Source organism: Bos grunniens, chromosome 13, assembly GCF_055505025.1.
Source record: "Bos grunniens cultivar Pamir isolate PY7600 chromosome 13, Bosgru_T2T1.0, whole genome shotgun sequence".
NCBI lineage: Eukaryota > Metazoa > Chordata > Mammalia > Artiodactyla > Bovidae > Bos > Bos grunniens.
Genome location: NC_141177.1, coordinates 40,878,025 through 41,019,622, shown reverse-complemented (window position 1 = coordinate 41,019,622; position 141,598 = coordinate 40,878,025). Strand labels below are relative to the sequence as shown.

At 51.9% G+C, this 141,598-nt stretch overlaps 3 protein-coding genes and 2 long non-coding RNA genes across 21 annotated transcripts; 2 read left to right on the top strand and 3 right to left on the bottom strand.

The window, feature by feature from the left end:
* Window positions 1–47,659: 47,659 nt before the first annotated feature.
* CST7 (cystatin F) lies at window positions 47,660–57,537 on the top strand. 2 transcript variants are annotated; one of them, XM_086331187.1, is made up of 4 exons: window positions 47,660–47,855; window positions 55,079–55,251; window positions 56,033–56,149; window positions 57,113–57,537. In XM_086331187.1, the coding sequence occupies exons 1-4, from the start codon at window positions 47,786–47,788 to the stop codon at window positions 57,188–57,190; spliced, it is 438 nt and encodes a 145-aa protein (XP_086187313.1). In that variant the 5' UTR covers window positions 47,660–47,785; the 3' UTR covers window positions 57,191–57,537. The 2 variants fall into 2 exon arrangements, with proteins under 2 accessions (XP_086187313.1, XP_086187312.1); XM_086331186.1 differs by lacking the exon at window positions 57,113–57,537 and having other exon boundaries at window positions 47,718–47,855; window positions 56,033–56,384.
* On the bottom strand, window positions 56,378–58,085 carry LOC147360834 (uncharacterized). The gene is made up of 2 exons (XR_015138750.1): window positions 57,879–58,085; window positions 56,378–56,860 (listed from the first exon to the last, which is right to left on the bottom strand). It is a non-coding gene; the product is annotated as an uncharacterized LOC147360834 (long non-coding RNA).
* Window positions 58,086–58,611: 526 nt separating this feature from the next.
* APMAP (adipocyte plasma membrane associated protein) lies at window positions 58,612–88,989 on the bottom strand. Of its 5 annotated transcripts, XM_086331183.1 has the most exons (10): window positions 88,847–88,989; window positions 80,941–81,057; window positions 76,303–76,418; window positions 66,108–66,200; window positions 65,402–65,560; window positions 64,256–64,372; window positions 62,990–63,164; window positions 62,351–62,485; window positions 61,743–61,935; window positions 58,612–60,573 (listed from the first exon to the last, which is right to left on the bottom strand). In XM_086331183.1, the coding sequence occupies exons 7-10, from the start codon at window positions 63,112–63,114 to the stop codon at window positions 60,373–60,375; spliced, it is 654 nt and encodes a 217-aa protein (XP_086187309.1). In that variant the 5' UTR covers window positions 63,115–63,164; window positions 64,256–64,372; window positions 65,402–65,560; window positions 66,108–66,200; window positions 76,303–76,418; window positions 80,941–81,057; window positions 88,847–88,989; the 3' UTR covers window positions 58,612–60,372. The 5 variants fall into 5 exon arrangements, 4 of the variants coding, with proteins under 4 accessions (XP_086187309.1, XP_086187307.1, XP_086187310.1 ...); XR_015138748.1 differs by lacking the exon at window positions 65,402–65,560 and having other exon boundaries at window positions 62,365–62,485; XM_086331181.1 differs by lacking the exon at window positions 65,402–65,560.
* Window positions 88,990–94,431: 5,442 nt separating this feature from the next.
* Window positions 94,432–139,429, bottom strand: ACSS1 (acyl-CoA synthetase short chain family member 1). Of its 12 annotated transcripts, none has more exons than XR_015138745.1 (14): window positions 139,115–139,429; window positions 130,208–130,304; window positions 115,334–115,533; window positions 109,489–109,664; window positions 108,969–109,121; window positions 105,036–105,183; window positions 103,941–104,078; window positions 101,641–101,733; window positions 100,650–100,762; window positions 100,315–100,441; window positions 99,651–99,807; window positions 99,512–99,575; window positions 97,167–97,285; window positions 94,432–95,904 (listed from the first exon to the last, which is right to left on the bottom strand). XR_015138745.1 is itself a non-coding variant. In XM_086331171.1 (14 exons), the coding sequence occupies exons 1-14, from the start codon at window positions 139,404–139,406 to the stop codon at window positions 95,725–95,727; spliced, it is 2,028 nt and encodes a 675-aa protein (XP_086187297.1). In that variant the 5' UTR covers window positions 139,407–139,429; the 3' UTR covers window positions 94,432–95,724. The 12 variants fall into 12 exon arrangements, 9 of the variants coding, with proteins under 9 accessions (XP_086187297.1, XP_086187298.1, XP_086187299.1 ...); XM_086331171.1 differs by having other exon boundaries at window positions 99,651–99,778; XM_086331172.1 differs by having other exon boundaries at window positions 99,651–99,763.
* A 60-nt stretch (window positions 139,430–139,489) lies between these two features.
* LOC147360831 (uncharacterized) lies at window positions 139,490–140,470 on the top strand. Its single transcript, XR_015138749.1, has 2 exons — window positions 139,490–139,949; window positions 140,326–140,470. It is a non-coding gene; the product is annotated as an uncharacterized LOC147360831 (long non-coding RNA).
* Window positions 140,471–141,598: the final 1,128 nt, after the last annotated feature.

The following is a 141,598-nucleotide window of genomic DNA, read 5'->3' as shown; positions in this document are numbered from 1 at the left end:
TCACCCAGCACAGGGCGTGGACAGTCATCACTGGGCTTGGGTACGTCACTGGTCCTCTGTGAACCTGTTTCTTCTTCCACCGCCCCCGGTGGTACTACTGGGAGGGCCCAGAGGACACACCACGTGGTAGCCTGTGGTGATGTGTACCTACCAGGAGCACCCAGGGACCTCAGGTGCCACAGAAGGAGGAGCTCCTGGAGGCGCCCAAGGCTCGGAGCAGAGCTGCCTGAGCTCCACATGGGTGAGGTGACTGATGTGAAAGTGTGGAGGGCCCTTTACTCACCAGAGCCCTGTGGCCATGGCAACCCTCATCAGGAGCTCCATCTAAGGATGATTAAAGAACATTCACACTAATTAAGAGTCCAAACATCCCCGAGCCATGTCCAGAGAGGGCTGTGGCTCACACAGGCTCCTTTCCAGCCTCTTGGGCTCAGCTCGGGGCTTGGGTGCTAGGTGGAGGCTCACCCTGAGGGTGGAGTTCTGACTGCTCCCAGTCTCCTGAGCGCTGGAGGCGTGGGGTGCACTCAGAAGCCCTCTTGTATTAACATGCCCCCATCTCCCTCCCACCTCCCACCAGCATCCTTGCCCCTACCTCAGCCTCCAAACTGCCGCCTCAAGGTCATGCTGGTACCCCCATCTCTCCATCACGAACAAGAGTCACCTTCTGTTTGAACAAAACCCGCTCCAAGACAGAGTCCCTTTTAGTCACCTGAGGATGCATGACAAGTGGAAAGAGAAGCCAAGCCCCAGAAAACCCCTTCAAACAATGGCAGTGAGCCTGGGCGTGTGGAACCCCAGGAGGAGGAGACCAGAATCAAAGGGTGACACTGAGGATGCGGGTGGGGCTTCCAGGGAGTCACCTGGACCCCAGACTCCAACTAGGAAGCCGAAGCCATGCCCATGGCTCCAGCAGGGCAGCTCTTTGTGGGGACAGTGGATGCGAGGGCAAGAGCCAGGCAGGTTGGCACCCTTGTAAGTAGCAGCAACTGGCCCAGGAACGGGGCTCCCCCAGGAGGAAACAGCCCAGCTATTCCTCCGAACCTGGGCCACAGTTTCTCCCCACCAGGGTCTGCCCTGCTCAGGTTACAAGTTACGTAAGCCTCCTTCCCACGCGCTGGGGTAACAGCCACCAAGCCTGCAGCCCCATTGTCCCTGGGTGGACGTGGATGAGTGTGTTCCTGCCCACAGGACCAGAGCCAGGGGCCGAGGGCTCAGACGGGCTCCCAACACGTGCCGTTACCCCTTCCCTTCCGGTGTGCAGGACACAACACCCTTCACACCCAGCACCCCGCCCCCTGTATGGTAACCACAGTCTTGAACTCTCCACCCAGCAAGGCCTGCGAGGGGGTCTGGGCTCCACTGTGGACCAGACAGCACTTAGTGCCTGGAGGACCTGACCACACGCTCACCTTGAAACAGTGGGCGCTCAGGGCAGAGGCCGGAACCCTGTGTGCAGGAAGTCATGGAGGGCTTCCTGAAGGAAGGGAAAAATGGGAGTGGGGGGCGGAAATCCTGGGATGTTTTTTGTCCCATCTCAGGAAAAAGCCCTGAACCCTAGCTTTGGGAGCCACATCTGAGCGGGGGAGATTGTAGTCTCAGGAGCCCTGCCTCCACCCAAGTTTCATCTGAGAGATGACCATCTCCTTGGACGCCAGACAAGTAGGAGAGCCTCAGCCTTCTCCACCCAACAGGGCTGCTAGAGGCCCCAGTCTGTCGTCCCAGCAGAAAGGCCTCAGGCTCACTGTTGAATGGCTCTTGGTGTGGGGAGGCTCCCTGGGCTAAGAGATGGGGTTGATGGAAACTTTGCCTCTTGCCTGCGTCCAGCTACAGAGCTTGGCTGCAATCTTGGTGGCGTGGTTCCCTCCCTACCCACTCCCTTTCTTCATCCTCTGCCACTGGCTGACTGATGATCCACAAGCAACAGGGGGCCCTTCATCACCAAGATCCACTTCCTCCCCTGCCTGGAGCCTCCAGTCATCCCCCTCCACCTGGGGTATCGCCAGGGCCTGGGTGGGCCGAGGCCTCTCCAAGACACCCTGGGTCCTCCCTTTGCATAGTCCCTGGCCCCAGCCTGTTCCATCCCAGCCCAGCAACGTGGTCCCTGAGTGTCCAGTTTGCACAGCTGCTGGGGTCACCTCTGTGAAACGGAGGCCTGGATGATGAATTTCTAAAGGAGCTGTGAAATGCGTCCGACCTCAGTGCCCCTCACAGGAGATGATGCTGACGTCCGAGGCTAAGCCGCCTCTCTCTCCTGGGGCATGGCCTCCACGTGGGGGCCGGCCCCCTCCACCTCGGAGCTGGAGACCATGTGGAGAGCGCTGTGTTTGTCCACATTCCTGACTCACATGCTCAAGGTCAACAAACACTGTTGTTTAAAACTGCTGAGGCCTGGGCTGGTTTGTTGTGAAGCCATAGCAACTGAAACAACGGGTGTGTCTCCAAGGATGACTTTGCTTGAGCTCAAAGCCTGTGGGGACACACTGGGTGAGGAAGGCATTACAGGCCGGGGGCAGCAGCTCATCCTTCAGCCTCTGCTGGCCCCCCTTATGTCACATCTCTTGGTCCAAACATCACAGGGGCTTTTCTCAGGTGGCTTTAGAGTCCCTGATGGCCGACAACAGCCAAACAGCCAATGTGCCAAATGGAACAAAAGGCAGGCAGAGCGCCCCTTTCAGGGCAGGTAACAGGGTACAGAGCGCTCCTTGCAATGCTATGGACTGCAGCCTGCCAGGCTCCTCTGTCCACGGAATTTCCCAGGCAGGAATACTGCAGTGGAGTGCCATTTCCCTTCTCCAGAAGATCTTCCTGACCCAGGGATTGAACCCACATCTCCCATGTGTCCTCCATCGCAGGCAGATTCTTTTCCACTGAGCCACTGGGAAACCTTATATAATATATGAATATGTTGCATGTTAATATTATAATATATATATGGGAATTTGGGATTTGGAGAAGATGTTAAAAGGTTTGTAGAAAGCAAAACTTTCCTGTTTTGGTCACTTTTCTAACCCTGGGCTCTCAGGATGATCAGGGCTGTTGCTGCCCGGCTCTTGGAGTTCATCCTGCCTGAGGCGGGTCAGGCCGCAGGACGGGGTGCTCAGGCCCGGATGTCTGGCCAGGGCAAGGACACTGGACCCTGCGTCCCACGTCACCACTGGGGAGAGGGGAGGTAGCACAGGGGCACAAGCGGGGACCAGGACTGGGTTCAATTTCTGTCCCTGTAAAGCAGAGCCTGGGACAACAGCCTCACTCTGATACATTCCCCAGAAATGCGCCTGTAGGACACAGCAGTGAGGCAGTGGGACCTGAGGCTGGGCAGGGGGCACAGGCCATCTGGGACTTATTTGGGACCCTCTCCGGCTGATCCAAGCTCACCCAGGACACGCCCAAGTTGGTACCATCTGGATCCCAGATGCACCCGGACTTGGGAACCCCGCCACCAGGTGGCGCTAGAGCTCTGGGAAAAGATGTGCCAGGGATCTTCCCCAGGCCAGGGCCACCGGGGCCCGGGGCTCCATCCCAGACACCCATCCCGGGCCTGGGTGGGAGTTTAGCCTCGGTTGCCTTCATCCCATCTGCCCAGCAGCTGTGGTCAGGAGGGGCAGGGGGTGGGCCAACCCCCCGACACCCCTCAACCCCCACCAACCCCCACCCCTCTGTGAGCATCCAACCAAGGTTCACAGGCTCCGCCAGGCTAGGTTTAGGAAGCTGGTGGTTAAGCTGTTGGCGGTTGGAGTCTGTGCTGGTCAGAGTGTCCACACGGCAGACATCAGGGGACACTGCTCGGCAGCGGGGTTGTGGGTTGTTTCCATCTCGCCTTGCCAGTTCACAGCACACTCCTTCTTACTGCTCAGGTTAAATTAGGAAGGATGGTCCTGGAACTGCCTGTCAAGATTGCAGGCCCAGTCTCGGGTCCACCCCAGCCCCCGGTGCAGGGGCAGGGCCTGGCCTCTGGGTTCTGACCAGCGATGAGACTTCCAGGGGCCACTGGGCCAGCCTTTCCATTGCGTGACCAGCGGCTCAGAGACGTGGAACCCTCGCCATCTACCCGCCTCCCCAAGGCCCCTCACAGGTCATCACCTTCCCGGCCGACACAGTGCCTCTGCACTGGCAGTGAACAAAGCCCCCTCTTACTGATCTTTTCTGAGGATGGCCACATGACCCAGAAACGTGTGCTTCTGGTTGGGAACGTGAAGGCTGATTATTCGGGGGGTGTTTGGGGGGTGGTGTTGTGAGACCTTCAGTGGATGAATCACTCCTTCGCAAAGGTCTCCAGGGAGATGGACATCTTGAAATCCATCTGCATGTAGATGATCATGACCTGCTCACTGCCGAGAGTGTGGCAACCCCGGGGCTCACAACCCCAGAACCCAGGCCTCTGAGACATGAACCTCCTCGTGGCGTGCCTAGACATTACATGGAGAGCTAGGTTTCTGGGGCAGGGCCCCAGGTCTGGGGTTTTCTAAGAAATGAACAAGCTCCCAGAGCACGTTAGCGCTACGGTGTGGGGACCACACTTGAGTCACATGGATCTTGGCTACGCTGTCACCCAGAGAGTCCTTGTGAAGCAGTCAGAGTTCTGACCGCCTTACGATAACAGATGAGCACTCTTGGTGCATTTATTTCCTGCACCTGCTCCCTTTTCTCCAGGTGCCTCTCACCTCGGACCCCCAGCCCTTGCCTAAGCTGCACAAGATGCTTCAAAACTTAGCAGCTTGAGCAACAGTAAAAATTTGAACCTGGGCTCAGCTGGGCAGTCCTTCCCTCCAACTAACACACTTGGGCTGTGGGGCTTCGGCCAGACCAGCTGACCCAGCCGAGAGCTGATGGCACAGAGCTCTTTCCGTGTGACCTACCACAGGGCAGCTTGGGCTTCCTGACAGCAGGTGGCCTCAGGCCACTGGCCTTGGCACATGGCAGGTGACTTCCACAAAACAGTGTCCCAGGAACACAGACCCCAACACAATGGCACTTAGCAAGCTCACGGTTGTTAATACCTCACCCTGAACAACCACATGGGCAGCCTCCAGATCAACAGGGAGTAAGGCCACCATGGGGGCCACAGATAAAGCAGCCTGCCACAGTCCCTGAGTTTTTCACTTGTGTTCATTGTCTCCAGACCAGTTCCCTTGGACAGTGTCTCACCAAACAGCTCCTTTAGGGGAGTCTTGTTGTTTTTCATTGTTCAGTTGCCAAGTCGTGTCCGACTCATTGCAACCCCATGGACTGCAGCACAATAAGCTTCCCTGTCCCTCGCCATTTCCTGGAATTTGCCCAAGTTCAAGACCATTGAATCGGCAATGCCATCCAACTGGGGAGTCTTGGATCTTAGAAATTATTATCAGAGAACCAAATTCAGCTCGAACACTTTAAACAGTTCATTAGAAGTTCAGAAACCCTCATTGTTATGCAAGATCTGCTTGCTTAAGTCATTACATTGAAAATGAATTAATTCTTTTTGTCATACTTTTAATGGAGGATGGATTTTATTCTGTATATAATATGACAAATTTCTGCTAAAGACTGACAGCTGTGGGCATTCATCACCGTTCTCATTTCAGAAACCATTCTGCCAACCCAATTTTATCATTTCACCGTGAAGGGATGGGTTAGAACTGCTACTGGCCAAGAGACCTTGGCCACAAGCCCGGAGTGTTCCCAATGCCAACAGAGTACTTGGCCAGTGAGACACATCGGTCATTACAGGAGACCAACATCTACACTCCAGTCAGGACACTCTGCACCCTCAGCTGATGTCCCAAGCTCCCCTGAGGCTTGTATCTGAGGGTGTTTATCAGAAAAAGGTATGGAGAGATCTCTTTGGCATTGTTCCATGGAACTTCCCCCCACCCCCTTTTTTTTTTTTTTTGCATTAGTAAATGATAAGAAGTGGTAAAAATCAGCCAGCTGGACCAAAAGGATGTGCAGTGGAAATCACTTTCTTCCCACCTGCACACGTGAGTGCCCCAGCTCAATACGCCAGGCTTGCTCCCTGGGTGCCCAGAAAACAATGGTGCCCAAAAAAAAAAAAAAAAAACAATGGTGCCCAGCGTGCCCGTGTACTCAGGTTACAGGCGTGGCCGCGCACACTACACGTGGGCGTTCCCCAGTGTGCCGTGTTACCGCAGCTCACAGGGCACCTTGGAGATGTGTCCTGGCCATGGTCCCCCCTCTCACAGCCCCTCTCTTGAAGGTCATCTGAAGGGCCGCTCAGCTTCAGACGTGGCCACTGACCCTTTAGTTTCCTGGGTCTTTCGGCATCAGTCATCTAATCCACAGAGTGAAGCAAAGTATCCTTTTCCATTTGAATCTGACTGTTTTTTCTGCATCTGTGGTTTCTTACACTTTCTCATCTTGAATTGTCCTTTGAGGGTGAGTTTACTGAGTGTCTGTACGTGTACATATGTGTGTGTGTGGCAGACACAGAGTTTGTGAGTGCCACACACGTGTATCTTCAACTTAAGATTATTTTTCACTTCTTCATTTTCTATTTTCAGATTCACCAGTTCCTGCTTTTATTGTTCTTAATTTCCTGTCTTGCTCGGTGTTTTTCCCCCTCTTTGCCTAAAATGAACGCTCACTCTGTTTATTTTTCTTCAGACTTGTCAACAATTCACCAGGAAAGCCACCTGGTTCTGGGGTTTGTGTGTGTGAAGCTTTTCTATTACCAGTTCAATCTCCAGTTATAAATTGACTGGTTTTCTGTCTCTCCTCGAGTCAGTTGTGGCTGTCTGTGTCTTTCTAGGAATGTGTCCATTTCCTATAAATCACCTAATGTGTTGTCACACAGATATTCACAGTGTCCCCTTACAATCCTTTTTACTCTCCGGGGCACGTAACAACGTCCCTTTTCATCCCTGATCTAGTATATGAATGTCTCTTCCTTCCTTGATCAGTCCAGCTACACAGGTTTGTCAATTTTGTTCTTCTTTACAAAGAACCGATTTGAGGGTTTGTGCGTCATTTTCTCTATTGTTTTCCCATCCTCTATTTCCTGTGTTTCTGTCTGCTTTATTTACTTCCTACTGCGGCTCTGCTTATTCTAGTTTCTTAAGATGAATGGTGAGGTTATTGACTTCAGATATTTCTTTTTTAAAGTAAGCATTTACGGGTATAATTTTTGTTCTGACACTACTTTCAGCGTACCCATAAATTCTGGTATGTTGTGTTTTCATTTTCATTCATCTCAAAATATTTGCCAGTTCCTTGTAGTTCTTTTTGAGCTATTGATTATTTAGAAGTATACTGTTTATTTTCCACATTTTTGTGAAATCCTCAAATTTCCTTCTCGTATCGATTCCTAATTTCATTCTATTGTGATCAGAGAACATACTTTGTATGACTTTAGTCCTTTTAAACACACAAAGACTTGTTCTGTGGCCTGATAAATTGTCTGTTTGGGGAATGTGCTTGGAAAGGATGTGTCTTCTACGATTGTTGGGTGGGGTGTTGTACAGACAATTGTGAGGAGTCATTGTTTCCTGATGTTGGAAGTCTATTTGCTAATGTCTGTATAGCTAATCTATACATTATTGATAATGAGCTATTGAAGTCTCCAGCTATTATTTTGAATTGCCTATTTCTTCTTTACATCTGCCTGTTTGGCTTCATATATCTGGGACTCTGTTGTTATCATCGCTATGTCATTTTGATGGATTTTCTATTTCATTATAAAATTACTTAATTTTCTCTAGCAACAATTGTTGCCTTAAACTCTTTTTTGTCTGCTCTTAGTACAGTTACTCCAGCTCTCTTTGGGTGGCTGTTTCCAGGGAATCTCTTTTCTCATCCTTTCCCATTCAATCGATTTGTGTCTTGAAATCTCCAGTGTGTCTTTTCTTAGTTATCATATCACTGGAACATGGTTTTTGTCCTGTTCTTCTGATCTCAGCCTTTTAATTGGAACGTTTGGCCCATTTACAAATCTGTCTCCAACTGGAGATACGGGAAGAGGGGCCTTACTTTACCTTCTGCCCATGAAGCATCAACGATTGCCTGTTCTACTCCTTTGCCAAGACATCTTCAAGAAAACTGCCACCCACCTAGTTGGTCACCTTGCCCATCACATTACCCTCTGGCTCAGCTCCCTCCTTTGTAAAATAAGAAGTTGGATGGATGTTTGCTATTCTTTTGACAAGCCCACCTGCAAATGAGACCTGCATGCCTGCCCAGGCAGGGACCTGTCCAGCCCTCTCCTCCCACTTCCATCACTGAGAGTAGAGTTCAGAGACCAAAAGGAACATTCACATACATTCAGCAAAATGCTGGTGGCTGTGATGAGACCTCATCCTTCTTTAGGCCCAGGAGAGCTGGAGGTGTCACCTGAGGACTCCGGCTGTGCTACCATCCCCGCACCACTTGTGCCCAGAGATGAGTCACGAGCCTGAGGCTGGACCCGCCCCACCCACACCTCTTCCTTGTGAGTCACAAGCACCTGTCAGTTCTGCCTGCCAAACATGCGTGCTGCCACCTCCCTCCTGCTGCTGCCGCCCCGGCCAGGGTCCTCCCACCTCCCTCAGCCCCTGGGGCCTGATCCGCTGTCCTCCCCACACGCGGTCGGTCACTGCCTGCCATGGCCTCCACCATCGCTAGCCTGCCACCCAGACACTCCGGCGGCTCCTCACTGAGGACTTAGAGACTCCCCCCTCCCCCCCCAGGGCTCCCCATTCCCCTCCTCAGCTGGACACCCCACTGTCTACACCCAGGCCATGCTGCAGCTTCCACAATGGTAGTGCATCTGCCGCTGCACTGGCTCCTCAACTGTCTTAACAAAACTGTGATGCTCCCCTCATATACATTTAAGATTACATGTGCCTTTTCACCGTAGTGTATAAGTATATTTATATTTCATATTTGTAAATATAAAATATAATATATTATAATTGTAAATATTTAAATAAAAATACAAAATATTATAGAAATATTAAATATAAAAAATTTATAATATATTATAAATTATTTCCATGTAAAACTCTCAAATCTCCTTAGAATGTACATCATAGAAAACAAGTTTCACATCAATGTAAGATCCACCATGATTGATAAAAATATAAATGAGGACTTCTCTGGATAAGAATCCACCTGGCAGTGCGGGGGACACAGGTTCGATCCCTGGTCTGGGAGGATTCCGCATGCCAAGGAGCAGCTAAGCCCATGCGCCACAACTACTGAAGCCGGTGCTCCAGAGCGCACAAGTCACGACTCCTAAGCCCTCGAGCCTGGAGCCTGTGCTCTGCAACAAGAGAAACCACTCCAATGAGAAGCTTCACAACACAAGAGTAGCCCCCACTCGCCATAACTAGAGAAAGCCCCCCCACAGCAACAAAGACTCAAAAAATCAGTTCAGTTCAGGCACTCAGTCGTGTCCAACTCTTTTTGACCCCATGGACTGCAGCACCCCAGGCCTCCTTGTCTATCACCAACTCCTGGAGCTTGCTCAAACTCATGTCTATCGAGTCAGTAATGCCAAAAAATAAAACAAAATAAAAGATAAAGCAAAAAAAAAAAAAAAAAGATAAAGCATACATGAGCAGGATTTCCCAGGTGGTCTGGTGGCTACGACTCTGCCCTGTTGATGCAGGGGGCTCCAGTTCAATCCCTGGTCTGCAAACTAAGATCCCACATGGCCAAAATATAAAAGTAAATAAAATAACAGTGAGAATAATTAAATAATTTTTAAAAAGAAGATTATACTTAAGAATAAATACACTAAGTATTAAAACACATACATGAGAAAAATACCACTACACAGGCAATTTCTACTCCAGGAGTTAGAATTTTTACCCCTTCCTCTTGTCTCCTTAAATATAGTTTCATTACATTGCTCTCACAGAATTTTATCCTAATATTATAGAATTTTATGCCTGAACATGCTTTATTATCATTCTCATAAAATCCTGCAATAGAAACACATGTATAAATGGAAATTATTTTGGTTTCTTATGATCAAAAAGGTCTAGGTGTTTTAAATGTTTTCCTTGAGTTTTATTATGATTATTATTGATATTACTGAGCAAGTCAAGACAGTAGAGATTTTGATAAGTGATTACATGGAGAAAGTGAGGCTGTGCTGGGAAAACGTCTCTAAACGAGATGGTAGTTCTGTAGTTGCTGCTCTGTTTCCGGAGGCAGTGCCCACTGTACCCGCTGTGATGAGGCCAGGAGTGGCACATGAGACACAGGAGAAGCCCCTCGAGCATCTTCTCCTGTGTCTCATGTCAATGCAAATCCACTTTCCTGGGGGTCCTGTCGTCGTCTTTCCAGCTGAGGCCTCACTATAGGCGGATATTGCTTCATTCTGGAATCAGCAGGGCAGGCTTGGCATTCCCTTTATCTTCACCTTTTGTTTTCAGGGTTTTATGTTACACCTGTAAGCACCAAGGAACTGTACTCACACCTCCTTCTCCCACCAGCATCACCCAGCTTGGAACCCCTTCTGGGTTACAGCAGTTAAATCTCCTTTTGACTTTGTTGGAAGCCGAGAATCAGAAAGCACCTGCCTTAGAGAGGGATTTGTTGGCCTGACAGTGAAATCATTCTTACACCTTCTCTGGAAAGTCTGCCCCAAAGCCCCATTATAAGACTCCCAGGGGGCCATCAGTTCTGCCCGCTTGGTCCAAGCCACCGAGAAAGAGTTAGACTTTGTTTTATCATAGGCTTAAATCTCTCAGCCAACCCAAATACGGGTATGCCACCCACAGGTGCTTAGAAAGCCAGCCACTGTGGCTTCAAACAGCTCAAGGAACTGCCAGCAGGACTTCTCCCAGTGATGGCGTAAGACATTTCTCAACTCAAACGAGCGTGTGAATGTGTGTTTCAAGAAACAGTATGAAAATCATTGAGAAATAAATTGTGAAATGTATCTTACAAAAAAGATTACTAACAACCGTCAAGATTAAAATGATAATATCTGATAAGGGATTAATATCTGAAATATAGAGAGAACTAAAACTCAACAACAACAAAAACCCTGATTCAAAAATGGGAAAATGGGCAAAGGACTTGAATAGACATTTCTCCAAAGAAGCCATATTAATGTCCAATAAGCATGTAAAAAAATGCTCAACATCACTGATCATTCAGTTCAGTCGCTCAGTCATGTCCGACTCTTTGCGACCCCATGAATCGCAGCATACCAGGCCTCCCTGTCCATCACCAGCTCCTGGAGTTCACTCAGACTCACGTCCATCGAGTCGGCGATGTCATCCTGCCATCTCATCCTCTGTCGTCCCCTTCTCCTCCTGCCCCCAACCCCTCCCAGCATCAGAGTCTTTTCCAATGAGTCAACTCTTCACATAAGGTGGCCAAAGTACTGGAGTTTCAGCTTTAGTGTCATTCCTTCCAAAGAAATCCCAGGGCTGATCTCCTTCAGAATGGACTGGTTGGATCTCCTTGCAGTCCAAGGGACTCTCAAGAGTCTTCTCCAACACCACAGTTCAAAAGCATCAATTCTTCAGCACTCAGCCTTCTTCACAGTCCAACTCTCACATCCATACATGACCACTGGAAAAACCATAGCCTTGACTAGACGGACCTTTGTTGGCAAAGTAATGTCTCTGCTTTTGAATATGCTATCTAGGTTGGTCATAACTTTCCTTCCAAGGAGTAAGCGTCTTTTACTTTCAGGGCTGCAGTCACCATCTGCAGTGATTTTGGAGCCCAAAAAAATAAAGTCTGATACTGTTTCCACTGTTTCCCCATCTATTTCCCGTGAAGTGATGGGACTGGATGCCATGATCTTCGTTTTCTGAATGCTGAGCTTTAAGCCAACTTTTTCACTCTCCACTTACACTTTCATCAAGAGGCTTTTTAGTTCCTCTTCACTTTCTGCCATAAGGGTGGTGTCATCTGCATATCTGAGGTTATTGATATTTCTCCCGGCAATCTTGATTCTAGCTTGTGTTTCTTCCAGTCTAGCGTTTCTCATGATGTACTCTGCATAGAAGTTAAATAAGCAGGGTGACAATATACAGCCTTGACGTACTCCTTTTCCTATTTGGAACCAGTCTGTTGTTCCATGTCCAGTTCTAACTGTTGCTTCCTGACCTGCATACAGATTTCTCAAGAGGCAGGTCAGGTGGTCTGGTATTCCTATCTCTTTCAGAATTTTCCACAGTTTATTGTGATCCACACAGTCAAAGGCTTTGGCATAGTCAATAAAGCAGAAATAGATGTTTTCCTGGAACTCTCTTGCTTTTTCCATGATTCAGTGGATGTTGGGAATTTAATCTCTGGTTCCTCTGCCTTTTCTAAAACCAGCTTGAACATCAGGAAGTTCATGGTTCAAGTATTGCTGAAGCCTGGCTTGGAGAATTTTGAGCATTACTTTACTAGCATGTGTTGTTGCTAAGTCTCTTCAGTCATGTCCAACTCTGTGTGACCCCATAGACGGCAGCCCACCAGGCTACCCCATCCCTGGGATTCTCCAGGAAAGTGTGAGATGAGTGCAATTGTGCGGTAGTTTGAGCATTCTTTGGCATTGCCTTTCTTTGGGATTGGAATGAAAACTGACCTTTTCCAGTCCTGTGGCCACTGCTGAGTGTTCCAAATTTGCTGGCATATTGAGTGCAGCGCTTTCACAGCATCATCTTTCAGGATTTGGAATAGCTCAACTGGAATTCCATCACCTCCACTAGTTTTGTTCGTAGTGATGCTTTCTAAGGCCCACTTGACTTCACATTTCAGGATGTCTGGCTCTAGGCCAGTGATCACACCATCGTGATTATCTGGGTCATGAAGATCTTTCTTTTTTTTTTTTAAATAACAGAAAGTGGAAAAAATAACTTTATTATAATGCTACCACATAGAAATGACTGTTTTAAATCTTTCATCTCAGTTTGGTTGGTTGGTTTAGTCGCTAAGTCGTGTCTGACTCTTGCGACCCCAGACTGTAGCCTGCCAGGCTCCTCTGTCCATAGGATTCTCCAGGCAAGAATACGGGAGTGGGTTGCCATTTCCTTCTCCAGAAGATCTTTTTTGTACAGTTCTTCTGTGTATTCTTGCCACCTCTTCTTAATATCTTCTGCTTCTGTTAGGTCCATACCATTTCTGTCCTTTATCGAGTCCATCTTTGCATGTAATGTTCCCTTGGTATCTCTAATTTCCTTGAAGAGATCTGTAGTCTTTGATCATTAGGGAAATGCAAATCAAAACTGCCATTAGGATGGCTACTATTGGAGGGGTGGAAACAGAAAAAAGCAAGTATTGACAGGGATGTGAAGAAACTGAAATCTGTGTGCACATTGGTTGGACTGTGAAATATACAATTGTTGTGGGAAACAGTATAGAGGTTCCTCAAAAAATTAAAAACAGCACCATCATACAATTTAGCAATTCTGCTTCTGGGTCTATACCCAAAAGAATTGAAATCTCTTAGAACCTCTAGAGATATTAGTACATCCACGTTCATAACAGCATGAGTCATAAGAGCAAAACCATGGAAGCAACCTAAGAGTCCATCGATGGGTAAATAGAGAAGCAAAATGCGGTCCATACATACAGTGACTTATGCAGCCTTATAAAAAAGGAGATTCTGCCATTTGCTCTAACGTGGGTGAATCTTGAGGACGTTACACTAAGTGAGATGAGTCAGCCACAAAAAGACAGGTAGTGTGACGTCACTACACTAAGTGCCCATAGCCGGAATCACTTTCACTTTCTATTTCTAGAGCGTGAAATGGTGGTTGCCATGGCCTGGAGATCAGGGGCCGGGGAGACAGTTTAATGGGTGCAAAGTTTCCGGTTTACAAGATGGAAAAAATTCTGGAAATGGATGCTGGTGATGGTGGCACAACGTGTGTCACTGTGCCCTGAGCTGCGCACTGAACAAGGGTTAAGATGGCAAACTTTATGTTACATTTGTTTCACCATGATACACAAATAATGCATGTTTTAGGTATAATGTATAATATTTTGAAAGTATATTTAAAAACAATGCAAAAACTAATACAATTAATTCATATTATGATAGATTGTGAAAATAAGTCTAAAGGCTGTTTCTCATAACTGGATTTGTCATATGCAATGTCATAATGTCAGATGTAGGAAAAATTACTATTTATGAAATAAAATATATTATAAAATCCTTGAGAATAATTTAGCACAATCTATTAAAATCATAAATAGCCTTATCTACCTTATGTGACATAGTAACCCAAGTTTCTTTTTATATTTAAGAAAAAGAGAAGGTGAAAATGATAAAAATCTAAGGGTCTGTTGGTTGCTTACAATTTTATTTTTTTTTATGAAAATAGGAATTTATAAATTTAGTAAATATTTATTTTGATAAAGATGAGGATTGACTATAATTCAAATAAACATTTCATTCTATGATTTGAAAAAATGGATTTTAGCTTCCTTTAAAATAATGCACACAAAATTTTAATCAGCAAATTTCAGCCTGTGTTTATATTGAAAACCATGGTTATTGCTCCCTAAACTCAAAATACATTTTTTTTTTTAAACCATAATCTTATTAAGCTATAAGCATCCCTGCTCCACTGCTCAAAGATACTTGTCTTTCAGCCAAATGACATATCCAGATGACAAGCACTGACAAAGTCAGGGAGAAAGCTGATATTTTTAAACTCATGAAAGAAGTTGATTTCAGTGTTTCTTACCTGTAATCTCTCTGCCTCACTCCCACGTGACTGTTCCCTGAAAGCAATGCTGACTTTGGCTATACGTGCAGAGCCCCGCTGCTCCACTGCCTGCATCTCTGGGTGCAGACCCTTCCAGCACTTCTCCCGACAGAGCAAGTTTCATGCGGGAAGGGTCCCCACACTCACGTGCCATCTTCCAGCAGCCCTGATTTCCAGAACAGGAGAGATGAGGTATCAGTGGGCACCATGAGTGGGGGATGGGACAGGGGCCCTGCGTGCCCCACAGTCAACTTAAGAGGCCAGCATGTGGAGGCTAAGGATCTTGGAATCTCTCCTCTGTGTCTATGTGCCCCAGGGTGCAAGTGCCCAGGTGAGAATTCACATCTGCTGCTTATCCCCAAATTAACATTGAGTCCGCATTGCCCTCTGGGCCATGACTTTCTCAGTATCTTATTCAAGGCCCAGCCAGCATCCAGGGACTGTGTGCAGAGTCACTGAGTATTAAAAACAAGCCCCACTTGCTAAGAGGCCAGAAAGCCCTGCCCACCCCCAGGGAGATCTGGACCTGGGACCAGGGCACCCCAGATCTAGCTAAGAGAGAGAGACAGACACACCCTGCCTGGCAGGGCAAGCTCTGAGCCCACAAACAGCCTGGGTCTCCAGGCCTCAAATCTCCGTCTCCAGGGAGGCCAGGTGAGCACCCTTCCCTCCCCTGAAGGCCACTCAGAGCCCCAGAAATCCTCTCTCTTGCCGCTAAGCAGCTCATAGCCTGTCAAACTGGAATCATCTTGTTAATCATTAACAAACTTTCATCTCCACTGGTATTTGCTATTCGTTAATTGAATAATTAGGTATAATTAATAACCTCACATATTAGCATCATCACATCATTATGGGTGTCAGGAGGATAGAAGTTAATTAGAGGTTAATGGTGTTGGCTCCAAATCAGATGCTTAAGCTGTGCATTAGGCTCCTGCCAGCTGGGGAAACATGAACTGTGCCCCTTTAATTAATTTTTCAGTGTTTCTAGGGTCTAGAAAAGCCGATTTTAAAAAATCTACTGATGTCTTTGGACTTCGTGCTTTAAGAGAAGTTCCCAGAAAACCACACCAAGATTGTACATCAATACTTTCACCAAAAACCTGCCTTTTAGGGGACTACATGTAACCATGGGGAACACAGAAATCAGTCAGACGCAGACCCCAGTGCAATGCCTGCAGCCAGGAAGGTAAAATCAGCCGGCACACGGGTCCCTTCAGGGGGATGTAGAGAGAGCCGATGACTGTGGCCGAGGGGCGCTAAGCTGCTCTGGCTTTGCAGTGCGCGCACTTAGGGAATAGTGGTTCTTTCAGAAAGGTGACTTTTTAATAAACCACTAATTTCCTGTAATGAAACATTCAGGTCAGGAAAAGAAACTCTGTGTCAAAGCATCAATCATGATTTCAGACTTAGAAAATCCAGCTTTTCAAGGGATATGTGACAGACATAGGCTGTGGGAATCGTAGGGAAGATGAGGTTGTTCCTGCTTGAACATGTTAGAACTCTTGGTTGTAAGTGAAGGGACCCCAAGTCAAGTTGGCTATATCACCTGGGCGCCGCAGGGTGTGGCTAGTGGTAAAGAACCTGCCTGCCAAAGCAGGAGATGAAAGAGGTGAGGGTTCCATCCCTGGGTCGGGAAGATCCCCTGGAGAAGGGAATGGCAACCCACTCCAGGATTCTTGCCTGGAGAATTCCATGGACAGAGGAGCCTGGTGGGCTACAGTCCATGGGGTCACAAAGAGTCAGATATGACTGAGTGACTTAGCACACATGCAGTGGCCCACAGCGCTGAAAACTCCAGGAGTGGATATCCCAGGCATGGCTGCCTCTAGGAACTCAGGAAGCTCCTTTGTCTTTTCATTTTTTGGATGGGTGAGGCTTATGAGGAGGCTTCCCTCGTGGCTCAGACGGTAAAGAATCTACCTGCAACGTGGGAGACCTGTGTTCAATCCCTAGGTCAGGAAGATACCCCGGAGAAGGGAATGGCAACCCACTCTAGTATTCTTGCCTGGAGAATTCCGTGTCCATCTGTGTTGGCATTTTCTCAGCCAGGCTCTCCTCCCCTGTGGCATAATGCCCAGGTTTAACTCTCTGCCCCCTCAGTTACTCCAGAAACAGCGATGGTGACAGTGATACGGAAACAGCTGGCACTTATTTTCCACTGTGCTGTGAAACGCAGCACCCAGGGGGTTTCTGTGGACCGATTCCTTTAACCTTCGACTCTTGGAAGGAAAGGGGTCGCGTAATGGGATGATAAAATCTGGGTTTAGAGCCAGACACTTGGGTTAAACTCCAGGTCTTCCTCTCATATCTGGTTGAACTTGAACCATGACTTCACATCCAAGCCTCAGCTTCATCACCTACACAGTAAACGCCTCATTCAGATGAGGCCACTTCAGCCAGGCCTGTGATCCAGGCTGGCTTGTGTGTACTCAACAAACATTGGCTATTTGCTTTACCAATTATTTGTAGCAATGATGACAGGGGTCATGTGTACATAGCAGCAGTCAGCTCGGACTTTTAAAAATAGGCCCCGTGTCAAATCTTCCATTTTCCCAGAAATTTTAACCAATATTTTGAAGTCCAAACAGCATCCTTCGGACAGACCTTTGAACTCGGGAAACCACACAAACTCCTTTATAAGACGTGTTCCAGGCTGGGGTCAGGACCCCGACAGAAGAGTCACATTCCTTGGGGCCACCGCCACCGTAGCTGACCACCTGCTGTACAGTAGGTACCGGACAAGCCACGTGGCAAGGGCAGCAGCCTCTCTGAGCAGGTGAGGAAGAAGCCTGGCCCGAGGTCCCTGCAGGCAAGGACGCTGAGCCCGCGTCCTGGTGCTGTGAGGTCAGCCTTGGTGGCACCTCTCGAAGGCTCCAGCAACCGTGCTTGTCCCCCAGAAGCAGCCTCCCTGTGCCTCCCCATCTCGCTAGTGATGAGCGAGCGTGATGCCGCCTATTTTCTCTGCTGGTTTTCCTGGGAGAGTGCTTGCTTGCCACAAAATGGCCATCTAATGGCCACATCTAAAGGACAGAAGCACCATCAGAGCCAGATACGGGCGGGTCATGGGCCTTCCTGCAGATTCCACCTGGCTTTGCAAGGTAATCGCCTCGTAATGTGCAGGCTGGGGTCTACAAAGACCGGAATGTTGCTGTCGCAGGAAGAGAGGTGCTGATAAAACGTGTCTGGCTGCATGTGGAAGCAAGCGCCTGTGTCCACATTAGCGCCCTGAAATGTACACCTGCCAGGACAGTGAGAAGGGCTCTGTCTAGACCGCCCTCCCCAGATAGTCCCTGCCTGGGCCGGCAGCTGGCTGCTCCAAAAGCCTGCCGAGCCACAGGCAGACAGTCCTTAGGCCCCGTCTCGAAAGATAATTGGACATTTGCTTAATGGCCTCAATTTCTATTTCTGACTCATGGATGCTTTTTCTGGCTTTTCCTTGGCTAAGAGACAACAAGAGCTCCCCTAAGAGATAGCAGCCCAGGCTCCTGACAGCCACACAGATGCCAGCCACCTGGAGCACTGCTGCAAAGGGACCCCAGGCCACCTGGGCAGCAAGAAAATAGAGTGAAAAATTAGCAGCCTCTGGGCTGGGGCCTGGCAAAGTTGGGGGAGAGGCCCTCTCCGCCAGCCCCGGGCCAGAGGGTGACATCACCCAGCTCTAGTCTAGCATCGGAGGCCGTGCTCAGCCCCAGACTTCTCCCAGGGCAGCCTCTGCAATCAGTTCAGCAGTAAACCTGGACCCTCTAAGGACCACCACTCGGGGGTTCCTGCAGCCTCCTTAGGGGGCTGGTCCACAGAGAGCACCCCACCCTTTCTCCCCTCAGCCCCTAAGTCCCTGGAAAAATGTTGTGGCCTTGGCTGATTAAATAAGGACCCTGACCCGAGCCTTCCATGAGCACAGGTATGGGGGTGAGCCTCCTGTGTGCAGAGCATGTTCCCTGACTGGGACGCGGCCTCAGCCGTGCTTCCCAGAGATGAAGGGAACACAGGGCCTTGCCCACCCCTGGCCCCGCCCCATGGCTCCACGTGCAGGCTCACAGCATCCATGTCAACCCCACTGTGGGCCACGCAGGGAGGTGCTGATTCACAGGAGTTCCTTCCATCCTGAGGGTTGACCTTTTCTTTTTTTTTTTTTTATTACCTCTGTTTTTATTCTATTTTTTTTGAAGTTCATTTCATTTTTTATTTATTTTTTATTATCTTATTTTATTTTTTTTACTTTACAATGGGTTGACCTTTCCTTAACGAGTCCTTCTAAGGTCGCGTATCAGCAGCCTCACGCCCCTGGACTGTGTGCTTCCGGCCAGGTGGACCTGGACCAGCCCCCTAGGCTGCCACAGGACCCCTGTTCCTCCTTGGCCGGAGCTCTGGGGCAGCACTGGCACCCACACCCGCCCCCTCTCCAGCTGCCAGGCGAGGAGGCTCGGGGTTGGAGATGCGGGGTGGCTAGAGTAAGGAGTATTGATTCCCAGGCTCACAAGGCTCCCTGAAGACACAGAACGGTAACTGGACCCATGGGCAGTGGGAAATGGGGTACACACCCCTCCCCGCAGTTTCTAAGGCCTCTCTGAAGGTGTCCACCCACCCAGTTGTCCATTTACTTGCTCCCCACCTTCCCTCCTCACCCCGACTGCCTCACTCCTGTAGGATCACACTCCCCAGCCCGCCACTCCACCCCTCCCTAATCCCCTCCCTGTAAAAGGGGAACACAGGCTCTGTGTGTCTCAGGCTTTGCTTTCTAGGGAGCCAAGGCCAGGATGGGCGCCACCAAGAAGTGACCCCGTACTGGGAGTCACTTCCCGCCAGGAACAGGGCTATGACTGTCCCCCGCCCCCCATCCCCTGCTTCCTCCTGTGTCCCCCTGCTGGACACAAAGTCCAGGCCAGTACAAAGGCAAATCACTCCCGTCAGGATAACCCACAGACAGCCCCCCATCCCAGTTCTCCAGAGCCTGTGGTTCCCCCTCCCCAGAAATTCCGGCCCATATCAATTCAGAGTCCAGCAGAGAAGCCACCCCAAAACCCCTGGAAAGAGGGGACAGGTTTGAAAAGCAGTTGATGAAATGGAATTTAAATCATTCATTTGAATGTTAAATCATGAAATTGGTTATTTTTATCACATACCTTGGGAGCTGAATATTTTGACATATTAATCAGTTCTCCAAAATGGCATTTACATCAAAATTCTGGTTGCTTTTGCTGAGCTTCTGTCCTGGCTGTTATAGTTTCTCTCCACCCCGGCTGGGTGTGAGGTGGATGCCAGTGGTGACTTGAAACCCATCCCTCAGCTTCCTAGGACATCTCCACCCCATGAACAGGGGGAAGTGGTCCATTCCCTGGAGTTCCCTGGAGAAGTTTCCCAAACTTCTGTTCAGAGCTGGGGGAGTGGATGGGGGCGGGGCGCACCTGCATCCCTGCTGCATGGCCTGGACTGCATCCTTCACCCTTGTCCCTCCCCCATCTGCCCTCCCCCCATCATCAGGTCTCATTTCCTTCCTCATTCTCCTTCCTAAAACTCACCAGCTCCCAACAACCTGTGCCATGTTCTTGCCTGTCTTGTCCACAGCCTTCTTCTTTTCTCACTGGGATGAAACTCTGAATGGACAAGGAATTTTGTCCCTTTATCTCACCACTTTCTCCCCAGGCACCCAGAAAATTTCCTAGCCCCTAGGAACTACCCAATATATATTTGCACGAATGGATAAACTAGGTACCAACAAAAGAAGATAGCTGAATTTGCACATTATCAAAGGCCAACCCTTCAGCCCAGAGGAGGAGACTTTAAGGATGCGAGTCCACGCCAGTTTCCACCCAGTGAGGGCTTGTCATGTCCCAGCCTCTGAGCATCTCTCGGCTCACAGTTCAGGACGAACAAGCCCTTGTTCAGAAACACCTGAAACCTCAGTCCCCAGCCCTGTGCTGGGGCCAGCCCCTCACCTCTGTGCTCTGTGTAGATGAGCTGCCACCCTCATCTACAAGGGAGTTGGGCAGAGCCTTCTTTCCCAAACTGCTTCCAGGGTCCCAGGGTCGATGGCACTGCCTCTGCAGGGAGTGTCTGGAAATCACACCCCCATCATCACTGAAGGAGCAGAAAGGGAACCATCAGTGAGGATGGCCACATCCATCACCCACACCGTGCACCGGAGGACTTGTCACTCAGTGGAAGCCCCATAGCAACCCTGCGGCTTGGGGACAATTATTAACCCACTTGTTCATGAGAACCTAGGTCGTAAGAGTCTTTCTCAACAGCCTAAATGCACAGAGAGCTGGCACTGCATTCACTCCTGTGGATGCCTTGGGGTGGCTTCTGAGCCCCAGTCTAGCCTGGCCACTTCCCACCAGGGGCTTCCACTCCGTCCCATGTCCCCTTGGCCTTGGCTCATCCTGGGGTGAATCAAGGGTGCCCTCCACGCTCCCAGCTCCCATCCCTCTGCCCTCGTTCCAGTAGCCAATGCAGCCCAGCAGTCAGCCTGAAATTAATGGTGGGAAGCACCACTCCATCATGCTTCACTCCATTAATTTCAGGATGGCCTCTGTGGTGCCTTAGTACCCGGACTTCAGAAAGGGCGCCGCAGGGCTGGCTGTCTCTGCCCTACATCATCTGGGGTGCCTGGGATCAGGGCGACCGAGAGATGCAGATGCTAGCCATGGAGTCTGGCTGGCATGAGCTGCAGGGGTAAGGACAGGCCCCCAACAGCTTCTGGCACAACATGAGTCCTCAAAAGTAAGTCACAGACGGTGCATACTTTGTTGACGAGATGTGAGGAGGAGGGAAGGGCCTTTAACTCACAGCATGAGTTAAAGAGCAGCTGGTGGAGGGGAAGTATATCAGCTAGAATACTGTGCTCATAAGAACTGCTCCAACCCAGAGAATTCACCAGAACGTATAGGAAGCCCATAGATCCAGGAGCAAGACTGGGGACATGTCCCTCAGAGACCAGGAGAGAAATGAAAACTCACTGCAGTGGGCAGTCTCTCCCAGAAGCCACTGTTGGCACGAGATGCAAACACCATAGTGGGAATACCTGGTGGTTTGGCCTGAACTGTCTGCTATGCCAGCCCTTTGGAGAAAATGTAGTTCCTGAAAAGGAAACCAGGGTGCAGAAAGGATGGAAAGAGGGACACGAGTGCACACAGTGATGTAAGACGGAAAGAATTCTCACTGGATTCCAGCTCTGTTCTTTTCCTCCAGGCATGCACCGGACCCAGAACTGCCTCTCAGTGGAGAGATCTCAGGTTCTCCCTCCCACAAAGCAACTAAACACTTGTGGGCAAACACCTGAATACCAAACAGTGCTGCATGTCTCTCCTCTGAAACAAACAAGCAGTTCCTTGCAATTTTTGTGCCTACAAAGTGCTGCACAGTCTTTGTTTACCGAGGCATTTAAAGATAGCTGATTTCCTCCAAGCTCCTAATAGTGTGAATTCTTTTACCACTTTAAATAGAGTTTATAATGTATTATTTTTGATTTTCAGCAACCATATTTATTTAGCAATTAAGGGTATTAGTGCTGCTAAGTGATTCTGAAAAATGAACGTGGTGGCTAGAATAATGCACTACGAAAGCTTGTTCTGTTAAATGGAAATCCAGATCACACAGCTTTATCCCAGTCCTCTAGTCCCTGAGTCCCCCAGTTAACTAGAAGCACAGGCAATATACTTCTTCCCATCCTAAATAGATTCTCCTCTCTATTAATTCCAAAAAGTTTTACACTGGTTACCATATTCCCAAACTGTCCAATGCAAACCATGGTACCTTGGGCGCCCTGGCCACAGACCCCAGCTCTCAGGGCTCCTGGCATATCCACAGAGTCCCCTGTGTGGCCCAGAGACTCTGCCTAGGGGCTTTCCTGTCATGGCGTCCAGCAGGAAGGGACAGAGGGTGGATTCCCAGAAGCAGACCTTAGCCAACAAGAAACGGGGGATGGGGGAGATAGCCCGATTTCCCTGCCCCTCCGCCCCTCGGCCGGGATGGTGCTGGCAGAAGGGAAGATGTTCTGAATCAGGAAGCCGGTGACTTCCATGGGAATCCACAGATAAATCTTAGCCTGGGTCTTAGGTATTTCCCAGGGAGATCTCAAGGTCAGAGGGTATAGGAAAGAGCTGCCAGTCCCATCAGACATGAGGAGTGAGTACCTGCAGGCCCCTCCCTCACTTTCCACCCTTCCATCCCCCACCCTGCCTCGAGTGGTCCAGGTGGCAGGACCCACCACCCTCCCCTGGCCTTTGTTTTGAGGCTCCATGAAGGGAAAAAAGAAAAAGCAAATTCCGTTCAATCACCATAACCTGTCCTTGCAGAAGCATAAAAGTAACTGATTGCTTATTTTAAACACCTAACCTATCTATTGCAGCAGCAACTCAGAAAATCTGATAAGGTGCTAATGGAAAATGTGTCATGCATGAATATCCATTTTAAAAACACACTTATGTCACATTTCACATATAGGTCAAAATTAACATTATGTTGGAAACATTTTTCAAAGTACAATTATCTGGACTCGTGAAGTGAACCAAATTCCTGTTTGGTTTACCGTCTTGGATTTCAGCCACACACATTTCACCAGAAGGGCCTCGCCATCAGACTGTAGGCTGAGCTGCTGTGCTACTCAGGGTCCCCCAGCCTCTGTCCAGATCTCTGCTTAGCCACCTCACCCTCCATGAGAAGCAAGCACCCTTCCTCTGCCTGGCCAGATGTATCCCCTCCTGCTGGTGTCATCAGCTCTGAAGCCCCTGACCCGGGAGCCACCAGCCTCACATCCTGCAGCAGCAAGGAGCCCCCGTGGCATCCCAGGCACACAGACGAGCGCTCAGCTGCTGACGGGCGTCCAGCTGGGGGACTGTCTTTCAAAGACAGATGAGACTGGCTTCCCCCTGAAACAGTGTTGCCGCGTTACCTACAGTCTGCAAAGGGGGAGCTGGTGAAGAAAGCAAGAGCTGTTTTACCCTCTCTGATTTCTAAAATTCAAGTAAAACAGATAGGCAGTGAGGCCAAAAGCATAAGAAACTATAGATACCCATCCTGAGAGACGAGTTGCCCCTGGGGACCTTCCATAGCAAGGTAAGTGGAATAGAAAAGACGGCAGGGCACCCCGGGGCCTCGAATTTGGTGGTTAAATGTGGGTGGGTATCCACACAGGCAACCAGGTATTCTGATGATCAGACGCCCCCACCACGCCCCTCACTTCGGCATCCAGACCCTTGGGTGCATCCAGACCCTTGGGCTCGGGGGCTCTGTCCTCTGCTGCCCCCTGGTGTCTGGAAGATTGCCCACATGGAACAGACACACCAGAGATAACTTGATGAATTTAGAACCAACAGGAATAGCCAACCCTATAGGAGCAAGCTTTCCGCTGGCCGTGGATCGAGCAGGGGATAAATCTAGGGCACACGCCACCCCCTCCACCCCAGCAGCCCCCACCACTGACAGGTGGAGAAAAGTTAGACAAGTCACCTTGGATTCCACCTCTTTCCGTTGAGGCCCTAACAACCTGCATCGTGGAGCTGTTAACCCCAGCAGGGGTCATCCCTGCAAGAGCCATTCCAAACCTTAAGGTGTTGTGCAAACGAGCTGGTGATGATGATGGAAAAGACACAGCAGGTGTTTCCAGTTCATTTCAAACAAATAAAGGCTAAAGTCCAAAAAGGACAGATTTCTATTTATGGAAAGTTCAGAGGACAGAACAGACCCTGTTGTCAGAAACGGTGGGGCTCCAGGCCAGCCCTGACCCTAACACCCCTTCTGAACAGTATATCTTTTGGGGGTCAATGTCCCATTTCAAGTGAGCATGCCGAGTTTTAATCAGACAATCAATTGGCGGAGTAACAGCCAGACTGGCATGGATGAGGCCGATGTCTGTCGCCGTCTCTCGGGCCGGCCGGTGATATGCTTAGCTGAGCCTCTTCTGCCTCTGGTTCCTTGGTATGAAGGGAGAGGAGGACATGACCTCAGTGCTTTTCTACTGTTACAGCTGCAGAACTATGTTTTCAAGCAGAGCCCTGCACACACTGAAGTCAACGTGTCTTATCCACGGCAGGCACCACGTAAATGTTGTAAATGGACGCCTCTGCTACAGTGAATGCCTTCCCCCACACGCCCCAGCCCGTCCCCTTCGGTGTCACCCTGAACACGTCTGAAACGCCCGAGCGACACGACCCCTGGCACTGCTGTCCTGCTGCAGAAAGTCTGGGCACACAAGACCCCAACCAGCAGGTTTCCATCTGCCAGTCTGTCCTCCCCACCAGACACAGGCCTCAATTTCTTTGGAAATGTGTCTTACTGCCCTTGTTTGAACGCGATGGCCTGAATGTATGTGCCAAATCAAAAGATCATAAAAAAAAAAAAACCTCTCCAGAAACTGCTTGAACAGCCACAAGCCCCAGCTCCCACGACCACAGAGATGCTTGTTGGATTTTCCTTTTGAAATCACACCTGGTGCAGCCACAGGAGTCCAGAGCCAGCCACCTCCCAGCTCAGAAACCATTCCAACCATCTGCTGATGCCACCTGGCCGCGGGGCTTCCAGAACCATGTGTTCTGGGTCGTGACCAACATGCGGTAAAGTCCTGCTCCTGTTGGGAAGATCCCCTGGAGAAGGGAAAGGCTACCCACTCCAGTATTCTGTCCTGGAGAACTCCGTGGACTGTATAGTCCATGGGGTCACAAAGAGTCAGACACAACTGAGAGACCTGCGCTTTCTGCACAAACGCCCACCAGTGGTTGTAGAGCAGGTGAGTGTGTCAGTTTGGGGCGCCTTAGAGGGAGACGAAGGACCCCTGCTCTTTCATGTTATTATTAAGGTGGCTCAGACAGTAAGTAATGGCAACCCACTCCAGTACTCTTGCCTGGAAAATCCCATGGACGGAGGAGCCTAGTAGGCTGCAGTCCATGGGGTCGCGAAGATTCGGACACGACTGAGCGACTTCACTTTCACTTTTCACTTTCATGCATTGGAGAAGGAAATGGCAACCCACTCCAGTGTTCTTGCCTGGAGAATCCCAGGGACAGAGGAGCCTGGGGGGCTGCCATCTATGGGGTCTCACAGAGTTGGACACAACTGAAGCAACTTAGCAGCAGCAGACAGGAAAGAATCTGCTGGCCATGAAGGAGACCCAGGTTTGATCCCTGGGCCAGGAAGATCCCCTGGAGGAGGGCATGGCTACCCACTCCAGTATTCTTGCCTGGAGAATCCCATGGACAGAGGAGCCTGGCATGCTATCGTGCATGATGTCACAGAGAGTCAGATACAACTGAGAGACTAACGCTAAGGTGCCATCCACCTAAGTCTTTGTGCCTGCTCTTGGTTGATCTTCCCCCAAGAATCAAGCATGAGCATCAGTCAACTTAGGGCCATCCTCACAGTTGTCCACTTGCCGTTGTCACTATGGCAGGTGAGGGCAGTGGGCAAGATAAGAGATGACCAGCTTTTCCCTAGAGAAGACCAGGTTGACCTCCTTACTCTACTCCTGTGACCAAAGACAGGGGGGATCCAGGCCAGACAGAGCTCCACCTGGAGTCAGCCCATACCAGCAGCCTTTCCCCTCCCACCCACCTCCCCAACTCCCTGAAGCCCCACCTAGGAGCACTTCCTTAGAAACCATCTGCCCGTGAACCATCTACAGGGTCTGCTTCCAGGGCCTCCTCTCTCCTCAACCATGCAGGGTCAGCCTGGGCTGACGAAGCTTCTGGAGACTTTCAGAGACTGTATCTGCATTCGGGGTGCTGCACCCCTGGACAGATATAGGCATAAATCCTCTCTCCCTACGTTTGGCCCTGCTGCTTGTGGGGACAAGCTTTTCTGTCCAAAGAGCGGCAGGAGCTGTCTTATCGTCTTTAGCAGTCCTGGGAAATCCCAGTGCCTTCCCTCCAGCAAGGGTCCCGTGGGACAGAGGCAGAGTGGGGAACAGAGTCTCCAGGTCAGCCTGGGAGATGTGGCTAGTCAACGGCCATCCCAAGAGTAAGCGTGGAGATCTGGGCGGGTGCCGGGTAGGAACACTCGTTTTACTGGGGAAGCGAGCCTCATCTAGTCTTATCTGGTCCTTAGGGTAGGATGCTACATTGTCCTGCCCACCAGGGTCCTCTAGGTCACCAGAACCGCCGGCATGCATGTGTGCCAAGTTGCTTCAGTTGTGTCCCACTCTTTGAAACCCCATGGACTATAGCCCACCAGGCTCCTCTGTCCATGGGATTCTCCAGGCAGGAATACTGGAGTGGGTTGAGCGACTTTCACTTTTGGGTTCTGGGGGAGAAGCAGGAGTGATGGAGGCAGGCCCTGGCCCTGGAGGAGCCCCACTGTGACACGGCAACTTATCCTAAGGGCAGTCAGCCACTGCAGGGTTTCCCACATGGAGGCAGGATGAAGCACCACCTTCTGGATGCCCTCAGCCTGAAGCCTCCAAAAACAGACTCTGAGTCAAAGACTTGTGGGGCTGTGGTCCCAGGAGCAGGGGGGCGGGACAGGGGTGAGCGAGGCAAGAGGGAAATCCACCTCCCCAGCTCAGGCCCACAGACTCTCAATCAGGGGGCACATGACAACTAAGAACCCTCACAACCCTCTTCATTTACTCCTTGGCTCCCTGGAAGGCTGACCTTCCCAGGGGTCCAGGTGGGAGGCGTGGGTCCAGGTGGGAGGCCTAGGGCCATGTGGAACAAGGATGTCCGGCACTGAGGCATCAGGGGAGGACAGAGCCCAGGCCCAGTCGGACCACACAAGGCCACAGCCTGCCTGGCTCGGGTCATAACAGCCATGGCTGAACCAGGACGGGGCCAGGACTGAATGGGTGCCCAGGAGGGTCCCATCTGGAGATTAGAGGGATGTGGGGAAAGCCCAGGCACTGCCTCTCCAGGAGCAGGCCTCTGAGTGGGCAGACATGTGGTGGACCAACAGAGGTCTCACAGGTATATTGTAAAAGTAAGAGCCACTACAGGTCAAAGAGGATAGAGTAACTCCAGACTCAGAGAGCCTCGAAAAACCAGAAACAGCTAAAGAGAAGGTAGAGAGAGCATTGGACTAGAATTTCTCCAGTTCTGGAGTTAACATATTTCTCCAAATTTTACTTGATATCAATCCCAATTCACAACTGATTTCTGCATTCACCTACCTCCCCCACTGAGGGGCAGGACGAAGAGTTGAATGGAAAGAAAGTGAAAGCGAAGTCGCTCAGTCGTGTCCGACTCTTTGCGACCCCGTGGACTGTAGCCCACCAGGCTCCTCCATCCAAGGGATTCTCCAGGCAAGAATACTGGAGTGGGTTGCCATTTCCTTCTCCAGGGGATCTTCCCAACCCAGGGATCGAACCCAGGTCTCCCGCATTGCAGTCAGACACTTGAGTTGAATGGGGATGTTAACAAAGAGAGAGCAAAAGACTTGAGCAGATAGTTAACAGGAGGTTGTACGAAAAATGACAAGCACAGCTGAGAATCTGGACGAACTCATGACCAGTAAGCACAACTTAAAGCCACGGCAAACTGCATGGAAAGAACACACTTCAGCTTTCAAATCTTTTCTAAGATTAGAGATAACTTGCTATGCATGTCTGCTCACTTGTGTCTTTCTATTTTGTGAACCCATGGACTACATCCCACCAGGCTCCTTCTGTCCATGGAATTTTTCCAGGCAAGAATACTGGAGTAGGTTGCTATTTCCTCCTCCCGGGGATCTTCCCGACCCAGGGATGGAACCCATGTCTCTTGCATCTCCTGCACTGGCAAGCGGGTTCTTCACCACTGCGTCACCTGGGAGTACCTAGAAAGAATTTGGAAGCAAAGTTAGTCTTCATACCAGTAACATATTGAAAAATCAGCACATGCTTGCAAATCCTAGGTTATACCCCAATAATATTTGAGAAATAGGGTTAAACTTATTAATTAACCGAGCCCATTATCAGTATGAACACTGAGGTGCTGTGTCATTCATTCCTTATCTCATGCCTCTCCTTGCGTGTTTCCAGATTACTATAGATGCTTCCTTTCAAAGGAATAATCCACTGGACAAAGAAAGATGAGCACATATCACGTTGGGATACAAGGTGTGGGTTGCAGGGTCAATAAATTTTGACATTTTAGGTTTTCAAGTGGAGAAAGGAAAATAGAGAGTGGGAAGGATTTAAAAAAAAAAAACATTTAAGCTGAACATGAAGAGCTTGGTGACTTGGGGCATTAAATTCTTAGTTTCCAACTGAAGATGGTGTTTCTTTTTCTATGAAATTCTGTTATATAACTTAGGATTTGTGAAGTTTTATTTTCTTTTTAAATTAAAGAATGTTTTATTGCTTTACAAGATTGAAAAATAAAGCCAAGGACGAGATTCCACTATATCCCCAGTGCAGAAAAACAGCCATTGTCAAACACTGGCAAGGTACCAACAGAGAGAGCACGTGACTTTGGAACTTGTGACAACAGAACCACCTGGAAACTGACACTTTCCTGTAAAGTCATACCTCTGTTGTCATTGTAACCTAACAGCCCACACCTGCGTGTGTATTCAAGAGAAGAGAAAACCAGTGTCTAAACACAAAAGTTCCCAGGCTCTGCATCGCCATGGGCGCGACTCAGTAACTGGAAGGAGGGTTCTGATCTCAGCCCCAGCCTGGACAAGGCAGCAAAACATCATTCAGACAACAGCAGCCTGACAAAAAAAAAAAAAAAAAAAAACACCACCGCCTGTGACAGCAGGAACAGGAAACCAGTCTGGGCTGAAAGATCAGACCAGGGATCCCCAGGTGGGGAGCAGGCTGGGTGGGAAGGATCACAGGGAGACTCCTGGGATGATGAAGACCTCCTCTATCTTGTCTGGGTGATGCTCACACAGATATGTGAAATTATCAAAGCCCATCAAACTGCAGGATCTGTGGATTTTACTCTGTGTCAATTATGTTTAAATTTAAAAAAATGATAAATGTGAGCCCCTGACCGACCCAGGCACAGACACGCAGGCCCCTGGACTGTGTCCTGCTGATGAGGCAGGGAGGTTTGCATGGTGTTTGCCCACCTGTCTCAGGTCCCAGGGCAGCAGCTTCAGTAACTGTGTGAACAAATGAAGTCAGGATCACCACATCCCCTGGCTTTAGCCCCACGCTGCCTTGTCACTGCTCCCACTGATTTCAACCTGACCTTTCCAAGTCATTAAGTATTGGACACCAGGTCTGACGGCAGGACCATCCATCCCACTGGACAGGCCACACCCTGTGTTGGGGGAGGTGGTCTGGGTCTGGGTCTAGTGGCCACGCTGCCCACGTCCAGAATCAGCTGAAGTCCCTTCACTGCTCCGTGCCCCGGTGTCCTTACCTGTAAGGTGGGGACAATGTGGGTACCTACCTCACAAGGGCGGCAGTGGAGGTCAAAGTGGATCATTTCTGCTGTGTGCTTATGGGGCTTGCTCAGTAACATTTAACTGTTTTCCTCTCTGCTGGGCATGTCATGTCTTTCCAAGTTTCTATAAATAAGGCTGCAGTGATCACCTGTGATTTTACTTGTTCTGAAATATTTCCTAAAGACACATTCCTGGAAGTGGAAACCCTCTCCCACAAGTTGTAAAGCTGCTTTCTAGAAGGAGTCTTCTAAGTTCTGCTGTGACCAAAAAGATGAGACAGGACCCATTCCCCATACCCGTGCAAGACTGTGCACTGCTGTGGGGGGGGGGGTTGTTTGTTTCGGGGTTTTTTAGCTATGTCATGTGGGATGCAGGCTCTTAGTTCCCCCATCAGGGATCAAACCCGTGCCCCCTACATTACGACCACAGAGTCTTAACCACTGGACCACCAGGGAAGTCCCGACTGTGTTTACACTTGTTTGCAAAGCTTTCCCCTTGTTGGCAAAAACACTTCCTCATGCTGCCTTCTTTTTTATTAACAGTGTTTTCCAACATGAACTGACCATCTGTTTTAATTTGCATACACAGTACCTTTCATGGCTTTACTCCACATTTCCATCAGGGTGTTCACCCATTTAACACCAAAAGACTCTTCATATATGACACGTATTAACCATTGCAGGATAACTGTGGGATTTATCATCCGGATGAGGGCACTGGGTAAGTACAAAGGTGGCAACGGATAATGTCACAGGACCACAGGCATGAACCAGCCTCTCTGGAGCAGATCAGGGCTGCGGCCATCTAGCCATCTGCCTCTCACTGCAAATGTTCCTGCCGTTCTGCAGACTGGGGCTCACAAGGCGCTCTGTCAGCTCAGGGACAGAAACCACAGCCGCCGCCACATGGGTGCCTGGCTCCAGCCAGCTGGGCTTGCAGCTGGGCTGTCGCCGACCACACTGAGCCCCCTGCATAGGATGCTCTGGGTCAACGAAAACACTTAAGGAGAAATAAATGGCCCTCCTCTGAGATGTCATGCAAACCTAGTGGACCTGCAACCCAGACGGCTCTTTGTCCTCATTGTCACCCAAGCTTATTACGGGGTGGGGGGGCGGTTACAGAATGAGCTACTGATGTACTGTCCCTTGTCTCAAGTCAGTGCCTTGAAGATGGCCACTAACGTCTGAGAGCAGGGAGGGCCCACTCCACAGACCGGTGCGGGACGAGCCCTGCCCAGCAGCTCATGGAGACCCTGCCGATCCGTCAATTTCACAGTGGGAGTGTCACATGGAGTGTCTCCTGGTGGAAACTCCAATCTGGTCTCTCTCTACTGGCACCCCCAGCTCCCCAGGGTTGTACCTGGCACCCAGCTCCAGCAGACTCTACTCCTGGCCAAGCTTCCTGCCATGTGGGGACCACAGTCCTCCTCCCCAGGCCAGGGCAAACCTGATTCTTGCTCAGGGAGCCCTAGGGAGAAGTTGAGCACAGATTTCCTCCTCAAAAGCCTCTCTTATTCATCTCTTCTTGTCAATGGTGTCTTTAATGTCTCCAGAGCTGAACATGTTTTTAAATGCCCTTCATCTTTACAATAAAATCAATTTCAAAGATAAGCATGACCGCATATCTACAGAAGTAAAGACAGTGTGGATGGGTATGTAACCTTGCCCAGCACCCCTCTGGCACCAAAACCTAGACAGCTTCCTGTCTCAGGGAAAGCCTGAGATGTCGCAGAGACTGAGAAAGGTGAAAATGCCCTGAGCACGTGGATTTAGCCCTTACTCTTTTGAGCCCGCCTCTCAGGAAGGACATGCCGAGAGTGATGGGGTGAGGTCCACAGAGAACCGACCGGCTGGCAGGAGCGCCATCCACGACCGAGGAGACCCTGGCCCATTGGTCCATGCTGGATGCTTCCCCTCTGACCACAGAAGCACCTCCTGGAACCTTCCTCACCTACCCCGCTCCCCAGCAGCGCCTCTCTCCAAGCCCTCCCGAAGTCCCACCCTCCCTGCATGGGGCCAGAGTGTCCATCAGGGGCCCAGGTCCCTTTAAGAAGATAGCCTGAGGCTGAGCAACCCTCTGAGAGGGGGCCAGACAGGACCACAGCTCCATGGGCAGCATCGACGGCTGCTTTGGGGAAGCGGCCATGATAACCACCCTCACCTGCAGGAGGAAGGGCATAGCCCCCACACCAAGGGTGACGCTGCACCACTGCCTGGGTCCGAGTGGACGGAGCAAGACGATGGGGGTGGCCTCCGGACAAAGGCGATGGGGTAGACACAGGGCGGGGGACGTGCAGGAAGGGCGGGCGGAGGACCCACTCGGGGGCAGCTGCTCCTCACAGCTCATCGATTTTGGCCTTGTCGGCATGTCTCATGATCCACGTGACACACAGACTGAAGAATAAATTGTTTATTCCTGACACGTAGCTTTCTAACCTGCTAACCAACCATAGGAGATCTTCCTTGCCGACAACACTTCTCCTCACCCTTGACTAATGTAAAACAATTTAGCGTTGAGTGAAGAGGCGGTAGGAGCCCCTTGACGCAGGCTCCAGCCCAACGCACAGAAGGTCTGAGCCAGTCACATCCTGCCCCCCACAACCAGGGCAGGACTCACGAGGACAGACCCCCGGACCCCAGCGAGTCTTACTGGGGGTGGGGGTCTTACCCTGGAACGTGTGTGCTCCTGGGAACAGACCTCACAGCTTCACACTGGACACCCACACGCCACCCACACGCACGCACTTCCCTTCCATTTGCCTGCCAGTCTTTGAAAATCTGCTATTTAAGAAAGATGAAATAAAGGATTTAAACCACTTAATACAATTCCTCTAAATTCTTCACCCTCTTTCCACAAATAACAAAGAAATTGTCTTGTGAGTTGGGTTGAGGCAGCCCCTGGCAGAGAAGGAGGGGGATGGTTTTCCATCTCCTGTTTGCCCCTGAACACCGCGGGCCGTCAAAGCCACCTTCCAGTTTAAAATTGCAGGGACAGGAAGCGAGGCCGAAACCACAGTCAGGCGGGTGCTCCAGGATGACTGACGGCACTTGACCTGACCTCTGCTGACACGCTCATGTGGGGGTGCCATGACAGTGAGCACTGCCCCTCGTGCAGGGGCCGCTTTGTGCCCCACATGCAGAACTCGGAGGCACAGAGCACCCAGGACCCTGCTCCGTCAACAGCCCCCTGGTGGGCAGTAGCAGAGACCCACCACGACGGCAGCAGGGGCCATAGGACTCAGGGGCCAGCAGCACGACAGCCAGGCCCCAGAAGCCAGTGTCAGACCAGAAATAACCAGATGGAAGGTCATGCATTTGAACTCAAGAGATCAGTCACTCAGAAATGAGATGGCAGAGACTTGAACTGTCGGCACTTCTGATGGGAAAGTCCTAGGTTTTGAGTTCACCACTAACTTCATAGGAACCAACACTGTGACGTGCTAGAGAGATATTAATTAATAAGCTAAGCCCTTCGCATCTGAAGAATTTCTGTGGCCATCACCCCTGTGTCTGGAGCACCCATCTTCCCATGTCTGTCCTGCCCATCACCCCTGAGTCTGTCACTGCTCAGATATGTTCACAACTGTCTGTGAGGCCTCCTCACCTCAATGCACACAGACCCTCAAACCTGAACTATGTGCACTGACCCCCGTTACCCACCCAGCACACCCACACCCATACTGCCTGCAGCCCATTTCCTGGGTCTCCAGGCACCCCAGCTTCAGTCCCTGAACCTCATCTCACCTCTGTCCATGTCTCTCCCTCACCTCCTGCCAAAGCCTCTTCCCAGGGAGCCCCTGGCAGCTGACCTCCACCGCACCCCACCCCAGGCTCAGCACCAGCACCTCCTGCCTGGACAGTGGCTTCCCAACTGGCTCCTTTGCCTCCTCCACCAAAGATCATCCAGAACGATTTTTCAAAATGCAGTTCTGATTGTTATCACATCCCTTCACAAGATCCCAGCTCCTGTAGAATAAAGTGCAAGTCCTTTAGCCAGGCCCCTGGGGCCCTCATGATTGGCACCTGCCATCTCATCCAGGCTGCAGGCCACACTTTCATCTGAGCCAGACTGTCCTGGGGATGGCACCTCAGGCCCTCCAGCCCCTAGTCCAACACCCGGCGTGAAGGTGAACTCTGGCGCATCCCTGGTCACCCAGCCCCACTCCCGAAGCTCTGTCCTCCTCTCCACCCTGATGCACCTACCCAGTGACATTCACACTGGGCAGTGAATCTGTTTATGGGTCACTCTGGCCCACAAGACTGAGCAACGTGAGGACAAGATGTGTCCTGTGTTTGTAACTCCAGCACCAGGCTTCGAGCCTTCACGTGCCCGCTGAAGAGAAGAAAAGGATCTAATTAAGCCACACTTAGTCCATGAGTGGATGGACAGATGGACAGATGGGTCCCACCACCATCCCTTTGCATATTGCATTGCTCCCTCCTGCCTACACCAGTGAAACCTCCCCCAGGCATCTTCTCGGGTGCCATTTATAGCAGCAGGACTCCCCTTCCAAGGCTCTCCTGTGTGCAAGCGTGTCTGGAGGCGGGTGGGTGTTTCTAGTAAGATTCTTGAAGCAGAGACGCCTCCGGACACAGCAACATTGCCTCCTAAGGTGCCACTTCTAAAGCAGAGGCCCCAGCTGCTGGGGGATAAAGGGGCCTTATCCAGAGGGATAAGTGAGCCCAGGACCAGAGAGGAGTCATTGTGTGTCATCTCTTGTAGGAAAACAAGGCCGTGACAGAGAAGAAAATGAGGGGCCTGCCACCCAGAGAAAATGACGAACAAACCTCCTGGACATCCATAGCTGTGACTGCCAAGCAGCTCTGACTACGCAAGGAGGGGAATCCCAGATCCTAGAACCATCACAACCAAAATGGGAGGGGACTTCACTGATGGCAAGTTAACATCTTATCCCCCTTCAGAGCATCTGGCAGTGGAAGCAAAGGCTTTTATCTCATGCACAGGACTTGAGATAGATGAGCAGTCAGCGTATTTTATCTTTTGAGAAACTTCAGAGGACACTCCAATAGAGCTTAAACACCAACTCTGAGAACACTTTCCCACGGCAGCAGCCTAGGGGCTGTTCCTCTGCCCCGCCCCACCACACACCACCCCCACCCCATCACAACTCAAAGGCGAGAATTACCTGAATTTCAGTGGAAGATTTATTACACCAGCTACCAAGAGACTTTTTATATTGAAGCCTTTTGTTTGGTTGTTCTGCCCTCTTGACAAATCAGAGAGTCAATAAGGCAACAGCAGAAGAGATAAAAAGGTGAAACATTTTTAGGACTTCCCTGGTGATCCTGTGGCTAAGACTGTGTGCTCCCAATGCAGGGGGCCCAGGTTCAATTCCTGGTCAGGGAACTAAGTCCCACGTGAGTTTGCGTGCCACAATTAAAAGATTCCACATGCTGCAATGAGGATCCTGCGTACCACATCTAAGACCCCGTGCAACCAAGTAAATAAAAAAATAAAAATATTTAAGAAAAAGTTGAAATATTTTCAAAGAATCATTATTATATTGTAAGTAGTGCTTCAGCCTAATTTAATACACAGTTCAGGGTTTCTAATAGTCTTGGCTTAATAGTCACTCTAAGTGAGAAAAAAGTGGATGTAAAAGAAGAGAGAAAGGAAAAGGGAAGAAATAATTTAACTGTCCTCCAGGTGCTGACTTGTGACCACATAACAGATGAGGAAACTGAGGTTTAGAAAAGCTTTTTAAAGCTAACCCAGGTCATAGAGTCATTGAGCTTTGACGGCAGAATGCAAGCCTGTGTATTATCAGAGGGGATGAGGGGGACGAGGCCCCAGGTCTGCAGAGGTAGGGCACCTGGCAGGCAGAGGGGTGGTCTGTCCAACACAGAACCCACCAGAGGACAAGGACAGAGGTCTGCCTACCCCAGGGCACGGTGAGCATCCCTGATGCTCGACAGAGACTTGGGAGTAATCATGAATGAGGAAACCAACCACTTCAATCTAGAATCAATGACCACACCAAAAAGCGAGGAGAGAGGATCTCGAAAGAGAAGGGAATTATCAAATTCAAAAATATAAAGGTGCTCAACACGCTGAAATGGATAAAAACCAAAGGAACGAGAGACTCTCAAAATTGACCACAGAGTTCTAGTAAAGTACAAAATGGAATTTCTGAAAATGAAAAATATAATCATTGAAATTTAAAACTCCATGGGTTAAAGAGCAGAATAAATTTAGCTGGAGAGAGAAAAAGTCAACTGAAGAGCAGAGTGACAAAATTACACAGAAGTCACACCTGGGAGAAAAGAAATGCAAAGTAAGAAAAGCACTAATGGTGGAAATCCTTCCGACAAAGATAACAAAATGGTCACATCTGGAATAGGCCTGTGGACCTGTCCGCAGTGAGGCAGCCTCAACTGGTGAAAAATATTTCTCAACAGGGGCGACAGTACCAAGTGCCGACGGCACTGCTGCTGGGGGTGAAGATCATTCGAGCTGCTCCGGAAAGCAGCCTGGCAGTTTCTGGAGAAATTGAAAATACACCTACCCAACGACTCACCAATCCCCCCACCCCCAGGAGAAACGGACATTTATAGCAGCATTTTTCATAACGGCCAAACCTGGACAAAATGTAACACACATCAGCAAGTAATGGACAAACGGACAGAACCCCACTCCTTAGTAAGAGGAAAGGACATTGACACAGGAACCACAGGGATCACCCCAGGGACATCACATGACACAAAAGAAGGGGGCTGGGAAGACTGTTCAGCTGTGCAAGTCCCCCGCGCAGAGCTGTAGGTGGCCAGGCCAGTCTCTGGGGACAGGATCAGAGTACAGGGCCCAGGAGCCAGCAGACTGATGCCAGGACTCGTGGGAACCCATGGCTCTGTACTGAGTGCATGGATCTGCAGAAGCTCATGGAATCATCCACTTACGATCTTACATCCACTGCACGTAAATGTGCCCTCAATCAGATAGAAGTAGCAAGCCTCAAAGATCAACATTTGGATAAATTTGGACTTGGAGTCAAGGGGAAGAAGCGGCCCGGGGAAGTAGGCCTGACCGCCTGGGGTGGCCCCCTTGGGCAGACCGCCCCCTCTTGCACCCCAAGAGTCATGATGCAATTCGGCTTGTCGCCCTTCGGCCCTTCTGGTCCTGTGGGCAGAGGCAGGGGCTGTGGGCGCAGGTGGAATGGGCAGGTAGCTGCTGCAGAGGCCATGCGCTGACAATGTCTGTCCCCCTGGCTCCCACCTCGAGAGGCCAGCAGCAGCCTCAGACCCCAGACCCCAGACCACCAAGCCAATGGAAGTCAGCGTTTCCACCTATACCTGTGTCTGTGAAGATGCCCCCGCACCTGACCCTCTAGGGGCAAGGTTCCCACCTGGGCCTTCAAATGGAGGGAAAGGGAGTGGGAGGTGGGGTGACCGACTCTCCACTCCATAGCTTCCAAGCAAAGGTCAGGACCCAGACTTGGGGCCTTCCCAGACCCCACCCGGCCTTCGAGGTCATGGCCAAACTCATATCTCCAACCTCAGTCCCTTGGTTCCCTTATTTTTTTATTGGACCACAGTTGATTTACAATGTTGTATTAATTTCTGTTGTACAGCAAGGTGAATCAGTTATACATATACATATATCCACTCTTTTGGATTCTTTTCCCATAAAGGCCATTACGGAGTATTGAGTCAAGTTGCCTGTGCTATACAGCAGGTCCTTATTAGTGGTCTATTTTATAGACCTATATAAAGTGGTCTATATAATAGTGTGTATATATCAATCCAACCCCAGTTATCATCTCTGATGGACATGCACTGCCCTTGAGCTGTAACCCATAAAGCAACACAATCCACTCCCTTCGGCCCGGAGCATCGGCCTTCATGAGAGCGGCTGGGAACACCCGAGTAAATTAGTCATGAGGGAGCCTGTGGGCTGCGGAAGGTAATAAAATATATTGACACTGGCAAGAGTTAATTAAAGCTTTACAAGAATTCACTCACGGAGGGCCTTTGAGTTCAAGCCAAACTCCAAAAGCCTGGAGAAATTAATGAAATTCACACACGTCCCCAGCCTGGCCATCCACATAGGTACTAATAAGCCATCAACAATTAACACGAGTTTACTCTTTTGTTAATGACTTAATTTGCAATAGCAGAGCGTGAAAGACAGTGTTGTGCAGTCCGCAGAAGGAGGCAAAGGCATTCTCAAAGACACACACTTGCTTTCTTACAGTTTTACTTTGGGTGATGAGGAAATAAATCAAGCAAAGAAAGGTTATTAGTGCCATGGTGCATGCAGGTCTAAAGATGACACCTCTCTCTCTGGGGCATGGCTGGACCCCCTCCCCTGTGGGTCAGTGGAGCCATGGACACTAAGAGAGCCACAGAGGGGCTGCAGGTGTGGCCTGAGGCAGACCTGTAGAGACACACAGCCTGCAGAGGAAACACACCCAGAACAGGATCAAGTCACCGCCCTGAAGGTGCTGTCCCAGAGCCAGCATCCAGGGGCATTCGGGCCGGGGAGGGGCCGGCCTGGCCTCCCTTGGGGGAAAGACTGTAGCACCCTTGGGCCAGAAGCATGTTTCCATCTCTATTCCAAAAGGACACCCCAGACTCTGGCTAAGCAGTTATTTTAGGGATCACTGGACTTCCAAGGAGCCATGCCAGCTTGAACCAGATGTTCTCAAAGTGGAGCCTCACCTGCCAGCTTGTTAGACCCACATATTCTGGGCCTGCCAGAGCCCTGGTTCAGGGACAGGACAGGCCCAGCTCCGGACTCTAATTCCCCCACAGGTTCTGCCTCTTGCTTCCCTTCAGTGCCTTCTTTTAAAGATCACCCTGGGAGAAAAGGAGCATGTCACTGGGCCCCTGGTGCGAAAAGGGGCCTGGTGACAGCTGGAGTGGTAGAACTGGGCTGCAGCAGGTTTGGGAGGCTTTACTGACTCTGGGAGAATTTAAACCAAGGCCCTGAAGTCACGGGGCAGGATGGGGGTCCCCAGAATTCAACATCAACTGAAGTGCAGCTACTTTGTGAATAATGTGCAAAAATAGCAAGAGGAACTGAGGGATGATGGATGGATGATGGATGGATAAATGGATGGATGGCTAGATGGATGGATGATGGATGGATGGATGGATAGATGAATGAATGGATGGATGAATGGAGCTGAAACTGTTAGGTGTCATTTCAGAGGCTCCAAAGAGCTCCATTACCATAGTCCTCTATGTCTTAGCACAGAGAAAAATTCAGTGAGACAAAGTGATTTATTAAAATAGGACACTTGTGAGCCTTGCAAGCAGATGGGCAAGGAGGTACCACACCCCAAGAGCTTACCAGGCTACAGTTTTATAATCAAAGGAAAAGGAGGGAGGGGGAGAAGACCTTATTTGTCTTTCTTGAGTAGACCTCATGCTTCCATCATCAGCTCCTCCTCCAGGTTGGGCAGGGGAGATTTTTTTGTCCCTACATGGTCCAGCTAGGTCCACAAATTATTGTTTTCATGCGAGCAGAGAGCATGTCCTAGGGATCATTAACTTACCGAGCTCACTGGGCAGGATGTGGGACGCAAGCCACCATTGTTTTATTGTTTGGGGGCATGCCTTGTGCTTCCGTTGTATGGTTTTGTTGAGACGCAACCTGCTTTCTTAAATAATCATTAACTTACAGGGGTCTCCCATAGGCTTTCTACTTACAATTCCCTAGTGGGATTAACTATTTAATCATCCAGTTTGTGCCTTTTCTCTTTCTCTATCAAAGCCAGTATAGAAGAAGTTAACTGTGGTATCTAGGGGATGGCACGTGAGTATCCACAGAACAATTCATTCAGTTTTTCTGAAAAAGCTTGAACATTTTTCTACTAAAATGGTGCAGAAGAAATCAAGTGAGAACTGAGTTTCATGACCATCCCTTTGACCCTGGATTTGTGGTTCTGTGACAGCTGCACCCACCACCCACATGACACATTAAATCCAGCCAGCCCTGGGCTGGGCTAGTCCAACAAAGTTAAGGGAGGTTGCGAAACCAACCCTAGCTCACAATACAACTTGGGGTCAGGAAATTGCTATGTGGAATTTTACACAAGGGCTGTGGAAACTAACGGCAGAAGGAAAGTCAGTGAAGTGTGTTATCCGTAACACTGTGGAGTCAAGCAAATGAGGCCCAAGAGTTACAGACGCACAAGTAAAGGTATACTTGGTGCCTGCACGTGTGTGTGTGTGTTAATCACTTCAGTCATGTCCGACTCTTTAGAAACCCATGGACTGTGGCCCACAAGTCTCCTCTGTCCATGGGATACTCCAGGCAAGAATCCTGGAGTGGGTTGCCATGCCCTCCTCCAAGGGATCTTCCTGACCCAAGAATCGAACTGACGTCTCCAGCAGCTTCTGCATTGCAGGCAGATTCTTTACCACTGAGCCATGGGGGAGGCCCCACCTGGTGCCATATTAATGGTAATAAATAGGTCATCAGACACAAAGTGGGGGCACTGAGGCAGAGAGGCCACCTTCAACCATTCCAATCTGTGATCATCCTGAAATATGAGGAGGAGGGACACAGGGAGGAAGGCAAACCCAGTGGTGGGATGGGCGTTGTGTCTGCCTGAGCGGAGTGTCTGGTACATCTGCCCAGCAAGAACCTATGCTTTAACTTGTCTGCATAGGCCATGTCCCCAGTCCGATCCCCACCCACAACTCCTGGTGAGAAAATAAACAAGGACCACCCAGACAAGAGCAAGCAAAACCACCTCCCTTATTCAGAGTGTGTGACAACCAGGGAACTCGCTCACTCGCATGTGGTAGGGACAGGCATGCAGGCCAGGGTGGGGAACATGGAAGGTTTCAGGTTGGCAGGGGGATGCTGGCGGCAGACGACCAGAAGTGGGGCCCAGCTAGGGACACGTTCCACTTTCTTCCAGCTTTCGACCCGCAAAGCGTAAGGGCGAAAGCAACAGCAGGATCCCGTCCAGTCATAGCAGGTGCTGCTCCAAACCAGGCCCCTGCGCGGCTGGTGTGGTAGGCTGACCAGGCTGACCCACTGTCAGGAAGCATTTAACAGGAGGCTTCCTGTGTGCTGTTTTGGATCTGTCAGGAATTCTCTGCTCCTTATTAATTCCTGAATATTCAGGAATTAAGAGGAGAGGCAAGCCTCTCCCGAGACTGAGGAATCCAGCCATTTTCTTCATTAGTGTTTCTATATGGTGATAAGTACCCTCTTCCTTCTTGTGAACCATACGGTAAAAGTGATTGTTTACAAATCTCTCTCTTTAATATGGATTGCCTATGTTTTGTAAGTCTGGAATTTTAATCTTTATCTTTGCTTAGAATAAGTACTTTGTAAGACAGTATATATGCCCACACCATGTTGATTAAAACACTTTTGCTCCATCAGAGTTCTGGTCCCCGTGTCTTTCTCTCTCTCTCTCTCTCTCTCTCTCTCTCTCTCTTTCAGGCTGATCCCCTGGAGCGCAGAGGCTCTCTGAGTTCACTTTCCTGCCTGGGCTTCTAAGACCCTCTCGAGAAGGCGCTCTGCACCTTCACCCCATCGAGAGGGTGCCTGAGGCCTCCATGAACAAAGCAAGCCCCGTGCAGGGGCTTTATTGGCTTTCTGTGTAAACCAAGGAATATCAGCCTCTTTCTCTCCTTTACTTTTTTATCGTCGACTCCGGACAACCAAGTTCCGGTCCATTAATGGACCTCAACAACCCACCAGGGCCCTGAGTTGAGAGCCCCATATTCCACCCAGAAGAATCGCGTGTAAAGAGCTGGCAAGTCTGTCCTTCTGCCCAGGTCACCAGGCAACCAGGCCAAGTGAATGAAGGGCTGCCAAGGTTAGCACCTAAAAATACACAGAATTTGACTTTTAGACAGTGAATGATTTTATTGTGTAATTATACCTCATGAAATACTTAGAATATATGTGTGTGTGCTCAGTCATGTCCAATTCTTGCAAACCCATGGACTGTATCCCACTAGGCTCCTCTGTCCATGGGATTTCCCAGGCAAGAATACTGGAATGGGTTGCCATTTCCTCCTCCAGGGGATCTTCCCGACCCGGGGATTGAACCTGTGTCTCCTGTGTCTCCTGCATTGGCAGGCAGGTTCTTTACCCACTGAGCCCCCTGGGAAGCCTACTTATGTTATATTATACTGTACTTATACTAAAATATTACTTTAGTTTCTCTAAAATTCAAGTTTATGGGGTGCCCTGTATTTTAACTGGCAACCTTAGGGAATGGGTGTCAGAAGCCAAGCCAGGCCTTTAGGTGACCTCTGGACAGAAGTCACAGCACTGCCACAAGTAAGACAAGTTGTGTGCAGTGTCCAGGAGCCAAGTCCCACTGTGCCTGTGGTCATAACTGGAAAATCTGGCAGCATATGAGCTTCAGGGTGGGTTTGATCCAGCAGTTTGTTATGGCTGAGTCTCTAAAATTCTCCCTTTAGAGCTTCCTCCTCAGCCAGGCTGTCCTCCTATACCAAGTAGGCTACCAGCAGCCCTGGGGGGCTATGTGCTGCTTAACTGATGTACAGGAAGAAAGAGGGGGGAACAGGATCGTGAAGCAAGACACATTTTCCTCCTCCCTACCACAGACATTAGTCCTTTGGTCATTTGTCCACCTGTTAACCCACTGAGCTGACACGGGCCGATCAGAGCCCACTTCAAGAGCTGGTGTGAGCCCCTCCTAAACAGAACCCCTGGGCTGTGGGGCCCAATGGCCCACTGCCCTGTCCTGACCATGCAGACAGCAACAGGTGTGGTAAAGGTTCACCTGCAGGCTTACCTGCAGTGGGTGGTAAAGTCAGGGAGGTAGGGTCCCTTCCAAAGAGGTTTAGCCTTTGATTCTCTCTGGACCCACCCAAGGCAGACATGTCCCCTCCCCCATGCCCTTCTTACGGTGACACTGTCCCTGAGAGATGGGGCCAGCTTTGCTTCCTGTCCTTTGAGTCTAAGTCGGTCTGCTTCCCTGGTAGCTCAGCTGGTAAAGAATCTGCCTGAAAGGCAGGAAATCCCAGTTCAATTTCTGGGTCGGGAAGATCCTCTGGAGAAGGGATAGGCCACCCACTCCAGGATTCTTGGGCTTCCCTGGTGGCTCAGACAGTAAAGAATCTGCCTACAATGTGGGAGACCTGGGTTTGATCCCTGGGTTGGGAAGATCCCCTGGAGGAGGACACGGCAACCCACTCCAGTATTCCAGCCTGGAGAATCCCATGGACTGTATAGTCCATGGGGTGGCAAACAGTCAGACACAACTAAGCGATAAGCACAGCACGGGTCTGTGGTTGTGACAGAAGTATCCCCGTGTGACTTCAAAGGCTAGTTCATAAAAGGCAATGAAGTTTCTGCCTGCCACTCCAGAAGCCACAAAGCCAACAGCCCTGCAGAGATCTGTCCAGATGGGGCTTCAGCATCTTAGGTGAATCCAGACACCCACTGAGGATCTCCCCAGGGACATCCCAGAGCTAGTGGAGCAGCTCTGCCCAGCCATGCAGCCCGCACGTGCAGAAGCGTGGCCTTATGGAGGGTTGTGGGTGGCACTGGGTGTGGGAACCCCACCCCCAAGAGCACCAAAATCCCCCAGGATGAGGCCCGGCCTGGGGAGGGTGAAGAGCCCCCAGGCCAAAGACCTGCAGGGTCCTCCCTGCTGAGAACTGCGTTTCCCCAGAGAGAGCCGAGGTCTACTGAAATCCATCACCAAAACAGTGCAGATGTGAGGACAGGAGCAGGGGGATCCCAGAGCAGAAGAGGAAGTCCCCAGCCCCCAGCCCCGAGCCTGGGAAATGCCAGGCTAGACCTGCTTGTTTCTTGGGTCACAGCACCACCATGTGGACAAAGTCTGCTCGCCCCCCACTCATACCAGCAGCTCCTTTTGGACCAAAAAGCACCCTTCTGCTTCTCCATTCAGACAGCTACTGTGGACTTTAGAAAATAAAGTACAGGCAGACATAAGGGGTCAGAAGCCCATTGGATAATCTTCTCCAGGGGCAACATGTTTTTGTGTTTCTTCTGTACATTGTTTGGGTGCACAAAAGTCACATACACACACACACACACAGACCACTCCCAAGGCTCCCACACTCCCTGTTCTGCAGGGTCTTGTAATGCTTTTGCTAACAGTCGTGCTGGACAGATGTCAGCCCCCTCGGGCCACCATCAGGGACCCCCATGGCCAAGCTGACGTCTGTAGGCTTGCCAGCACTTCAGGCTTGGGCCCCTGGGCAAGGTTGGGTGTGGGGGTGCAGGACAGCGGCTAGGACCACACTGCTTGCCTGGGCCCCAGCTCTTCAGAATGTCCTGTAACTCCTCAACCCTTGTGTCTCAGTTTCCCTGTTAAACAGTGTGGGGATTTGAAAAATGGAGCTTAGAAAATGGCTGGGCACAGAGCCAGTGCTGGAACACACCCTCCAGTCATCACCACCGCCGTCACCAGAACTAATGCAGCAGCACTGCAGGCAGAGCCCCGGCTCCCTGAGCCCAGCCGTGGCCGAGATGGGCAGCACCCGGCAGAAAGCTCAGGACCCGAGAGCCGCAGGACGGCTCCAGTATCCCATTCACTCCATGGCCATGTGGCTGGGCTGCCCAGGAGGACAGTGTGAGAACTGGATGGCTCCAACCAATCAGCAACGAGCACGGTGTGGAAGTCAGAAGGACACCATGCATGCCAGTGACCCTCCAGGCCAGAAAGCTTGACTTGGAGACCAAAGTTCTCGTGGAGGGTTTGTAGAACATTCCTGGGTCCCCCTCACAGAGCCCGATCAGGAGTAGAGCCCGAGAAGCTGCACTTACATCCAGGGCCCAGGGAGTCCTGACCACACCAGGCAGGGGACCACACACCATGCTTCATGCAGGAAGAAGTGGCAGGAGGTGAGTGATGAACGGACCCTTGAATGAATGAGTGGGGCTCAGTGCAGAGTCCAAGACCGCCAGGCCACGGGTGGGGCAGAAAGAGTGCATGTACACAGCTACACACAATCACACATATGCACAGACACACACACACACACGAACAGGCAGACTCGCAAGCTGTATACACTCTCATACAGTACACACACATACATAGACACACACAAGTGAACAGGCAGACTCGCAAGCTGAATACACTCTCACACAGATACACATACCCTGCCCAAGGGTATCAGTCAGGTTCTCCAGAGAGACAGAGGCAGTAAAGAGGGATTTAGCACAAGGAATTAGCTTGTGGGATCAAAGAGGCTGAGAAGTCTGGACCCAGGACAGTCCCAGTCCAAGTCTGAAGGCTGGAGAAGACAGATGACCCAGCTGGAAGACAGGCAGGCAGGGAGGACTCCTATTCCTCAGCCTTTGTTGTATTCAGGCCTCCAACTGATTGGACAAGGCCCACCGCACAGGAGGGCTGGGTGCCTTAGTCAGTTTACTGGCTCCAACGCCGATCCCTTCTAGAAACATTGCTTATGAACGCACAGGGGACCATGCTTGACCAAGTGTCTGGGCCCTCAGTGGCCCAGTTAAGTTGACGCGTAAAACCAACATCACAACATACATACAAAACACTCACACAAATTTACACACATCTGCTCATAAGCACCTACACACCTTTCATTCACACTCAGAAACACATGCTTACACATGGGTTCACATTCAGACACATGTTCACGTTCAGGCACATGTCAAGACTGAAACAAAGACTGCTGAATGTGCATACACAGTATACACACACACACACTTCCCTGGGGTGCACATGCATACACAGGACACATATAACACAGGACACATGTAATGTACACATGCACACACTTCCCCAGGGTGCACATGCATACACAGGACACACACACACACTTCCCCAGGGTGCACATGCATACACAGGACACACACACACACTTCCCCAGGGTGCACATGCATACACAGGACACATGTAACACAGTACACACACACCACACAAACACTTCCCCGGGATGTACATGCATACATGTAACACACACACACACTTCCCTGGGGTGTACATGCATACAGAGGACACATGTAACATAGTATACACACACACTTCCCCAGGGTACACACGCATACATAGTATACACACACGCACTTCCCTGGGGTGTACATGCATACACAGGACACATGTAACACAGGACACACACACACACTTCCCCAGGATGTACATGCATACACAGGACACATGTAACACAGGATACATGTAATAGTACACACATACACACTTCCCCAGGGTGCACATGCATACACAATACACACACACTTCCCTGGGGTGCACACGCATCCACAGGACACATGTAACACAGTACACATACACACACTTCGCCAGGATGTACATGCATACACAGGACACATGTAACACAGGACACATGTAACAGTACACACGCACACACTTCCCCAGGGTGCACATGCATACACAGGACACATGTAACACAGTACACACACACCACACAAACACTTCCCCGGGATGTACATGCATACATGTAACACACACACACACTTCCCTGGGGTGTACATGCATACAGAAGACACATGTAACATAGTACACACACACACTTCCCCAGGGTACACATGCATACATAGTATACACACACACACTTCCCTGGGGTGTACATGCATACACAGGACACATGTAACACAGTACACACACACACTTCCCCAGGGTGCACACACATACACACACACACACACACACTTCCCCAGGGCCCGTAACACACTCCTTCCTCATCTCCGGGCCTCTGCTAACCCTAAGGCCTGGGCGGTGAGGTGGACCATCACCCACATTCACAGACGACAGGGCCAAGGCCAGAGATGGGCCGTAGGCAGGTCCCATAGCCACTCTGAGCCCCCCTACCCCAGAGCTTCTGAAAGTGGGAATGACCCCTGGTCCTGAGGACCGGCAGCAGTGACCACAGGCCCCTGAGTTACCGCAGGGTCAAGGCCATGAGCACAGGACAGCCCAGCTCCCTGCCGCACCTGGTGGAAGCCGCAGGTAGTTGGTGGCTCAGACAGTAAAGAATCTGCCTGCCATGCAGGAGATCCAGGTTCGGGAAGATTCCCCTGGAGAAGGTAATCCACTCCTGTATTCTTGCCTGGAGAATCCCATGGACAGAGGAGCCTGGTGGGCGACAGTCCATGGGGTCGCAGAGTCAGACGCGACTGAGACTCACACTAACTAACTAACAGGCTGTAGCAAGGGCTGTTACATTCACAATGTCTGCAAATCCTCAGCACAAACTAATTGAGGAACTTAGGCTTGGAGACCCTCGCCCCAGGTCACCCAGGTGTTCAGGGGCTAAGCCACAGGCCACATGGTTCCAGAGCCCCCTCTCCTAACCGGGGGTTGGGCTTGTAGAGGGCGCTCGGGCAGGGGACCAGGACCACCGGGCCAGGCCCTGTTCCTTCCTCTCCTTTGCCAGCTCTGAGCCAAAGGTTGGAGGATCAGACACTCATCAGCAAACCTGCTCCTCACCTGGCTCCTCTGAACTGCAATCTGCACCCTGGTTTCTGGCCACTTCCCAGGGAGACTGGCCTGTTCATGCCAGGAGGACGGTCTCCTGCAGGGGGCCACTCGGATCCCAGAATCTGGGCCTTTGAAGGAGAAACCCCGAGCATCTGTTCTGAAAATTCCTGCTCGTTTTTCTCTGGACATCTCTTCCACATGTTTCCAGGGCAGAAAATCACAGAGGTTTTGCTAGCCGCTCTTACTTCTCCCTCCTCCCTCTGCAAATGATCGTTGTTTGGAAATTCTTAGAAAGGAAGTGGTTGAGTTTGTAGCTGAGAGATGTGGAGGTGAAGAGCAAGAAACCACCAGCCCACCCCAGACAGGCGGTTCACTGGGCGGGGCTCCCCCACCACCTCGGGGAGGCACCCCTGCCCAGCACAGTCTGAACACAGCCATGCATCCCGCCGGGGCGCTGCTGGCCGTCTGTGGCCTGGTCCTGGGTGTCTTGGGGAAGTCTTCACCAGGTAAGAGGGGATCTCCTCACTGCCTGGGTGCTGTGAACTTGCTGCTCACATGTTGTCACCAAGGCACGTTCCAGGGGATCTCACAGTGGCTGCCTTTGTGGGGAGCAGGCTTTGGGGATACTGGGGGTTCTGGGGGCCAGGGAAGTGCCTTCTGTTCCCCGCCACTCCTGGTGTCTGTGTGTGCCCAGAGGAGGCCCCCCCCAGGGCCCTTCCATGGGGACAGCTCGCAGGGTCAGGCCATTTCTGAGAGCGCATCCTTCCGGCCTCCACTGCGCCCCTGTGACTTGTCTGGGGGAACCTTTATTCTTCCGGCCAGGCCACCACTAGGGGAAGGCGAGGGGAGCCGCCAGGAAACGAGGCCCAGAGAGGGTAGGTGACTTGCCCAGTCACACAGCCCCTGAGCACCTGTCACCACGTGCACAAGGAAGCTGTTGGCCGGAGCTGAAATGAAACCGGACCAGCGGTAGTGTGAGGGGTGGGGGCAGTGCCCAGGCAGCAACTGGTCTCTGCCTTCCTCTGTCTTCAAAGGGGGCTGAAGCATGGCCACAGGTGACCAGGTGGAGATGCCCGGGCAGGTGACAAGGAGACAGTCTGATCCTCTCAGTCCCTGGAGGGGTCATAGCCTAGGGAGTGGGAGACACTGCCTGGGGCTCTGGCCCATCTCAGGGATAACAGGGACCAGACACCCTGCCTTGGTCCCCTCCCCTGGGCCACAGTCTTAGCTCACACTGTGAACCCCACGGGGCCTCTTCTGGGCCGTCTGTCTGCCTGGGATGCCCAAGTGCCCGTCCGAAGGGAAAGCCTGAGTGAGGGGCCCACGTCTCCACAGCACTGGAGTAGGCGTTCCTGCCCTCCCCTGCCCTAAGCTTCTTCTGCTGCCTCCCTTCCTCCCCTAACAAGGGGATGGCGAGGCGAATCCTGGCCCAGAGGCTCTGGGCACGGGCCTCTTCCCTTGGTGGGACTGCCTGTCCTCTGCCAGGGTTTGGCCCTGGACCCAGCCATCTCCAACCCAGCAGGAGAGGCCTGTCCCTACCGCCCCCCTCCTCCCCTCTGGCTGGCCGGGCCCTCCCCTGTCAGCTTGGCTCACAACCCTGCAGCCCAAGATGAAGGAGGGCCCAGGGTCCAACTCACATGCAGAGGCCTTGGGAGCTTGAGCCTCTCTGAGCCTCAGTCTCACCATCCATGAAATGGGCAAATCACCTCACCGCCTGAGGCCCAGGAGGAGCCTGGCTGCTGTGGCCCAAGGAAGGCAGTCCCCCTGGGTCTGGGGCGCTGGGCAGTCGCCCGCCCAAACCCCAGGTCCTGAACCTCTGCTGGCCGTAACCCCCATGCCACACAGACTCTCTCTGCTGTGACAGAGGCCAGGCCCAGTGAGGGGCTTGGAGGCCCCTGGCTGGTGGTCCAGCAGAGACAGTTCAGCCCCGGCCCCAAGTCTGCTCTCACCACAGCCCTCCTCCAAGAACAGATTCCAGAGCCTTTCACAGCGGGGGGACCGGGGCCCCCAGTGTCACACCCTGGGCACCTGACTTCTTCCCACCCCTGGTGCTGAACTGTGCTAACCTGAGCCCTTTAGAACCTAGGAAACCACTGCTCTGATTTCTTCAGCTGTTCTACCTTCGGTTGAGAATGGAAAGCCCTTCCCTCTCAAGCTGACTCTCATCTCTCCTGGGAAGCCCCCCTAGTCAGGCTCCCAGGGGCCCAGCTTCCCACCACAGGCCACCTGGGCAGGGCCTGGGGTCCAGCCCATCGGCCACCAGTGACAGGACCTGGGCACACCCAGAGACCACCCTCCACAAGGGAGGCCCAGGCTAGGCTGCATCCCGGGGGGCAGGGGAATGCCACATCTCGGCAAGGGGGCCCCTGACCCACCCTCTGCATTCTGAGATCTCTGTTTTCCAGCTGGGACACCCTTTACCCCCACTGCAGCCATTTTGCATATTTGATATCTGACAGTCGCGACACAATTACACGCCCGTTAGCGACAAGACCTTCCCAGGGACGGTCTCCTGTACTTTCACCACAACCCTCAGAAGTAGGTGCCATCAAGAGAGGCTCAGAGAGGTCAAGCAATTTCCCCCGGACTACACAGCCTTTAAGAGACAGAGCTGGGATTCACTCTGGGCGGGTCCCGATGGGTTAAGGCTGGGACTAATTAGCATCCTGTCTGTGCCGGGGGACACATACGCCCCCTGAACGAAGGGCGACTCATCCTTCAGAGCCCCCAGAGCACGGCCGGTGGGTGTGGCCCCACAGAATTAAGGGCAACCACTGGCTCACTGAGATGTGATATCACGTGAGGGGGCATGGCTCAGGGTGAATCTCCAGGCAGACCATGGACACCAGCACCCCAGTTCCTGGGCACGACCCCTCCCAGCACCCCCCGTGTGAGCCCCAGGCCCTGCCCACGACAAGGGCCCCATGAAGCTGGCAGGGAAGCAACCGCTGGGAGGAAACCCCCAAGGACACGGGGTGGGGGGTGGGCCTTCAGCAGAGACGTCAGAGCGTTCCACTCGTGGGCACCCTGGTTCTCTTCTCGGGTTCCCCCCGCCTCCCAGGCACACCTAGAAGAACATTCCTGAAACAGGAAGGGGTGGGGAGCCTCGGGCCGCCCAGGAGCCCCCTTGCCCTTCTACACCAGGAAACTCCCCTCCCCGCAGGGACGCTCATCCACCCACGGGGAGGGACTGCAAGGCCGGGCCCGGCCCCCTCCCCAGCTTCAGTGCGTGGACCACAGCCAGCATCCCAGGCTTCAGTGCCTCCCACGTGTCTTCATTTTTAAGAAAGCAAGTTAAGGGACATTTGTTTACGCAAAACATTTGCTACTGATTCATTTTACAGCCGGTCCTTGTCAGGAAGTTGCTGTCCTCTCCCGGGACGCTTTCTGAACGTTTGGTGGTGATTCGAGGGCAGACCCCGTCCTCTGTAACCTGCATGGAAACAGTTAACTGTTGCTGCGGACAGCATCCCGAGCTCAGGTCCACCTGGTCAGCAGTGGACCTGCCCTGACCCCTAGACGTCTGTGAAGCGCCCACACACTCCTGGTGGGAGTGGAGTGCCCCACCCCGTGAGGGCAAGCACAGGGCCTGGCCACCAACAGCACGGAGGGGGCTGGCGTTGGTTCTGAAGAAGGGGTTGTCCGGCAGGGAGGACAGGAGCTGGAGGAGGATTCACTTAGGATTCTGATGGAAAGTTAACTTTTCAGCCAGAAACATCAGAACGGTTCCTTGATGCTTTGCTTCCCACTCTGATCACCAGGAGAGGAGAGAGTCCTCGATTCCCTTGAATCCAGGGGTGAAGGGGCCTGGGGTGACTTCACAGAAGGGAGTGGCCAGGGAGTCCACCGGGGCGGCCTGGTCCAAGCCGCCCGGAGGTCAGTGGGAGCAGCCTTGGTGACGTCAGGGTGAGCGGGCAGGGTCTGCCAAGAGCTGGCCCTGCACAAGTTCCTGCCCATGACCTGTCCGGGCCCAGTTCTGTTACCCTGGTCTGAGACGACACCCCGTCTCCACCGGGGGCGTCTGCTCTGGCCGCGGGAAGGCTGGGCCTCTGCCGTCCTCCCCTCCAGGCCTTTGCGCTCCTGCCCAGGGGCTCATCCAGGTGTCATGACAATTGTGTCCCTGGGGGCAGCCAGAACCCACCCCCCGCCACTTGGTGCCTGCCACCTGCCGCCATCCCCCTAACCTTCCCAAGTCTCTGGCCCCTCCATGTCTTCTTTGCCAAATCTCCTGCCGCCTATTTCTTCCAGAGTCTTGAGGGAGCTTCCTCTCTCCTTCCTGACTCAGCCACCCCCCTCAGGAATCTGCCCACCTCTGTCTCCCCTGTGCCCCTCAGGGCTGCAGCCCCCATTGCCCCACCTCATCCGGAGACCTCACTTCCATCCACACCGCCCCTGGGTGTGGGAGGCAGAGCCTTTGTTCCTCCTCACAACCTCGCTTCCTGGTGGTCCTCTCAGCCCATGTCACCAGGCCACCACCTGCCACCAGGGTGAGTCACAGTCCCGCTCCAGACCCCACACCCAGCTTCTAGCTCAGGGCTCTCTCTGCTCTCCTTTCCCACCCTCCACCCCCCAGCCCCACGCACCTCCCAGCCCTCTAACTGGTCCCCACCTGGCTCCCTCCTGAAGCCCCTTCTGCCAGGTCACTGTCACCATCACTGTCCCCCACCTTCTGGACTGTGTGCCCCCCCAGCCCCCGGCATCACTCCCAGCACCCCTCCAGAAACACCTCTTGAGAGAAAAACAGCATGGCTTCAGAACCTGGAGTTAAACCTGCCCTGCACTCCTTGGAGGCCTCTTTTCTCCCTGTAGATGGGGTAGAGGTGCGAGGAAGACAGCCCCCAGGACCCTTTCGGCGGGGGTGGGGGGCCGGGATACCTGGCTGGGACCTGGCCCCCACCCAGCTGCCTCTCTTCTGAAAGAAGAGCCCCCCCAACCTTGGGCTTATTCTGCCCACAACTTTTCCCTGTTGATGTCTTGAAGAACCATTCTGAAAATAGGTTTGACTTTTCAACTTTTTCAAACTAAAAATGAGGTTCTATCGTTTGCTTTGATAGCTCTGCTGACAAGGCCTTGGTGAACTGAAGCCTATACTTTAGGAAATGTAGTTAAAAATAAACCAAGTTCAATGATTCTCATAACCTCTGTAATTTTACCAAAATCACTTAGGAACTGACGTCACACGTTTGGGAGGGACGTTCATAGGAGGTCTGGCCTCGCCTAGTTTCACTTCGTTATTAAAACACTCATGTTAAGTTCAAGTGAAATGAAATCTAATACATTTTATTTAAAAAACAGGCGACAGTGATTATCTTTGCAACACTGAGAGTGAGCTCTAACGTTTTTGTTATACTTTTCTATATTTTTCAAGTTTCCTACCAGATAGGTAAGCTTATAATCAGAAAAGGCAATATATGTAATTTGTACAAAGGAAAAATCGACAGCCATGGATAAACACACAGGAGACTGGGCTGTCCACCAGGTGCTCCTGCTGTTTATAGACTATGCTGATGAGCAGGAATCAAGCTGTTCTCCCAAAAGAAAACCACACTGGACTTCCCGGCATCAATAGCAGGCCAGGAGCTCTCCAGCACCAGAGTCAGAGCCACGGGCTCAGGGCCCAGACAGCCAACCAACACAGCTGCCATGTCCAGAGACTTCAGCCACGGCCGGCGTCTGTGGGACATCACATGAGGGCCGGGTCACCGCAAAGGAGAGTCTCAGAGACACTGGGGACAGAGCTTTGTGGGGGACCAGTGACAGCATTTGGTGCTGGGAGGTTCTCACCAGAGTGGAGCAGGCCCCTAGCTGAGCGGCCCTCGCAGAGCCATCCAGAGCTCCGTCTGGACCAGGGACCCAGCTGGGCCCACCTTCCAGGAGGGGTCCCACTCGGGCAGCCAGTGCCAGTCCCCCTGACAAAGAGGCTGTCACAGGCACCAGCGGGTCACACGTAGGGTCAGGGGGCCTATGGAGACCCTACCCAGACCCAGATGGGGCCCACGCCTTCTCTGCCCACAGCCAGTGCCCCCTCCATGCTCCACGCACACAGAAAGGAAACCCTGCAGCTGGGCTGATGTGGCCGGCCCAGCCAGCCTGGTTCTCACTCCTGGTGGGGGTCTCTGTACCCGCTGCCACATCAGACGCCCAGTTCTAAGGGCTTTGTGAAGACCTCAGACGACGGTGGAACCAGCCTCCTCTGGGAGCCTCAATCTAAGCTATGGGATCACTGACACCCCAGCAAGACCACCCTGCCAAGCTGAGCTGGGCGTCCGCCATGTCCCAGCCTCTGCTAGGACCCATGGACAAGGCAGCCCCAGGAAAGGTTCCAGCATCTCTGACTGACCCCAGCCCGGGCCCCTGGGCACAGAGACCCACACAAGCCATCCTGCCAGGTTCCTGGGCCCCAGCCCAACCAGCCCACTGGGCCTAACCCCCACCCACCCCCAGCTCAAGTTGAAGGTCCTCTCGGCCCATCAGCCTCATGACTGGGGGGTCTCTGTCCCCCAGTCTGGCCCCTGAGGAATGAAGCCCCCACGCGCTGCTGACCTCACAGCAGTTTTCCTCCCAGGAGTCAAGATTTCTTCACAACCAGGGAGCTCTGTATCCTCTGATAGTGGGGCCCACACCCAGCACCCCAAGTCTGCAGTCTCCCGTGAGGAGGGACCCGGGCAGCACTGACCCCTTCTCTCCACACTCTACACCTGGAAGCTCGTCCACACGTCTGTGGCTCCAGCCTGACCACCTTGTGCTGACCACAGCCCCACTGAATCCTCCAAAAGATGCTCCCCAAGGTCACGGCCAAGGGAGGCAGAGTAACCCTCCAGGCAGCACAGGCCAACAGACCATCCACACTGGCCAGAACGCAGCTGAGCCCTAACTCGGGCTGTGCATGAAACGGGGACCCCATACTCCACGCAACTCAGAGGAAAACCACAGCTGAGCGGTCACTGGGGGATGGGTCAGCTCTGGGTCACCTCGGACACATGACTTCAGGAAAATCGGGGGAATTCCTAGTAAAGAGAAGTAATCTACCACCCAAACCCTCCTCCCGTTCTCCCTCCCCCACAATTTTGATTTTAATGCACAAGTAGTCTGTGACCACTGCAGCAAAACTGAGAAATGGTTGAAATCAAGTCAGCCCTGAACCACCAACTACAATTTCTGCCATCCACCTGCTTCCTGAACTTCCAGAGGAGCAGCACACGGGTGGCCCGGGGACCTGGCAGCCTGGTGGTTTCAGTCCAGAGTCCTGGGAGTGATGGACAGCCTCCAGGCACCTCCCCCTTGGCCACTTCCTGGAGACAAGCGGAGGGGTCAGAGCCAGAGGGCAGCCTCAGAGGCCAGGGGCAACTTCTCTGCACACTAGGGCTCATTCTGACAGAGGCTCTGGGGGGCTGTCCAGGTTCCTGTGACTGTCAGAGATGACCTGGCTTCTGAAAAGGGCCAAGTGGGCAGGGACGGGACCTCTTCTTACCCATCTCTCTGCCCCCCACAACACTGGCCCTCGGCTGGGGACAGGGCAGCCACGGGAGACACACAGGAGATGCACCAGGAGGCACGGGGTGGACGGGCCGGGAGGGTACACGACCAGGGGCGGGGGGGACAGGCCAGGTGGGCGGATGAGGGGGTGGACGGGTGGGGACCACACTGGGAGCAGATGTGGGAGGCGTGATCCCTGGGCCAAGCCCCCACCCCTCAGCAAAGTTCTCGTCTGGTTCTGTTTCTCGTCCAGACTTTTGCTCCCAGATCCTTAAGTCAGATGCGAAACCAGGATTTCCCAAGACCATCAAGACCAACGACCCAGATGTCCTCAGGGCGGCCCGACACAGCGCCGAGAGCTTCAACAACTGCAGCAATGACGCCTTCTTGTTCCGGGAGTCCCGTGTTAGCAGAGCCCTTGTCCAGGTGAGGTCTGGGCTCGCGCAGGGCAGCCAGGTCTGACCAGATCTGACCTCCCAGAACCAGCCTGGGGCCACCAGCATCAGGCTCCAAGGCCCGCACCATCTCTCAGCAGACCTGGCTTCCCCAGGGTGGACAGTGCAGCCCCTGGGGTGGGGACACAAGCTGCACTGCTGCCCACCTTCAGGGCTGCCTGAGGGTGGCTCCGCCACAGCCCCAAAGCACTTCTGGCCACGCTGCCGCCACCGTGCCCCGTCCCCACATGCGTCACATCCTGGGAGGTCCCCATGCTTCTCAGTGACCCCGTATGGGAGGCCTAATGCTCCCCACACAGGGACCCCATGGGGCAGCCAGGCCTGGCTCCTGAGAACACAGGTCGAGGGTACAGGACCAGTCACTCACCCCCTAAAAGCGGGCCCAGGGCAGCTGGTCACAAGCTTCACATCCACTGGCCCAAGGACGCAGGCTGCCCAACACCACCCGGCATGCTGACACACACTCATGGTCACCCTCTGGGCATAGGACTGGCAGGTGACTGTGTTATCTCTATTCTCTTTGGCGATTGCAAACTCTGAGAGCAGGATGCTGTCTGGATCGTGGAGGGCAGTCTGCGCGGGTGAAAGCTGCATCAGGGCTCTAGGGGCCCAGACCGGGGGATCGGGGTCTTTCCTCCCCACCGCCTGCAGGAACCCGGGCCCAAGCCTGGAGGGAGGGAGGCGGCCCCCAGCTCACTCCCTCTCACCATGTCCTGGACCCAGTGTCCCAGGCCCACCCTCTGTCCCCTCAGATAGTGAAAGGCCTGAAGTTCATGCTGGACATGGACATCGGCAGAACCACCTGCAAAAAGACCGGGCACGCAAACCTGGATGACTGCAGCTTCCAGACCAACCGCACCCTGCAGTGGGTAAGAGGGGGTCTCGCCTCCCGCCCCTCGCACCTCCCAACCGCCTCCACAGCCTCGAGCTCACCCTCAGCGCTTCTCTCCCTGTGAGGCTCCAGATCCCACCCCGACACCAGAGGGTGGGAGGCGGCCCCCTGGGACTTCCCAAACGCCAAGCCCTCCTTGCTCCCAGAAGCACATGTCCAGGAGCACATACTGCAGGCATGGAGGTGCGGGGAGAGCAGAGACACCTTTGACATAATTCAGAAGTTATATATACACACTCAGGGAGAGCAGAGGCGGCAGAACTTAGGGTTAGTCACTCAGTCATGTCCAACTCTTCGTGACCCCACGGACTGAAGCCTGCCAGGCTCCTCTGTCCATGGGATTCTCCAGGCAAGAGTACTAGAGTGGGCTGCCAGCAGCAGAACTTGGTAATCTATAAACAGAGGTGTGGAGGACGTGCTGATTTCCTCTTTTTGGCCGCGCTTGGTCTTCGTGGCTGGAAGTGGGCTACTTTCTGGTCGTGGTGCAGGGGCTTCTCGCTGCGGAGGCTTCTTTCGTTGCGAAGCACAAGCTCACTCGTTGTGGTTCACGGGCTTGGTTGCCCAACAGCAAGTGGGATCTTCACGGAAGAGGGATCGAACTTGTGCCCTCACGCTGGCAGTGGACTCTTAACCGCTGGACTGCCAGGGAAGCCCAAGTGTGTATTCTTGAATTACTCCTGCAACTTTCCTGTAGATTTGAAGTTTTTCAAAATACAGTCAGGGCAGGAGGAGAACTCTTCAGTAAAGAAAACATACATGCCTATCTGTGGGTGCACACACAGACGTGCACACGTGAACACATGCACATAAGCACACGTGTGTGTACATAACCCCCCCCCGAGGCAGTGGCACTGGGAACCCACTTCTGCAGCGGGTGGGGGTGCCCTGGTGGGGTGGGCAGCCTCCGGAAAGGGAACCCTCAGGCCACCCCTCCTTTCAGACCCTCAGCTGCTACTCTGAAGTCTGGGTCGTCCCCTGGCTGCAGACTACCGAGGTGTCCCTCCTCCACTGTCACTGACTGCCACCTCCCAGCTCCGTCCCCGCTGTCACCCACCCTCGGGAACGGCATCTGCCAGGAACAGAATGGTGGCACCAGGAGCCCACGGACAGCCACGTAGTTGCGGGGATGGGAAGCCAGTCTGCACAGATGGGGCAAGTCCTCTGGTGCGAGTTACACGGGCTCTGGACCCCAAGGGCCCTCCCACCCGACTGCCCCGAGGTCCCAGGCCCTCGAGGAAAGCCCAGAGGGCCGTCCTTCAGGCTGAATAATCATCCCAGCACTGGGCAGGGACCCAACCAGCTCAGTAATGACCTCCAAGGTGAACACTTAGGAATAAACCTGAATAAAGAACTGACCCCCTCAAAGCTCTGCCTGATGCTTGACCCACTGAGGGGAGAACTGGAAAGGCAGCTCAGTGATAGGAGGGCCCACCATACGGTGGGGCACAGCAGGAACCCCGGGCCCAGTGCCTCGGGACACCCCTGTGGGGCCACCGCACCTGACGCAGCACACAGGCTCTGAACTCCCCTCTGTCTTCACACACCAACATGCACTGAAGCACAAGGCCAGGTTTCTCCTGACAACCATGGGGCCACCCAATGCTGCCCCACAGGCCTCCCGGGACATCAGAACAGAGAGGTGTTGGGGGAGTGGCCCCAGGGCCCCCCACCCCTGAGCCCCCTGTGCCCATGACAGTGTCACATACCGCAGGAGGAGGGTGTCAGCTAGCAGGGGCCTCGAGGCCCGCACTGCCACCCAGTCTGCATGCTTTTTAAAACACAGCAGCTCTGCCCTCAGAGTGAATGATTCTGACAGCGGCAAGCTGGCCCTCCATCTCATTCAGCGTCACCGAAGAAATGTCAAGTTAAGGACCCGGGATTCTAAGACATACAGAGTTACCACCATGAAGGAACACTCAGGTCTCAAACTGACCAAAACCAAACTCCAGCCAGCAAGCCCACCCTGAGTGTTCCCCGGCCTCCCTGCCAGGCCCTCTGCCCCTGTCCATCAGCCGTGGAGACTCTGGGATCAAGCTCCAGGCATCCCCCCCCCCGCCCCCGCCCCGGGCTGCAGATGGACCAGGCTCTGAGGAACACCCGTTGCCCGGTGAACTAACTGCCCGCGAGGCTTAGTCTCACTGCTGCCCAGCCTCGGTGCCAGGGACCCAGGTACCCGTAGGTCTGAGCCCTGGGCTGGGCAGTCACCCTGCCCCTAGCCCCCGGCTGCCTGCACCTCTGGGAAGCTCCCTCCCCAGCCTCCGCTCCCAGTGAGACTCGGCCAGTCTCCCTGTATCATTACGAGGTCAGCACATGTAAAAACCATTTAGCACGGCAGAGCGAACGCTGACGACAGAACCTCAACGTGAAGCCTCGGTCCTATAAAAGGCAGTGACGGAGTACTGACGGTGTTTTCATAACAGATGATAAAGCAGCACACAATGAATGAATCACTTGCTTTAATTTTAAGAGCATGTTACCAATTCACATTAGAACAAATTCATTTTATGTTACAACAAAAGTCTATCGTATATTTAAGACTAATGAAACTATACTTTACACCTTACCATGGCAAATAACCACAAAGAACACAGGAAATGACACTTTGAGACAGAAAAGCAACACCTGAGTCAGGGGGGAAAAAAAAAGACACCTTTGCTGAAAACTGTGAAAAGCTACGAGCTCCTCTGCACTGACAGTGCAGCCCTCGGCTCCCGGCTCCCAACCAAGAAACGTTCAGGGTCAGCGCGCCTGGGCTGCGTTTTCATGGCAGAATGGTCAGGTTTTACCCTACTGTTCCTGCAGACGTCATACACGGGTGCACTGTTGCCTATTAAACACCACTTCCCATGAGGTTGCATCACCCGACAGGACACGGGTCACTGCCACGCAGCCAGTCTGACTGCCATGCACAGCTGTGTGGGGAGCTGGCCCTGAGCAGAAGACGACCCAGGACGGGCCCCCATCAGACTGATTGTTCTCCCCTAAAATGGGCGGGGGGAACCTGAGTCAGCACACGACACAAACGGTTCAGGTTTCACCGCTGCTGTCGGCCCTCCTTGACGTCATTCACTGTTGTCATCCATTCAAAATACCATCTTTTCAACTCACAAAGACAACTCCAACACACAATCCCTGATGTGTTCTCACAAATGCCAGGAAAGGGAGGAGCAGACATCAGCCCTACCTGGCAGGCTGGAAACAGAACAGCGGTGTCATGTGGACTGAGTCAGTGTGGGAGGCCATGGCGGAGGCACCAAGCAAATGCAAGCACGATCCCAGCAGAACAGCCCTCACGACACACGGAAAAACAGACCTCACTCGCTGTTGGAGCAAATCAAAGCAGAGAACAAAGTCTCGGGCAACACCACCCACAGGTCAATCCACAAGGGTCGCCCACCACCAGGACCACGTGTGGGCACATCTGTCAGGCTTGTGACACCGGAACAGAAGCGACCCCAGCACATGCACTGTTCACACTTGGGTCCGGGGACAAGGAACCAGCTGTGAACAGGACTCCTGGTGCCCAGCGCCCACCTTCCATCCCCATCCTGTGATTTGCACAGCAAGCTGTACACAGAGAAGCCGGCTAGTCCTCTGAGCAGCTAGAATCAACATGTTCTTCCTCCACACACATCCAGGTCCTTGCCTTCAGAACACTGGCGGGGGCCCAGGGACGGAGGGCGGGAGCTGGGCTGGGGAAGAGGGTGGGAGCCACAGGAGGGACGCCCAGGGCTGAGGCCCAGTCCCTTACGACTCTGGGGAAGTCTTTGCCCGCACAGCCCATCTTGAGGTCTCACACACATTTGTTCTGAGCTCTCCTCACCCTCCTGGGGTCCCTCCCCCAAAGGCAGGTATCACCTGTTTAACAGCAAAGATACCAAGGCTGGTGAGACACAGCCAGCAGCAGGGACGAGACCCCAGCTGCCACCCACAAATCCATCCCCACCCAAGTACACCAAGTCCCCAGGTCCCAGAGACAATCACCACGCTTGGGGAGGTTTTTAAGAGAAAATGGCTTTACAAGGACTCATCTTCCCCTCAGCAAATTCAAGGCCTAGCTCAGGTGAAGGTGTCCTGGGGCCACACACCTCCCGGACCAGCAGGCATGGAGGAAGGGTGGCACATGGGGTGACAACGGGCTCCAGGTAACAGAGGGCTCTGGGTGACAACGGGCACAGGGTGACAGCAAGCCTAAGCAGACTACAGGCGGAGTCTGCACAGGTAGGGGGCCCTGAAGGAGCCCAGGTAAAGATGCCCACTGTGTTCATGCGCCTCGCTCACGTAGGTGACCACCTGCCCTTCGGGGTCATGCAGACTCCTCAGGAAGGTCCCGCTATCACTGAGCTCCAGGACAAGGCTGTACCGTGGCACGAATTTCATCACCGTCTCTTGGCTGAATAGCTGCAAAGGAAGCACAGAGCAGAGAGAGTATGGCAGGGCAGGTGCAGACCCTGGAGCCCAGACAACAAGCCCACCTGGAGACCCGCAGCCAGGCACCCAGTCCTGTCACCTGCTGGGTGCATCCCACCTGCACTGCCCCCCACTGAACCACCTCCCCACCTGCTCCCCTCCACACAAGAGTGCTACTGCCTTTTAAAATTATTGGTCCCAAAACATTTAGTCAAAAAATGGCTTGTGGGGCTAAGCAGGCTAGGTGCGTGCAGGGGTCGCCCAAACCAGGGAGTCAGTCTGAGTAGGGAGCTTCCACCCTGGAGGAGAGGCCATGGCTCCAAGCAGGGGAGATGGTGTCCTGCAGCGGAGTGGCTGGCACAGGCCGTGGGCCCCCAAGGAGACAGCAGGCCCCTACACGTGGCTGGGAGGAGGGAGAAACTGGGAGGAGGGAGAAGGGCTGGCCTGGGTACCAGAGCCCTAACCAGGGCCGTGTGATGCTGGGGACAAAGGCTACAAATGTGGACACTGGGGAATCGATCAAACAGGCATGAGGGAGCACGGGACCCAGGTTTCTCACCCTTAGAGAAAGGAAGTACCAACATGGATGGTAAGAAGACAGGCACAGATCCTGTGGTGTTGGACTAGAAACATCAGTCTTACTTAAGAGTTTTCAGTTTAAAGGAACAGGTAAAGATATATGAATGTAGGTACAAAGGTCTGTCCATGAGCACATGTGCACAGACTCACTCAGGAACCGCCGCCTGGCACCTTCTAGGACCTTAGATTACAAACAGTTCAGTACCAGTACCATGGGCAGGATCCCACGGAGGGCATGACGAGGCTCCGGGGAGGCAGAAGGAAGGGGCACCTAAACCACGTGAGGAAGAGCCAAAGGCTGGGCGTCCAGGGGAGAGCAAGAGGAACAAGCAGGACAGAGGCCCAACAGGTCATGATGGTGAGGGTGACAATTCCAGATGAGGAAACAAGGAGGGCAAGAGTCAGAGGGCTCAAAGATGTAAATTCACATTTTAAGGCAAAGGATAAGTTTAAAGAAGTCACTGAAAGTATCAGATACCATAAGCAGAACTAGAATTTTTAGAGCTTTCACAAGGGTCAAAAAAACCCCCAATGAGATGCAATTTCATTTTGTTTCTTGAAATCATAGTTTTCATGTTTACCTTAAAAATCACTTTTTTAAGAAAAGGCCTCTCGGATAAGAAATCCAACATGGAGAAGCCGGGATTGGCGCGGATGGCCGCCATGCTGACCCAGTACCCCCCGGAGCTGCTGGCTCGGATGTTGTCCGGGAAGCCAGGCAAATTCTCCACAAACACGTCAGCCCCTCCCTTCATCAGGCCAGACACGTAGAACCTGAAAAAGTCAACCAAGCAGGCAATGAACAGCAGCCCCCCAAAACAAAAAATTGGAGCCAAACACCAATATATCCATCACAAATGAGGGCACATCATGCAAGGGCCCGCTGCAAGGGCCTCAGAATCCTGGGTCCAGCAAGAAGCAGGGGCGGGAACTGGGCCACGGCGGAAACCGGGCCGGGCCAGGACCACAATCAGCGTTCTTCCGAGACTCTCCCAGCCCGCGACACTCAAAAAGGCTGAGGGAAAGAGAGAAGACAACTCTCCCCTGACAAAGGACCGACCTCTGCCACGTCCCAGGCTCTAAAGCGGGTCTCTCACACCAGCCCAGCCCCGCTTCTCACCCAGGCCCCCAGGCCCCGCCCCACCCCTCAGCCCGGTCCGGCGCCCGTCACGCCAGCCAGCTCACGCACCTCCTGATCCTCACCATGGCCAACTCCACCACCAGGACAAAGTCCTCCGCAGGAGACAGCTGCACCCCGTTGGGGAACCGCAAATGGTCCAGCAAAACCTTCACCTCCTTGGTTTGAGTGTCGTACTCCAGCAGGCTGCAGGCGCCAACACAGAGGGTCACGGGGCATCTGGGAGCCATGCTGGGCTGGAGCCCTGGGCCAGGGCCTGTGCAGGAGCACTTGGCCTCCACTGGAGCAGCAGGGCCCCCATCCTCCTCTCAGACCAGTTCCAGGCTGGCCCTGGAGAGCCCCCCAGGCACCCCCCTCCAGACAAGCCTACGGTCAGTTCTCTCGCTAGCTCACACCAGGGTGGGTCACCATGGCTCCAGCCTCACAGGAGTTGAGGTTTCCTGCCAGGTGCTAGACCACGCCCCACACCCTCAGATGGCCTGGCTGTTCTTAGCTTCATTTCTCCAAAGAGAAGTGAGAACATCTCGCTGCCCTGTTGTGTCTACCACCTATTTCCAAGAGACATTAAGATCCCCCCTTAATAGCTGAGCAGATGCTCAGAAACACCCACCAACTCCTGGGCGTGATACACTCTCTGACGTCATCCTGCCCATCTACAGCCGCCCTGGGCAGAGTTAGGAGGACACTCACCGCCCATCATCCGTCCCCTCCATCAACAGGAGCAGATAATCTCGTCTTTGCCATTTGCTGCTAGAATCCGTAAAGTAAATCTTCCTCCCGTCCCGAGTTACTGTAAGATCGTTCAAGAAGGACATTTTCCTCCCCTCAATGGGGGTCTCAGAGGACAGCAGCAGTTTTACTTCACCTGAGGGGATGGGAAGGAAGAAAGAAAGAAGAAAGGGGGGAGACTTGCTTTCATTCTAAAAACATGTGGCTCAATAGTTTCAAACTATTAATCAACCTAACTTATTTAAAAGGAAAAACTAAGGGAGCTTCCCCACTCCCTATGTCAGAAGATGCAGTACTTCGCACAGTGTTTCCCTCCTTTCTGTTCAGTGATGAACTTTTTAGAAGCCCACTAAAGGCAGAATCCTCCCTATGGATGAGGAACTCCTTTCCCCAAGACCAACTGACTTAAAAATCTGTGAAGAGTCTGGGGATAATAAGGCAATTTTCTATTTGAGAGAAATACACAATGCTCCCCTCACCTGCTTTTAAATGTGAAAAGCAGGAGTAGTATAAAGTCTTTTCAGGCTGTAGCACAGACACTCATGGAGTGCTCAGTTCTCTTTACGTCCAACCCCATTTAAACCCCCACAACAATCCCCCAAGGCAGGCCCTCCCGTCAGCGCTACTCTGTGGTGAGGCAAGCGGACTCAGAGGCTGAGTAACTGGCACATGCCGGCACCCGGCAGAGTGGGGGCCACCCAGGGGCCCTGTGCACCACCCACAATGACAACTCCTCCCTCCACGTGACCCTCCCAATTAAGCACACACAGCAATATCACAGCACTGGTCCACAGGACACCATGACCAGTCAGGGGAGGGAAACAGCAGAAGCAGCTGGAGGAAGGAAAAGTAAAAAGACAAGAGATGAAGGGGAAGGAAAAAGAGAAGACTGAGAAGCAGAAAACAAATAGGGAGCCCAGACGGACACACAGAAAAGTGAAGATAGGAAGAGGAGCCTCACACCCTCGGAATGAGACCTTCTGGGACCCGGTGGTCAGGGGAGAGGAAGGTATGAACCTGAGACAGGCTCGAGTGAGGAGCCACATGACGTGAATTCTGGTGCTCTCTGCAGGCAAGACCTTCAGTACCATTCGGTACGTAAGAAAAATACCAGGGTCTCCGGTAGGCTGTACTGAACAAGTTCTACTAAACCCATTTATAAATAAATACACACTTATTTAAAAGATCCACAATCATCACAGAAGGAAGCAAGTTACTGGCACGTACGTTTCCAGGGATTTACTTCAAACAGTCCTTTGTACGCATCAACCACAAAAAGGGTCCCGTTGGGGCCGGCCCGGATGCCTAGGGGTCTCCCACAAGCAGGCTCGTCATCTCGGGTTTCTAGGGAAACAGACAGGAATCAGTGGCTGGCCCCAGATTCTGCCTGTAGCCCATCAGTGTCCAATTACCTTATCTATCCCGTCCTAAACCTGCATCGTGCTGCAGAGAACAAAACTGACCGTGGCATCAGCCCCCACCGTGTCCCAGGCCCTGAGAGCTTAGGATGATTGTCCAGTCTGTCCAGAGGGCCCACCAGAGAGTCAGGATGTGGACACACGCACAGCAACTGGCACTCAAGGATCACGCTCACATCAGCGTTTGGAGACTCAAAACAGTCAGCGCAGGCATAGGCTCCACCCCCAGATCCCTTAGCAGACAAAGGCCCCTCCCCTAGATCCCCCAGCAGGCACAGGCCCCACCCCCGGACCTCCCAGCAGGCACAGGCCCCTCCCCTAGATCCCCCAGCAGGCACAGGCCCCACCCCCAGATCCCTTAGCAGACACAGGCCCCAACCCCAGATCCCCCAGCAGGCACAGGCCCCACCCCCAGATCCCTTAGTAGACACAGGCCCCAACCCCAGATCCCCCAGCAGGCACAGGCCCCACCCCCAGATCCCTTAGCAGACACAGGCCCCACCCCCAGATCTCCCAGCAGGCACAGGCCCCACCCCTGGATCCCCCAGCACTCCAGGAGTGGGGTTGAAGCCCCACAGCTGGACCTGAATGCTGTGCCCGTCCAAGGACATGGCAGGGTCCCTCCACCCATCATAAAGGAAAAGCTACCATTTTACTCCTTAGATCCATTCTCCTGTTCTACTACCTATATTCTTTTTAAACCTGTGGTAAAGCATATTTAGTGCTGGGCACTCACTGTAGGGCACTTCCCACAGGATGCTTACTGCAGGGTACTTACTAATGAGTGCTTATTGCAGGGTGCTTACTATTGGGTGCTTACTACTCAGTGCTTATTGCAGGGTGTTTACCAGAGTGCTTACTGCAGGGTGCTTACTACTGGGTGCTTACTACTCAGTGCTTATTGCAGGGTGCTTACCAGAGTGCTTATTGCAGGACACACTGCAGAGGCACTTACCATGCGTGCTTATATTAGGATGCTTATCACAGGATGCTTACTGCAGAGGCACATATGGCCACAATACCGAGTGGGAAAGCAGGTTGAATACTCATAAGCAGGGTATAATCCCATCACTTACAACCATGTGTGGGTGTGAGTCCATGAACAGAAAGAGATCTGAAAAGTTATTTGTTACATTGTTAACAAGTTACACCTGAGAAGACTCTAGGTGATTTTTACTTTCTTCTTTGTGCTGTTCCCATTTTACTATAAAAATGCATCATTTTTACAAAAACATTCTAGCTCCTAACAAAAGGGAAAGTAAGTCTGTGCTGCTGATGCTGCTGCTAAGTCGCTTCAGTTGTGTCCAACTCTGTGCGACCCCATAGATGGCAGCCCACCTACCAGTGCTTAAATAGTGAGTTTCTAAAACCTGAGGGACTTAAGGGTAATTCACTCTGGATGAAGGGCTGAGGTCCACGGTAGGCTAGTGCGGGAATGCACTTTGGCACCTGAGGAACAAAGCCTAGCACCTCCCACTGAAGCTCTGGGGTGCGTGCTGAGGTGAGGGGTGTGAGGGGCCTGGAGGGAAAGTATGACCACAGGGAGCCTCAGCTGGACAGCGGGGCTCTCCTCTTCCAAAGACCTGACTTCCAGGAAACAGCTCCTCTCAGCACCTTCCTTGGGTGTCTGAAGAGACACAAAGGTGGTCACCAAAACTTACTGCACGGGCCTGAGCCAAAGCGAGCAACGGTCTCTACTTCACCATTTTCAAGTTTTACAACTCGGCCATCTGCTGTACCCGTGAACATCACATCTGTTCAAAGACAGGAAGGAATAAGGGTATTACTAGGTTAGCCTAAGAACTATGCTCTCACCACCACCTACAACAGAGGTGGCCAGTCTGTGCTTTGTTTCCAGAGAGGAAACGGCAGTTTTGAAAATGAAACCAAGTGGTGTCTGGGGCCAAAAGCCTTAACAAGTGCAGCGATAATGCCATAGGGGCCTTGGAACCAGCATGGGAGTGACCCTGAGGCTGGAGCAAAGGCACAGCAGACACCAGTCAGAGATAAAAACAGGATTTGCTACCTGCAAAGAAGTGGGAACCCTCAGGCTGATGCTCAGCACTTTGGTCTGTTCACATCTGCCTCATGGCAGTGTCTAATTGCTGAAGGTGACTATCCAACCAAAGGGAAACAACTGCTGGGAAGGACCCTGGGTGTAAAATCAAGTGCTCGCTTCAGCAGCACATATACTAGAATCAGAACCACGCAGAACTTGCAATGATGTGCAAATTCATGAAATGCTCCATATTTTTAAATGTAAATATTGCAAACTCTAGGTGAGCCACTAAAAAAAGTATTTAAAATAAGTATAACTGATAGGCAAAGAATGGACAGAAAAGAGAATCATATAAGATGCTCAACTGAACTACTGAACTCCCAAAGTGAATGAGAAAATAAGGAAGAAAATAACATAAGCAATGAATAGAAAACGGTAACAAACATGCGAGAGAGTAATCCAACAACAGCTGACCCTTGAACAACTGGGGGTTAGGGGGCGTCAACCCTCTGCACAGTCAAACATCTGTGGATAACTTTATGGTCAGCCCTCACATCCTCAAGGTCCTGAATCTGCGAGGTTCTGCATCACAGGATTCCAGACCCATGGATTTAAGTAACTGTGGATGCAGCAGTGCTGCAGAATGTGTTCAATGGAAAAAAAATCCATGTTTAAGTGAACCTGAGTTGTTAAAGGGTCAACTGTATATCAATTATCATTTTAAATATTAATGGCATAAAAACCTCAATTAAAAGACAGAGATTGTCATTGAGTGTATTAGAAAACAAGACACAACGAAATGCAGTCTGTAAGAAGCTCTCTTTAAATATACAGACACATAGAGATGAAAAATGAAGGGGTAAAGAAAAATACACCACACTACCACTAATTAAAATAAAGCTGCAGGGCTAGGAACATGATAAGGGATAAAGAAGACCATCAGGTAACAACAAAGGTCAACTGTAGAGGAGACACAACAGTCCTTAACATGTATGCGCCCGATAATAATTGTCAAAATACATGAGGCAAAACTGATACAACTGCAAGGAAGCCCAGGAATCCAGGATCAGAGGAAAAGACCCCAGCATCCCTCCCTCAGAAACAGAAAGACCCTGACGGGCAGCAAGATCCGACTGCACAGCACAGTCAGAAAACAGGGAGCTGGCTGCAACGTCCTGGGGTAAACCATAATGAAAAATTAAACGGAAAAGAATATACATATACGTATAACTGAGTCACTTTAATGTATAGTGGAAATTAACACAACACTGTAAATCAACTATATGTCTAAATAAATAAATGGACAGATCCTGCCAACAAAAAATCAACCCTAACTGAAGCCCATTCGCGTATAGCCAGTGCTCCACAAGAGAAGCCACCACAATGAGAAGCCCGTGCACTGCAACAAAAAAGTAACCCCACTCGCCACAACTAGACGAATACCCAGTGCAGCCAAAAACAATAAATAAATAAGAAAATCAATAAAGACACAGTTGAACTCAACAGCACCATTGATTAACTAGATATAATTGACACCCTTCAACACCTCATCCAACAAACAGCAAAATATATATTTTTCTTGAGTTCACATTAAACATTCACTAAGACAGACCACATTTTGGGCCATAACATATGCCTTAATAAGTTTAAAAGAACAGAAATGATATAATGTCTGCTCTCACACGAGCATGAAATTAAACTGGAAATCACTAAAAGAAAGAGCTGAAAATCCCAAACTACTTGGAGATTAAACAGCATACACTTCTAACTAATACATAGGTCAAAGAAGAAATCTCAAGAGGAATTACAAAACATTTTGAACTAAGTTAAAATGAAAATGCAACTTACCAAAAATTTCCTGGAGGCAGAGAAAACAGAGCTTAGAAAGTTACAGCATCAAAGACACATATTAGAAAAGAAAGAGACCTAAAATCAGTCATCTAAGCTTCCATCTTTGGAAACTAGAAAAAGAAGAACAAAGGAAACCCAAGGTAAGCAAAGGAAAGAATAAAAATTAGAGCAGATATCAACGAAATTGAAACAGGAAATCAATGAAGAAAAATCAACAAAATCAAAAGTTGGTTCTTTGAAAAAAATCAATCAAATAAATAATCCTTTAGCTTGGCTAACAAAGATAGAAATTACCAGTATCAGAAACGAAAGACCCCCTGGGCATTAAGAGGATACTAGAGAAACACTATGAACAAGTCTAAGTCCACAAATTTGATAATGTAGATGGAACAGTCCGATTCCTTGCAAGACACAATCTGCCAAAACTCACACAAGAGACAATTTGAATCAGTCTGTATCTATTGATATAATGGTCATCTGAGTTAAATTCACCCATTCCAGTCCATTTCAGTTCACTGATTCCTAGAATGTCAACATTCACTTTTGTCATCTCGTTTGACCACTTCCAATTTGCCTTGATTCATGGACCTGACATTCCAGGTTCCTATGCAATATTGCTCTTTACAGCATTGGACCTTGCTTCTATCACCAGTCACATCCACAGCTGTGTATTGTTTTTGCTTTGGCTCCATCCCTTCATTCTTTCTGGAGTTATTTCTCCACTGATCTCTAGCAGCATATTGGGCACCTACTGACCTGGGGAGTTTCTCTTTCAGTATCCTATCATTTTGCCTTTTCATACTGTTCATGGAGTTCTCAAGGCAAGAATACTGAAGTGGTTTGCCATTCCCTTCTCCAGTGGACCACATTCTGTCAGATCTTTCCACCATGACCCGCCCGTCTTGGGTTGCCCCACGGGCATGGCTTAGTTTCATTGAGTTAGACAAGGCTGTGGTCCTAGTATGATTAGATTGACTAGTTTTCTGTGAGTATGGTTTCAGTGTGTTTGCCCTCTGATGCCCTCTTGCAACACCTACTGTCTTACTTGGATTTCTCTTACCTTGGGCGTGGGGTATCTCTTCACGGCTGCTCCAGCAAAGTGCAGCCATTGCTCCTTACCTTGGACGAGGGGTATGACCATTATATCTACTACTGCGGGCAAGAATCCCTCAGAAGAAATGGAGTAGCCATCATGGTCAACAAGAGAGTCTGAAATGCAGTACTTGGATGCAATCTCAAAAACGACAGAATGGTCTCTGTTCATTTCCAAGGCAAACCATTCAATATCACAGTAATCCAAGTCTATGCCCCAACCAGTAACGCTGAAGAAGCTGAAGTTGAACGGTTCTATGAAGACCTACAAGACCTGTTAGAACTAACACCCAAAAAAGATGTCCTTTTCATTATAGGGGACTGGAATGCAAAAGTAGGAAGTCAAGAAACACCTGGAGTAACAGGCAAATTTGGCCTTGGAATACGGAATGAAGCAGGGCAAAGATTAATAGAGTTTTGCCAAGAAAATGCACTGGTCATAACAAACACCCTCTTCCAACAACACAAGAGAAGACTCTATACATGGACATGACCAGATGGTCAACACCGAAATCAGATTGATTATATTCTTTGCAGCCAAAGATGGAGAAGCTCTATACAGTCAGCAAAAACAAGACCAGGAGCTGACTGTGACTCAGACCATGAACTCCTTATTGCCAAATTCAGACTTAAATTGAAGAAAGTAGGGAAAACCACTAGACCATTCAGGTATGACCTAAATCAAATCCCTTATGATTATACAGTGGAAGTGAGAAATAGATTTAAGGGCCTAGATCTGATAGATAGAGTGCCTGATGAACTATGGAATGAGGTTCGTGACATTGTACAAGAGACAGGGATCAAGACCACTCCCATGGAAAACAAATGCAAAAAAGCAAAATGGCTGTCTGGGGAGGCCTTACAAATAGCTGTGAAAAGAAGAAAAAAGAAAAGCAAAGGAGAATAGGAAAGATATAAACATCTGAATGCAGAGTTCCAAAGAATAGCAAGAAGAGATAAGAAAGCCTTCTTCAGCGATCAATGCAAAGAAATAGAGGAAAACAACAGAATGGGAAAGACTAGGGATCTCTTCAACAAAATCAGAGATACCAAAGGAACATTTCATGCAAAGATGAACTCGATAAAGGACAGAAATGGTATGGACCTAACAGAAGCAGAAGATATTAAGAAGAGGTGGCGAGAATACACAGAAGAACTGTACAAAAAAGATCTTCACGACCCAGATAATCACGATGGTGTGACCACTCATCTAGAGCCAGACATCCTGGAATGTGAGGCCAAGTGGGCCTTGGAAAGCATCACTACAAACAAAGCTAGTGGAGGTGATAGAATTCCAGTTGAGCTATTCCAAATCCTGAAAGATGATGCTGTGAAAGTGCTGCACTCAATATGCCAGCAAATTTGGAAAACTCAGCAGTGGCCACAGGACTGGAAAAGGTCAGTTTTCATTCCAATCCCAAAGAAAGGCAATGCCAAAGAATGCTCAAACTACCACACAATTGCACTCATCTCACACACTAGTAAAGTAATGCTCAAAAATCTCCAAGCCAGGCTTCAGCAATATGTGAACCGTGAACTTCCTGATGTTCAAGCTGGTTTTAGAAAAGGCAGAGGAACCAGAGATCAAATTGCCAACATCTGCTGGATCATGGAAAAAGCAAGAGAGTTTCAGAAAAACATCAATTTCTGCTTTACTGACTATGCCAAAGCCTTTGTGTCGATCACAATAAACTGTGGAAAATTCTGAAAGAGATGGGAATACCAGACCACCTGACCTGCCTCTTGAGAAACTGTATGCAGGTCAGGAAGCAACCGTTAGAACTGGACATGGAACAACAGACTGGTTCCAAATAGGAAAAGGAGTTCGTCAAGGCTGTATATTGTCACCCTGTTTATTTAACTTATATGCAGAGTACATCATGAGAAACGCTGGACCGGAAGAAACACAAGCTGGAATCAAGATTGCTGGGAGAAATATCAATAACCTCAGATATGCAGATGACACCACCCTTATGGCAGAAAGTGAAGAGGAACTAAAAAGCCTCTTGATGAAAGTGAAAGTGGAGAGTGAACAAGTTGGCTTAAAGCTCAACATTCAGAAAACGAAGATCATGGCATCCGGTCCCACCACTTCATGGGAAATAGATGGGGAAACAGTGGAAAGTGTCAGACTTTATTTTTGGGGGCTCCAAAATCACTGCAGATGGTGACTGCAGCCATGAAATTAAAAGACGCTTACTCCTTGGAAGGAAAGTTATGACCAACCTAGATAGCATATTCAAAAGCAGAGACATTACTTTGCCAACAAAGGTTCGTCTAGTCAAGGTATGGTTTTTCCTGTGGTCATGTATGGATGTGAGAGTTGGACTGTGAAGAAGGCTGAGCGCCGAAGAATTGATGCTTTTGAACTGTAGTGTTGGAGAAGACTCTTGAGAGTCCCTTGGACTGCAAGGAGATCCAACCAGTCCATTCTGAAGGAGATCAGCCCTGGGATTTCTTTGGAAGGAATGATGCTAAAGCTGAAACTCCAGTACTTTGGCCACCTCATGCGAAGAGTTGACTCACTGGAAAAAGACTCTGATGCTGGGAGGGATTAGGGGCAGGAGGAGAAGGGGACGACAGAGGATGAGATGGCTGGATGGCATCACTGACTTGATGGATGTGAGTCTGAGTGAACTCCGAGAGTTGGTGATGGACAGGGAGGCCTGGCGTGCTGCGATTCATGGGGTCGCAAAGAGTGGGACACGACTGAGCAACTGATCTGACTGATCTGATCTGTATCTATTGAAGAAATGAATCAATAGTTAATAACCTTTCAAAACAGCACCAGGCTGAGATGGGTTCACTGATGAATTCTACCAAACATTTAGGAAGGAAGAAATGGTACCAACTTTCTATAATCTCTTCCAGAAAACAGAAGGAGAGTAATACTTCTTAACTCTTTCCATGAAGCCAGCATCACTTTAATACCAAAACCAGATAAAGTCATTTCAAGAAAACTACACACCAATATCTCTCAAGTACAAAGATGTGAAAATTCTCAATAGAATATTAGCAAATCAAATCCAAAATGTATAAAAGGAATTATACACCCCAACCAAATGGGATTTATCCCAAGTATGTAAGGCTCGTGTAGCATCTGAAAATCAGTTAAGTAACCCATAATATTAAAAGACTAAAGGAAAATTACATGAACTTATCAACAGATGCAGAAAAAGTATTGACAAAAATCCAACACCCATTTCATGATAAAAACCTTTAGCAAATTAGAACAGAGGGGAACTTCCTCAACTTGATAAAGAATATCTACGAAAAAACCTACAGTTAACATCATACTTAATGGTGAAAACTAGAAGCTTTCTCACTAAAATCAGGAACAAAGCAAGGATGTCCCCTTTCATCACTTCTTTACAATTAGCTGAAAGTTCTAGCTAATGCAGTAAGACCAGAAAAGGATATAAGAAGTATAAATAAAACTATCTTCATTTGTACATGACATGACAGTCTATGTAGAAAATCCCAAAGAATCAAGAACACTTAATTCTTGCAAACTAATAAGCAATTATAGGAAGGCTGCAGGATACAAAGATAATATACTAAAGTCAATCAGCTTCCTATACACCAACAATGAACAAGTGAAATCCGAAATTAAAATCAGAGTATCAGGTGTTTCACTACCTTCCAAAAAGAATGAAATATTTAGGTCTAAATATAATGAAACATATACACGATCTAGATAAGAAAAACCATGAAATTCAGATAACAGAAATCAAAGAACTTAATAAAGGGAGAGATAGCCCATGCTCATGGATTAAAAGATACAACATTGTCAAAAGGTCAGTTCTTCTCAACCTGAGCTCTAGATTCAGAGCAATCCCAGCAGCTATTTTGTAGATAATCTACAAAATAATCCTAAAGCTTACATGAAGAAGCAAACATATAGAAGAGCCAACACAATTCTGAAAAAGAACAAACTTGGAGGACGGACACTACTTGACTTCAAGACTTACTACAGGGACTTCCCTGACGGTACAGTGGTTAAGACTTCACCTTCCAATGCAGGGGGCACAGGTTTGGTCCCTGTTCAGGGATGCCTCTCGGCCAAAAAAAAAAACCAAAAAACAGAAGCAATATTCAATAAAGACTTAAAAAAAAAACTTACTATAAAGCTACAATAACGAAGCCAATGTGGTAACAGCAAAAGAACAGAAAAACAGATCAATGGAACAGAATACAGAGCCCAGCAGTAGACCACACAACTCATCTCTAACAGAAGAGCAAGGGTAACACAATGAGGTATAGACGGTCTCTTCAACAAATCTTGCTGAAACAACTAGACATCCACGTGCAAAAAGATGAACCTAGACACAGACCCTACACCCTTCACAAAAATTAACTCAAAATGGACTTCAGACCTAAACATAAAACAAAAAACTACAAAACTCCTAGAAGATAAAAAAGGAGAAAACTTAGCTGACTTTGCGTATGGTGATGACATTTTAAATACAACACCAAAGATATGATCCATAAAAGAAAGAATTGATAAGCTGGGCTTCATTAAAACTTAAAAATTTCTGCTCTGAGAAAGACACTGTCTACAGAATGGGAAGACAAGCCACAGACTGGAACAAAATATCTGCAAACAATGCATCTAATAAAGGACTTGCATCCAAAATATACAAAAAATTCTTTAAACTCAACAATAAGAAAATGAACAATCCAATTTAAAAAATATCCCAAAGACTTAAGACACCTCACCACAGAAGATCTACTATGGTGGAAAACAAACACACAAAATGATGTTCCACATCATATACATCAAGGAACTACAAATTAAAATAGCCATGAGATACCACTTCACACCTATTAAAATGGCCAAAATCTAGAACACTGACAGTACCCAACACCAGGGGTATGGAGCTACAAGAGATCCCACTCATGACTGGGGGGAGTGCCACTTCTGAAGACAGTTTGGCAACTTATAAAACTAAACAAGGTGAATGGAAAAATGAACTATGATACATCCAGGCAATGGAATATTATTCATTAATAAAAAGGAATGAGCTATAAAGCTATAAAAGACTTGTGAATGTGAAAGTCATTCAGTCATGTCTGACTCTGCAACCCCCATGGACTGTAGCCCACCAGGCTCCTCTGTCCTTGGAGATTCTCCAGGCAAGAACACTGGAGTAGTAGCCTTCCCTTCTCCAGGGACCTTCCCAACCCAGGTCTCCCACATTGCAACCAGATTCTTTACCATCTGAGCCACCAAGGAAGCCCAAGAATACTGGAGTGGGTAGAAGCGTAAAATGCATAACAGTAAGTTAAAGAAGTCAATTTGAAAAGACTACCTGATGTATGATTCTAACTCTAAAACATTTGGGAAAGGCAAAACTATGGAAACAAGAAACAGATCAGTGGTTGCCAGAGGCTTGGGGGCAGAGTGGGACAAAGAGGCTGAACACAGCAGATTTTAAGGGCCAGTAAAAATTCTCTGTATGATAATCTGATGATAGACACATGTCATTAAACCTTTGTCCAAACCCGTAGAACATACACACCAAGAGTAAACCCTGACGCAAACTATGGACTCCGGTAATGATGATGTGACAATGAGCAGTTGTCAACTGTACTCTCAATAAATGTACCATCTTGGGGGAGATGTTAATAATGCGGCAAGTAGGGGATGGAGGATATATGGTAAATCTCTGTATCTTCCCCTCCATGTTGCTGTGACTCCAAAATTGCTCTAAAAAGTAAAGTCTAAATGATGTTCATTGGTGACTCCTCTCCTGGCACCTCCCGAGGTGAGTGCCTCTCTCCACTGTCAGTAGCAGTGAGTCCAGGTGCCCTCATGCAGTTCACACCTGCAGGGGATAATCAGAAATGTCACCAAAGGACAAGCAGAGAAAAGAGAGAAAAGGAGGTGTGATGACAGAGCAAGATAAGGCATCAGGCCCAATGGAAAAGACAAAAAAAAAAGCATTCTCTGGGAGATCTGAGGTGGGGGGGAATCACTGGGACTCCTCAAAATTCCAATTTTAAATGTCAGTACTAGATTTCTTAACCAAAACCACAAAATTTTTGAAATTAATAAACAGCAATGTCTTTTTAAGAGAAACACAAAGCTCAATCACAAAATGCCCATCTCTCTTGAGCAATTCTGACTCTGCCAGACAAAAGCAACAACCAACTACAGAAACACCCAGTCCTCAGGCCAGCCAAAGAGCAAGGCTGGGAAAGGCAGGCTGGTTCATAGCTTCGGAGGTGGGGGCGCGGGCCTGACAGGCCTTCAGAAGGAAACGGAAGCATGGCAGTCACCCATGGCCGTTCCACCACGCTCTGGGGTGATGGCCAGCAAGCTCAGGTAACAAGTTGCAGGAAATCCTCACGTCTCAATCCTCGCCAACCTCTTCACTAACCGTATCTTTTGACTCCTAAGCTAAATTCTAACAGACAGGAAAGGCTTGTTCCAGGTTTCTACAGACTCAAGAATTAGACCCTGTTCTAGTCTGGAGGTTCGGGCAAGTCTAAAGCAGATGGTTACCCTTAAATGTACCCACCAAGATGACCATTAAAAAAAGTGGAAATACTGAGAACAGTTCCAATTCTTGTCAAAAATGAAATCTACACAAAGACAACCTGTGCTACATCAAGTAACACCTACCCAATTGTGACAAATGAGCTAAAACACCAGTGTTCACGTTTTTCCTTTCTCCTTTCATTTTAAAGGGTCCAACAGTCTGAGCAGAATACAGCTTGTCAGACAGGAACTCAAAATCACCCAGCACTAAAACAGCCTGCAACTCAGAGAGGCAAGAGGCTCCCTCGGCATCTGCTAGACAAACAGGCACAATCGCAGCCAAGAAGGCTGCCCAGGACTCCCCTTGGCACTGTCCCCACAGAACCCCGCTCAGGCGGCAGACAGCGCCAAGTCCCAGGGGTCTACTTACCCCCAATATTTGCTATGGACTCTGGCCCAACAAGCTGATTTTCAAATAGCCTTTCCGCCTGTTGTAACTTCGTGTTTGGTTGCAGCACACCAAGGAAGAGAGGGGGTTCTTTGAAGCTGTAAAATAATGCAATTATAGGGATTTGTCTATAAAAATATATGAAGAAAGTATTTACTGAAGCAGGTACCTGCAAGGACCTACATGCATAATTCCCCATTCTTTGACAAAGGGCACACATTACAATAATATCCTTAGTTGCCAGAAGCACTAGTTAAAAGAAAAAACCTCCCAGGATATCAGGAAAGGTCACAGCACAGAAGAAAACTGAAGGCGTCAATGTGGCTGACGCAAAAACACTCTCCTGTCACCTGAGGCCCAGGGTGCCGGGCCTCCCCAACCCATCCAACAAACTTTACCCTCCAGCTCACAAAGCCTGGCATTTATTCTGCCACTGGCTGCCCGGCCATCCAGGCCCAACCGAGACAGAGAGCGCAGAGGACGTTTCACAGGGACGGCCTTGCTTCCTGCTCCATGGAGAGAACAGAAGACAGCTGGGCCTGGGGCCACCCCCCTGCGCCCACACAGGCGCAACCCCACTGTGGCCTGGACCCTCACCCCCGCCCCAGGCTCACGCAGAAGTGCCCAGGAGCTCTCCCGTCTCCTCCATCCACAGGCAAACACGCTGCTTCTCCCAAACCGTCAGCAACTGTTGCCACCCAGGGCCACGCCACCATCTTCCCTCCCCACTTCCTCCCTCATCCCCCAAGTCTGCTTGTGACCCAGCAGCCCACCTGCACTCTGTGAGACACAGATCAAGGGTGTCCACCCCTCAATACCTGCAAACGGGCCCTCTCCCCAGAGCCAAAGTCTCCCACGAACTCCTCACCCAACAGTCCAGCCACAGCCTCCCCTCGCACTGCTCTCCCAGCCGGTCACCAAGGGCCCTGGGCATCTCCCATTTTAAACCTGCTGCCTCCTCCCATCACCTCCTCAGTGAAGCCTGCTCTGACCACGTAATGCAACACGCAGCACTGTCCCCAGAAGCCCAGATCCCACACCACTGTGTTTGCATCGTCAACTCCTCACTCCTCTGTCAGCTGCCTGTGCCCCCAACTTGCTGGGTTCTCACTGACTTGCTGGGTTCTCACTACTGTATCCTGAACGCCGGCCCCCAGGAGGCTCCCAGGGAGGGAGGGAGCAGAGGAGGGGAGTTCCCACGTGTCACTCCTCCCCCCGCACCACACCCACCCCACCCACCCAGGAGGAGAACCAAGGGGAGGGTGGGGCTGGCGGTCTGGGAGCTCTCCATCCCCACCCCCTCCAAACAAAGCTCTTTACTTGCTGCCGCCCCTACTCAGGGCTCAGCACAACTCCCCTGGGACTAAACCTTCCCCTCCACCCTTGGCCCTGTCTCACAAATACAGCTTCCTAACTGCTCTTCAAAAGCACACTCGTGGTTCCACTAAAGAGCTTTATTTCCAGAGGGGGAGAGTAGGACTGGGACCTGCAACACACTTGGGTTCAAGCTCTGTGCAGGAAGGTCACACCTTCGGAGGGGCAGGGACGTGTGCAGACGACAATGGACAAGCACATGGAGCGGTGGGGCGGGGGGGGCGCTCCCCGAGTCCCAGCCTCCCCGCCATCCCCGTGGGCGCTGCCAGATTCCCTGCACTCAGGAAGGCCTCGAAGGGCTGCAGCATCAAACTAGTCAGGGTGGTGCACTGTCCCTGCCCCCAAGGGGAGATGGAAAAACACAGGAGAAAATGCAGCGGCCCGGAAGAAAGGCACCAGGGACGGCAGCACAGGCGCTCACTCCTGCTGACTCTCCTAAACTCAGTCACCACCTATGCTCAGTTTCCGGTTTTCTCCTGTTTCTCCCCATGGTTCTTTCTATCTGATTAGGGTCATTCTTTAATCTTTCTTCTGAAATCAAACTGATAAAAATGTCCCCACCAGCTGTGAGTATGTCTCACAAGCATGGGGCCAGGACATGGCCAGTGGCCTTGACTCAGCAGCGGTCACTGCGGCCTCCACTGCCCACTCTGGGGAAGGACTGGGTTTCCATCCAGAAAGGAACAGAAACATGAGTTTTCATGAAAAGACAGGACCGTTTCTGTCATATTTAAAACATATTTCAGTTACTGTAAAATTTAACATAAAAGACACAGTAGTGTTGTAGAGAAGAGATTTTGTGCCTGTGATTTATTTTTTTTGTTTGTTTTTATTTTTTTATTTTTTTTTACTTTACAATATTGTATTGGTTTTGCCATACATCAACATGAATCCGCCACGGGTGTACACATGTTCCTAATCCTGAACCCCCCTCTCTCCTCCCTCCCCATACCATCCCTCTGGGTCATTCCAGTGTACCAGCCCCAAGCTTCCTGTGTGCCTATGATTTTAAAAACCAACAGGGACAGTAACTCTTCTAGCAACTGAAAGCTATTACCGTTAACTGTCAAAAATTTGCATTTTATTAACAGGGTAAAACTGTAAAACTCAAAGATAATAAATAAAAAGCAGCAACAAAGTGCTATGGGTAGTCAGGGATGTGAGGGGCAAACAGAAATACACAGAAATAAAACTTGGGCAAGGCCCAGGAGACCTGTGGGGGAGGGAGCAGGATGGTGGCCCATGCCCCCGACCCTCAGGCAGGGAGACAGCCCGGGCTCCTCACAGATGCTCAGGAAACCTGTAGAGTGCCCCTCCCCCCGCCCCCATTCCAACTCTCTGGCTCCACAGGTGGACACTCCCCTGTGGTAAGGAGGGAATATCCACCAAGCGGATATTCCTGAGCCCACGTCATCCACGCCTGATGACACTGCTGTGATCCCACCTCTGGGAACCCATGTGTCCCAACAGATGCTGGGCAACACCCTCCAGGAATCAGGACATCACAGGTGTCATGTCCACCAGCCCCAGCTCTTCCTAACGAGGAAAAGAAGGCTGCTGTGCACAGCACGGTCTGGCCAAGCCTGGCGGCCTCCCTGGTGACTCTGCTCGCTAAAAGGCTGCCACCATCTGCATAACCAGCCACCTGGGAGGGTCTCCCCCAGTCCTGGGCCCTCCAGGTCTGTCTGTCCGCTGATTTCCTGGGTCTCCTGAAGGCAGAGCCCCCAGGCACCCCCTGAGCTGAGCCGCCAGCATGGAGCCGGCACCGCTCATCCCAGGCAGTGTCCGCCCCTTTCCTTGCTCTTTCTGCTCTGATCAGAGTTTCACAGAAGACCTTTTTGCTGTTGTTACCAGTACTATTCCCCAAACCTCAGTTCATTCCCGTTCTCACTGTCTGCGTCTTCTGCCTTCGTTCTGGCTTCGGGGGCCCACACCCCCAAAGCGGGAGCCAGTCATTCCCCAACTCTGAGCCCAGGAGAGACCCATCAGCCACACCGGTTTCTATGGGTTTCTCCTCACCAGGCACATCTACTCCACCGACAAGGCTCGTTCTGCACAGCCTCAAAGCCTTCCTGACCTGGCTCCTCTCCGGGCTGCCGGGACGTCACATTACCTTTCCCCTGAATTTCTTCACCACTCTTGGCACGATTAACGACCTCTACTGAGATCAAAGGTCTTGGGTCCCCTTAGAAGCCGTATGTCCACCTGCTCCCCACCACCTCACTCTCCATGGCCAGCTCTCCAGCCCAGGTTTCAACCCCCAGCTTTGGACACAAATCTCACTCCCACCTGGCACACTGGATTAGCAGAAAGGCCCAGGCAGTCTGCATTTGAGGCCAGTTTAGCCACCTCCTTCTACACAGTGAGGGGGGCTGGCAGGAGGGAGACCTTCAGAGAGAGGACGCCCAACACACTGCCCACTGTGAAGCCTCCACTCTCACTCAGAAAACAACACATCATTCAGTTACACCTGTTAGCTTCCCTCTATGCTGAGACAGGGTTCTTATCTGAACTTTTCAACTTTACATGAACTCACAGCAAACTTCAGGCAGCTTCACCACCCTGAGCAGCTCTGAGGGGAAACCAGACTGCACAGCCCTTGACGTCATGAACAATCACATCAAGAGGAGCCTGGCTCTGCGTGACTGTAACTACAAATGTGAATACCTTCACGAGACCTGAGGTGCACACTAGTTTTTCAAGTTATGATGGACTCCATTACCTACATATCCCCACTGATGAAGGGTAATTTAGGAAAAATAGAACAGTAATTATTATACAAGGTTTATTAAAAATCAACTACTACTGAAGTAAGTAAATCCTTACTTCAGGAAACATAGTTGTGACTGCCAAATAGCACTTATCAATAATTTTTAAAAAGCAGCTACTTAAAAAATTTAAACATGGCAACTTGAACTTAACCTTCGTTTGTGTGTCTGTGCTCTCAACACTTCAAATGAATTCAGGTTAATCACCTCTAACACTTAAGCTTCTCTTGTTTGGGATTTTTCTAGTTTTTAATGTTGGTTTGCACAGTTCTGTTTTTGAAAGAGTAGCATGCATAACACTGGGCACATGTTGTGTAACACCTGATTCAACACGGACCACAGGCACTAACGAGCTCACGCTCTCTCCTGCTCGGCATAACCCACCCTGCAGAGCAGGTTGATTTATTAGCCAAGAAGCTCTCAGCCCAATTTTGTCGAGCAGCGCCACCCACCCTGCCCGAGCTGCGCGGCTACTCACCTGAGAGGCTCCGGGTCTATAGGCGAGTCCAGCAGCACCAGGGCGCCAAGCAGGGGGATGGTGAGGAAGGCTGCCAGCATGAGGAAGGTGGCTCGGAATACTCTGCCGCTAAAGGAGCTGCCAGACACAAAGCACATGAAGGCATCCGCGGGGCTCAGACCGACTGGCTGCACCCTCAGCCCTCTGGGCAGGGGCAGCCCTCCCACCCGGCCTGCCCCTTTCGAGGGCACCACCTCCGTGGTGGTGACTAAAGGTCAGCACTGTTTGCTAGGATGGCAATCATGCCCTTGTTCTTTTTTTAATCTTCTGGGGTATGGAACACTCAACAGTTACCTCCCAGGTAGTCTGATGAGCGGTATCCTGGATCCTCCAGCAGATGCTAAAAGCCAGTAAACTCAAAGAACCAATGAGCACAAAGTGACAGAGGTGTGAGTGAAGCTGTGGGAAGGAGCCGCCCTCGTCTCCACCTCTGACCACCGAGGCTCAGAGCAGCAAGGATCAGAGACACATCCACAAAGGAAACAGAGGCAGAACATCCTGAAGGTCCAAACCCAACCATTTCCAGACACTGGAGAACCTGCAAAGCCACACCTCCAGACCACCCCTTCAAAAGCCATGGGGAGACCTGGCAGTGGCCTGGGACCTCAAGCAGAGTGTGTGGACAAATGACCACCGGGGCTGAAACACCCCCCAACAACCCTCACAAACGACCTCACTCACTCGTGGGCCAGGCAGCACGTGAAGCCTCCGGCTCAGAAATAAACTGCCGGGATCACTATTTGCCTGCATCAGGATGTTCAGATTCACTAACACCTGAAACCAAGAGTAACTTGCTGCTGCTGCTGCTGCTAAGTCGCTTCTGTCATGTCCGACTCTGTGCGACCCCATAGACGGCAGCCCACCAGGCTCCCCCGTCCCTGGGATTCTCCAGGCAAGAGTACTGGAGTGGGGTGCCATTGCCTTCTCCGAAGAGTAACTTAGAGCAAATTAAAATCCTGAGCTCCTAAAGTGGAAAATCTTTTTCTATCCAAAAAAGCTGACTTGAAAAAAGTTAGGACTCACACCTGACAAACTAAGGGCAATGTTTCATTTGCTTTTTGACAACAGTTTCAATTGAGAATGCAGAAATGTGTGGGCCGGGGGTGGGCAGTCCGCTGCCAGAAGGATGGGACCGAGGGTCACCACTAACACCTCCTGCCGAGGACAGGAGGAGATGCCTGGACCCGGAGCCCAGAGTCAGGTTTCAAACACGCTGCACAAGCTGACCATGTCTGCTCTCCTGGGGGATTCTGGGGTGAAGACAAACACCCAGTGTGGCCCCTGTGAGCCTGTGCTCAGCACCACGTGTCCCGCTTCACCCCAGAAGAAGCCCAAGGCAGCACTTCCTGTCGTGCCTTCCATCACTCAACAACACAGAAGTTTTCCACTCACCTACTAAGGGACACTTGTTGGGAGGGGAGATGAGAAGGGGTTACTTAATGGCAACAAGCAGTTTCATGGGACGAGGACAAGTTTTGAAACTAGACAAGAGTGGTGGTTGCCCAACAGTAAACATTGCTGAACCGTATGCACTCTAAGGAGGTTCCTTTTTCGTTATGTACCCCAACTCAAAAAGATGTCAACGGTGATGAGAATGTTCTTCACTTAGACTGTGGTGATTTGTCCCTTTAGCAAATCTCTCTATATAAGCTAAAAATCCCTGAACTGGACATTCTAAACTGGTGACTGATGATATGCGAATTACAGCTCCACAAAGATGTCCACAAAGTAAAAGTCAGTGACCGCCTGTCCAGAGGCTGGGACACACGCCACTCAGGACTTCCTTGGGTGCCTGATCTGTCAGTGCGATGACCACAGCCGGCGACTGCACAGGCAGAGGGTGTCTGCAAGGGCTTGGGGCAGGAATGACGTGGTCCTGTGGTTCCTTCAAAAGTAGAGTCCCAAAGGGCGGGCCACATGGCACTGCACAAACCGTCCCTTAGAGCCCACGAGGAAGGACGGCGTCCTGCCAAGGGGGCTCATGCAATCAGCCCGCGCCCACCCAGCAGAGAGTTGCAGCCCCTGGGGGAAGCTGCCTTGTGCAAACTCACCAACAAAAGTGGTGACACTGGCCAAAGTGTCCCTTTCCCTTGCCAAACACATTTCTACATAAAACAGGTCCTTCCTGTCTAACTTGGACTCTGTTCTAACTCTCCTTTTCTATGTGATAGTGTATATTTTAAAATCTGAATTTAGGAATGTGATTCGGAGCTTGTGGCAGCGTGCTTGAAGACCTGCTTGCCCCTTCCTACGACAGGGAAAATGAGAAGTCCAGCCTGGATAGAAAGTGACTGCTTGCAGCTAGAAAGGTGGCCGGAACTCCAGCAAAGCCTCGTGTCCACACACTCCAACCTGCCGGGCAGACTCAAGCCCCAGTTGTTCCTGATGTGCGGCTGGACACTGCTGACCTGATCCAACCCCTCTCCAGAGAAAGAAGTCCATCAGCACCCTGGCTGACCACCAGCCAGTTCCTACTGGAAAGCTCCGTACAGGGTCAGGTTTTAGAACCGGCAGCTTGGCCCCACGCTGTTTACTTCCTCACTGCAGGCTGAGACTCTAGCTCTGCAGGGCCATCAAACTCCAACTTTACATATCCAGTAACTTGACAAATGGCCCAAACACGGAAGTTTTTAGCCATTCGGAGCCTGCCTGCTTTATGTGCTTGGTGAAACCTCCCCAGACAGTGGCTCGGTTCAGTTCAGTCGCTCAGTCACGTCTGACTCTTTGTGACCCCATGGACTGCAGCACGCCAGGCCTCCCTGTTCATCACCAACTCCCGGGGTTTACTCAAACTCATGTCCATTGAGTCGGTGATGCCATCCAACCATCTCATCCTGTGTCATCCCCTTCTCTTCCTGCCTTCAATCTTTCCCAGCATCAGGGTCTTTTCAAATGAGTCAATTCTTCACATCAGGTGGCCAAAGTAGTGCAGTTTCAGCTTCAGCATCAGTCCTCCCAATGAATATTCAGGATTGATCTCCTTTAGGATGGGCTGGTTGGATCTCCTTGCAGTCCAAGGGACTCTCAAGAGTCTTCTCCAACACCACAATTCAAAAGCATCAATTCTTCGGCACTCAGCTTTCTTTATAGTCCAGCTCTCACATCCATACATGACTACTGGAAAAACCATAGCTTTGACTAGACGGACCTTTGTTGACAAAATAATGTCTGCTTTTTAATATGCTATCTAGATTGGTCATAACTTTTCTTCCAAGGAGCAAGCGTCTTTTAATTTCATGGCTGCAGTCACCATCTGCAGTGATTTTGGAGCCCCCAAAAATAAAGTCTGTCACTGTTTCCACTGTTTCCCCATCTATTTGCCATGAAGTGATGCGACCAGATGCCATGATCTTAGTTTTCTGAATGTTGAGTTTTAAGCCAACTTCTTCACTCTCCTCTTTCACTTTCATCAAGAGGCTCTTTAGTGCTTCTTCGCTTTCTGCCATAAGGGTGAAATCATCTGCATATCTGAGGTTATTGATATTTCTCCCGGGAATCTTGATTCCAGTTTGTGCTTCATCCAGACAGTGGCTACCATTCAATAAAACAGAGCCTCACCACTTCTACTGAATATTCATTGGAAGGACTGATGCAGTAGCTGAAACTCCAATACTTTGGCCACCTGATGGGAAGAACTAACTCCTTGGCAAAGACCCTTGGGAAAGGTTGAAGGCAGGAGGTGAAGGGGACGACAGAGGATGAGATGGTTGGATGGCATCATCAACTCGATGGACATGAGTTTGAACAAGCTCTGGGAGTCAGTGATGGACAGGGAAGCCTGGCGTGCTGCAGTCCATGGGGGTCGCAAAAAGTCAGACACGACTGAGTGACTGAACTGAACTGAACTCCACTCCTACCCCAACTCCTGCCCTTGGAGCTCTCTGACCCTCACCTTGACCCAGAAGCCCCTCTCGTCCCCTCCCCTATGAGACTCCCCCACACGCAAACCTGTCAGTGTCACCCACAAAGCTCAGGTGGCTCCTGCCACCTGACAGCCATATCAGTTTCCTTCATCAGCTTCAGCAACCCCCAAACCCGCTACATAACACAAACAAGGAAGTGAATTTTTAATTTTGGTTCATTTTAATTAATTTAGATTTAACTAGTTACATGCGGCCAAGTGACTGCCACATCAGACGGCATCCCCTGGGAGTCCACAAGCACTCCGTGACCACCTGCGCAAGTGCCGCAGGCAGCTCACCCCGAAAGCAGAGCAGTCAAGTGCCTGCCCTCCATGCAGCCTGGGGTGGGCAAGGCCAGACAAGCAGCAACCAGCACAGAGAGGAGCAGTGCCTCAGATTGGCAGAGGGTGGGGAGGGTTTGAAGCCCACGGACTCTGCACAGAGATTTCAGGAGAAGCAACTGGGCAGAGCCACGCAACCGAGGAAACAGGACTCAACGAGCTCCAGGCACAGGTGAGAGCCACACGACCCTGGGCACTGAGTCTGTAACTGGCAGGTGCACAGCTCCTGGAGGTGAGGTCAGAGAGCTCCTGACCCAGGCTCTGGGAGCACGATTATTGTAGCCCAAGGTTCATAAACTTTTTTGGCCGGCCCATCTCACTGCTGGCTCCTGTGAACTCAGAGTCAACTATAGTTCTGCGTCTGCTCTGTAACTGCCCGACCACACACTGCACTGTGCTCCATTGCGAAGTCGTGTCTGACTCTATGCAACCTCAGGGACTGTAGCCCGCCAGGCCCCTCTATCCACAGGATTCTCCAGGCAAGAATATTGGAGTGGGTTGCCATTTCCTCCTCCAGGGGAATCTTCCCAACACAAGGCTCGAGCCCGCGTCTCCTGCCTGCGTCTCCTACACTAGCTGGTGGATTATTCTTCACCACTTGAGCCACATGGGAAGCCCTGCACACCTGCACTATGTCCACTCATCTGAAGGACCCTTCATTTATCCAAACCATCTTCACCAACAAAGTGCTGCACAGGCCCATCCTACTCTCTTCAGTCTGTGCTGACACACCCCGGAAGGCCAGCCCCCTCCCTCCCAGGTGCCATCCGGGAGGTCAGCTTGCTTGCCCCAACCCCTACACCTGGAAGCCATCTCTACACCTGCACCCTCAGAGCCATGCCTGGGATGCACAGAATCTGACAACTACCAACGGCTCAGTCACAACTTACAAAATCCTGTTAAATGGGATTTACTGGGGCAAAATGTGGCGAAGGGTGTCCCCTAATAGCTTCTGCACACAAGACATCAAGGCCTCGAGGAACAAACTGAAGTCCCCACCCACACGCTCCATGAGATCAACACAGACCTGTGATTTCAAGCCCAAATCCACGAGAGACCGGAACCCTGGGTGCTGAGGTGATCCCTGGAACCTGAGACTCACGCACAATGGCCCAGTCCTTTCAAGTGACCACGCCCTGCATTGGTTCACTTTCCAGTCCTTTAAACCAGGGCTCCGAGACTGCAGGCATTGTTTTAGCACTGACACCAAATTGAAAACATGGTAAAAGAGCAATTTGAAAATACACACCCAGGGGAAGGGCTGAGAAAACTGTGGAATCCTGGCTCCCCACAACCTCATGAATTACAACAGCCCCAGCTGTCTCTCCCCACTGCCTCCCTTATGCTTCAGTCTTAAAAAGGAAAATGGACCTACGAGAGATTTTTAATTAGTCTGAAACCCTTTGGAAGCTTATTGAAAAAGAAGCTGGTAACTTTTCAACTCTTCACTCCTAAACAAGTACACATGGACATTAAACAGTTGTTCTCGCCTCTCAGACAGAACTATGTTCCCAAAGGGAAGGAATCCTTTCTGGGTTACAATCACTCTGTCAATAAACTTCTTAAACCTGTGGGGAAACTGATGCCAAATGACAATCATTAGAAACCTGGACTGGGGACTTCCCTGGTGGTCCAGTGGTTAACACTCTGCAATTCCACTTCAGGGGGCACAGGTTCAATCCCTGGACAAGGAACTAAGATCCTGCATGCCACGGCCAAAAAAAGATTACTGTTTAGATGCAGACACTCAACAACTTTGAAGTAGAACATTATCTCCAAAGCCTGATTTTAAAAATACACTTCCCATTGTCCAGAAGCCAATTCTGTCCTTCATTTGTGTTCCTGTCTCTTGCGACTCCATTCCTCTGTAACTTTACAAAAACCATGTCACTCACAAAGACTTCAATGGCCTCACCAGTAAAACAGAGCTAATGCCACCACTCATGCCAGAAGCCAGGAGACTGGGCAAGGTATCATTCAGTGTCCCATCCACTAAAATCTATTGTCCTACTTCTGTAAACTGAAGCAAATTTCCTGCTTCTGTAAATTGCCCTTTCTTTATTCTAAAGTTCAGCACATCTAAAGTTTACTATATAGCCATCACATTTCTATTTCCTTCAGATTCCTTTCCTTCACTCATTATACATAATACTTTCTTGTCTTAGATTGAACCCTCAAATTTTAAGGTAATCAAGATGACAATCAGATGAACTACTAGAAACCACTACAAAAGAAATGAAAACTAGAAAACTGAATGATAAAAATAAGAAAAAGCTAAAGAATCACAATATACACATAAGAAGGAAGGTGGGTGACAGGAAACAGACTTACAAAGACCCAGAAGAGGATCAAAGTAGAGAAGGGGAAACACAGGAAAGCCAAGAAAATGTCTTAAATCAACAGAGAGCAAAAGGCACCCAGGGGAAGACTAGCAACAGGTGAGGACTTTGGAACACAAAGTAACCCTGCCATTAAGGAGGAAATCCCAGAGAAACTGAAAAACAATTAACTCTGCCCCCTGCCCTGGGGCCTACAGGGCCCAGCTAAGAGTTGGGCCCATCCAACTACTGCCCTTGGGTGCTCAATGCCCTGTGCCTCATAGCAGACCCAGGCCGGCTGCCCACCGGTCTCCTGGGCACAAGTGTGCGGCAACGAGTGGGCACGGTTGCACAGCACTGCTAGTACCAGCCTGTCTGCTCTGAAGGCTCCTAAGTCATCAGCAGATGATCTCACAACATCCAGAGTCAAAAGGGTGACCGACTTGTCGTGGTCTGCCTGCGGTCAGCATTCAAAGTCCCACACCCTAGAATCCAGAGCAAAGCAGAATGGCCGGTCACCCCACAAAGAGGAGTGTATTCCCAACCTTTCCACTGGTCCCAGGACTCTTGCTAGTGAAAAAGTCTTCTCCGAAAATCGTGGATTTTTAGAGACCAAACACTCCTTCCTTTCATTAGCATCAGGGAATAAATTCAGTCTCTCTCAGCAAAAACTGTGCTGCATTCAGTATGTACCACACCCAATGGCACGGCAAAAAATATCCCAATATTACCATCAACATATAAGTCAATCAGTTCCAAACTTTGAACCTGGGTCTATGTGGGGCCTCTTAGTTCTTAAAAACCTAAAGTTATGCCCCTCGGGGCACAAAGTTAAGAGGAGAATTTTCAGAACTTTAAAGGCTTATGCTTCAGTTTCTAGCTAACAAAGCAATGTATATTTACACTCGGGCAGGTTAGAAGAAGCGAAGTTGGGAGAAGATCTGATATACCCTTTATCAGGCACCAACGTCGCCGGAGCCCTATGCATGTCCGTCCCTACCGGGAAAACGTGCAAGGCTGGACCCTCACAGAAACTGCCCAACGACGTCCCTTCTGCTTCCCGCTCTTTCCGAGAAGGGCAGGTGCGGAAGCGGCTCCGCGGACGCCCCTGCGGCAAAGTGCCGCAGGGCCGAGGCCGGGGGGCTCTGGGGCCGGGCAATGACGCAGCGGCGGGGCCGAAGGGCCTCAGGTGCACCGCGCGGCGAGAGCCCGCTTCCACCCGCGAAGCAAGGCTGCCGAGGACTAAATGAGGCGCCAGCTGCTGTCGCCGCCTTGGGGGCACAGCCCCGCTCCAGGCCAGGCCTACCTGCCGCCCTTGGCCTCCGGTGTCCGGTTGTCGTCCGTGACCACCTGCGGCCGCAGGGGCCGGCGCTGCCGCAGCCCGTCAGCCTCGGTCATGGTTCTGAGGCGCCGGTCAGCTCCCCGCTCTGACCACCTGCCGCCCGGCGCGCGGAAGTGACGACCGAGACTCCTCCTCCGCGCTCGGGCGCGCGCGGGACACACGTAGGGCCCGCCCCTTCCGGCCTCCCGGGAGGTGGTAGCTGCGAGATTCTTTCGCGCGAGTCCTAACCACCGCGCCATCCCAGAGGCGGTGGCGGCTTCCGGGGTCCGGACTGCCGCGTCTTCGCCCCCGGCGGCCCCGGCCCCTCACGTGCGATCTGACCGTGAGGCGGGCCCCACGGGTGGCGGGCGGGACGCGGCCCCCCACCGGAATCCCGGGGCCGTTTCCGAACTGGCGGGGTTGAGGGAAAGACGCGCTGGAAAAGGGAGGCTGGTCGTGTCCGTCTTTGTGACGGCCACAGCGACGGTGGGCAGTTTATAAGCGTGTCGCCGGGTCTGTTACCGGCGCCTCTAGCCGGTAGTCGCCTCTAGCCGGTAGTCAGACACTTGGAGGTGTTGAGGAGCAGTTGCGCCGAAGGGAACCAGCGGGCTCGTGGGGGCGTTTGGCAAATGAAGGAGCGAAAGATGGACGGGATGGGAAAGACAATGGGACGGGGCTTTTCCGGCAGAGGAAACCGGGTCCTTTTACTGTGCAGCGTCTCCAGAAAAGACCGCTCAGAATGAAGCCCTGAGAATCGCTTTCCTTGCTGCTCCACAAGGCAGTCCCCAGGCCAGTGCGCTCCCCGGGCCTTTCTGGGTGCTGGGGAGTTGCGGGGGGCGGGAGGCGGGCGTTAGACACCCCCCCCCACTCGACTGCCCCCGAGAAAAATCTGCAAGACCCAGGGTGAGGAGATGAAGCGTTCTTGGTGAATCGAGGTCTGCAGGGTTCCAGGTTATATAATTAACACCTGGGCAACATCTTCCTCTGCTGATGCACCAGGACGGCCACTGCCCCAGGGATGGGTTTTAACAGCTACAGGATGAGCCCCTTCCTGCCTGTATGGAGCATCCTTCCCGGCCTGAATCCTGTGTTTCACACACTCAGGATTGCTTGCTGTCTCTAATTCTGTGCCTCCCTTCCTTGGTCCCTAGTATTTTTTGTCTCTCTGATACCGCTTTCCTTCACCTCCACTTGGCCAAAACCATTTTTGTCTCACGGCCCATGTCATTTGCTGAAAATCCTTCCCCTAATTTTACAAGCAGGACACCTTTGTGTCTAAGGCACTCTCAATGGAGTTTTTTGTATTCCACGCCAACTGGAAACAGGAATATGGCTGTACAAGAAAATAATAAAAACTTAGGTTTATTGAACTTGCTTCAGCAAAGAAATGCATCAGAGGACACATGAGTCTCCTCCGGACAGCAGCGTAATGGAATGGTCTCCAAGGGGTCTGGGCTGGAGTTAACCATAGATGGTCTTGGCAAGGATGGGTCAGAGTTTGTAACCAGAAGAGTCACTGGAGGGGTCAGTGGTTTTGGTGCTCTGCACAAGCGGAGCCGCATGTTGCATGCCACAGTTTAGTCCTGTTTTTCTGTTTAAGTGTCGTAAGAAAACTAAATTAGCACTAACCTTTTAAGTTAGTGCTAGTTGTGGTTTCTTCTCAGAACCCCCCATACCCTCCAGGATAGCTGCTATCCTGTTCCTGGAAGGGGGGATGGGGCCACCTGGTTGGTTAGATCAGGTTCCTCAACCTCTGCACTATTGACAATTTGGGCCAGATAATTCTTTGGAGAGAAGAGAGGGAGGAGCTGACCTGCACATTGTAGGGCGTTGAGCAGCACCCCACCTACTCATGGCTGCACCCTGAGCCTGGGGCTGAGGCCCACTTCCAGCGGTGCTGCCTTCCCAGTTGCTTGCTCTTAAGTCATTTGGGCCAGGAGGACTGTCCCAGCGGCTAGATGCCACAGTCAGTCTCGAGGCCTTCAGTGTCAGCAGCTGGACCCAAAAGCATAACATGAGGGTGAAAATAAACACGTTTGCCAGGCAGCAGTGACAAATGCCCTGCGGGTTGCTGTGACTGCAGTGCCACCACTCCTTAAGACTGGAGTTCTTAACTTTAGCTGCACATTAAATCATCCGGGAATCAGAAATATACTGATGCAAGAGACATAGAGGTGGCAGGTGCAGTGCCCGGGTTGGGAACTTCCTTGGAGGAGGGCATGGCAACCCACTCCAGTATTCTTGCCTGGAGAATCCCATGGACAGAGGAGCCTGGGGGGCTACAGTCCATGGGGTCACAAAGAGTGAGACACGACTGCAGCGACTTAGCACGCACGCACACATACTTAACATTGTACTGGGAGGGAATAAACAATACAAAGTAGCATGTAAACAACCTCAGTAACTCATAGGAAATGCTTGAGTGAAATGGATGTTGGAATTCAGAACCTTTCACATGTAAGGAACATTATGCATGACTTTCTATTCCTGTGATGGCAGATTAGGTGATAGACTCACACCCACAGTGAGGACAACGATGAACTCACCACTAAGCCCAGTATGGTGATCAAGATCCAGGAATGACAGAGGCCTGGGAAGATGAGCCCAGGGCTGGCAGCCACTTTTTCCCCAGGTGCATTCACAGGTCTAGAGGAGATTGAGAGGCCAGCCAGTTCAGAGACCCAGGTGTAGTACTCCTGAGTCCTAGAAGGTCAGCAATGGTTGCCATGGCACTCATTTGCCTGCCTTCCTGTTTCACACCCTATCCCTCACACTTGTTCCTGGAATCACATTCCTAAGTAAGTCACATACAAGCCTTTATCGCAGTTCCTTCAGGGCAGGTGAGACCAAGGCAGGGAGAAATGAGAATGAGAAATTGCAACGTGAGACGTCTGTGTTCTCAGAAAAGAGAGAATAACAAAAATTATATTTAAAGATACAATAAATGACTGAGATATTTCTAAAACTGGTTCAGGTGGACATCAATCCACAGACTCAAGAAGTTCTGTGGAGCCCAAGCAGGATAAATAAGTTTTATTTGTGAAATGAATTACTGTGAAACGAAAGACAACTGGTGTTCACAAACCAGAAAGGATTGCTTGGTTTCACCCTGTTATGCAGCAGAATTCCCAAACAATGATGAAGGAAAAACCTCCTTAACTTGGGTTAGAGGTCAGCACCCTGCCTCCTCCCACCAAAGTCACTGCCTCCCAGAAGGCTTATTGTGGGCCTGCACCTGCCTCGGCTCTCCCCATCCCAGATAGCATTTCAAAGGCCAACAAGATGCCTTCAAAATTATAAAATAAAAGTTAAATATTGATGCTCCCCTAAGTTCTCTCAGGAGGGTTCTGAGCATGGAGGTCAAGGATGGAGTCAGACAGGCTCCATCCAAACCCAACTCCACCACCTTCCCACCTCCTCTGCCAATGGGGACAAGTGTCTATTCAGGAGGCGCCGTGAGGGTGAATTGGGCTGAGTCGAGCACCTGGCAGGGCCTCCTTCAGCAGCAGAAGTGGTTTTGTTGTTTTTGTTTTAACTCACATATTTATTTTTGGTCGTGCTGGGTCTTCACTGCTACTCTCTGGCTTTCTCTAGTTGCAGCAAGATGGGGCTACTCTTGGTTGGGGTGCGCTGGCCTCTCTTGCAGAGCATGGGCTCTCGGTGCTCACGCGTCACTAGGTGTGTGCAGTTGTGGCGTGTGGGCTTAGTTGCTCCACAGCATATGGAATCTTCCTGGGCCAGGGATCAAACCCAAGTCCTCTGCAATGGCAGGCCAAGTCTCTTAACCACTGGACCACCAGGCAAGCCCCATGGAAGCATTTCCGTAATGACATGGGGTATCTTGAGGGCTGGAGGTGAGGGTGAGTCAGTCTGGGAGGACTTGAATTAATTGCACTAGAGTCAGGCTGAGGCAGTGGAGTGAGAATTGACACTACCACTCCTGCTCCGCAAGTGCAGCGACTGTGGGTGACCCGGGACCAGCATATGTGTCCTGGTGTGCCTGTGTCACCTCGGGATGTGCTGTGCCGTCACAGCACAGTGGTCTTTCTGTCCCTTCTGGTCCCTGCTCTGCTTCCACACCATCAGTCATCCATCTCCGCTCTGCTGTCTGCTGTTGGTGGCTCCAAGTCGGGTCTTAGGCAGGACAGTGTGCCGCACTCCGTCCCAGGCAGGCTCTGCTGGAGCTCTCTCCAAGTTCTCTTAGAGGCCAGATGCATCACACAGCCAAAGACTGTGATGCCAGTGTTGCCGAAACTTGGCCTATTTCCCAGAGCCAAGTAGAAACTCGGAGTCTGAGTTTTGGGTGAAATAGGAAAGAGTAGCTTTATTGCTTTGCCAGGCAAAGGGGGGCAGAGTAGGCTAATGCCTTCAAGACCAGGTGACCCCCCCTGGAGGGAGTACGGAGGTGTTATAGTGTTTAGAGGGCAGGATCAGCTCATGGAGTTAGGTTGGTTGGCATCAAGGTGGAGTTTCAAGTATCAGCCTTCTGGTTTCAACCAGTCTAGGGTCTGTGTTCTTGGGATCAGCAGTTTTCATGCAGAAGGGATCTACTGCCTGTAAAAACAACTTAGGAATGTGTGTCAGACGTTTATCCATATCTTTCAAGGAACTGAGAGTTCAGTTCTGCCGTCACAGCCCAAGAGCTATTCTTTGCTTCTACATCTTCACATTTCCCAATCATTAACTCTTGAATCAGCCTTTTACTTCAAAAGATAAGGACACAGAGGCTTGTACGTGGTTTCCCTGGGAATGATGGTCACAAGCCCCCAGGAGACCGAAATCAGGGTGGCTTTACCAGAAGGGGACGCTGGGCAACTGGACTTGTTAAAAGTTGGCCTGTAACCCTCTCCCACTGCCCTGCCTGGGGCCAGACTGCTGTGGCTGGGACTTCCCAGGCAGCCAGAGGTAGATCCTGGTCTTTCCCTGGTGAGCCGCCTTCATAAATTCAGCATCCTCCCAGCCTCCTCCCCACGCCCGGGGGCTCCGGAGGGACACTGTCCCTGGGCCACCGGGCTCCAGCTCTGAGAAGCATTTCTCATCCCCACCTCTCAGGGCGCCCGTTCAATGTGTCTTTCTCTGAAGCCTGCCTCTCATCCACCGAAGGAAACAACTCTTGTCCATCTCTGGGCGGCAGAGGGCGGGGTGGGGTGGGGGTGCTGCCTGGGTGGGCTTCTGCCCCCTCTAGCTCTGTGCTCTAGATCAGCCCCCACAGCTGACAAGGGATTTGTGTCATCCAGCCTGGTAGCTCCCAGCCACGTGGCACCTGAGCATTATTGGCTGGTGCCACCAAGAAACTACATTTTTAGTTGTTTTTTTTTTAACATATCTAACTAGACATGTGTAACTAGTGATTGGCCAGCACCGTGGTCTAGAGACACATCAAGTTAGCCAGATAACAGCCTAAGATAGGTGAGGTTCCTGGAGTTGTACTTCCTCCAGGAAGACAGTGAATTTTTTAAGTTTTCTTTTTTGAGTGAATGGGTCTCTTCCAGTTTTGTTCCAAGGATTATATTCAGCAACCAAGAATAACAGTTTATTTTTTTAATCAGAAAACATCACCACAAAAAGAAGAGAATGAACAAAATAAAGCTTTATTTGAACGGCCCTGCAGATCATTTTGAGGCCCTGGTCACTGTCCCAGTTTATAGCGAAGTCATTTCCTAAGTAGTGCCCTGACTATAATGAACCAAGTCCAGTGAAACGCCACAGATGCAGGTGTGTGGTTTTGTTAGAGCCATGTGCTATAGCCGAGGCCACCCATCCTCACCTGGCCACCCAGCATGGCCACAGCAGATGTTAAGCAACCCAATGCCCTGTGAACACCTGTACATCTGCAGGGCACCGCCCACTGTGGGGCACAGGGCCGGGTGGGGGCAGCCCTCCCTGTTCTCCGGGACCCAGCTCAGCAGGCCATCCTCCCCTTGATCCACAAGTGGGCCCTCATGTACTTGGCTATAAATAGACCCTTTGCAGCCTAGCAGTCCACATCATTTTGTTAAGTCCAGAGGACTCAAGGCACATTGGCAAAGGGAAAGACTGGCTCAGAGCAGGGAGGTAGGGCGGTTTGCAGGGACCCAGTTTCAGTTGCATTAGTGAGTCCCCAGCTTCCCTGAAGAGCCCCAAGAGTGGAGCACACCAACTGGCAGCTAAGAGGGTCCCAGGCCAGGGGAGGGTAATCATCCCAGACCACAGCCTGCACACACACACACGACCAGAACTCATCCCCACAGGTGCTTCTAGCAGCTAGGTTTCATCACACACAAACCAAGAGAAGTGGAAACACACCAAAAATAGATGCTGTGGGCTTGAGAGGTTTCAAGATAGCTGTGTTAAGACAGAGGCACAAACATTTCCAACTTAAATTTCCAACAAGCCAAACAGTAACCCAAAGTGCACCCTCCAGCCCGCCACACTTCCCCACGAGCGGAGGCAAAAAAGGAGCTTTTCATAACTGTTAAGAAGAGTGTGTACAAGTACAGCACACACTGCACGTGTGTGGGCACCATGTTTCTTCTAAAATATAAAAGTATAAAAATAAAATCTTCACCTTTTGTTTCTAGAAACATCTGGAGGAAACATGACTGCTGTTTGCTCCCAGTCCACCTGAGCAGACACAGGGGCTCCACCTTCCTGTGCTGTCAAGGGGACAGGGGGATGGACTTTTCACCAGGAAACCAGATTCGGGACAAGCGGGAGGAAGCTCGCCCTGGGTGAGGACCTGTCGTGGGTCCCCAGGAGGGGAGGCGGGGACTTCAGGCTTCTCGAGGAGGGCAGCCTGGGTTCTGCTGGGGTGTCTAGGAACAAGCCGACTCGGGAGCTGTGCTCTAGGAGCACGCATTAGGGGCCTGGTCTCAGCAGAGCCATCACTTGGCACCTCCCCGCTTGTCTTTGTACTCCTGGTAAGCACTCAGGATCTCCGTGATGACGCCAGGGTCCTCCAGGGTGGTGGTGTCCCCCAGGTCCTGAGCTCGGCCCATGACAATCTTCCTCAGGAGCCTCCGCATGACTTTTCCAGACCGAGTTTTTGGAAGACGCTTCACTACCTGGCAGGGAAGGTGCAGCATTAGCCTTTAGGTGGTGCTCAGACTCCCAGCCAGTGTCCAGCTGTACTGAGATGAGGGTGTCCTGGAGGAAGACACCCCTCCCCGAGGACCCAATAGGAATGGCTGAGGTTCAGCCCCCCCATACAGAGAGTGGCAGGGCTGTGGCCTCCGGTTTTATTCTCCAAGTGTGCATCCTAAGTCACTTTAGTCGTGTTTGACTCTTTGCGACCCCATGGACTACAGCCCGCCAGGCTCCTCTGTCCATGGGATGCTCCAGGCAAGAATACTGGAGTGGGTTGCTGTGCCCTCCTCCAGGGGATCTTCCCAACTCAGGAATCGAACCCGCATCTGTTACATCTCCTGCATTGGCACGTGGGTTCTTTATCACTAGCTCTACCTGGGAAGCCCTTGTTCTCCTCCATCTGGACCTAAAGCTGAAACCATCCACTGCCAGGGGGTTAGCTGAATCTTCACCGTGGAGGCTCTACCCATACCTGGTGGACCTCACTGCCGACACCCATTCCTCCCGCCAGTTAAGCTGGGAGGGCTCTCGGGTGACAGTAGAACCAGGTGTTCGAGGGGCACCTTGTCTCCTCCCCTGGCTGGGACCATAATTGGCTTTTCTAACATAAGATGTAGGAGCTGCTTGAGAGGAAAATGTCATCTTGCTCAGTGTTTGAAATTTAGCATTTGACATTATCCAACCACAGGCATTCAATGTCAAGGCAATACATGAAGGGCAATACATGAAGGGCCTATAACAGTGGCCGGTCCTTAGAAAGAAACTTGTTCATCGACAGGGAGTCAAGGTGAAGCTCTGGTCACCAGGCCCACAGTGTGACTCATATGGCACCAAGTGAGGCTGGGCCCTCCTGCCTCGGAGGCCTAACTCCCAGCTAAAGAAGGCCGTGGGCTGGTATTGAAAGGATTGAAAAGCCAGCGGGGCTGAGAAGATGGCCCAGTCCTCCCCAAAAACCCACCCCAGCAAAGGCTCCCAGGCAGACTCTGGTGGCATCTCCCCACCAGCCCAGGGACATCTGGTCCGGACCGAGGCCCCTCTATTTACAATGCCTGACCCTCTGCAGCCCAGCCAGGCCTAAGTGCCCGGGCGCTGTCCACGGTGATACTGTATCTCCTCCCCCACTCTGAGGATGCAGCAGCCACCCCCTCGCCCACCTCCTGCTGCCACCCTCTCAATGGTAGCAAGCAGAAAGGAGGCTGAAAAGCAGCAGCCCAGTGGCCCCTGGGGGGCGTCCACTCACCAGGACCTGATCGGGCACTGCGTACTTGGCGATCTTGTCGGCCACCACTGACCGGAGCTCCTTCACCACCACGTCCACATCACCCACATCATCTTTCAACACAACGAAGGCGAAGGCAGCTGGAAGGAGAGCAGAGGTTCAGACCACGAACCACCTTCCGGGGCAGCGTGTTTCACACAATCGCCGTTAAGTCCAAAGAGGTTTTAGATCAGAGGCCCGTGCGCCCATGGCCACTGGTCCCTACAGCTGCCTCCCTGAAGGTGCATTTCCATTTTCATTCAAGGTGGAAGTGACTCCAGCGGCTCCTCTGAGTGCCCCAGAGTGGCGGACACATGTGTGGAGAGACCCTGGAGCTGTGACTCACCTCTATCCTTACGCCTGTGACACAGCCGTGACATGGGCTGTCAGAGACTCACTTTCCACCATATGCATTGGGCGTGGAATCACTCCCTGGGCACTTGTCTGTGGACCTGTGTCCAGCCTGTGGGCACCAGACCCGTAGCTATTTAAACACAAATTCAGTGTAAAATGCAGCTGGGAGCCACTGTGCGGACAACACAGATGAATGGCTTGCTCGGCAGGAAGCTCTGTTGAGCTGCGCTGCTGCTGCTACTGCTGCTAAGTCGCTTCAGTCCTGTCCGACCCTGTGCGACCCCATAGACGGCAGCCCACCAGGCTCCCCCGTCCCTGGGATTCTCCAGGCAAGAACACTGGAGTGGGTTGCCATTTCCTTCTCCAATGCAGGAAAGTGAAAAGTGAAAGTGAAGTTGCTCAGTCGTGTCTGACTCCTAGCGACCCCATGGACTGTAGCCTACCAGGCTCCTCCATCCATGGGATTTTCCAGGCAAGAGTACTGGAGTGGGTTGTCATTGCAACCAGTAGTTTAGCATAAACACCAGCTTTTGTTTTCAGTACTCCAGCGAGGATCAGGGCTCCCGGAGGTCTCCTTAACTACGATGTTACATACGGACCCAACTCCATTTCTGTGTGAGTGGTCACTGTCCCAGCGTCACTTTGGACAGTCTAACCTGCACTGCCCCCTCCCACCGCAGCTCCCTTCACATGTAGCCTCCATATTGCTCGCTGGCCTGCCTATGCCTGCCCCGAGCCCACCCCTGATCGAGATGCCCACGAACCCCACTGAACTGATCCAGCTGCCTCTCTCTTCTCCCCGGTCCCCTCCAGCACGTGAGCCCATAGGGCAGGGACTTAGGTCACTCCCTAGGTCTGTGTCCTAATCACACGAGACCTGGGGAGCTCCCTCCATCAGGTCAAGTGCAGAGAGAGTGGGGGAAAATACACATCCACAGTTTTTGTTGTTCATGTTTTACAAGGGGACAAATGCTCAAATGTGTTAGAAATCAGGAAAATGCACATAACCATAGCTGATACACAAATTCTCTCCCAAAGCCTGGCAGGCAACACCCAGAGCCACTAGGAGGCAAGGGAGGCTGGTGGAACGTGGCACGGCCCAAGGGCCCTGAGACACACACACGAGGACTTGTCCTGTCTCATCCCTTCAACCCCTGACACCCTCCACCTTGAGTCTCGGCCAGTTCACAAGGTGTGAACTGGTGTTCACACTGCCTCACGGGTGTGTCCTTCCATGGTAACTGAAAACGCTTTTTTAAAGCACTTAATAAGTGTTCAGTTTTCCTAAAGGTTGGCTTAGAGACAGTGAGTAACTCATAGAAGAGCAGCACGCAGACATGGCCAGGAGGCTGGAGATGCTGGGACCCCAAGAGGAAGCGTGCCTGGGCTGCTCCAGGCAGAGAGCTCCGTCTGTCCTGAACAGCTACACGGAGAGTTGGTCAGGCCAGGCCAGTGTCGCCACTGCCCACCTGGCATTACAGCACTCAGATGAGCCTGCCCCTTCCCAGACCCACCACTTAGAAACCGGCAGGCTTTGAAACAAAGTGTGTCAGTGAGGATCAGTCCTGTCACGGGCTCTGCGCTTCCCTGGCCCACCGCTGTGCAGGGGAACCCAGGTCAGACTCCCCCAGAGAGTCTGGGCCTTTCACATGCGGGCAGCGAGGGGCACTTGCACACATATCCCTAGCAAGGCGGCCAGGGGGGCCTGTGGACCAGGAGGAAGCTCCCTGAGCTCGGCTGGGCCGACAGGTCAGGGCTGCTCACCACAAGTGAGTGTCCCTCAGACAGCGGAGCTGCGGTGCTGCAGAATCCGGACTTTTTTCTACCATTCGTGCTGTTCGGCCCCCTCCCCCAAACCCCAGCTTGAAGGAGGGGTGAGCTAGCAGCCTGACCCCAGAGAAAGCCCTGGCCCCGCCCACGAGTCCGCGCCTCCTAGAGGCCCCGCCCCCAGGGCCGGAGGGTGGAGGACGCACCTTCTCCCTTGATGTCATGCGGGTAGCCAATGACAGCGGTCTCGGGCACCGCGGGGTGGTCAGCCTGGGCAGGACAGAACACGCAGAGGTGAGGCACTGACTCAGACTCAGCCCCCAGACCAGCGGCGGCCGTGCTCACCATGGCGTCCTCGATCTCCGCGGTCCCCAGCCGGTGGCCGCTGATGTTGATAACGTCGTCCATGCGCCCAGTGATCTCGTAGTAGCCCTCCTCTGTTCTGTAAGCCCCGTCTCCTGTGAAGTAGTAGCCTGCACCACAGCGCGGGAGTCGGCCCCAGCTCCCAGCCAGGACCGGTAGGGGTCCCGTCATTCCACGAGGGACAGGAGGAAGTGCCAAAACCCTCCCAGCAGACTCCACAGGGAGACACCCCCCAGGTGCTGCCCCGCTGGTGCCAGTAAAGGGCAGAACGGCTGCCAGACGGCTGGAGGCTGAACCTGGAAGCAGGAGCTGCAAGGAGCCCATTCCAGCTTCCCCATTAGTGTCTCTGACCGTCTTGCCACTGCTGGGCATCAGTTGCCACCGGCACACGTGTTTGCAAACTTCCGCCCAACCACACTACACAAGTCAGGAGGACAACAGGGAGACAGGGAAGGCCTGGGGCCACCACCGTCATTGCCAGGGTGGCGTCCTTGTGCTTCTCCTGGGAGCCTACAGCCTGAGCCTCCAGGAGGACCCTGAGCGGGGCCACTTCCAGCTCAGAGGGAGGGAAAACAGGGACAGTTCACATAACCTCCGGCCCCTCGGAAACAGTTCTGAGACTGTCTAGCAGCAGGGAAAGGCTCACCAGGGTAGGTCTCGAAGTAGGCGTCCAGGAATCGCTGGTGGTCTCCGTAGATGGTCCGGGCCATGCCCGGCCAGGCCTGGGACAGGCACAGAGCCCCAGACACGTCTCCGCCCTCCAGGACATTTCCCTGCACACCCAGGAGACAGAAGGAGTCACCATCTCCTGTTCTCCAAACTGCTGGGCCCAACGCAGAACAGGACAGGCACCCCAGAGGGGCTTTCCCCTCTAAGAGGAGACCCTGCAGTGGGTGCCTTGTGAGGGGGAGAGGGCAGCGGGGGCCAGGGAGGCAGGACAAGCAGTGGGGTTGGGCAGGGCGCATGGACAGGGTGATTCACCTTCTCATCCATGAGAACGGGAACAATGCCAAACAGGGGCCTCATCGCCATGCAGGGCAGGATCTCTGCCCCCTCCTCTGAGGGCCGCGGAGAGATGCAGATGCCCCCCGTTTCTGCAGGGGGTGAGAAGAAACGCCGGTGGGCCTGGGGCTACTGACACGTGCATCCAGATCACATGGGCACTGCGTCTGCACTGCACACAAGGGTGCACTCCAGAGAGGGAGGCGAGGACCTGCCATCCGGGGCGAGGAAATGGCCCCAGTGACAAAAGGACCTCTGTCTGAGGAGAAACCAGGCTGGAGTGCCAGTGCCTCCACTGTGGAAACGCGCGCACCTGGGGCAGCCCCAGGAGCTGAGGTCCCCAGCCCGTGTCATGGGGACAGGGGGGCAGTGGAAAGGAGGACAGAGGGAAAGAAGTGCTCAGGGCAAGGACCCCAGAGTGGAGAAGAGCAGCCTGGGTTCTGCCCCTGGTCATTTCTCTGGATCCATCAGCCTGCAGGGGAAGGCACGCCAGGGCTCCGCTGCAGGGAACACCCAGGGCCTTTCTGAACCACGAGGCCTGCACCACCAGGAACATCTCCTTCTGGCTTCTTGAAGGATGAGACTTCAGCCACTTCAGTGGGGGTCTCTTGGTCCCCAAATTCTGATAAGTCAGACACCCCAGAAGAGAGGGGCAAATCAAAGCAAAACAATGCAAATAAAACTTCTTTTCCCACTGGCATCTAATCCTAGACTCAAGGTCCCTTAAACAGCAGGCCCCAGGCTGGGTTGTGCCGGGTTCAGGAGGTGGGCTGCCATGGACGGGACCCTCGTGGGCTCCTGTGTCGCCCCCTCCACGCCTACCCAGACCCCACCTTACAGACGAGGAAAGGAGGCTCGGGGAAGCCTTCACACTCAGGTGTCAGAGCTGCAGAGCAGCAGCAACCCCGAGCTCCTCTCCCCAAACGCCAGGCGCCCATGGGGCTGAGCCTCCCCCCAAGGACAGGCTCACCTGTCTGCCACCAGGTGTCTACCAGTGTGCACCGGCCGTCCCCCACCACCCTGTGCAGCCATTCCCAGGCCTCGTGGTTGATCGGCTCTCCCACTGCAACCGCACAAGACAGAAGTGTTAAGAGACTCAACAGGGCTGAAACCAAAGGAGCGCATTTCATGAGGAAAACAGCTCTGTTAGTTGTCCTGAAAGGCACACAGGAGACTTGAGAAAGTAGCGAGATCATCCTATTTATGGCCACTGAAGAATACAAATGACAGTGAGATATTTTCACCATCAGAGGGTCAAAAACCAAGAGGCTGGCAAGAGTGTGGAGGAAACACCGGCACATACACCACCTGAGTGCAGCTTAGGAGCGATGCAGGCATTTCTCTTCCTGTTTGTTTATGGTCATCCCAACAGGGGACCGAACCCATGCCCCTGCAGTGGAAGCTCAGAGTCCTAACTACAGGACCACTAGGGAAATCCCTCTCTTCCTGTTTAGAAGTGACACTCCTGCTGCAACTGCTTTAGGGGCCTGCTGCTGGCAGAATCCAGTAAAGCCACACACACTCATTCTGTGATGAGAAGGCCACTCCCAGTGCCCAGCCCCAGAAGGAAACATGGACAAGGATGTTCCTGCAGCCTGGAGCTAAAAACGGTCCATGGAGCAGAGAATGGCAAAGTGAATCATGGCACTTTTCTGATGGACCAGCACCGGCCAAAGCACGGAGCGGTCCCAGCGCAGGAGCCACCGTGCTGGTCACCCCTCTGCCAGTGCAGCCACATGTCGAGGTGCAGGAAAGTCGTTCTGGCTCACATTCCATTTAACTTGGACTTAGGCTGACGACAGCCCGTCTGTGGCCTGTCAAACAGACCCTGTAATCTCCTTTAGTCATTAAAGAAAAGGGGAAAGGGCATCACTGACCAGAAATTTAGGAGATAGAGATAAATGCCTCCTGCCTGGGATGCCGACGCTGGGACTCCTTTGATGATAAGACTCTTCTCCCAGGGCCACAGCTGTATTGACTCTGTGTACGTGCTGATGGGCTTCTTCAGAACCTTGAAGGCATGTATCCCTGACTTGTTTGATGTACTTTGTTCTGATAAGACATAGAATTGCTAAAAACCATACTTCTCTGGCAGAGAAAGCAATGGCACCCCACTCCAGTACTCTTGCCTGGAAAATCCCATGGATGGAGGAGCCTGGTAGGCTGCAGTCCATGGAGTCGCTAAGAGTCAGACACGACTGAGCGACTTCACTTTCACTTTTTACTTTCATGCATTGGAGAAGGAAATGGCAACCCACTCCAGTGTTCTTGCCTGGAGAATCCCAGGGACGGGGGAGCCTGGTGGGTTGCTGTCTATGGGGTCGCACAGAGTCGGACATGACTGAAGCGACTTAGCAACAACAACATACTTCTCTGGAGCAGCTCCTCAGATCTAGCCTCCTCAGCTTGGCTTGAATAAAACTCTCTTCTATTCTTATTAGTCGCTCGCAAAGAGTCGGACACGACTGAGTGACTAAACAACAATTCTTATTATACACTGGTTACTGACTATTTTCCTCGACAATACCCTGGTCTCAGAATACCACACAAGCCTCTGCTATTGGCACTGGTTATGCAGCTGAGCTGCCCCGTTAGAGGCCCGGCTAGCCTGTGAGGGCTCCCTGGGGCAGGGGGTTTCGGCACACTCCTGGTCCAAGAGAGTGGCTCTGGTCACAGGCTTTAGAGAGTGAGGCTCATAGGAGTCTGCCAGGCCTGGGAGACACACAGACCCTCAAACAACATCTCCCTCATTACCTGATACTGCTTCCTTAGCAACTAAATCCCCTACGGGAGAACAGGCCTGAAACCTTCCCCCTCCCAGGACCACCTCAACTCAAGGTCACCTAGGTCACCTTTCCAAAACGCCCTCACGTGACCTGGCGACATGGATCCAAATTACCATACAAGCGAAGGTAACCTCTAATCTCGAAACACTGTCCCTGCCTGGAGAAACGCACCCAAGGGCAGAACGGCACGGATGCCAGTGCTAGGAACAGAGCAGGTAAAATCCCGGGCAGCCGCGGGGAACCGGGCCGGCCTGACCTTCCCACACTGCTGAGTTTTCATAATGAAGATGGAGCACAGACAAGGTCGCAATGCTGAGCTCCAGTCCCTCCATGGCTGTGGGCTCCAGGAAAGGGCTTCCAGGGAGGACATCTGCTTTCTACTGGCTGTGGCCACATCAAGTGGACTCAGCGCAGACACGGCCATCATGATGAAGCATCCAGAGGCCTGCGCAGCTCCAACACACATGCGCCTGCAGCCGCTCACCTGAGCCCAGGGTCCGCAGAGAAGAGCGATCATACTTCTTCACCCAGGAGTCCTCAAACTTCAGCAGCAGCCGGTAGGCTGTCGGGGCGCCATAGAACTGATTGATCTTCAGCCTCTGCACCGTCTCCCAGTACCGACCTATGAGAGGCCCCGGGTCATGTCACCTCCGTGAGCCTCACTCAGAGGTGACCCACGTTACCATGTGCTGGATGTATACAAACACCTGCAGTGTCCACGAAACCCACTCTGTACCACTGCTGGAAGGGGAGGGGCTCCCCGTGCGCCACCTCCGCACACCCTACATGGGGGACTGGAGCCATTGCCTGGCCCTGGGCCTGCCAGCCCACGTCCTGACCCACGTGACACAGCAAGGAAGCAGTCAAAGGGATGTTACGGTGAAGTAGCACCAATGCAGAACCCACATCCAGGAGGACATACACAGCCTCCAGAGGTGACCAGTGCTCCCTGGAGCAGCGGTGACACACAGGACGCACGGGCCCTATCACCCCCAACTCACTGAGGCCACCTGAGACGTGCCTCCCATCCCTAGCCAGGCCCCCTGCATGTCTTCCAGGAGCTCAGCTGGCCTCTGCAGGAGGCTGGAGAGGACCCAGGCAAGGGACCAAAGTTCTGGGCACAGAGCTATCATTGCCGTGGACTGCCTGGGCGACAGCCTCGGTACAACTTCCAACATCCAGTCACATTTGAACAGATGCTGGAGGACGCGGTGGCATGAGGGAGGGAGATGCCAGGAGAGCAAGACGGGGGTCCTCAAAGGAATGCCACTCCATGGCAGCGGCTCCAGGTCACACTGCCCGAGTGGCCCGAAGGACAGGCAGCAGGGGACCCAGGAGGCTGGCCACTGGCCTGGGCTTCGAGGAAGGGCAGGATCCAGTCAGGTGGCCGCAGAGGTGAGAGGGACGTTAGGGTGGGTGGTCTCTTGAAGCCTTCAGAGGTCAGACCCTCTCCACTGCTCGTGTGACCCCTCTGCACACCTGGCCTGGCCCGGCAGCTTTGTCATCGGGACTCTCCACCACTCGCCCCACACCCCCCCAAACCTCTGCTCCTTCTTCCGGCCCCTCCTGCAGCCCGCACCCGCATCAGGGTAAACCGGAGTGCTCTCAAAAAGGACACTGGTCGCTCCATTGCAGAGGGGCCCGTACACCACATAGCTGTGTCCCGTGATCCAGCCGATATCAGCCACGCAGCCGAAGACGTCACCTGGCCGGTAGTCAAACACAAGCTGCAGAGACAGGGGAGGGGCTATCAGGAGCTTGGCAGCAGTTCCTGCACGTCACTGGGCGTGTCCTGTCACCGAGCCCAGCTGTGGCAGAGCAGCCACGGCGAGGATCCGGCCACTGGGGACAGCAGAGAGAGCCAGACTCCAGAGAGGACACTCCAGGAGCCCAGCACAAAGCCCACCCATGTGCCAGGAGCCACCCAGCACTGGTCCTGAGGTGGGGTTGGGGGGCAGAAGTCAGGGCCTTGGGGGAGCCGGAGAAGCCTGTGTCCTAACACAGGTGGGAGCCACGTGTGTACCCACAGGCGAACTCCATCCAGTCCTGTGTCTAAGATAAGGGCACCTCTGCCTTTAGTGGTTTAGTCGCTAACTCATATCTGACTTTTGCGACCCCATGGACTGTAGCCCACCAGGCTCCTTTGTCCATGGGATTTCCCAATCAAGATTACTGGAGTGGGTTGCCATTTTCTTCTGTATTAAGTTACACCATAATTTTTAAAAATCTTTTAAAAAGGGCAAAAAAACAAAAGCCAAATTGACCGAGAAACACATCAAGCATCATCAGCTTTTAAGAACCTGAGATATGGCCATCTCCTTATTCTTGCCAAAGGGTCAAACCTGAGCCTGACTCAGTCTGCAGGTCCACCTGCCCGTTTGTAGGAGACAAAGGGAAAGAGCGACACAGGGCCGGGCGCTACGATGGACAATGTTTAAGGCAGTGAAGGGATGGAGGAAAATCCACCTGTAAACATGGCTTACCCGCAACTACCAGTGTGCGGGAGACAGTGAAGGACGGGGAAGCCTGGCATGCTGCAGTCCGTGGGGTCACAAAGTTGGACACAGCTGAGTGACTGAACAACAATCAGTGGGCAACAGTAAGCTACAGTATCTAGGGATGCACGTTAGGGTGACAAAACTAGGAAACCAGGGCAGGGACACTATAAAACCCAGGATGCATGTCGAGGGGCAAGGGGGGACTCTGATCAGGTGGGCCAGGAAGGGGCTTCCATGTCAGGCGGAGGTATTCCTGTTTTTGACTGAAGTGGGTTTGTTGAGCAATCATTTGTGAAATCACACATTTCATTTTGACGGTTTTCTGTATCTGTGTTTTTGTTTTATTTAGCTGGGCCAGGTGTTAGTTGTGGCAAGCAGGATCTTTAGTCTTCACTGCAGGATCTTTAGCTGTGGCATACAGGATCTCGTTCCCTGACCAGGGATTGAATCTGGACCCCTTGCATTGGGAGCATGGAGTCTGAACTGCTGGACCGCCAGAGAAGTCCCTGTGTCTGTGTTCTCTTTTGCAGTAAAGGTGGTTTTTAACCTTTGGATGAGCAGTCCCATCTCCTGCTGCCACAGACACACCCTGAGATCCCCCAGCAGTTCCCAGACAGCACAGCGGTCCCAAGTTGGCCAGGACCCTGCGGAGCTGTGAGCAGAGGCTGAATCTCAAGGAAACAGCACTCCTGCTCCACCAGTGAAGCAGGACACCCACACCCCAAAGCCCACAGCATCCTGAGACTGAGAGGGTTTTAACACAATGCATACCCACCATGCCACGTCTTTCAAGAGACTGGTGTTCTGTCTCCTTGCCGTTCTTGGAAGGACAGCAGGTGCCCGGGACCAGCAAGACACCCCGACACCACCACTCACATCCCTGAAGCCTGCTCACATCCCCGCCACCCCTGCAGACTCAACTTCCCTTTCCCTGAAGAAACCAACAGTCCTAACACCTTCAGCACATGCACGGACACACACATATGTGCACACTCACAGACACACGCTTACATACAAAAGGCTGAAAGTTTCTATTCCTAATGCTTTAAAATGCCCTCACTGAACTGAAGAGAAATTCAAAAGATGGTCCCACCTTTGCATCCCCATTGCTTCTGCTCATGCAGACAGTGCCCTAGTAACACTTGAAAACAAATGAAGACTGTTTCACCACATTGACAGCTTCCCTAATGCTGTGTGTGTGTTAGTCGTGTTCATACTCAGTTGTATCCGATTCTTTGTGACCCCATAGACCCCACCACACTCCTCTGTCCATGGAATTCTCCAGGCAAGAATAATGGAGTGGGTTACCATTCCCCTCTCCAGGGGGATCTTCCCAGGAATTGAACCCAGGTCTCCCACATTCAGATTCTTTTCCATCTGAGCCACCTGCTACTGCTAAGTCACTTCAGTCGTGTCCAACTCTATGTGACCCCATAGACGACAACCCACCAGGCTCCCCCATCTCTGGGATTCTCCAGGCAAGAACACTGGAATGGGTTGCCATTTCCTTCTCCAATGCATGAAAGTGAAAAGTGAAAGTGAAGTCGTGTCCGACTCTTCGGGACCCCATGGACCGCAGCCTACCAGGCTCCTCCATCCATGGGATTTTCCAGGCAAGAGTACTGGAGTGGGGTGCCATTGCCTTCTCCGATCTGAGCCACCAGGGAACCCCTAGTGCTAATTTCGTTAGCATTAGGGAAATAGGGAAACACTTTGACCCATTCTTCGACTTCTTAGTGTTCAGTCTCAGTAGTTGCATTTTCCAAAGTGTTCTGACTTACCCAACGTTTCAGTCTTTGCAACACGCTCCCCAGAGCTGAGCAAGGGACTTTCAGACAAGAACGGCTCCGTGATGATCACGGTCACCCAGCAGCCAGACAACAGGGGCTTTAACATGGATAGTGTCAAACGTAATACCTCATCTGCCTGGCCTGGTTCTAGCCATATCTATTGTTCTGCCTCACTTCCACAACCTCAGAGCTGCCCACGAGTGGCCAGCACTCACAGGCCGCATCTCTGCCTTCCAGCACTGGCTCCTAGTCCACACTCATCCATGAGGTCCGCCTCCAAGTGACTGACCTGGCTGATCAGCATAGCACTCCCCCAAGCCCCCCAGTGACTGAAGGGACAGGGCCCTGGACCTCAGCCAGACTGTGGGTGCTCTCAGTGTCCAAGCCTTGCTTGGATAGACCTGGGCTTCCGGGTCACCTGGCCAGTCTGCTCCACTGCTGCTCACGCTGATAGGGGCTGAGTTCTGCCTCTGGCCAGAGAAAGTCAGGTCCACAGATAGTATCCTGAGAGCTCGTCCCTGACCCCTTGAAAGGGTCAGCTCCTCCCCAAGGCAACCAGGGATGCACAGTAACCAGAACCCCCCACCAACCCACTCATATTTAAATGAGTACTGATTTTTAAATGCATTTACTGGAATAAAGCTGTTCCAGATCATTTGCTTCATAATCCTTAAAGGATGGCCCTCTGGATGCAATCTCCATGGACTAAATTTAAGTTTCCTCATAAAAGCAAATCTTTAAAAAAATTTTTTCCTTTTAAATTGAGGCCCCAGTAAGCAGAGCCTAGAGGCCACAGTACTTTAGAGGCCCATGAAAATGTTTTACTTTCTTTTAAAATCAGATCCAAAAGATCTCTTAAACAGAAGAAAGCATTTTCAAAAATAACAGCAATGTACTCATCCTTACACCAGTGCAGTCATATGGGAGAAGGGCCCAGGAAAGCTGGAGTGTCCAGGGCATCCAGTGCCGGAAAGCAGCTGTGCCAGCAGCATGGCAGGCCCCACAAAGGCTCAGCACACATGTGATGGGCTGAGGACAAGCAGGAGACATGCGTGCGGGACCCAGGCCCTTCTGACAGGCACAGACACTGCCCCATAAGCCCACCCCTCCAACCACGCTGATGCCAGCACTCCTGGCCCTGCTCTTGAACACAGCAGCAGTTGTGGCCCCCCAGTCCAGCCTCCCTTGGCCCCTCCCCCAGATCACCCCAGGGTTGTGCCTTACCCGGTGCGTCAGGGCAGCGTAGAGCAGGTAACCCGCCTGGGTGTGGACGAGCCCCTTGGGCTTCCCGGTGCTCCCCGAGGTATACAGGAGGAAGAGTATATCCTCACTGCCCATGCTCTCCGGGGCACATACCGGCTCCTCCTTGGCCATCTCCTGTGAGGGAGAGGACCAGATGGCCCATCTAGGATAGAGACTTTGCCCCACACCCAGCCTCCCAGAGACCTCCTCTCCCCCATAGCCGCAGGACTTGGGAGACCAGGCTCAGAGTTCACTTTATCTAGCCCGCCCTAGTTAATGCCAGATTAAAGGATGGATCCTATCATTTCGTTATGTGAAGTGTTTCCCTCTGTTTGTGGACTTTGAGTTCCATCTTCCCCACCAGGATGGAAGCCCATCAGATAACACAAAGGAACACTGGGCACCTCTGGGGGACCCAGATTGAGAACTACACTCTGATAAGACCCAGTTAATCCAATGGCAACCTCTTCTGCTCAAACTATACAAAAAAAGATAGACTCACCTGCTCAAGGGAAACATCCAGATGCCCCATGTGGACCTTGTTGTCTGTCCTGTGAGCCACCAGGACATGCTGGACGGATGGGCAGACCTTTATGGCTTCGTCCACGATCTTCTTCAGCTGCACCACGCGCCCTCCCCGGAGTCCTTGGTTGAAGGTAATAACCACCTTGCACTGGGCTATCGGAGTCAAATGCAGGAATTTATGGTCAGTTTCCTCCCCACTCTGACTCTCACAGCCCAGACCACCACACGTCCCAGGCTTAAGGGTGTGATGGAGAAAGTCCATCCTTGAGCAAATGTGAAGTTCCATCTGCTCTGGGAACTTCGTGCTCAGAACCTGGGAGGAGTGGCTATAATGGAGAGAAGCCACCGGAAGCTCAACTCTTCCAGATTCCCACTCCCACCTGCTCTGGGGGGACCCTCCACCACCCACCCTCCACCCACAACACCCAAACCTGGAATAAACTGAAGGGATCAGGGCTAAGGTGGGCTACTGTACAACTGGCCCCTGAGGAAGAGCCTGGAACAAACATCCAGCTGCCCTGCTGACGACCACACATGGCCCTCAACCTGTGGTGTGGGCACAGAGGCCTGATTCGGAGCCATGGGCAGAGGTGCTGGGGAACCACCCCACTCAGCAGCCCTCAACCAGGTTCCTTGCCCCTTGGGGGTCATGCTGATGCATGGGGCCCCATAGCCTTCGGGATTCCCATGCGGTCTGAGACCTGGGCACCCATGGGGGCAGGTCCCCAGCCTCACACCCCACAGCCCACAATGCCTCCCAGGACCCCCTCCCCAGTGAACTGCCTGCACTTGAATTCTCACTCCAGGACCAGCTCCTGGGGCCCTACCCGAGGCACTAGTCTCCCTCAGCTTCGCGGTCTGAGATGCACTTTCGAAAGGCATGCTCACAGCCTCTCTTCCTCCCAAGCAAGAACCCTGGAGGTGGCACAGCCCTCCTGGCCACCTGAGACAGGTGGACAGAGCCTGCCTGAGATTCTCCAGGCCCGTCTCCCTGGGCGGGGACTGTCCAGGGAAGCTCTGCATCGGGCAGGAAGGGAGACGGGCCAGCCAAGGGAAAGGACATATGAGGCAGGATGCTCAGGATCCCCTGGAGGAGACAGCAGCCCCTGCCCATCCTGGGTGCTGGGACCCCGGCCTCCGTGATGCAGGCCTTCCTCCTGGTGCCCACCTGTGCAAGGCCTCCCTGCCTGAGTGGTCCTCCAGGACTGGAACCTCCAGGCCCTGGCAGATCCAGTCCCCAGGAGGTGCTTGGGGAGCCTCCACTCCCTGAGGCCCCTGAGGACGGGCAGCAGGGCCGCAGCAAGTGCATCAGCACAGGTGGGACCATAGACACTTTGTGGGAATTTGCTTTCACCCTAGTTTTTTTCTTTTTTACCAGATCTCAGCATCTGTATTTGTCTGTGTTTGTTTGTTTTAATATTTAGTTATTTTCCTCTATGCTGGGTCCTCGTTGCTATGCATGGGCTTTCTCTAGATGCAATGAGCAGAGGCTACTCTCGAGTTGCCATGTGTGGGCTTCTCATTGCGTGGCTTCTCTTGTTGCAGAGCATGGCTCTTGGACATGAGGGCTTCTCGAGTTGCAGCTCGCAGGCTCAGTGGTTGTGGCACATAAGGTAGTTGCCCTGTGGCAACGTGGAATCTTCTGGGACCAGGGATCAAACCCATGTCCCCAGCATTGGCAGACAGATTTCCCAACCACTGGACCACCAGGGGAGTCTTATATTTGTTTTTAATTGCTCCCATGGCCAATTACCACAAATTTAGTGTCTCAGAACACCCATTTTGTTTTTTTAGCTTATGGTTCTGTAGCCTGGGTGAGCTCGGCAGGGTTCTCTGCTTAGAGTTTCACAGCCAGTATCAAGGGGTCAGGGGTTGGGGATCTCACCTGAAGCTCGGGGTAGAATCTGCTTCCAGGCTATTCAGGTGTTGGCAGAACTCAGTTCCATGTGACTGCAGGACTGAGGTCCCCACCTTGCTGACAGTCAGTCAGGGGTTGTCCTCAGCTTTTAGAACCACTACACCCTCCCCGGGGCAACACCTCCTCATCCTCAAAGCCAGCAAAGGCAGGCCAAGTCCTTGCCCCACTTTGAATCTTTCTGACCTTCCTCTCTGCCACAGCTTCAGCCAAAGAGAGTTCTCTGTTTTTAAGGACTTGGGTGGTCAGATTGGGACAACCCGCATCATCCCCCACCTTAGCACCCCATCACACCTGCAGAGGTCATCTGCCACGGAAGGGACATATTCACAGCTACTGGGGATTTGGGCACTGGCAATCGCTCGGGCCACTCTTCTGCCCCACAGCCTTTGCTATGAGGGAGCTTACATCAATCATGTGCAAGGCCACATGAAGAGGAAGAGACCCCTGGCCCCTCCAACCATCCAAGCCAACCCAGCTGATGTCCCAGATACCACAGAGCATGGTGAAGCCATTCCCACTATGCCCACCTGACTCCTGCCCCACAGAATCATGAAATATAATAAGAAAGTATACTATTCTAAGTACTGACTTTTGGAGTAGCTTGTAATACAGCAACAGATAACCAAAATACTACCCTCACTGACCCAAGAGAACACAGACATTTGTCCCAATAGGGTCTTACCCCCAGGAAACTGACATCTGAATGGAGGTGTAGGGTGTTGGGGAAGAGTTGCTTAATGGCAAAGTTCTGGAGAAAAGCTGTAGGAGTTTTCCCTACTGAGCCTCTTGGAGCTGACTGGGCCCTGCCTTCCCATGGCCTGGCTGTTTAGGATTCCCGAGGTCTAGGAGTTGCCCTGCATCCAGTCACCAATTCCCCAGAATCAGCTGCTTTTTCTTATTTCAGAGAATCTTAACAGAAACATTTGGTAACTATGACCACATCAGCAAAACAGAAAAGGAGCAGCCTAATGTAATGTTAACAGCAGCAGCAGGATGCCTGGGTTCAAACCCTGCATCTGTCACTAAACAGCAGTATGATCCCAGGCAAGTGACTTCACTTCTCTGTGCCTTGGTCCCCAGGACCACATGGCTTCACTGGAGAATTCTACCAAATAAAAATAAACTAACATCAATCGTTCTCAAACTCATCCTAAAAATTGCAGAGGTGGAAATGCTTTCTCACTCATTCTATGTGGCTAGCATTACCCTGATACCAAAATCAGACAAACACATCACAAGAAAAGAAAACTACAGACCAATATCCCTTATAAACACTGATGCAAAAATTCTCAACCAAATGCTAACAGACTGTATCCAGTAGCATAGCGATAAGGTTATATATCATGACTGCTGCTGCTAAGTCACTTCAGTCGTGTCCGACTCTGTGCGACCCCATAGACGGCAGCCCAAAAGGCTCCCCCATCCCTGGGATTCTCCAGGCAAGAACACCGGAGGGGGTTGCCATTTCCTTCTCCAGTGCATGAAAGTGAAAAGTGAAAGTGAAGTCGCTCAGTCGTGTCTGACTTTTAGTGACCCCATGGACTGCAGCCCACCAGGCTCCATGGGATTTTCCAGGCAAGAGTACTGGAGTGGGGTACCATTGCCTTCTCCAATATATCATGACTAAGAGGGATTTATTCCTGGAACGCAAGGATGGTTCAACATACGAAAATCAAGGATAGATATATATATCAGTGGAGCATAATAGAGAACTCAGAAAAGAGCCCTCAAATATACAGTCAAGTTAGTTTTGACAAGGATGCCAAGACCATTCAACGTGGGAAAAATCGTTTCTTCAACAAATGGTTCTGTTATTGCTAGATATGCACAGATTAAAAAAAATGAAGTTGGACCCTTACCTCCCACCATATACAAAAACTAACTCCAAATGCATCAAAGACCTAAATGAAAAAGCTAAGGCTATTAAAAACACTCTTAGAAGAAAACACAGAGACCAATCTTCATAACGTTGTATTCAGCAACTGAATCTTAAATAATACACCAGAAATACAAACAACAAAAATAAATAGATGAACTGGACTTTATCACAATTAAAAATTTTTGTGCATAAAAGGTCAATATTGAGAAAGCAAAAAGACAACACAGAGAATGAGATAATTGTGAATCATATATCTGATAAAGGTACAGTATCTACAATATATAGAGAACTCACAACTCAACAACAACAAAAAAGACAAATGACCAATTAGAAAAAGAGCCAAGGACTTAAGCAGACATTTCTCCGAAGAAGACACAAATGGACAACAAGCACATAAAAAGATATCCAGTGATATTAGTCATTTGGAAAATGCAAATCAAAACTACAATGAGATACCACTTCCGACCCACTGGGACGGCTATAATTATTTTAAAAGGAAAATAAGTGTTGATGAGGATTTGGGGAAACTGGAACCCTCACACATTGCTAGTGGACATGGAACACAGAGCAGTTCCATTGGAAAAGTTTTGCAGTTCGTCAGTAAGTTAAAATAGATTTACCACATGTGCCAGCAATTCCATTCCTAGGTATACACCCAAAACAATAGAAAGAAGGTGTTCTTGTACATAAACGTTCATAGCAGCTCTATTCACAATAGCCAAAAATTAGAAACAAGTCAAAATGCCCATAAACAGATAAATGGATAGACAAAATGTAATCTATCCATACAGTGAGATATTATTCAACTACAAAAATAAATGAAATACTGATTCACACTACAACACAGGCCCACCTTGAAAACACCATGCTTGGTGAAAGAAGTGGGACACAGAGTGCCACACATTGTAGGAGTCCGTTTTTACAAAACATCCAGAACAGACAAATCACAGAAAGAGAAAGCAGATCGGTGGTTGCCAGGGGCTGGATGAGGGGAAATGGTGAATGCCTGCTTTATGGATATGAGATGTCCATTTGAGGGGTGGAAAATTCTGGAATAGTGATGATGGTTGCACGACACTGTGAATGTGCTTAATGTCTCTGAATTGTACACTTTAAAGTGATGCAATGGTATCAGGAAAAAGGAGAGGGTGGAAATGGCAAAAGTCTTATCTCATATGGTATTTATGAAGACCAAATTAAAATTATAGGAGATGACCTTCACAGATTGCTTAGACAGAGCCTGGCACACAGTAGGTGCTCAAGTTGAGAGAAAGAGAAGGGAATGGCAGCACCAACCCTGAAAGCAACAGGAAATGTTGGAAGGAAGCAGAAAGGCTCCCAAGTCTTTCCTAAAGAGGGTGGTCAGCAGAGGTCTGAGAACTCTGCCCTTCAGCTCTGTCCACTACCGAAAGGCAAGTCTTCTGTGAGACACAAAGAATTCCCAACGGCCCCCAGAACTTGGCACCCTCCTGGGGGAGCCAGCTCAGCAAGCCCTCCAGGATCTCAAGGGAGCAGGGATCTGGCTGTACAAACAAGGGGCCACCATGCAGACACTCTGCCCTCTGACACCAGAAAAAAAAAAGGAGACGATATTGCTCTACACACCTGTCTGGGAGCCTCTGACCTACCTGCACACAGAAAGTCAAAGATACACCACAAGGCCCATATCTGACTCCATCATTCCTCACCACAAAGGCTTTCATCTGTTGACTGATGGAACCTTCCCTATGCCTCCCCAGCCTTCTTTCACCCTACGTTTCTTCCTGCCTCCACTGCAGCCACATAGCCTCCTCCAGCGGATACCTATGCCGTTCCCTCCACCTGGAATCTTCCTTCTTCATGTGGTTCAATCCAGTGCACTTGGATCTCAGCTCATAGAGCAAACGCTCATTCAGCCACACACTGTGCTTGGCAGTGCCTGTCATCTGTCTCTGTGACTTTCAGTGATGTCTGCCACCACCCTGAGTCCCTGAAGGCCAAGGGAGACCCAGATTTCTCCCTCCATCCCACTGCCCACATGCTCACCATCGTTGATCCTCCCAGCCAAGGACCCCACACTGAAGCCAGCAAAGATGACATTGTGGATGGCTCCGATCCTGGCACAGGCCAGCATGGCAGCCACAGCCAGTGGGGAGACAGGCATGTAGATGGCCACTCGGTCCCCTCGGCAGACTCCATACCTCTTGAGTGTGTTGGCCAGGCGGCACGTGGTCTCCAGTAGCTCCCTGCAGCACAAGGGAGGGAGGGCCGTCAGAGAAGGGGGAGGGCTGGAACAGTTCTGCAAACTGCAGGCACTGCAACCCCAACCAGCCTGAAGAGGGCAGCCGCTGGAACACCTGGTACATGGGACAATCTTTTCAGAAAACATTGTAACTTTGTAGGCTGGTACTGACATGGATTCACGATCACACTGCTGAGGAAAATCACCTGCCCCTCGTCCACAGAGAACAGGGCTTCTCAGACCTGGGATATCTGGTCCCCGAGGCTCCTGACACATCCACCCTGAGAGGCCCCAGTTCTCTGGGTCAACACAGGCCTTGCTGAGCAGGGCACCCCCAATTCTGTGAAGCCACAGAACTTTGGGGAGGAAGGAAGCCCATGGGCCTGTGGCAGGACTGCGGGGGTGAGGGATGGGGATGCTGAACACCATGCCCTCACCTCACACACCCACGAGGCCCCTGCCTCCACTCCCAGTCTTAGGCTCGGCTAGCCGATCAGAGTGCAGCATCCCCCTGAACAAGCTGATTGATTGGCCTGAGGTTTGTGTATGACCCAACCCAACCCTGGGAGGATGACATTCCCCCAGAAACCAGGGGTCTGCAGCAGAACCAGGGGTGGGGGAAGTACAGGAGGGCAGAAGCAGCTGCACAATGAGTTCAACTCTATTTCCCAAGTGGTCCTGCTGAACCTCACTTCCCACAGGAAGGGAAGTTCCCCATTTTTGCTGCTTTTGTTTTATTGTATTTGTTATTTAACAGAAAGAGCTGGCATGGAAGGGCAGAGTAAGTTCGTCCCACACACATGGCTCCACCCTTGTGGCCAGGACCCAGGAGTGTTTGTGGTTGCCCCATGCTCAGAGACCCAGAAAGGGGCAGCCTGGCAAGGGCCACCAGGAAACAAAGGGGGGGTGGTGATAGGCTTTGGGGGAGCCCAGATGAGAGCAGATCACCAGCATAACCAAGCAGGACCTTAAAGGACACCGCTCCCCATATACTCCGCTTTAGCTCCTCTCTGAAACACTCAGATAACCGTATCTCATACACGTTCCTGAGTCCTCTTACAGATGCTAAAACCCCCACCAAATGGAAGAAATGAACTACTTGCAGCCTCTGGACCTACTGGAGCCTGAGGACTGATCATGTTAACAGCCCGGTTACCTCACCATCAACCAATCAGAGAACTGTGCACAAGCTGTTCACATACCCTGGGACTCCCCTCCCTCACCTGGACTTTAACAGGCTTTCCAAAACCCATCGGGGAGTCCAGGTGTTTTGAGCGCCAGCTACCCTGGACACCTGCTTGGCACCCTGCAATAAACGCTGCACTTTCCTTCACCACAACCTGCTGTCAGCAGGCTGGCTCTACTGTGCACGGGTGAGCGGAGTGACTCAAGTCTGGTTTGGTAACACAAGTGCGGCCTACACTCTCTCCTGACTCCTGCCCAGACTGGCACAGACCCCGTCCCCTCTCTTAAGGCTTTAGGACAAAAGCACCACTCACTGGCGCCCCATCCACCCTGCACCTGAGCTTGTGATGAAAGAAAGAGCACCCAGAGCGCCCCCAACAGCAAAAGCCCCAGAACCAGGGCCCAGAAACATGCCTCCTGTATGTGACAGCACTGAAGAGGCAGTCATGGTCAGTCACCCAGAAGGTGACTTAAGCGCAGCCCACATGCTGTTTTTAACAGCCCTGAAGATTTATGCAGTTGGTGCTGAGGAGATGGAGGCTCAAGTGTGTCAGAGATCAGTGGTGATGAAATCCTGTCCTTTTTCTACAGACGGAAGGATGGAAGGCAGCATTTTGAAGTGAAAGAAGGAACAGAATGGCCCAGACAGAGTGGCCTGGGTTACTCACTACAGTAGCTGGACAGGCATGGGAGCTCAGCTTTCACAGCCGGCACAAGATCACCTGAGAAACAGCACCTGAGAAACAACCCCTCCACCTTGTTGGACTGTCACACGTGTGACCGAGAAGCATCACCCACTCAGGACCCTGCCAAACATTCAGTAGAGATTATCTCTACCATCAGGCATCTTTGTTTGAAATTACTTTTAAAAGTACTAAAATCAACTCATTCACTTTGGTGAATTCATAAGATGTTAAAAATTCTGTTCTCGGTACCATGAGGGCAAGCTGGGCACCAGACCAAGGAAATGAGAGGAGAGTGTCCTCTGGCAGCCCAGCTCTGATGGGGAAGTGAAGGCACATGAGAGGGTGAAGGGCGTTCACCGCCTCAGTTTAGGGTACGATTGCTGAGGGCAGCAGGGAGAACTTTCGGGAAAGGTCAGCGGTGGGGAGGAGGAGGAAGGCAGCAGAAGGGAGAGGATTCCTTCCGGCCAGAAGCTGCCTGGCGACCAGAGCTGGACAACCGACCTGTGTGGCCCTGGGAAGGTGCGGAGACCAAGCGACAGTAGCCAAGGTGTTCCCTGGAGGATCAAGGGGCCTTCCCACGGGCCCTGCCACTGAGTCCGCTAGGTCCCGCACTCTTTTTTTATATTTGTTTATTTTTGGTTGTGTTGGGTTTTCGTTGCTGTGCAGGTTTTTCTCTCATTGTGGCAAGTGGGGGCTCCTCTCTAGTTGCAGTGTGCAGGCTTCTCTTTGTGGTAGCTTCTCTTGCTGTGGAGCACGGGTTCTAGGCACACGGACTTAGTTGCTCCATGCATGTGAGATCTTCCGGGACCAGGGATGGAACCCGTGTCTCCTGCATTGGCAGGCAGATTCTTTACCACTGAGCCACCTGGGAAGCCTGGGTCCCGCACTCTTGCTGCTGCCTCCAGAGAAGTTTCTGATAAAGAATCTGATCTGGGTAAAGCTCTTGAGTTCACTGCCCTTCCTGTCCTCTCCACCAAGGCCATAAAACTCAGGGTCGAAGAAATCCTTGAAACCTCCTTGGGGTTCCTGGCCCCATCAGTCCAGCCTCTGCTTAAACAGGGGCTGGGAGTCACCTCACACAGCACTCCCTCTTTCTTTGCTACTTCAATAGAGAAACAGTCTTCCTAGAATCAGGCCAAGATTTGTGGCTGTTCCATTTCCAGCCCTTGGTCCAGTTCAGGCCTTTAAAGATGTCCAGAATAACTCTGTCATGCAATAACAGCCCTTAAGATTCCTGGAACACTCCCTCCACCATCCCACAAAGCCTTTCTCTCCCAGCTTCTCTCCCCCAGCCCTCCAGGAACCGACTCTCACACCCTAGAAACTTCCAGGTCACAAAACAGACCCCAGCACTCCCATGGTGTCTGCTCGGGTCAGAATAAGGAAACCCAGACCCTTGACCCCAATTTTATATTTAACCATGTAAATGAAGAACACATTTATTTTTAATGCTTAACACAGGTGGCCCCAATTCAACATGAGGTCACTAACCCACTAACTATCGCCACACCCAGAACAGGACTAACCAGGGCTTTGCCCTATCACAATCAGGGAATTAATTCTCAAAATCGGACTTTCCAGACTATCTATTTGTCCCTATTTAATTCCACCTCAATTTCTACTCATCTTTCCAGCGCACCCATTATTTTTTTAAAACTTGGATTTTTGTTAACAATTTCCTCCAGACTTACACCACTGGAGAATAAGGTCAGCAAACCTAGATCTTCAAATCACGAAAATGTACATGTTATGCAAGTGATCCTCCAGGTACTTAAAAATTTACTCCAGGGTACTCAAAAATCATCCAAAAGCTGTCCTTGGATATTCATGACTTCTCAGACTTTCACAAACCGATATGCTGCTTCTATATCAAATAGATAGTGCAGTCACTCAGTGACCAGTGCTCTGGGCTGTCCCTGCAGGAAACACTGCTTCCTCCTTGCCTGTGGGGTTTTTCCAAGGGACAGTGACATGCAGCTTTCTGAGAAATCACCTAACAAAATAAGTTTGAGTTCTATTTTCCAGTGCGAGGAGCAATACATTATTCGTCAATCAGGTTCTGAACAAGCTATCTACGTTTGTCTGCCAGGAGACGCCTCAGGGCCACGCCTTCCATGTGGAGGCATGAAAATGACAGGCACAAATACACAGAATTGCCTCGCCTTCAGGGTGCTGAACAGCAAAAGGCTGCCTGGCCTTGGGGAAGAAAGGAGACCTTTCACAGCCAACTCTAAGCTTCAGCTGGCAACGCTAATCCAACCACAAGTATGTGAAATCAACACAATACCTGCCTGAACACAGACAGAAGAAAGCCATCTCTGGTCCAGCTCAATAAAAACAGGACACAGCTGGACAGACCCGGGGAATTAAGATAAGCGTGGGGTGTGTGTGTGTGTGTGTGTGTATGTGTGTGTGTGCACGTGCACGTGTGTGTGCGCGCACACGCACTGCTGCTGTATCTAAGAAACTAATGTGGAACACACAACTTGCTTACTTGCTACAATTACTGTGGCTCTTGTGTTCACTAGCTAAGAGGCTACCTCCTTCATTGTCCACTTGCCCCACTGAGTATCAGCTTCCCTTCAGCAGGGATTTGTTCACTGCCTTCCTCCCAGTATCCAGAACCGGACCTAGTGCAGAATAAGGTGTGTGACAGATGTCTGTGGAATGGAAGAGACCAGCAGGTAAGCCTGAAAGAGCCCAGGCAGGCACAGGGTGACTGGAGCCTGGGGTCTAACCGTGAGTGCTGGTCCACCTGCAGATGCCTCCCAGCCTCCTGCACTGAGAGAGGGTCACATTGGAGGAAACATCCTGCCCCTCAGAGAGTGCAATGGGCAGGACAACCCCACTGTTAGGCCAGCCCATGGCTACTCCTCTGTCTACGCTTCCTTCTGCCGAGAAGGGAAGGAGCCCAGGGAACGGTGTCACTGGGTGTGTGGAGGCCTGCGACAGTGTCTTCTCTCCCCTAGCCTGGTGCTGACGGGAGGGGTCAAGCCCAGGGTCCAGATGAAGGACTGGACAGGACAGGTCTTCCTTCAGTCTGCTTCTCTAGACTTGACTTCTTTGGCTGCCCCAGGTCTCAGTTGCAGCATGCGGGATCTTAGTGTGGCACGCAGGCTTAGCTGCTCTGCAACATGTGGGACCAGAGTTCCCCAACCAGGGGTAAGACCCACCTTCCCTGCATTACAAGGCGGATTCTTAACCACTGGATCACCTGGGAAGCCCCTACTTCTCTAGACTTTGCTATTCTCTTCAGTAAGCCATTTCTGGAAGGTGAAGATGGTAAGAAAAGTGAAGGTTGGCAAGAGAAGTGGGGCACAGCAGAAGGGACCCCTTCCCACAGGAAGAGGCTTGCCAGGCCTCGGGACCATCCCCTTCCCTCTGGCAAAACTCCTCTGGCCCAGACATTACTGTAGCCACTAAATCTGATCTAACGTGAGGCCATGTGCTTACTCTGCTACTTACTGCCACCAGAGAACAGAAGCCCAGGAAATTCAGCTGAGCGGGCTCATAACCCAAGTATGAAATTCCTCTCACGTCATGATTCGATCTCGTGACCATGACCTTGAGCAAAGGTAAGCTGCAGGGAACTGTAAAGCCACTGCCACATGTCAACACGAATACGCCCAAGCTGCCCTTGCCAACGAAGCCCCAGACACGCTCAGGGTTCGAAGCAAACAAGAGATGAAACACCACTGCTGACCCTAGGCCAGCCAGTGAACTGAGGCTCACTGAAGCTGCATGTTTTCTAAATTCCTTACAAAAAGTAAATGTATTTTTCTTGAGGCTTTGCTATACTCTGTGGAAAGTTATGAACTCAGAGAATTTCCCTCTCAGGAGAGTGTCTCAGTGAAGGACATCTGATTAGAGGTGGGGCTCCCCCCTACCCTCAACTCCCCATACACCTGGGTCCTGACTGACCCAACCATAGTATGGTCCAATAATAGGAGTACTTCTAAGGCGGTCTCCAGGACTCCTGTGGTCTGAATGTTTGCACAGTCCTTACCCCCAAAGAGGGTAGCACTAGGGGGAAATTAGGTCATGAGGGTGGAGCGCCATGATGGGATTAGCGCCCTTATAAGGGAGAATCCCAGGGATGGGGGAGCCTGGTGGGCTGCCGTCTCTGGGGTCGCACAGAGTTGGACACGACTGAAGCAACTTAGCAGCAGCAGCAAGGGAGACCCCATGGAGCTCCCTTTTTCCTTCCACTAGGTAAGGACACAGAGGGAAGGCACTGGCTATGACCAGGAGAACCCACCCAGCAGACGACCATGCTGGCACCTTGATCTTGGGCTTCCAGCCTCCACAACTGTGGGAAATAAGTCTCCATTATTTCTCAGCCCCCTCTGTCAGTGGCATTTTGTTACAGCAGTCCAAACAGACCTACAGGGTCTGTACAGCCAAAAAACACAATGTTGTAAAGCAACTATACTCCAATAAAAAAAAAGGACAGGACCAAATCTGAAGTTCTAGGCACATATAAGAGCATCCTATAAACAGTAGCTATAATTACTGCAGAAAAAGGCAGAAAAAGAAAATGGGTGACAATGGGTGGTTCCTTAACAGCAGGAAGGAGAGTGAGGATGTCAGTTTACTTTTGTGTGAATTGCAGGCAGCTGCGTCATTGGCTCAGGGTGAATAAGGGTCACCGCTGTATCTGAATACAGTTACAGAAGCCCTCCCCTGCAGCCCCGTGCCCTGCAGTGGGTACTGATGGGAAGCCCTTGCTTGAGGTGGGAGGGGTCTGAGAAGGATACATCACCCACAATCGAGGCCGCTGTCAGCAGCAGGTTCTAGGTACTCAGCCACAGCCCGGGGTTCTGAGAGGCTGGGGGAAGGCAGGTGCCCCCTGCCCCTCTACCACCTGTCGTGTCTCCCCCCCACCTCCACCAGCTGCCCCATCTTCTCCAGCCATGCTCACCACCCACTGTGAGCACAAGGACCCTGCCATCCAGGCAGCCTCAGCCACCCCCAGGCCCCTGAGGGTTCACTGCCCAGAGCACTCTCCTCCTACCCTCCCCACCCCACTCCCATTCACAGTTCCTTCAGTGACAACAGCTACTGAGCAGATGTCCTGTGCCCAGCACTGCTCTGAATCCTAGGCACATCCATGGAGCCTCACAACAGCCCAAGGGTTGGAAGTTACCATCACCCATTCCATTTTCCAGATGAGGAAACTGAGGCACAGAGGAGTTAAGTGACTTCTCAAGGCTATTCAGCTGAAAGGGTCAAGAATCAGGTCAAGATTAAAACCCAGTCTGGCCCCAAGGGCTGCTCTCAAAACCCACAGCTTCAGAACAACTTGAATACTATTACAAAGGCTCCCAGACTTGACAATTTTGCCATTGGCCAAGTCCAGTGTAACAGTTTTTCTTTGTTGTTGTTGTTTAGTTATTAAGTCATGTCCGACTCTTTGCCACCCCATGGACAGTAGCCTGCCAGGCTCCTGCATCCATGGGACTCTTCAGGCAAGAGTACTGGAGTGGGTTGCCATTTCCTTTTGCAGAGGATCTTCCTAACCCAGGGATCAAACCTGGGTATCCTGCACTGCAGGTGGATTCTTTACCACTGAGCCACCAGGGAAGACCAACATTTTTACTTGGGTTGGTTCAAATTAGCAAGAGAAGTGTTCCAGGCCACTCACAGTAGTTGAATTGAGCCTAATCGATTGGCTGCCGTCTATGGGGTCGCACAGAGTCGGACACGACTGAAGCGACTTAGCAACAGGAGCAGCAGCAGCAGCAGGATGGAGGAGAATGGGGTGGGGGGTGGATTTACTTCATGATTCAGTGTTTGGCCCCACATTCAGAACCACCTGCCCCAGGGTCTGTCTCCCGCTCAACCTAAGTCTTTCCCACCCAGACACCACCCTGTGGCACAGAAGTGACAGGTCAGACTTCTTCCCTAATTCACGCCTGATTTCCCTTGGACCTCAGCACAGGCCTTCAGCCCAAGTTTTGTCTCTGGAAAAGGAGTTCTTTCCTTTCCAGACTCAGAGCCTCACTCACAAAGAGGGAGCCAGCACCAACCCACTAAGAACCCCTGAGTTTCCTGCCAGCCCCAGGCGAGAGAAGTCTGCGGCCCCAGTCCAACCATAACCAGCAGGGAGGATGGGGCTGTCAGCCCAGACCGAGCAAAGGAATTCACCCTCCCTATGGCCCAGAAACCTTGCGCCAGCTTCCCAGAGGACACTGACTGTATTTGCTGATGGGAAATTGTCAAGCCTCCCCGGATCTGGACCGCCCCGCCTTCCCAGGTTCGGATGAGGTCCAAAACAGTCACAGGGGGCCAGCAGAGAAAACGAAGGGCCAGGCAGCCCCTCCTCCCTCCCCAGGCCATCACCCCTCCCCTGGTACCTACAGTGACCCCTCCTGCCTCTAAAAGCCTGAGAGCCCCAAGCCCGGCCCCCCAGCCACTCCAGCACCTGCATTTTCTGTACCTCAGCCCACAGCCACACCAGGACTCCACCGCCCTCAGGCCCACCTGCTCTGTAGCCATCCCTTGTCCCTCCTGAAGGCCACCTGGAGCTCTCTGGCGCTGACCTCTCCAGTCAGTATTCATGGTTAACTTTGTCCTGGGGTGGGCGCGGGGGGCCAGGAACACACGGCCCTTGTTGGTGAAGGGATGTGTTGTCTGCACACAGGCGTGCAGGCCTGTCACCAGGTTTGGCCACCCGGCAGCCCCACTGTTCACACCTTTACCACTTCCAAAACTCCGGAGCACAACCCACAGAGCAGACATTGCATTGTCTGACCCCCTTTCTGGCCTTTCCAGCTCGGGGAGCCTGAGAGTCCTCGAGGCCAGCTGGGCGTCAGGTCTCATGCTTTACAACTGAGGACGACTGCGAATCCCAGTGAAGATTGTAAGCGTCAGCCACCCACACAGCAGAGGCTGCCCAGGCCTAGGGTCAAGGCCAGGACAGCAGGCCCCTGGCTGGTTATAGGGAACCCTCCAGGCAGCAGGTCTCGGGCAGCAGATGGAAGGGTCTGGCACCATGGACACTGGCGGCTGCATGTCTGCTGAGCCTCGAGGTGGCCCTGTGGGATCTCAGGGCTGCCAGCCCCCTGGGCCGTTCCCTCCAGGGGGCCTTGATTTTCTACCTCCTGGAGTCTCGAAGTGGCCAAGGAGGGTGGCGGAGGAGCGTGGCCGATAGGGCCTCCACACCGCCCAGGCACAGCTCTGGTCCCCACACCCCCAGCACACCGGGTCTGCAGCCGCCAGAAGCCCAACCACACAGCTGGAATAGAAGCCCCTCCCCTCCCGGAAGGCTGGTCCCAAGGGGCCAGGCGGAGGCCTTCGCCCCTCCCTTTACCCACCCCCGGGTGCCTGAGCTCCGCCCCTCCCCTCGGCAGGCTGCTCGTCCTCCCACAAGGCGAGGCCCTCCCACATTTCGCACAGCCGAAGGGGGCTCACAGAAACAGGGGGCCAGTGCCAAGGCAGGCGATTGTTATTCACACTGAACGTCAGCCAGGGGCTTCCCAGAAAGGCCCCGTCAAGAAGGTCGACTCTCGTGGAGGACATTCCCACTACGGTGCCAAAATAGGGCCATTCTAAAATGTGAGATTCCAAGAGCTTGCTCAAAAGAAGAGGGAAAAACAGTATCTTGTAGAGAAGAATTCAAAGCATTTGCCAGCTTCAAACTAAAGTCTCAAGGAAACTTAAATACTGGTTTAAAACCAGCTTGATCCAAGTAACTCAGGAGTCCTGCCGGATTCTGGGAGCCTGCATGGGGATTCCTGACCGAGTTCTGCAGTCAGAGTTACTCAGAGGCAGGCAGGGGACACCGCACACAAGCCTGGCGGCCCTTGGCCTCTTGTGCCCCAGCCCAGAGGAGCCCACCCTCACAAACCCACTTCCCCTGCCTGACAGGTGCCCCTGTTCTGGTGCCTCACGGTAAATGGCGCTGGTTCATCCCAAAGCACCCCACCTCTCCACCACCCTATACCAGTTAATAATCCTCCCCTTCAGTTGCCCTAATTTGTTAATACAGGAGTTTGCTCGCTGCAAACTGTAATTCATCTGCGGGTGAGAAGCGCCAGGTGCAAGGTTGGGGGCTGGGAGGAGCAGAAATGCTGCCTTTTAGCAGACCCTAAATTATTCTCCCAAGGTGAGGTCCTCTTCCTGGAAAACCCACCCACCCCTCCCAGCACCAGCAGCAGCAGGGCCACCAGCCCTTCCCCTCATCAAATCTGAAATCCTTTCCTGGCATCCCTTCGCCTGGCCCGGACCTACAGCTAAATGAGGCTTGTATCCTCCCAGATCCTGGCCTGGGCTTTCATTTCCCTGGGCTGCTCAGCACCCAGCACCCAGGGGAGGAGAAAACAGGCTCCGTGAGCCAGAAATGTTCTCTAGGTCGCCCACAGTCGGGGATAAAGCGGGTGGGAACACAGGGCACCTACCCGGCTGCCCCGCCCCTCAGCGCACTGGCCTGTGAAACCCTCCTGGCCTCTCAAAACTCACTCCCAGGACTTCCTCAACGTCGTCTCCAGCCACGTCCCAGCGAGACTTCCTGCTTCCTCCTGCCAGAGCCCAGGTGGCCCTTCTGTGACAGTAACAAGTGGCCACAACCGGGACACAAGCCAGCCTCTGAGGAGGTACCTCCAGGCTTCAGACCTCGCCGCCCCCTCTGCCCAGGGCTGCTGTCTGGCTGCCGCAGACAGAGGGGCGCCTCAGAGCCTGGGGACCATCCTGTGTTCCCAGTGGCCCCTCTGCACTGGGGCCAGTAATGCTCAATGCCGGCTGCCCCAGGGAGGAGGTGCCCTCCATGGGGCGGGGGGGGGGGGGGGGCGGGTTGGGGGAGGGCGGGCATGTGTCTGCTTTGCGCCTCCACAGGGGCTCCTCACTGTGCACCCTCTATATAAGAAAGCCCAGCCGGAACCACCACAGAAATCACCCCCTCCAGGGCTGAAGCCACAATGGAAACTCCACTCAGCTCACGTGTGGGCACATGGGGGGCGGGGGAGACAAGGCCTGCTCTCCTCACTGCAGCCCAGCCACCCAGCTCAGCTGCACAGCCTGCCCGCGACCGCAGCCGCACTGCCCTCACAGTAACCCACATTCACAGCGGAAGGCCAAGCCAGGGCTAAAATCTGCTCCAGCTTTTTTAAAAGGTCACGTCTTGGATAAGTGACAAGGTTCTACTGTAGAGCACAGGGAACTATATTCAATATCCTGTGATAAACCATAATGGAAAGCGATGTGAAAAAGAATATTTATATACATATATGCATAACCGAATCACTTTACTGTACAGCAGAAAGTAACACAACATTGTAAATCAACTATACTTCAATAAAATAAAGTTTTAAAAAAACTGTAAAGGGCTCATGTCTGGACCCCTCCTCAGAGAGCCTCAGATGGGAGATCCTGGGTCAGGGCCTGGTGAAGACTCTCAGCCCACTCTCTGCTCTGACTGGGCACCAGGCTCAGAGGCACCCCCTGCTGAGAGGCCTCGAGTGCAGTACACAGGGGCCAGCCACAGCTGTCCACTCTGCTCCCCGCCCTCTGTCCATTCCCCACTTGGAAATCCTTGGCCCAGACTCCAGGCTCCAGGCAGGCAGTGGTCTTGAACTGTCCCCCACCTGTCTAGGGGAAAGGGATTTGTGTTTGTGCACATCCCCACCCCCAAGCATCTCTAGAATCTGTCTGCTTGAACAGACCATGAAGGACCAGCTTGTGAAATAGGTACGTGGACGGCTGGGAGGAGCAGCAGCCAGTGCTATCTGGCTGAACCCCCTCAGGGAGACACCCAAGTTATCTGTGCCTGCCTGGCGTTACAGACCTCAGGCAGTGCCAGAGGGCCCAGGATTGCCGGCCTGCTGGCTCCCTCAGACGGGTTCAGACACACCTCTGTGCAGAGGCAGGCTGGAAATCAGCTGGGCGGCCCTGTGGCCCGGGCTCCGGCCTCAGGTCACAGGCTGCCCCTCCTCCCCGGGAGATGTTTGCCGGCCATCCCAGGCTGATCCCTGCCCCTTTACTTCCCATCAGGAAGTGAGTACCACGCCTGAAGAAGGAAGCGTGTCTGGAGGACAGAACCCCAGCCAAAGAGGCTGTCCTTCTCCCAGAGCCACGCGGCCAGCACCACACAAGGCCCACCGCGCTGCCTAGTGGCCTCCGTGCCTCGGCCCGGCAGGCAGGAGGCGCCCGGGAACTGGCACAGCCAGCGCTGCAGACAGCCGTAGGACAGGATGGGGACACTGGGCTGCCCCAGGGTTCCCAAAGCAGGTCCTACCAGACCTCCCGCACCCTAGGGAGGCACAGTTGGAAATACATGCCAACAGCACTGAGAACTTGAAGGTAGCGTAGACCCCACCCCCAGGCAATGGCCCAACTCCCAGAGTAGGAGCAGGGCGGTGTCTCTGCAACCCAGGAGAGCAGTCCAAGGAGGATCCTTGGACATGGAGAGCAGGCTGTAGATACGTGCACGTTTCGGGTATGTGTGCAAGGGTGTGTGCGCACATGTGGACCCATGTGTCACTAGTATTTGGGACAGAAGGGGGTTCATGTTACAAGCTCTCTGCTGATTCTTCAGATGCACTTCCTCAGAAGAACTCGGCAGACTCAGAAAGGACAGGCCTGTGCCCCTGAGCAACAAGACGGGTCCCCCGAGCTTCAGACAGACGAGGCAGGTGGGGTCCCAGGAAAGCACATTGCCCTCGGCACCCTGGTCCCTGAGAACCTCAGCCCCACACAGCCTCCTTCAAGGGCTCTCAGGTCACGGGTCTGGAACTTTTGTCTTCGGGCCACCAAGGCCTGTGACCGTCCTGGGGCACCTTGGGTGCCACCACGTGAGACACTTGGCAGGAGTGCACTTCAGTTTAGTGGCAGTTTATATGCTGGCAGGACAACCAGCACCAAGTGTAGGCAGCTCTCTTCTGAGACAGGAGGGAGAAAACCTCACATTGAAAACCTAACATGACCAGGAAAATGATTAATCCAGGTCCCTCAAAAACTAGCTGCCATTACAGACAACCCAGTCACACGCTTCTCTTTTCCCTCAAACAGTAAATAGCAACAGTCACGGGGCATTAAGACTAGCTGAAGTTTGTAAAACCATTTTGTTAGGCTGAGTCTGTGTATTTTTAGAGAGAATAATAAATTCTTTGCCTGCACTTATAGGTTTATACCTGCTCAGGGCAGCTTTGCAACGGAAATGAAGTTGTTCTTTGTTTAACGAGCTGGCAATCTTCCTGAGACTCTCCCACAGTGACAACCACACACTCAGAGGCTCGCCCAGAGGCCCTCAGAGGCCCGACATGGCCCAACACCAGCTCATGGTCCGGATCCACAGGAGGACAGGAGGAAATTAGTCCATAGCTGGACCCCCTTCACCTCCTCCACCCCCATCACAGAGCCTTCATCTTCTACCGAACAATCACACATAGATCAAGTTGGGCCAGTAAGGGTGAAGAACTCTGGAGCGGCTCACCTGTTAGAGCAGCGCCCCTGACTCCAGTGCGCAGAGCCCGGGGCTCCCAAGCCACGTGGGGTTCGGAGGGTATCTGTCCAGGGGATCCAGCTCAGTGCAGTGATGGGCAGTAAAGGCTGAAAGGGACTGTGACAGCTGAGGGTATTGGGTGCAGGGGGAGGGATGAGCAGGGCAGGGCCCGCTAGGAGCCACGGCAGATTAACAAACGTCACTTTGCTGCTTCTGCAGGAATCCACCTGAACACAGCTTTACCAGGCCTGGTGCACTTGATCTGTGATAAAACCTGAGTCTGAGAAACAAGCAGGAAACCAGGGGTCCCTGGGGCCTGGAACTCTGAACTTTCCTCCTGCTGTGTCCCTTTCCTCCCCTCCCCATCAGCCAAGCACACCTGCACCTTCTCTCTGTTCCTGGGATCCCTGGGCTAGGACTGGACGTTCTCTCTCCATCTTCCTCAGGCTGCACCATCTTCCTGAGGCTGCTCCTTGTCAGCAGCACCTCAGCTTGAAGGTCATGTAAAGCGACCTTCACTGGGTCACTGGCCCACACTGGGGCCATGGGCTTGGGGATGTTATTACTGTAATGCACCCCAGCCTGCCATGACTGCTACAGTGGCACTCAGTGACACCTGTTGAATGGTTGGCCAAGAAGCCCTGAGCCACCCACCAGGAGGGTAATCATGCCCACAACTACCTGGGGTACTAAGGGACCACAACCTAGGCTCCCAGTAGGCCTGCAATAGCCCTGTAAAGGTGAACTGAAGCTTGAGCCAAGGGGTTTTCCCACGAGGATGTGGCCACAGACCAGACACCTCTGAGCAAGACAGTCCCGGGAAGGAGCAGGGCTTCAGGAAGACAAGTACCTGCTCCCGATGCCAGGTCTGCTCAAACCCCCCAGTGCACACACTTGGTGTACAGAATACGTGATCACAGATACCCTCTGATCCCTTAAATATCATGGCCCTTGTTTTATTTTAGCCCCATTTCAAAATCTTGGGTTTACTGTTGTGCCACTATCATGACGCACTAAGAGGGGCTGATTTTAGTTACCCCAGCGTGTATGTGATTCAGCTCATGTTCATATCCACTTTTCCTGAGACCAGAGAACATTTCCAAAGTGGAAATGCCCCCTGATATAATGCCGTGCCCAGAACTGGTCACAGGCACATGGAACTGCTTGACCAAGAGTGACCCTGTGCCTCGAACATTCATCATACTTGTTTCTGAGGACCCTGTTCTCTCCAGCAGAATCTAAAGACACCAAGTACTGCCCAGGTGGATGAGCATGCCAGGCCTCCTCCCATCCACAGCTTGGCAGCAGTGTTTGGCACCAGTGCCCACATGCACACGCAGAGGCACCTACCATCAGGGGACACACCATACCTGTAGGTGATCTTCACTTCAGTTCCAGGCTCATCTCGCTCCCAGATCAAAGCAATGCTCTCTGGGGACTTCTGAACGTGCTGATCCAAGCAGTTGACTGCACAAAAACAGGAGCACGGACGTTACACTTGGTGCCACTGGAGTCAGAATGGGGAGGGTCCAGCTGGCCTGGTTTGCGCCATTCTCCCTAGGTTGAGAGACCTCTCAGGTGCAGGTGACCACTGGGAATTCTAAAGAAGTGCTTCATGTGTGGAGCACTCCCCAAGTGCCAATCCCCAGCCTCATTCCCCGCCCCCACCCCCCCACCCCCCACCAGTGACCTGACCCAACTGGCCCTGTGGTTTTCAAGGCTCCCTGGCGATTCTGACACGGCCAGGGCTGAGCACTGCAGCCCTGGGCTGCAGGAAAGAAGACTCGATGCAAACAGGATGGCCTGATTCCATGCAGTGCATGTGGAGGGTGCTTGTGGGGTAGGGGTGCAATCCAGGACCCACATCCCTTCTCAGGTATCCAGCCAGCACCCAGCTCCCAGAAGCGATGCATTGACGAGGGAAATCTCTCGCTAGTTTTCCAGGAGGCTCGCTCCCCTCCCCCTCTGTTACCGAAGCTCAGGTCATATGACTGCCCACAAAAACAGGTCGGTTGTGGTGGTTTACTGTCAACCTGAAGATCATTAGGATCATGTTCATTGCTAACTTCCTGTTCACCACCACTGACTGGACTTCAAGGTGAGCTTGGCTCTGGCCGGTTTTTGCCAGAGCCCCTTCCAGCCAGCCCTCGTGGCCTGTCTTCATTCCTCACCTCCCCATCAGCAGGGAAATAAATACCTAAGAACAGCTTTGGGACCAGCAGCCACTGCCCACCTGGTCTTCAGGGTCACCCTCATGTCGAGGTATATAATTTTTTCCTTTCCTGTCTTTTGGGGCAGTTATTTATCTTCTCCCTAACTAATCTTCTTCTACAGAAATGGGAGATGTACCCTTTGCCAAGTCTAACTCACAGGGCTGGGTCAGAATCAGATGGAAAGCAATCCTGAGAGGTTACAAGAATACGAGGTCAGTCACCACCCGATAATCACCCTGCTGGGAGTTCCTACAAATATTTCCTGATGGAAAACCATTCTGACAGAAGTTATGGGAGACTCTCCCCATAACAAACCCATAATCCTCGAGAGGGTGAACTCCCATGGAAACATTTACAAACTTTAGCTTGCATCTGTGTGTGCCTGTGTGCATATGAATCCCATTTTTTCCCTCTCAGGATATTTTCGGAGAAGGCAATGGCACCCCACTCCAGTACTCTTGCCTGGAAAATCCCATGGATGGAGGAGCCTGGTGGGCTATAGTCCATAGGGTCGCTGGGAGTCGGACACGACTGAGCGACTTCTTTCACTTTTCACTTTCATGCATTGGAGAAGGAAATTGCAACCCACTCCAGTGTTCTTGCCTGGAGAATCCCAGGGATAGGGGAACCTGGTGGGCTGCCATCTATGGGGTCACACAGAGTCGGACACGACTGAAGCGACTTAGCAGCAGCAGCAGCAGCAGGATATTTTATCTATCACTTACTCTGGGAGGTGGGAGGGAAGTTCAAGAGGGAGGGACATACGTAAACCTATGGCTGATTCCTGTTAATGTATGACAGAGACCAACGCAATATTATAAAGCAATTATCCTTCAATTAAAAATAAATTTTTTTAAAAATTTCAAGTTTCTAACAGGTATATAAGCTATACCTCACAAACTTGATAAATGAAGGGTGGATGTCATGGGGAAAATTCCTACTTACTGTCACAGGAAAGTTCTTTGAATTACTAGAAAAACAGAAGAGAACAAATCCTCCCCCCTCCCCCACCCCCCCCCCAAAAAAAATAAGAGACAAAAGCAGAAAGACAAACTGAGAAGGGGCTTGGTGGCAAAACTTGGATTTATACAATAAACCTGACATCAGTCATGTGTATGTCGGTCTGGTCCAAAGTTCATTTTTTAAATATTTATTTATGTTTGGCTGTTCTGGGTCTTCATTGCCATGCACAGGCTTTCTCTAGTTGCAGAAAGCCAGGGGCTACTCTCTAGTTGTGGTGTGTGGGCCTTCCATCATGCTGGCTTCTCTTGTTGAGAAGCACAGGCTCTAGGGACATAGGCTTCAGTGGTTGGGGCTCGTGGGCTCAGTAATTGTCACACACAGGCCCAGTTGTCCCATGGCACGTGGGACCCTAGTTCCTGGACCAAGGATCGAATCTGAGTCCCCTGCACTGGCAGGCAGACTCCTAACCACTGGAGCACCAGGGAAGCCCTGGTCCAAACTTCAGAAGAGTTTTCACACTAAGACCACAGGTTTCTGACTCCTCTTGAACAGTCAGCAGCTGAGGCCATACCACACCTGGCAGCTGAGTGGTGGCCACTCTCAGCAGGGGTGGGCCTGTCACCCCCCTTGCTAGCCACGCCCAGTCTGCTCAGGTCCTGCCTCGGGGCCTTTGCACAGTTTCTCCCTGCCTGGGGGACATCGTCCCCCTCTCCCCACTGCTGCACACCATCTGGTACCCAGCCTCCCCCAGGTCTCAGCCAACACGTCCTCACTCCGCTATGGAGCACCACTCTTCCCCGGGACCTTATGCCTCCCAGACTCTAACACCCACTGTGGTGTTTCCAGCCTGCTGCCCCTTTGTGGGCAGGGGTCACATGCCCGGTTCCTCTTTGGACACCTGCAGCCTGACCCAGGGCTCCGAGCACAGGAAGCCCTAAGTTCTGCATGATGGATGGACCTGCCAAGTCCTCAAGTTAGAGGATGATGTGGGGTCCAGCTGACACCAGGCTGGGTGCGTGCCTGGGAGAAAGAACAGACCTCTTCTCATCTTCCTGGCTTTGTCCCTCAAGAAGTTTCCTTTTGGGGCCTACATCAAGGCTTCTGACTTCCCCAGGATCCCAGATGACTTGTGAGCATGTTAAGTTTTGAGGCCCCACCCTGAGTCTCTGACTGAACAGGTCTGGGTGGACTTGAGGATTTCACTTCTACCAGGATCCAACTTGATGCTGTGACTGCAGGTCCAGGACCTCTTTCACACAGGCGGATGTAGTCTCCTGGTATGTACAGTCCAGAGTCCCGGGCAGCTTTCTTTTTCCAGTGGTGGTGGTGGCAGTTTAGTCACTAAGTTGTGTCTGACTCCTGGATAGGAGTAATTAAAGACCCTTGCCATCTCTGCAAGACATCCGGCCATGCCCTCACTGGATGGCAGCCTGGGGTCACAGTTAAAATCACACTGTAGAGTCAGGCCACTGTCCAACCACTCACTAACCATAGACTCGTCTATTTATCTCTAAACACCACCTCTAAATCTTACTCTCTAACTGGTGGTGGTAATGGTTCCGGACTCTAGGAGGCATGGTAGTAATTAGATGCCACTGGAGTTTTCCTGCCATGGGGTGCGACTGTGTCCCCAAAGGAAACTGAGTTCACAGCTGCCATGGACAACCCTCAGATGACAGTGTCCAGAGAAAGCACAGGGCCAGGTCTGAGGTGACGTGGCTGTATGATGCCATGTGTATGTTGACTTTTAACACATCTGCATTGCTCCTGCTGTTGCCTCAAGTGCAGAGGGGAGAAAAAAAAAAGGAGGAAGAGAAGGAAACCCTTACATCTCTCATTTTTTAAAAAAAGCCTCCACCAAAGAACCGGGCAGCAAGACAACGGAATTTCATTTCCAAGTATTTCCAAGAAAAGTTGGGCAAGGAGATAGAGCAACTTAAGGTTTGGCTCAAACCCGACCTCTTATTTCGATCCTTTTCCAAACTTCCCAGCACACAGTGATCTCTCCTCCCACAACCCCATTCGTCACTGACTCATCTTCCCAGCAGCCCCCATTCTGACACAACATCAGCTCTGCTAAATCCACCTCCATCTGGGTCACAAGGTCCCTATGTGCAGGGACCACTTCCCTAAGATTCCTTCACCTCGGCAGGGGGCAGGGGATGAAGGGACAAACTTCCTAATTCTCCCCTTAGCAGCTGTAAAACCTTGAGCACTATCACCAGTGTGAACCTGCTCCTTTACTGATCTGTGGTCCTTCTCCTCATCAGAATGCAGGCTCCAAGGCACTGGGGCATTTTATGCATGATCCCCACCAAACACGAGCTAGAGCCCTTACATCCACATCTGTACAATGGGGCCACCAGACACTTCAAATTGGTGTCACAAGGATGTCATGAGATAAGGCATCACAAAGTTCACCTAAGGGCAAGTCTGCACCCGGGCCTGATATGGCTCTGCAAGCAGGTAAGCGGGTGTGTGTGGTGAGTTTGGGTTTCTTTTTAAGAAGAGGTGATGAGGGACTTCCCTGCCAATCCAGTGGTTAAGACTTCCCCTTACAATGCAGGGGTGTGGGTTTGACCCCTGGTCAGGAGGCTAAGATCCCACAAGCCTTGAGGCCAAACAAATCAAAACATAAAACAGAAGCAATGTTGTAATAAATTCAATAAAAACTTTTAAAAGATGGCCCACATAAAAAAATAATTAAGATATTATTAAAAAAAGAAAAGGTGACCAGGGGGTCATCAGTTTCATCATAAACATGTACACACGAATGCAGGCATTTCCATCCAACAAACTTGTTGGTTGTTTAAATGCATCCCTGCCCCTCCTCCCTTTACAAAAATTTAATTTTAATCCAAAGAGATGAGGGAGTTAATATTCACAAGAGGAGTCACAATAGGTTTTCTTTAAATAGAAAACCTCCCTGGCATAATTTGAGGTATTACGTCAATCACAAAAACTGTATTTGCCAACTTTCCAGAAACATCTGCTATTTAAAGTAAGTCATGTCTCTAACAACTGGGGAGGATTCAGAGCTTTCCGAGGGTCCCTCCTCCTAAGACCTGAGGTCATGTGTTCACTGAGAGTTCCTTGAAAGACCTGAGTGAGCTACTTCAGCCACTGGGAGGAAATGCAGCCTCTGGAGGCAGGCTCTCGCCATCTCAACGTTTCTGCCGTCTGAATTATTCGAGACATGTCATGAAGAGGAGAGAGCTACAGCGAAATGGTTTCCACTGCTACAAGGAATGTTCCAAAAAGTGTCCAAGGAATCTCTGTGTTCAATGCTAGTTATAAACAGTCTATCCCCAAGCTTGAAAGTAAGAATACACATACGTGTGTTTCAAATTCAGACTCAAAATAGAGTTTCGTTTTGTATTCTGAAACCAACACGTCACTACCCTCCAGTTCTGCATCTGCAGCTTCCTGATGTCTCAAGTTTATACCCACAGAGCAAACACATCTGTTGAGCCCTGCGAGGGAAAGAGCCAAACTTCAAAAGCTGGAGTTTTTATCAGAACGTGGCTTTCTAAAGAGCTTCGGGTTTCATGCAAACCAGTCACTGCAGGGGGTGTCAGGTCTACCTCCCCACCCCTACCCCACCCCTCCCAGGGCCCTCTGACACCACAACCCCCCACCGGCCTGGCTCTCCCATGGTCCAGGAGGGCTTTCAGAGCCACGTCAGCCACCTGCGTGCCCTCCTCAGCCTGCTTCCCAGAATAGGCTGGTCAGATGGAAAACCTGTGTGGTCCCATTCAGAGGCAAAGCAACACGGCAGAAGAGCAGGTTCAAGGTTACAGCCTCCTCCCAGGATTCATTAATAAATAACAAAGGCCAGTGATTGGGTGCAAAGAATGTTCTGAAGACAGTGCAGAGTGCTTCACAAGCATTTTCACATTCAATGCTAACACGCAGTCCCAGGTCACCTGCCGCTGGTCAGAAGCCTAGCAGCTTCTGCCTTGGTCTCTGGGACCTCTGGTAGCCAACAGCCCTGGGTCTAGTCATCACCTTGTGAGAAGCTCCTTGTGGGTGCTCCGGGCCACAGCTCCAGCTAAGCCCAGCCTGCAGGCCAGGCCGCAGACTTGGGAGTGAGCAAGGTAGATGACTAGAGTCCCACAAGCGGGGAGCAGAGGCAAGCCACTCCTGTCAGGCCCTGTCCAAAGTCCTGACCCACGGAATCCGAGAGACTAAGAAAATGGCACGGATAGGAACTGGAACAGAATTTCAGTTACGCACTGTTCTCACGTTACAAATGAGGAGACGCACCAAAGAACAGTCAGGGAAGGGCAGGAGGAGTAAATTGGGAGAGTGGGATTGACACAGACACACTACTATACATAAAATAGTGTAAACTAATAAGAACCTACTGTAGAGCACAGGGAACTTTATTCAGTACTCTGTAATGACCTATATGGGAATAGAATCTGAAAGAGTGGATATATGTATATATATACTTGACTCACTTTGCTGTGTAGCTAACACAATTGTAAGTCAACTATACTCCAACTAAAAAATGAATTTTAAAAAATTAAGCACTTGGCAAGACTTTAGATAGAAAAAAAAAATGGTCAGGGGAAAACAAGGATTCAAACCCAGAGTCGGACACGACTGAGCGACTGATCTGATCTGATCTGATGATTCCAAAGACACACCCAGCACCACTGAAGTGTACGGTACCACCCAAGGACTCTTTGTTTGTTTGAGAGAGACAGATTGGCATTCATCCCAACCCACCCATTTAGTGGTGCCCCACCTGCCCTGGTTGGACACAGATCAGTGGTTCTCAACCTTAAGTGTGTATCAGGATCACCTGGAGGATCCACCCCCAGGTTCCTGGCTCTGGCCATCTAGGATGTTTCTACAAAGTTCACAGGTCTTGCTGATGCTGCTGATCCAGGGACCACACTTTGAAAACTGTACGTACAGACCTTCCTGAAGGGGCAAACTGAGTTTTAAGTGATGCTCCTTTGAAATAAGCCATCATCACACGACCATCACACAGACAGAGCATGCCAAAACACACCCCCTCCCACCCCAGCCCACAACTTTTCTAGTGGCTCCCAGGATAGCCATGACTTGGTCTGGTCCTTTTTCATATGATCACCTCTGATTTACAGACACTGGTGACCATCAGAGATATTTCTGACAGATGAGTGGGTCACATACACATTTGATGAGAGAATGTGGCTGAAATGCTGTTTTTCTACAAGGCAGTTTTCTGAAGTTCAGTTTCTGGCTAAGGTAACCATAAAGGAGAAATAAATGAAGAAAAAGAGGCAGAGGAGTGTCTTGTTGCACACCCTAACCCTGACCTTGAACCTGACCGAGTAGGGCTCACAAGGCCCTGGCTGCCCGTCGCATTGGATCTGTCATTACACCACCACCACCACTCCCCACTTCTTATCTGAGAGTGAAAGGTGGCACGAGTTCACCTTGAATGTCCCTGGCAGCCTCAGGTCGCCCAAGTCCAAGGCAGCTTCTAAAGGAACTGCAACCTTCTACCCCTTCCCCCTGCACGCAGCTCTCTCAATCCAGGGTGCATTCCACCAACCCTGCAAACCTAAGGGTTTAGTTTTTCTCCCACTAATCCAAGGACACTTTCTGCTGACTCAATTCTAAAGAAGACACTTATCTACTGAGTCATTTTTATTAAATCAGCAAAGCAATATACAATATATAAAAAAAAAGTCTGGTCCAAAGTTCCCTTAAATATCTTTGCTTGAAAAATAACTGCAAGAAACTACCTGTAACTCTGGCTACTTCTAAATTTCACAAGTCAAAATCACTACCACTTATTGCTCACTAGTAAGTGCTGGGTCTGTTCCATACCCTGCGTGCCTGGTCATCACAACCAGCCCCTCAGGTGGGTATTGCGACCTCTAGTCTACACAGGCAGAGAAGGCAATGGCACCCCACTCCAGTACTCTTGCCTGGAAAATCCCATGGACGGAGGAGCCTGGTGGGCTGCATGCAGTCCATGGGGTCGCTAAGAGTTGGACACGACTGAGCGACTTCACTTTCACTTTTCACTTTCATGCATTGGAGAAGGAAATTGCAACCCACTCCAGTGTTCTTGCCTGGAGAATCCCAGGGATGGGGGAGCCTGGTGGGCTGCCATCTATGGGGTCGCACAGAGTCGGACACAACTGAAGCAACTTAGCAGCAGCAGCAGTAGCAGCAGTCTACACAGGAGGATGCTGAGACTCAGAGGAACAGAAAAACTGGACCAGTAAAGAAGTGGAACCTGGAGACTTAGACCCCGCTACCCAGTTCAGGCCTTGGTCAGGAAGACCTTTCCTTAAACAGCCCCTAGACTCCCATCTATCCCATTACCCCCTTCCTCCTTGAGCCCGTCTGACCTTGCCCCATCTGGCTGCTCACACCCTAGACCTAGCCTGCCTCCTCCTTCCCTCAGTTGCTGGGCCTTCTGCCCCTGGCGGACCAGGGGCATGGCTGGCAGTGTGAACCCCAGTCCCAAGTCTGGACAGAACCGTAGGGGATTCAATCTCCAGTAGGGGCCAGAGAGGACAGACTGGGGATGCAGCTGGCTTCTGAGACCTCGGAAGACCGGGCCCCTGGGTCTTCGGGGCGAAGGTGAAACTGAGAGAGGGGAGGTCCCACTACTGCTTCCTTCCCGCCCGCCCGCCCGCCCGCGGGCTGACTCCGGCTGCCGGCGCGGCTTCCTCCTCCCCGCCACCCGGCGCGGCTCCGTTTGTTTACACGGGCAGGGCTGCTCCCCAGGCGGGTCGCCGGCCGGCACCTGGCGGTGACAACGGCCAGAAGCTTTTCGGTTCTGTCGCCGGCCGGCCCCGCGGGCGGGAAGTCCTGCTCCTGGCGCGCCCCTTGCCTTCCACCCCACGAGCGGCACGCTCGGTGTTAGGGCCAGTGGGGGCCACCGTTAGACTCGGGGGGGCGCCGGGGAGCCCGAGCCACGACCGAGGAGTCGGGGCCGGGCCGGAGGGGTTGGGGCGGGGTGGCCGCGTCGCTTGCCGGGGAGCGACGCCGGAGCGCCGAGGAGGGGGCGTGTGGAGCCACCGCATGCTGGGCTCGGGGTCCCCCGGCCGCGCGAGCTGGGGCGCCCCGGTCCCCAGGACCACTCACCAGACACGTTTAACTGGCCTCCCAGGAACCAGCTGATCCTGCCGCTGCGGAAGTCGCAGTCGCTCACCGTGTGGTAAGGGGTGTCCCACACGAGAGCGTCCCGCGCCAGTGGCCCCCAGAAGGCGGCGGGCTCGCGAGCTGCAAGCGCGATTCGCTCTTGGTAGGAGCCGGATGGCGCTACGGGGGCGGAGGCGCTGCTCCAGAGCCGGGGGGCCGCCAGCGCCCGCACCCCAACCCCGCGGAGGCCGCCCAGTAGCCGCCCGACGCCGCGGCCCAAGCAGCGCGCCGCCATCGCGCCTCAGAGTCCCGCGCCTCAGAGCCCTGTGGCAACCGGGCGCCCGCGTGCCCACGCCCCGCCCCGGCCCCGCCCCGCCAAAGGCCCCGCCCCCATGCCACCGCCCCGGCCCTCGCCCAATCCCGCTCCCGCTCCCGGTCCTCGCGTGTTCGCGCCCCTCCCTGGCTCCGCCAACGCCCCGCCCCTCCGGCCAACGCCCCGGGCCCGCCCTCAGGCCCTGCCCCCGCCCCGCCCCTCCCAATTCCTCCCCTCGCGCTCCAGAGCGGGGCGCCAAGGGAAGGGGAGCAGCTGGGGAAGGGGGGCCTCCCGGAGCCCGGGGTACGGGGTCCCGGGGCGGGCTGCCGGCGTTTCAACCGGTGCGTCTTCCAGCTCCGACGGCTGCGCGGCGCGGGGAACCGCAAAGACTGGGAACCCGGGGACGCAGGCTCTCCCGGGCGCGGGAGCGACCGCGGAGCCGGGGAACCACCAGTTAGGTCCATTCAGCATCTCAGAGGCCGAAGGCATTCTTTTCTTCGTGCGCCCTGGAGAAGGAACCCGCAGGTCTGCCTGCACCGGACCCCCGCCAAAATATACACACACAAGCAGCACCCCCGCTCCGTGGACTAAGTGGGATCCTCTGCCCAAGAGGCTGTGGGGGTACCCAGGGTGGTGGTCTAGGGTCCGCCGCATTCCTGTGGCAGCGAAGCAAACGCCCGGGGGTTTTGGCCCGCTGCTGCAGCTTCTGTGTCCTGGGTTCAAAACCTGGCGTTTCTAGCTCTCTGACCTCCGGTGAGTTCCTTAAACGTCTCTGTGCCTACACCAGCCCGGCTACTGAGCTCCCTGGGTGTCCCTCGCAGGCTGCAAGTTTCAGACATCAACTCATTTATTCTTGTGCAGCCCTGGGGAGAGGGAAACGCATGATATCTCTCTCTTCCAGCTGTACCCAGGGAGCCCGGGATGGAGGCTGTGTCCCAGTTATCAAGCCAGGAAAGATAGAAGGGAAGCCACAGAAACTTGCCTCAGCCAGACTCGAATATCACAACACCCACAAACTAAACACATAATAAATAAGATAAACAGAAGGGAAAGGGGAATTCTGAAAGTTGGTTGGTTGAGTTCCATCCCATTAGCTGTAAGAGGAACTTCTGCTGTTAGCCCCAGAGTGTGTGTGTGTGTGTGTGTGTGTGTGCCCCCTCTCCTGTGCGCCTGCGTGTACTTGCCTGCTTGCACATGGTACCTGCTTTTTAAGGCTGGGGGGGCTGGGATGCAATGAGAAGAGTTAGCACTTACACATGGGCACTGCTCTGTGCCAAGTGCTTGACCTGCATTTTTCTACTTAATTTAAAAATTATCTGATGCTATCAAGTCCTGCCCACTCTCAGCTCCCAAGTGGAACATATGAGGACGCTGAGCCCTGAGAAATAAACACATGCTGGGCAGCAACCCCACTCCCACCTCAATTTCTGCTTCACCACTTGGCCTGAATCACTTTTTTTTTTTTAAGCCTCGCCACACAGCCAGCAGGATTTTAGTTCCCCAATCAGGGATTGAACCTGGATCCTATGCAGTGAGAGCACAGATTCCTAACCACTGGACTGCCAGGAAATTCCCTGAATCACCATTTTTAATAGAATAAATAATAAAACTAAAATAGAGAAAGACCGTTAAGTGTTGCCGGGGGTCTCAAAGATGACTACAGATGCTGGAGCAGTGGGTGAAAACTCCCAGGCATTTGCTCTATAGGTGAGAGGCTCCCCCTCAAGAGGAGGGATCTGTTCCCCACAAGAGGATGAGCAGTGTTGCTCCGACTCAGCCCAGGCCCTGAGAGGCCACAGAGGCAGGCCCTAGAGACCCCTGCAGAGAATGTTACCAAACACAAGTCCACATAAGGCCAACCAACACCAAAACACCTGAGTCTGGAGCAGAGAAAGGATTATTGCAGGGCCCTGCAAGGAGGGAGGAGGCTCATGCCTTTAAAACCCTGAACTCCCCAAAACTTTTCAGCAAAGCCATTTTCTTGGAAAGGTAGAGGGGGGGTGGGGTAGCTGTTGCAGACTTCATGTTGTCAGAGCCTTTGTTCTTGAGGTCAGCTCATGGTCAAGTCATGATATTCCTATAAACCTCCACCAAAACAAACGTTAGTATCTGTTCTGACCAGAAAGGGAAGGGGAGTCATTTAATTCTGTCTCCATGCCTCCTTGCAGCTGTTA

What these genes read in the sequence shown, in the direction of transcription:
- CST7 (XM_086331186.1), top strand. Translation starts at nt 47,786, where the DNA reads ATGCATCCCGCCGGGGCGCTGCTGGCCGTCTGTGGCCTGGTCCTGGGT. An exon ending in CTTGGGGAAGTCTTCACCAG is followed by an intron (nt 47,856 to 55,078) that starts GTAAGAGGGGAT and finishes TTTCTCGTCCAG; the next exon opens with ACTTTTGCTCCCAGATCCTT. An exon ending in TTAGCAGAGCCCTTGTCCAG is followed by an intron (nt 55,252 to 56,032) that starts GTGAGGTCTGGG and finishes CTGTCCCCTCAG; the next exon opens with ATAGTGAAAGGCCTGAAGTT.
- ACSS1 (XM_086331171.1), bottom strand. Translation starts at nt 139,406, where the DNA reads ATGGCGGCGCGCTGCTTGGGCCGCGGCGTCGGGCGGCTACTGGGCGGC. An exon ending in ACGCTGCCCTGACGCACCGG is followed by an intron (nt 105,184 to 108,968) that starts GTAAGGCACAAC and finishes CTGTCTCTGCAG; the next exon opens with CTTGTGTTTGACTACCGGCC. An exon ending in CTACTTCGAGACCTACCCTG is followed by an intron (nt 99,779 to 100,314) that starts GTGAGCCTTTCC and finishes GCTGTGGTGCAG; the next exon opens with GCTACTACTTCACAGGAGAC.
- APMAP (XM_086331181.1), bottom strand. Translation starts at nt 88,938, where the DNA reads ATGACCGAGGCTGACGGGCTGCGGCAGCGCCGGCCCCTGCGGCCGCAG. An exon ending in GAGGGGACGGATGATGGGCG is followed by an intron (nt 62,486 to 62,989) that starts GTGAGTGTCCTC and finishes TGGCGCCTGCAG; the next exon opens with CCTGCTGGAGTACGACACTC. An exon ending in TTAAAAAAGTGATTTTTAAG is followed by an intron (nt 60,574 to 61,742) that starts GTAAACATGAAA and finishes CTTCCTTTGCAG; the next exon opens with CTATTCAGCCAAGAGACGGT.